The 144,179-nt window shown below is 36.1% G+C and overlaps 3 protein-coding genes across 3 annotated transcripts; 1 reads left to right on the top strand and 2 right to left on the bottom strand.

Annotated features, from left to right (window-relative positions):
* Window positions 1-12,010: 12,010 nt before the first annotated feature.
* Window positions 12,011-20,362, top strand: LOC140139210 (melanotransferrin-like). Its single transcript, XM_072160991.1, has 6 exons — window positions 12,011-12,140; window positions 13,561-13,749; window positions 15,167-15,265; window positions 16,505-16,667; window positions 17,348-17,615; window positions 20,104-20,362. Exons 1-6 carry the CDS (start codon window positions 12,053-12,055, stop codon window positions 20,359-20,361), a joined length of 1,065 nt encoding a protein of 354 aa, XP_072017092.1. The 5' UTR covers window positions 12,011-12,052; the 3' UTR covers window position 20,362.
* A 7,189-nt stretch (window positions 20,363-27,551) lies between these two features.
* LOC140139503 (uncharacterized) lies at window positions 27,552-97,707 on the bottom strand. The gene is made up of 10 exons (XM_072161233.1): window positions 97,471-97,707; window positions 45,594-45,722; window positions 43,832-43,987; window positions 42,656-42,779; window positions 35,490-35,647; window positions 34,817-34,957; window positions 33,069-33,302; window positions 31,110-31,310; window positions 29,341-29,422; window positions 27,552-28,780 (listed from the first exon to the last, which is right to left on the bottom strand). The coding sequence occupies exons 1-10, from the start codon at window positions 97,577-97,579 to the stop codon at window positions 28,105-28,107; spliced, it is 2,010 nt and encodes a 669-aa protein (XP_072017334.1). The 5' UTR covers window positions 97,580-97,707; the 3' UTR covers window positions 27,552-28,104.
* A 14,916-nt stretch (window positions 97,708-112,623) lies between these two features.
* LOC140138781 (transcription factor 23-like) lies at window positions 112,624-142,515 on the bottom strand. Its single transcript, XM_072160550.1, has 2 exons — window positions 141,808-142,515; window positions 112,624-116,288 (listed from the first exon to the last, which is right to left on the bottom strand). Exons 1-2 carry the CDS (start codon window positions 142,282-142,284, stop codon window positions 116,223-116,225), a joined length of 543 nt encoding a protein of 180 aa, XP_072016651.1. The 5' UTR covers window positions 142,285-142,515; the 3' UTR covers window positions 112,624-116,222.
* Between the last annotated feature and the right edge of the window lie 1,664 nt (window positions 142,516-144,179).

The following is a 144,179-nucleotide window of genomic DNA, read 5'->3' as shown; positions in this document are numbered from 1 at the left end:
TTATAAAAATTTATAAAAGACATTTTTATCTATATAGGCCTAGATACATAATAGTTGATTTTCGAATAATAGATTGTGGTTACTTACTGCTGTTTTCTCCATTACATGGATTTGCGAGACTCTTTCAGTTATGTAGAAAAAGAAAAGTGCAATGTATTGTTATAGTCAATATTGATATTTATTCATTACCTCACCACGCAATAGGAAAGGCAAAAAATACAAAATTTTAGGAGCATTTTTGGATCTATGGTAAAGCACGTTAGATAGAGTTTGCTATTTCCAAACGTAGGTACGAAATGCCCATGCATCTATTCAAAATCACTCTCATGTGATTAGCTGTGTATTAATTTACAATACATAATTTCAATTCAACCCACAAAAACGTGAATCAGCTTTATTAAGCCACCCCGAAACCCACATATAGGTAGTCATACGCTAGAAAAATAGTACGCACTTCGTATGCGCATTGAGCGAACTCGTGCGAGACAGATAGGGTTGATTTTGGAGGTTTTTTACATTGCTCGAATTTCCGACATTTCAAGTAAGAACAATTCTATAAAAAAATAATGTTTCTTTGTCAAGTTAAAAATTTCCCTTTACATGTTGCCTGAGAATTTAGGCAAAATTAAAACATTATTTTAAGCCAATGGTAATCATCATTACAGTGTATATGCATTGATATTGATATCGATATTGATATCGCCTGATATCTGTGTAAGTAATACGCAATACATCTAGCTAATCATACATATTACCTGCTTTGGCCAATTAGTTTTCGACTCAAAGTAAATAAAGTCCGGCTTCTTCACCACATCCTGTGGATACGCCACCGTCGTAGCGTCGTTGAGGTAACACGTGTTTTCATATTTCCCGCCAAATTTCCTGAAGTTAAACGACATGCAGCCAGTTTCCCTAAAGCAGAGGTATGCACATTCAAGAATTCCGATTCCTGCTTTTGGTCCCTGCAGCTTGTGGTCTATAAGTTTCTTGCCGGGTGATGCGGTGAACATGTTGCTCAAGGGTATAGCTCCTAGTATGTTTCCCAAGAAAAAGTAAATGAGTAGAAACAGGAATATGGGTTTCCAGTTGCTTTCCATCAACACGATACACCACGTTGACTTCATATTTTCATACTGAATTAAAACCTCAGTGGTTTTTCGGTATGAAGTAAACGGCTATTGTTTAACTTAACGCGGCTGTGTACTCTAGCCATTGTTTCTTTCTCAAAATTGAGTTTTTATGATATGTTTGTACCTTGTTATGTTTTTTATAAATACAAGGAATGAAAATCCAGATTTGTAAACTCCAACTGCAATATTTTAAGGATTTTATTTCACTATTCCACTCGTGTTTGAAATTGAAAAGGAAAGAAAATCTTTGTTGTACCAGCAAGGTACACGCGCGCAACAACTCATCGCGTTGCGTATCGCGCAATTTGTTAACGCACAAATACGCGACGCATACGCGACGCTTATCTGCATGCGCGGCGCATCTTATGGAAACACCACGGAAGCACTGATTTCACAAAAACCTAGTGGTCAAATGGCTCCGTTTTAGCTGATAAAATGTGGGTTTTTCAAGTTCTTTCCCCGATTTAAATATCAAGTTATGAATGGATTTCGCTCAAACTTCTCAAGGGGCTGTGGATTTACCCGATGTTCACGTAATATAAGTTACAAAAACGAAAACTGTCGCATTCTCCTGTGAGATTCGATGAAAGTGCAAAATGTGACCACTTTAAACTTCAACGGCCATTATTTCAATGTTCATTTTCTCGGTAAAATGACGATTTAGGTACACGATAACTCTATAAATACAGCATCTATCGGTAAGCAAATATGATCATCGTAAAAAGCATGATCGACTCAAGAAACGGTTTTCTCATTTTTTTATATTTTGGTCTATTTCCGATTTTGGGCATCATTTTGTGCAAATAGGCGTTTTGAATTTTAAAAAGTTCATTTTGATGCCTTATATGGTCAATATCTCAAAAAATAAGGCCAATATCAAAAAAATTAAAAAACCGTGTTTGGAATGGAGCCTCAAGATTGAGCTAAAAACAAAATGAAATATTTTGGAAAGAGTGTTTTTTTGTTATGATGTACCTAACAAATATTGCCAAAAACTCACTTTTTTGTGATTTTCTTCAAAAATGTTGTTTTTACCCCAAATCTGTATTTATATTAAGATTTATTGATGTCTTGCCTTCATAAAAATGTATACTTTTATATGTTTTGCGCGAATAATTACAAAGTTATTGCACTTTTACTACATGCATGTCTGAGAGTACACAGCCACCTTAACTCTCTCTACGTGGGTGTCGACTGCAGACGACAAATTTCATTTTTTTTATTTTTTAAAAATTTCAGAATTGTAAATTTTTATGACCATATTTGGAATCAGCATGAAAAATGCATTAAAATGAGTACAAACAAGTCTAGTATTGGTTCAGTGGTTCTTAATATCGCTCTTGATATTTTGAGAAAATATCTCAAAACTTGGCATTTTTATGTTGACATGGTTGAAGCCTATGAGCACACTGAGCATTAATGTTCTTCAAGTCATCATGCGATTGGTTTGCATATTCAAACAGAAAATACAATTAACCGACCCAATTTAGATTTTTACACAAACAAGTGCGTGCTATTAAATGAGGGTTTATTAATTACCGCGCAATTGCATGACTTTTGGGCGCAATGTATCTATATAAAATAATGTGAATCGTTACACAACAGGTTAGTTTTCAAGTAAATGTTAATATAAAAATGCAGCTCTGACTTTTCCAGGGAAAACGTGACTAAATGCATAGCATTGGTAGATTTTTATGTTAGCAATAACAATTCGTCGGGTTACAGAATCAATATTGATACTAATTGTGGTTTTTTTTTGTCCGTTCACGATTTTACTCGCAATTTACTGCATTCGCGCTCGCGTTTTATTTTTATTTGGAAATATAAAATATAAGCTTCACAACACTATAATATTGTCACCTGATGAATGGCGATGCCGAAAAACTTGTAATATATATACTTAACGGCTTAAATAATAAGCTTTTAAAGATGAGTAACTCTACATGAGATAAAACTGCGTATTGATTGATATACAGATATTAGGCCAGGCCCTCTCAACTGGCGGCGCGCGCGCCACTTGTGGCGCTTGGAGTCAGTCGACGTGGCGCACAGTAATTTTAATAATTTTTTTCACATAAAACTTGAACAAAAAAGGGGTGAAAAATACCCAATCTGGACCTTAAAATCCATGGTCTTCCGGGGGCGCTGCCCCTTGGACCCCGGGCCTCGGCCCCGATAAAGCACCACTGCACCTTACCCGCTATATGCATAACCGCTACCTCGCAGAATCCTCCCGTGGCAATTTTCCAGTTCGCACTTCAAATAAACTAATTGTGAAGTACTGCATTAGGCAATAATAGAAACAAATTAGTTCGATAATGCTTGGTCGATCCTTATTATTTATGAAATTTATTAACTGACTACTGTTAATTGTAAAAGCATATGAATCTTTGCCTGTATTGATATTGACCAATATAAATTTAGCATAAATTCTGATTAATTAGTTGTTAGTTCACTCAAAACAACGAGCATCGATGCTGCATCGACGGTCGATCCAAAGATCGAATACATTTGGTCCTGGTGCCTAAGACAAATTAATGCTTAAAATAATGTCACAAGTAGCACGCAATTTTAAATACGTGACAAAGAAACGTTGATTTTTATATCAAAAACACTCAATGCGCATACGAGTAGTGCGAAGCGTACTATTTTTCTAGCGTATGATTGGCTAAGTGAATTAAGTGAACTAAGTGGATTAACCAACCGTATTCACACCTGAATAGGTTTTGTAGTGTGAATTGATAAAGCCCGTTTGAATGGGTATTTGTCAAATAATATGGTTTGCTTAACTTTACCATAAATCCGAAAATGTTGGCCATTTCTCGCTCAAAATGGAATTTGCCTATATTTCTTATTTTGCTGTGTGCATGGAGTTTGCCACTTTTAAAACTGGGCCTTCGTCTAATCAAATGCTTGTAACTTTACTTCTTGAGGTCACATTGGATTCAATGGGGTGTCATAATGTGCAAGATTAAAAAGTACATCTATTAAAAAAAAATTACCCCAATATGGTTTAGGTTTAAAATTAGAATATTTTTCAAGTGTAAGGATACTTTTTTTGGCGCAGATTCGAAAATGTAATGGAAAATTATGTGTATCTGTGATTGAAGACAAACATTTTATAAGAAGCACAGTTCACAATAAGTTCTTCAAATTATCACGAGTAATGCAAATTATTCGCTTTATATGATATGACCGAAGCACTCTGGAATGACAATCTCCTGGCAACATATGGAAAGGCTTCTGTACAAAAACAATTCTCTTATAAACCATCTACGCACAGTTTCCACCTCGATACACCTGAGCACACATTTTCGTCCAAGAGCTTCCAAGCAGAGAACAGCAAGCAGTGCAGTGAATAGTCTCCACACAGTCTTTGATTACACTACATGCTTGAGTGCATAGCATCGTATGAGCTGTGGAGCTTCTACCTGGAAAATGGGCCTCTGTAATTGGTTTTTGTCGAAACCTCAAATGTTCGCTTCATCCAATCAGATTTTTTTTTAAATCAAACGAAAGCTAACACTTCCCCCTAAAAACTCTTTTCGCCATTAGGTCAAGAGATCACGAAATTCAATGTTATAGCAAGGCGAATGTGGTAAAACTGTTGAAAACTACCTATCCAAGCACAGTTTTTGACCAAAATGTAGGTTATAAAAGTCAAAACCTCAAGTGTACCTTACAATATTTGTTAAATTTTATGTCATTAAATAAAAAAGCACACTTATATTGTCCACACACTAGCGTCACTAGAATGAGCAATGGCCAATTCTCTTTAAATTGCAAATCTTGTGCAAAAAGTTACTATCTTCGCCTGTTTTGTCATACGGTTGTAAACTCAATGAACTATAGAGCGCTTACAAATTGATATGCAAATCATACAGTTTGATCAGCTCGTAATCGGCAGGCCTTACAACATCGCGGATTAATATCAATATATTTTATTTGGAGAATTGTCATGTGACATCTCGCCGAAATATTACAAATTATTAATCGAAGTCCTGTCGTTTGTCAACTTTCTTTAACACGCAAAATATAAACCAGACAGCTATATCACTCTTAACGTGGGTCTACTTTTCGGCGTAGTGATAAAAGCCTAATAAATAATTCCCGCCGATTCAAAGTATAGATGTATAAGTCACTGTAGGTCTCTGGACTTTGGACTATAACTGTCTGGAACAAAAAGGTGAAATACCTCTAGACATTATCAAAATTGCGGGTTGTTATGGAATTATTGGTAAAATTATTTTCCCGCCAAATATCATGACTATAATTTGTAAATTATTGAATTAGTATACATAATACATCGGTTTATTGTGCGGTAGCTTTGATTCGATAATTTGCGCCATTTTTTTAGTTTTCGTTGGTGCAATGTCTGTGAACTGTAGTAACTAAACACGAAATAACACCAACGTTAATGTTATCAATTTTATCAATGTTGTCAATAATTCTTATCAATTCAAATGCCGGATCTCCTAATACTATACCAACACCAGTGTGTTGCTTATGATTGACTTTGATAAGCATGATAAGTAAACAGAGAAAGAAGGGAGAAGATAGATTGAGAGAGAGACAGAGAATGTGCTAGAGAGAGGGAGCGTGGTAGCTGGCAGCATATGGGCAAATAAATACTTTTGTTGTAACAGATAAGAGACTCAGTGCTTGAAATAAGCGAAAAGTATAATATTGGTCATTCACCCCGGCATCACGGCCCGGCATCACGGGCCCTTAGGTTTCAAATATGTGGGCCATGGTCAATTTTCACGGGTCATTTTTAATGTTACTCTGATCCCCATTCTGGTACTTCATTATCTATAAATTAATTACATGTAATGTCTTGGAATGATGTTGAAGTCAGAATTGAATTGAATTCGCCTAGTTTTGACTTTGATTTTGATTTTGATTTTCTAGGGCTTGTTCCGAGGCCCGCCTTATTTCAAGCGCTGCGAGTAAGACGAGGTTGAAAGAAAATCAACTCCGCGACTAGTTTTAGTAAAGGTTACCATTGTTAACAATTTGATGGAAACGATGGGGCAAATTAATGAGTCAAATGAAAATGTATATGATTAAACAAAAGCAATAAAATACATTTAAGGCATGTTACGCTTTGGAGTTGGGTAAACCACCTCCACCACCTCCAGGCTCCACCCACCCCAACCCCACCCATGTCACCACTGTCTCTGGGATATATATATTATAGTATTACGATAAGAATTCAATCTAAACAACGAATTTGGTAGATACAAATTAGGAATAAGTTGCAAAATATGCCAAACAATCAGGCTTTGAAAAAAAATAACGACATTTATTTCAAAATACCGTACATTCTGGCGGGGGGTTACATTATGGCTGCGGGTTTAATTTAATGTAGGTCGAGAGAACACGAGAAGCGAGACACGTGAACAAAATACAGAGCAAAATGAAAAGTCATATCGGACATTATGTTATATCATTGTATTATTAGCAATCAGTCAGGTTTGTTTTCTTACGTACTTTAGAAACGATTATCTGAAAACAAACAGGTTTCTATGAGATAATAAAGGCGAGACTATAATATCTACGGAGTTTCGCTGAGTGTATATTTAACCAGATTACTCTGGTCCGAATCTTATCACGACACCGCAACAAATTGCTTAATTCATTTCTATCTTCTCACTCACAGAGGAAACACGTGGTTTTAGAATATAAGACTAAAGAGCGGGTGAATTCGTCATTTTATAAGGGCAGGCTGGTTAACATATAGAAGAAACATATCAAAAGAAGAAAATTCTGCTTTCAAAGATGGCATCGTGTATCAGGCATCTTGTTTTCGTGATGATCATGGCAACGGTGTTGTGCACCTGCAGTAAGTTATTTGTACATTTTAAGTTATTTTAGCATCTTTTACATGTGGGTTTTTCTATGATTAGGGATTTTCAATTGTTATCTAAATATGATTGTTTTTCTACATTACATTCCATGAGTACACTAATTTGATATTAGGTCCGCACGATATACTCGTGCGATATAGTCTTTTCATGTTCATTCACCTGTGTAGGGACAACCTTGTGCACTCAACATGGGGGATTAGCATAACAAAAGAGCAAGCTCCGAAATCCAGCATAAAAACTACGGCGCGTGACTCTATCTGATTTACATAACAAGGCTTATTTTTTTGTGAGCCAACGCCCTTTATGACACGTTAGTGTTCATCTGTTTTAGGTTGGAGTTTTACATAAAGGAATAATGGTTACTGACTTGGCAACTCCTACTGCTAATGTCCAGACTTGTTGGACAAGGCACATTGGAATGCTTAGACATCGTACAGTTGAATGCAAAAAACATTTCAATTGTGATAACGGAATATAATACGCTTTAATATATATTTTGTAACTTTTGTTAAATTGTAATTCCTAATTTGAAACAACTGTTTCCTGAATAATGAATATTATCAGCAATTAGGATTATAATAACTTTTCCTTTGGACGTATTATGCCTCATTTTTGTTCTCTTATGGAGGGGTTTGGAACAGTGATGAGGAAGGGAGATGTTTTTTTTCAATGGAAAAATGGCATTGCTAGCAGTTGTCATAATTTACTTAAAGAAAACAAAGAGATCTTTAAAAATCGTTAAAACAATTTTTTGGAGATAAAAAAATTAAACTTGAAATTTGAAAAAGAAATAAAATATGGACCAACTCCAGACAATGACGTGGGCGTGATGAGACCGGGAGAATCAGAAAATCATTATCATGGGGCCTTTACGTGATACAATTCCATTTCGTGAATTTAGGGAAATTCTTAATACAATTTCACTATGTCAGGTCTCAGTATAGTATCATCAATGTCTAAGTAATGCTAAAAACAGTGCAAGCAATTTAATCATGTTGAAATCTACGATTATAACAACCACTCTTAGCCTACATTTATCCTTATTCCACAACCCCAAACACACACACCCCTACCCACCCCATGCTCATTCACCCACAAAAACCGAAGTCAGAAAGTGCAGGGTTTGTATTCCTAGAGGTTGAACCCCGGGGAGGGGGGCACTCGAAAGAAGGGGGTCATTGGGGTTTCAAAAAAATGGGGGTCATTCATTGTGGAAACGCTAAACATTGGGTGTCATTGACTATGAAAAAGTAACGTTCTGGGCTAAAATGTGCCATTTTGAAGCTAAAATTGCTACACTTGAATTATTAAAAGTTTAATACAGTTTAAAAAAATCTTTACTTAATTGAATGCGTTAATTTAATCATCTTGAAATGTACGATTTCTACTTTTAAGTACGTGGGCTATATCACGTAGGCCGCGATAATAATTGCGCAATCAACCAAAGATAGCAAGCATTTTGAGACATGACATTAATCATTCAAATCACTTATGTTATATAAGTCAAGATAAATGTTACAGGTAATCTGGTCTGTAATAGAATGATAATTAATTGCAAATAATTACATAAGATAATGGACGAGACAATGGACTCTTCCATTTAAAATCCACACTCCACCTGTAGAAGATCTTCCATAGGGGGGGGGGGGGGCACGGATTTCAAATGGAATTAGCACATTAGGCAGTTCCGTTTGAATTTCATACACCCTCTGAGAAAGATTCAAACTGAATATTCCACCGAGGGAGGGTGAGTTTCAAATGGATCTCCCTAATGTGCTCATTCCATTTGAAATTCATACTCCCCTGTGGCAGATATTTCCACAAACTTACACAGGGAGAGTGTGGATTTTAAATGGAATAACCAAATGCAACCTGTGTATACTAGTGTTATACAATGCAATTAAATAGGAATTGAATTGAATTGATTTTGGCCATTTTTCATTTCAATTCAGTGAATTGAATCGAAATGTTGTTATTTTTCATTTCAATTCAATGCATTGAATCGAAATGTATCATTCTTTCATTTCAATTCAATGCATTGAATCGAAAATGTGTTTTTTGTTCATTTCAATTCAATTCGTTGTATCGAAAATGCATACAACAAGTATTTTGATTCTGCCATTTCACCTGTATTGTCAGCTTATCAGGTACAATAAATTTCTCCCTGAACTGCTTTTAGCCAAAATGGCCGGTAAAATGTATCAGTGTTGGTAATAAGAATTGAATTTGAATATGAATTGAATTCAAATGCTAGTGAATTGGAATTGAAATTGGTTAGCAGATAATTTCAATGCATTGAACTGGAATTGAATCAAAATGATTTAAACTAGAGAAGAATTAAATTGAAATGGCATCAAAACGATTTTTATAAAATAAGAATTGAATCTAAATTGAATTGAAATTCATTTTCTGAATCGAAATAACACTAGTGTATACGTGTAACACACATTAAATAACAATAATATTATGACAATCAGTTACGTGCCTTTGTATTGGTGATTTGCCGAACCGGAACGCCCTATTTTGACACTTTGGGACGAGACAAAATCTTGCATGAAGGTAGAATAAAAGTCATTAGCAAAAACAGCAGAGCAACACTCAATAAACACCTGCACACTTAATAAACACTTGTAGGGTGTTAATTTATAAACACAAAAATAACACTAAAACACGTAAAAAAGGTTTATGTTTTTTAACACAAGATAGTGTTAAAATGAACACTTTTTATACCTCGTATACCAGTACCGAGGAGGTCACTATCAAAATGCCAGAGTGTCCTGTCTATGTTTGTATTAAAATAAAAAAGTATTCCAAACCTTGTTTGATTGTTTTTTCAAAAAAGTATTCCAAACTTTTGTCCATGTGATATATCTGTTTATCATTAAGTAGATCAGTTACAAATTATCTTCTCCAACAAATCTCGTATTGTCCATTAAGATTATAAATGCGGTGTGCGTTGAAGTAACTGGAAGTTTTTATTTTCTGATTTGGGGAATCACTAAGAGTACCTTAAGTATTGTTGCCAAGCAAGGGGAGTGAAATGGAAAGTAGTTATAGTTAAGTTAGCTCAATCGATAAGGCGTTCGACTACGGTGCATGCAAGAGGTTGCGAGTTCGAACCCCGGCGGTGGTTAGTACGCTCTCGTGTAAAAAAAACCTTGAAATGCTCCTGGACAAGAAACTTACTGCTAATTGTCTCGTTGTAACCCGTACAAAAATCGGGGAGCTGATCCTGGCTGCGAAGGTCAATTGTGAAATGTCAAGGGTGTGCGCTTCTTAGCTGCAAGTCCCTGTGTTCTTGTTTATTTGCTTATGGAATGATATGGGCCGTAGTGGTCAGCGACATTCTGTTAAGTGTGCTGAGGCTCGTGGGTCAACGTCTAGGCCTTGTGCATGTTTATTAAATTAAAATGTGATTGGGTCGCATTTATCTTTTATATTACTAGTATGAAGTCAGGAAAAGATAATAACAACATTTTGTATTTTTTCCACATTATTTTATTTAATTAGATCAAATAACAACCACTCTTAGCCTACATTTTATCCTTATTCCACAACCCCAAACACACACAGAACTACCCACCCCATTCACCCTCAAAAAACGAAGTCAAAAAGTGCAGTGTTTAAGAGGTTGAACCCCGGGGGGGGGGGCACTCCAACTTTGGAGGTGACGCGTATGTAGGGCTGTTAAGACCCCCCTTTTCAGCGTCCCTGTCACCCAAAGACCCATATTTTTTTACGAACGCATGTTCTGTCACCCGAAGACCCCCTATTTTTTCATTTGATCTGTCACCCAAAGACCCTTACAAGTTTTAACAACAACTTTCATTTATCACTGATTTTTTCACTTATTTTGAAAAAAAAAAACCAAGAAATTTGAAGCCATTTAGAACTAGAAATTGATTTTCGTGGTTTCTGTGGCGCTGTTTCGGCTCTCACCCAAAGATTTCATGTAAAAAAAAGTCATGTTCTCACCCAATGACCCCATATGTTTTACATTTTGCTCTCACCGAATGCCCAAAATCATGCTCTCACCCATTGACCCAATATTTTTTTACATTTTGCTCTCACCGAATGGCCCCTTAGTGCGAAAGTGCCAGCCATACACCTATATACATTTCAAATTGAAGTACCCTCCCCCCCCCCCGGGCGTGGCACTCGAAAGAAAGGGGTCATTGGGGCTTCAAGAAAATGGGGGTCAATCATTGTGGGAACGCTAAAAATTAGGGTCATTGATTGTGAAAAAGTTACTTTATGGGCACAAATGTGCAATTTTGAAGCTAAAATTGCTACACTTGAACTATTAATAGTCTGATACAGTTTAAAAATATCTTTACTTAACGGGGTACTACACCCCTCCATAAATTTGTGTCTATTTTTGCGTTTTTCTCAAAAACTAATAACACACTGGTTACAAAATTTATATATATTATAGGGGCAAGGAATCCAATTACTACACTGAAATTTCAGTGACCCAAGACAAGCGGTTCGTTATTTATGATAAGAAATAAGGTACCGTTAAGATGTACCTCGTTTCCTGTCATATATACTGAACCGCTTGTCTTGGGTCACTGAAATTTCAGTATAGTAATTGGATTCCTTGCCCCAATAATATACAGAACTTTTGTTAGGGAGCGATCGTTATTTATGGCAGGGGGGGGAATGGGTAAATTTAGGGGGGAACACGAAATTTTTTTATAGTCTTGAGGGGGGAACCTGAAATTTTTGTTGAACCAGCAGGGGGGATTGTTAAATTTTAAATGGAGAAAATTGGGAAAACAAGGGGGAACGCGAAAATTTTGAGCGGACGCGAGGGGGGAACGCGAATTTTTTTTTTTTTTTTTTTCCAAAACGCCCATTCCCCCCTGCCGTAAATAACGATCGGTCCCTTACCAGTGTGTTATTATTTTTTGAGAAAAATGCAAAAATAGTCACAAATTTACCACAGAGGTGTAGTACCCCCTTAATTGAATGCGTTATCTTTTATCAACAGGTGGACAAACAGTACGCTGGTGCACAATATCAAATGCGGAACAAAGTAAATGCAACGATATGGCCGTGAAGTTTAATGACGAATTCAGCAGTGATGTTAGTTGCGTGCAGGAAGCTTCACATTTAGATTGCATAAAAGCAATTGCAGGTATGATGTTAAAGAGGAACAAACGTTGGCCTGGTCAACTGGCCAGTTGGTAGGTGACCTTGTCCTTATAGATCACACTCCTGTATACTTGTATACATGTCTGGACTTAGGTGGTGTCTGGACTGACATGCCCTGGGCCACATAACTCAATTATGTAGTTCATTATTCCAGATGTGCTTTCCGGAAATTTTGATAAATATCACAAAAGAATTAACATTTCAATAACATTGATCGACGTTGAGGGCGACAAAAGTGTTAGCTTTAGAAGTGACGGGTATTCATGTGTCTGTGATGATTATGTCTCCTTTTCTGAAGTGAAAATTACCCAAATACCCCATTCTTTAAGTCATACACGACGACCCCTCTCCCACTTTTTTCTAGTTTCGGCTACCCAATGATCCCATTTTCTTGAATTTTATCATCAAAATGCAATACAATGCATCTCATATTTCAGCACATTTTTATTGTAAATTTTTTTAAATTGGCAAATTTTGAACAACAAAATGAATTTTGCTCCATTTTTGGAAGCAGGTGTGTTATTGCTGTGTACTAACCGCCATGCACTGCCTGACCTCGTTGTCGCCGCGACCAATGTCACCCGATAGACGGCCAGTGTATCCAGCGTGTAACCAATAGCATCGCGGCTACGGCCTCGTGATTTTGCAACGCGTCAAAGCAGTCACTCAGTACAGGGAGGTTAATACACAATCGTTTCTTATAGAATTTCGTCAACCTCATAACCTAATTACCTAAGTCATTTTTATTTTGAGGTTTTAAGTTATTTTGCTTAACTCAATCTTTATAACAATTGCCACCTTGTAACAAAATGAGTTAGTCATAGCGCCTTAGAGAGCGCCCTCAAAACACCTTCATGGTTTTCTGCCTAAGTCATTGAGTGTGACTTTAGGCAATTTATTTCAATGACTTGTACCACTATATCAGTGACGTTGTCTTTGTCATTAGTTTGAATACGTACATTGTATGCACATAGGCCTATTTTAAGTTCAACACCACTAACACAACACAAACAGGTTACTAACACCACACCCTCATTACGTCATCCTCATAACCAAATTGCAATTGTCAGTTTCAATTGTTTGCCGTTTTCTCAAAGCTCCAAAAAATGAATAGGCTATAAGCAGATAAGGCCAAAAAAAAGTTTGTCTCAAAGCATTTTTTCCGGAAAAATTCGGCGAAAATCAGCTTTTTTTCTCAAAATACCATAACAATAACAAGTCGGGAATAAGTTGTTTTTTAAATCGCATTTCGCATTTGTTTTCAAACCACTCGTGAGCTTTGAGACAAACATATTTTTTTTGGCCTAAGGTTATGAGGGTGACGATTTGATGAATCCCGTCCCTGGGTACTTAGGCTAAGTAACTTAGCTTAAATCAATATCAAATATTATTTTTATGAATAGATGATGACGCCGATATGGTGACCTTGGACGGAGGAGACATCTACATTGGTGGAAGAGATTACAATATTAAACCAGTCGTCGCAGAGCGGTACGAGACAGGAGATGTCAGCTACTATGGCGTAGCAGTTGTAAATGCAGCAAGCGATATCACATTTGACACACTACAAGGAAAGAAATCTTGTCATACAGGTAGTTATCACGATCACACCTTCCATGCACTCTTAGACAAAATTTCCAAAGTTGTTCTATTTTGTCATCTGAGGAGAACCTTTGATGGCTCTTAAAAGAACCCATAAAGATCTTTGGTCACTCTGATAAACGTTTTTGGTTGTCTAAAGCCTGTAAGGCTAATGAAAGTAAATTCCCAGTTCCCCGTTGCATTTTTTTGTTCACGATTGAGTAGGTGACTTTTTCATTATACATTATTTTAAGACTGGCCATCATGTGCTAAGGGATAGTAGAAGTAGCCACCAATGATGTCAGTTGAGTGCATTCTTGATGAGGAATAATTTCAAATAGTTTTTGTTTCTCTACATTTATTATCAAAATATCAAATAATGAAATATTTGGAAATAATGACTTTATTTGATGAAATGAGTATAAAGTCGCAAGTTGGTAGCTTTGAGACATCTCGGGGAGACATCCTGACTGATTGAGTTGATGCTCTTTGTTTGCCGCGCACCTGTACAAGCCAGTAGTATTTCTTTCTTGAATGGCCCATTGTGCCACCATTCACAAACTATATACATACTTCTGGCTTGAACAGGTGCGTGTAAAACAAAGATCACCAACGCAGTAGCCAGGGCGTTTCGAAACTACCAACATTTCGTGGTAGCAGGTCACATTTGTTTACAAAAGGGCGTTAACCATTATATTAGTGAATTCTCCGAACGATTCATTTAAGGTTATTAACTATTTTACACTGTTGCGATTTGGTAGTTCACAGCATCTTGCGAATGGTAGTGAGCTTTGTCAAAAACTGCATTGCTCAATTCATAGCCAGCGTGTAAAAGAATTCAAATATCACAAATATACTTTTGTAGGTCCTGTGATTCTTGAGTTATGTTGTAAAGAGGACTAAAACAACAACACTTTTGTAAAACGAACATAACTCATTAACAACAATAAATTAAGCAAGTTTGCAAAGTATATGATTTGTAAAATGAACTTTTGCAAAACATCAAGGTGTTATGTTTCAATAATATACTGATCTAGATAATGACAATCGATTTTTTGGCTGCTTCGACCAACAATACCTCGTCTACCCTTAATGTGCACACATAATATATGTATCATGTAGTAGTTTGTTCGATATCAAAATGATCATGACAAATCAGTCATCAACTAAATTGATATAAAGGGCGTTGGCTCTTAAAAAATGTGGTTCCTTGTTATGCAAATGAGCCAGATTACGCTCCGTAGCTTTGACACTGAAATTTCGGGGCTTGCCTTTTGGTATTTCTCTATTTCACGTGCTCAAGCACATTTCTGTACAAATGAATGAGCACGACTATATGGTGCGGAGAAAATATCACATTAGTTGACTCAAGAATTGTAATGTCGGTTTAGCTTTAATTCACTTGGTTCACATGTTATTACCAAACAGGAATTGGGAAAACTTCTGGTTGGAACATCCCCGTCGGTCTTTTGATCGAAAAAGAATACATCCAGCCCGACGAAGAGTGTAATGTGCCAAAAGCTGTAGGTAAGTACTAAGTATAATACACCCCGGGGGAGGGGGAGGGGGGCATTCGACTTTTGAAGTGACGGGGATGTGCAAAAAGCAGTTCGAAACTTGGGGTCTTTTGGTGAGAGCCTCTACACCAAAAAAGGTGGGTCTTTCAGTGAGAAGGCCCAAAAAAAGGGAGTCTTTCCGTGAGACTGGGGAAAATCTTACCAAAAGAGGGGATAATTCAGTGAGACTGAGAAATTTTTGGGTCAAAATATCAAAATTAGAAATATTTGAACAATTTGATTACTTTGAAATAATGAAAGAAAACAAAAAAGAAAGCCATTGGGTGAAAGGGATTTAGTAAAACAAAAAAGGGGTCATTGGGCGCGAGGGAATTGAAAAATGGGGGTCAATGGGTCGCACATCCCCGTCCCCATTTTTAGTGAGCCCCCCACCCCACCCCCGGAGTATACACATCAGACACGACATAGTATTATTGAAGTTGCGATAGGCAAAACGTTCATATGAACAAATTTAATAGTAATGGTAATGATGTATTTCCGACTTTTGTGTGATTGGATCAGATCATGCAGACTATTGAATGGAAGACTATTGTATAGCATCCATACCTGATTCATCCTGAATTGAACTACTTCTTCAAGAGCCCGTTGATTCCATCATCTGTCGCTCTGAATAAATAACCGCTTTCAAAAGGTCGAATGGTATTGGTGTATACCACCTGAATCCCAATGGAATCGTTAAGTAACTCCATTCGCCCTTCCCATCAGCCACTTTCCATGGTACTATTTGCTCTTTGCACTGATCCGCCATCTTGCTACCAAAACGAGATTCTCCCGGCAAATTCCGCATGCGTAAAATGTGCATTTTTGTTTCTCGCGCTTTTCTAGCAACGCGCCAAGCGCCTTTTGCAAAGCGTATCCAGTTATTAAAGCTTACGTTTGACAGGCGTACGCGCACACAACACGCACTTTGGGGGTAGAACCTTGTTTTGAGATGACGTGCGATCAGCAAATAAATTTCAATTATGAGACTCTGATCTTGAAAAAAGAAGCACCCTGGCTATGGCTGTCAGTGAGTTGTAGGAATGTGTGAAATCGGATTTTGAAATGCTTCTTACATTCTTAATAACTTTAGTGCTATTTGACACCAAAGATAGACAAAGTGACAATAGCTATTCATAGTTGGGTAACATTACGTCACCTCGATTATATATTACCATTCATAATTTATATATATTTTCAATTATGACAGGTGAATTCTTCGTTCAAAGCTGTGTGCCAGGTGCCAAAACCCCCAGATATGACCCTAACGGTGATAATCCAGATAATTTGTGCGAACTTTGCATCGGAGTAGGAGACTCAAATTGCGCTAGATCTCAAGAAGAACCGTATTACGACTACAGTGGGTCATTCAGGTTAGTAACTGTGTCCAAGCTGGGAAAAACTTAAAATCAAAGGCCTTTGAAAAATACCGTAACATTTCGACAGGGTCGGGTTTACCTTTTTGGAGACCCCAAAACTCAAAAAAAGTTTTTGTTTCCGGATAATAAAGATCAAAAGTGGCAGCGGATTCATTCAAATGTAGAGGTGGACGGGCATATTTTGTCCCGCGCAAAAATGTCAATTTCAGACTACTTTAGCCCAAAATGAAGGGAAATTTGCTACTCGAAGGGCCAGTGCGCGAAAATATTACATTTTTACCCTATTTTGGCTCAAAGTATGGGCTCAAAAGTAATTGGGCCTGGGTCCATCTGGCCCAATGGTAAATCCGGCCCTGAATTACGTCAACAAGCATAATATGCCTCTAAATGAGTGTTGTTGTTGTTGTTGAATTGTTGTTGGATTGTTGTTGTTTGTGTTTGGGGGTATTTTTTTAGACAAAAGGCAGACACCCTCCACAAAAAACATTAGAGTACATTGGTCTTACAGTGATACATGCTTGTACAGCAGCCTGTATCAGTAATATAGGCACTAAACTCCCAAGTATTATTTTGAAAAGGGTGTCTGCCTTTTGTCTCTTTCGTCAAAAAAAACACTCATTTAGAGCCACCTAACTTCGTGATTGTAAAAGTATATTTTTATTCTGTCTATGCAGATGTTTAGCTGAAGGAGCAGGCGACGTTGCCTTTGTCAAACACACAACAGTACTTGACAACACAGACGATAACACTCCACCAGGATGGGGTCTTAATGCATCGTCAAGCGACTACAAGCTATTGTGTGTGGATGGTACCACCGAGTCTGATGTCAGCAACTACATAGGTTGTAATCTTGCTACAGTACCTTCGCACGGAGTAATGACAAGTGGAGATAAGTCTAATTCATACGTGCAGTCTGTAGAAACGCTTCTGACTGATGCACAGGTATGTCTGCGTTACGAATTCGCCGGTGAAATGACGTAATAATCGGATTAACTACCATAGCAATAGGTGAAAATAATTTTTGATTATACCGCGCTGCACTAGAATGTTTACGCGGTACCACTGCATTGAACCATATCATGCTGATCACTCGCACTTGTATGATTAGTACCTTTAAAAAGAGCGGTATTGTATTCAATCTATGATTGCAGACACAGGTGATGAGTGCAACCTGCTTGTAGGGCGGCGCGATATATTCAAAATTGTTTTCACCTATTGTTAGGGTAGTTAATCCGATTATTTACGTCATATCGCCGGCGAATTGCAAGAATATTGATCAAGATAGTTTGGAAGATTTGCATATTCATTATGGTGGTAATTATTCTTAGATTGTCTACTTGGCACATAGGAAAGAAACAACTAAACTAGCCAACATCACATAAACAAGGGCTTCAATCCGTTGTGAAATGTGGAGGAACATATGACATATTGTCTTGTTGAAGTAGAATTCGGCACTTCGGCACGAATTCGCCGCACGTGTCGCTTGCGTGACCATGGTGACGAAGTGCATACGTTTTGTGATTTTTGAACTCATGCGATAGCCTCGAAATTATTAATATGGCGAACCTGTGACCAAAAAGAGATGCCAAGTCATATCATGCAAAAGATAATAAACCTATTGGTATGGTTGGTTCTACATTCTACATAATTATAGTCAGTGGCGGCACCAGGAATTTTTCGGGGGGGGGGGGGGCATGGGGGAAAAGTGAATTTCAGGGGGCAAAATCGCCGCAAAAAAGTGGAAATTTAAGTAATTTGGGGAATTTTGCCTCAAAACTGGGGGGGGGGGGTGAAACTGGGGTGCAAGAAAAATATTTAGGAGGTAAATACCACCCCACTTGCCCACCACCACCCCCCGGTAGCGCCGCCACTGATTATGGTCCAGTATATACGGTGGTTTAATCTGCATCCCACCAGGACTCTACCAAACCATCTTTTTGGCTTCCGTTTATGGTGCTATAATACATTCACGATACAACCAACATTTTGCCGACATTCATCAAAAGTTAAACTTTCAGAGGCTCAAAGAGTTGTTTAAAACCATAACAAAATATTCCTCTTGTTTGAAGGATTAAGTAAAGGTAATAATGCAAAAACCTCCATAACACACCCTATTCGCCGGCCCTATTCTTAAGCCTGTATAACAAAGCCTCGTCGTGCAATTAATAATAGTGTGGGCATATTTTCAATCGTCGTCCTGATTAAAATGACCAAAATCTTTATCTCTCCTAGAGATAATTTTGTGGGTGTGAGTACCGGGTGATTGTTTCATGGTGTGTGTAAGTTGGGGTGTACATTTGAATGAGTCTCTGGTGTGTATTATGGATAGGTGGTATCTGGCTAGCATATATTTCATGTTGATGTGTGTTTAATCTGTTAATAGGTGTGTACTCACTTAAATTGGCCGATTGAAATAATGTCAATCTTTTAACGATTGAATCTAAATAGATTGTAAAATAGATTCAAATGTTTTTTGTTTTCACTTTAACTCTCATTGTAGACTGATTTCACTATATAATCAAGTGTTACACCTAATGTACTGCCAAATGTGTTGCATATGTTTGGAATGAAATTTCAAACTGTTTTAGAGTGAACATTTTCAATCTTTTTTTCAACTGGAAAGGACTTGTCCCTAATATGGACGGCAAAAGATTGAAAAACAATGAAAATCAATCCTTTCTACTGAAAATTCCATCGAAAAACATTTGCCCCTAGCTTTAATCGCTAAAATATTGTAAAAGATTAAGAATCACTCCTTTTGATTGAAAAAATTGTCCCTAATTCGGGTCGGCAAGATTGAAAATTCTATCTTTCTGATTTTATTCAATCGGGCAATTTAAGAGATTAGGGGTATGGGTACACTGTAAATTAGCCAGATCACATGGTACGTGTTCAATAATGTAACGGTTTTTTTAACACTTGACACGTGTTCAACTTATTTAGAGAACACTAGTGTGAACCCCGGGTGTGAACACCTGAGACGTCTTCATAAGATACAGTTGAACACATGACACATGTGTAGTAAGTGTTCTAAAATATTTCAGAACATCAGTGTTCAAACTACAAGAACACCAGTGTTCAAATGAAACAAAGAAAGACATAAGGAAATAAGAACACGTGTCAAGTGTTCAAAAGCTGTTACATGTGTGTTCTAAGTTTTGAAAATGTTGTCTTATTTTTCAAAATGAAATATTAATGTAACAATGTTTCCTTTTTGTGATAGTGCTATGGAAACACTATTTAAGGCAAATTTTAGTATGGGTATGCAGACATCTTTTCATAACTAATCTTGGAAACAGAGACAGAACACTAGTGTCAAGTGTTCTATGACTTTTACAGTTGGGTATAAGGGTGAATGGGTAAATATTACACGAGATTTGACGGTAATCATGTGTTTCAAATTTAACCATAACCCATTCTTATTTGACAGAAAATGTTTGGCTCTGACCAAAACGTGAACGGCTTCAAGATGTTTGACTCCAGTGCCTACGGTGGTACTGATCTTCTTTTCCTTGATTCGACTCAAGCACTTGAAACATTGGGTAACCGAGACACTTACGAAGAATACCTTGGCAAGGAGTACCTTGAGGCACTGAGGGCTATTACTTGCGATAATGGAGCCGGATTACTTCGGGGATCATTGGCTTTGATGGTACTGTTAGTTCTGATAGTGCTTGGTTTGAAGTAAAATGTGGGCAGAATTATACTTCATGCTGCATGTAGTGTTCTGCGTGCTAGCCATGCGCTTCAACGGAAAAAGTTGAAGTTTTGAAACATTTTCTCAAAATATCAAGAGCTATCTTAACAACTACTGAATCAATACTAGGCTTGTTTGTACTCATTTTAATGCATTTTTCATGCTGATTCCAAATATGGTCATGAAAATTTACATTTTTGAAATTTTTGAATTTAAAAAAAAAATTTAAACTTGTCGTCTGCAGTCGACACCCGCGTGAAGAGAGTTAAATGATAATCATATTCAAATCAAATTAGGTTCGTTGGACATGTGTGGGATAACAATGAGTGTATTATAACCAGGGTTTAGTTTCCAGGTAAAGCGTAAAAAGGCAAGGTTCAAACTGTCAAATTTTATTGTCTTTTTAATGGTATATATATACAATCTTTCTTTCAATGTTATATACACAAATATCTGTACAATAAATACAATGATTCAATTCAATATTAAACTGAAAATACTATTAAGACATTAGGTAAGAGAACTAATCCTTTTAAATTAATTGTAAATCATGTACATTTCAAACAATGGACTACAATAATAAAATGATTATTTATAGGTTTACCTTATATGTGACCTGCTACCACAAAATGAGCGTAAAGTCGCAAGTTGGTAGTTTCGAGATATCCTGGCTGCTGAGTTGGTGTTCTTTGTTTGCCGTGCACCTGTACAAGCCAGTAGTATGTACTCCGTGAATGGCCAATTCTGCCCCGGCATTGTGCCACCATTCACAAAGGACATACAGACATACTATTTGCTTGAACAGGTGCGTGTGAAACAAAGAGCACCAACGCAGCAGCCATGACGTCTTGAAACTACCAACTTGCGACTTTACGGTCTTTTAGTGGTAGCAGATCACATTATGCTTGTAATTAAGACTTTGCTTAGTATAATGCTTAATAGAGCGCACTGCAAATAGCTGCAATTCATATCTACATGTTTTTATTGCAACCACTAAATCTCTGTGATAACATCTTCTGAATCCTGATAATCATAAGTTTGTAATGGAATAGTTTCAACCCTTTCAACTCTTTTCCATTGTGTTTGGATTACCGATCAGTAATGAATTTTAAAAAGAATATGGATTGTCCCATATTAGTAATACGAGGGATGAGAACCAGAAGGCCTTACCACCCAATTGTTTTCATTTCGAATTAAGGCTTTCTGGTTCTCAACCCTCCAATTTAGTTAATCAATTTAAACTTTTAACGTTTGGTTACCGGCCAATCTTGGAAATACGTAAATTAGTCCTGTTTACTATTATGATATTTAACCTTTTAAACCGGTTTTCCATTTTAAGTTATGGCAAAACGGGTCACGTGCAATAGGCGTACTCTTTTCCATTGCGTTTGGTTACCGGCCAATCTTGGAAATACGTAAATTAGTCATGTTTACTATTATGATATTTAACCTTTTAAACCGGTTTTCCATTTTTAGTTATGGCAAAACGGGTCACGTGCAATAGGCGTACTCTTTTCCATTGCGTTTGGTTACCGGCCAGTCTTTGTAATAACGTAATAAGCAATGTTTAACTTTAACGTATTACTGTATAATAGTTAACCTTTTAAACCGGTTTTCCATTTTTAGTAATGGCAAAACGGGTCACGTGCAATAGGCGTACTCTTTTCCATTGCGTTTGGTTTACCGACCAGTCTTTATAACTTTTATGAAAATTAACCAGGTTTAACTATATCATAATGTATTATTTAACCTTTGAAACCGGTTTTCCATGTTTTAGTAATGGCAAAACGGGTCACGTGCAATAGGCGTACTCTTTTCCATTGCGTTTGGTTTACCGACCAGTCTTTATAATTATGTAAATTAACCAGGTTTAACCATATCATAATGTATTATTTAACCTTTTAAACCGGTTTTCCGTTTTTAGTAATGGTGAACGGGTCACGTGCAATAGGCGTACTCTTTTCCATTGCGTTTGGTTTACCGACCAGTCTTTATAATTATGTAAATTAACCAGGTTTAACCATATCATAATGTATTATTTAACCTTTTAAACCGGTTTTCCGTTTTTAGTAATGGTGAACGGGTCACGTGCAATAGGCGTACTCTTTTCCATTGCGTTTGGTTTACCGACCAGTCTTTATAATTACGTAAATTAACAAGGTTTAACCATATTATAATGTATTATTTAACCTTTGAAACCGGTTTTCCATTTTTTAGTAATGGTGAAACGGGTCACGTGCGATAGGCGTACTCTTTTCCATTGCGTTTGGTTTACCGACCAGTCGTTATAATTATGTAATTTAACCAGGTTTAACCATATCATATTGTATTATTTAACTTTTTAACCGGTTTTCCATTGTTAGTAATGGCAAAACGGGTCACGTGCAATAGGCGTACTCTTTTCCATTGCGTTTGGTTTACCAACCAGTCATTATAATTATATAAATTAACCAGGTTTAACCATATCATAATGTATTTTTTAACCTTTAAACCGGTTTTCCATTTTAGTAATGGCAAAATGGGTCACGTGCAATAGGCGTACTCTTTTCCATTGCGTTTGGTTTACCGACCAGTCATTATAATTATGTAAATTAACCAGGTTTAACCATATCATAATGTATTATTTAACCTTTTAAACCGGTTTTCCGTTTTTAGTAATGGTGAACGGGTCACGTGCAATAGGCGTACTCCTTTCCATTGCGTTTGGATTATCGGCCAGTCGTTGTTTGGATCAATTTGTTGTGATTCAACTTTTCTCCATTTTAACTAAATTTATATTTTATATTTATATTGAAAATGTGTCACGTGCAATAGGCGTACTCTTTTTCATGTAAAAATACCTTATCTGCTTATTCGATGCAAATATTGTAACACTTGGTATGGTTACATGTATCCACTCTACTTAGGACTGGTTAACCCAATATTTGTTGCCTTATTATATCGTTATGAATTTGACAGACAGCCGAATCCGGATTCGTCTTTTGTTAAAATCATGTTAAATGAATTTGTTTTGAATTAGCGAACGAGGGGTCAGCCATTAGGCTCCAGAGGGCAGTATTACCAATTTTTAACGGTGATCAGCGTTGTCCGTACTGAGTTACCATGGTTACACCGTTAGTTAACACTGAATGTCACGATATTTTGCTTACTTATCAAGTTGATCATCGTTAGCAATTATTAATATACTGCCCTCTTTAGGAAAAACGCGTATCTCTTGTTCGCTATAATTCATGCGTAACAATTTTTTTTATCTTTAAAAGACAAATCCGGCTTCAACTGTCTGCCAAACTCATAATACTATGTTGCCCTACAATGTACTGATATTGCAAACAAAGCACTATTTTGCCCTTAAGGTTGAATACGGGTCACGTGCAAAAAGTCGTACTCCTTTCTACTTTATTTTTTTATCATATTTGTCCACTAAAATGTGTCTTATTTAGTACAATGGTGCCTTGAATTTCAGCTTTTTTATATAGATTTTGCGTGAATAATAATAATAATAATATCATTATGGATTCCACATAGGTAACCTTTATATTGTGTTACGAATTTAAATTGACATTTTGTGAAATTTTATGTAATGGATTGGCTTTAATAAATTTAAAATATAATAATTTTATTATTTGTTCGAGTTTATTTTATGAGTATTGAAATATATCACGATAGTTGTTCGTAAAAAATCAATTAAATACAGGGTGTCCTTGAAAGAACTTAATCGTCGTAAACTTAATCATTTGGGTATTTTAACGCCACAACTAAACAACTAAGTAACTGGAGTGGTTGATGAACAAATCATTTATCATATACTTTTTGAATTTTCACAATTGACCACATCGTTTTTTAAATATAAGAATTTTACGAAACTCCCTCATTTTCAAACCTTTCCAGGATTTAAATATCAATCGACGATCTGTATTAGGAGTGCTAATCGATGGGCATCATCAGCGCATGAGACGCCCGGGATGAGACGTCTATTATCAGTGATAGATATTTGACACCGTGGAACGGATGAAACTGGCAGACGACGCGTCGTTATTATCGACGGTGGACGATATTATTCAATGTGGCAACAGCCAAAAGCGTAAACAAAACAGACAATATGACGGCAACACTGCCTGCACGTTGGACACAATTATTTTTTCCCGAGCCAAGATGCGTTTTTAGCTCTATTGGCCCCATTACAGAAAAAAAATGCTCAAAATATATTTCTCAGTGCAATGTATACATTTTCACATGAAAATAAATAATTTTAGATTCAAAGTAAAAAGAAGAAGAAAATATTTTATTCATTGGCGGGGGTGAGAATCGATCTCGGGACCCTTTGCGTGGGAGGCGAGACTCTAAACCATTACACCACGAGGTCGCATTGGTATAGGTGGGGGAATTTTCAGTATATATCGTAACATATCGTGCGTTATTCATACAAAAAATTTATAAAAAACAGTACTTACAATGAGGTTCATTGTCGAACCTCAACGGATTTAGACTGATAAAATAGTGCTTGATAACATGCATACACTTTTGGAATTATTTGAGACCTTTTTGTGTTTACGTGTAAAACCAACGACGACGTCAAAATTCAGTCAATCTTGGCCGCCCCCCCCCCCCCTGGAAACTGGGGTAGTTTCGTAACATTCTTTTATTTCAAAAACGGAGGGGTCAATTGTCAAAATATATTTCAACCACATCGGTTATTTAGTTATGCTTGGTTTATGCCTTAAAATAGCCCACAAAATCAGTTCCCGACGATACAGTTCTTTCAGGGAAACCCTGTATATACAACATATACATCTATACACAAAATATGATACAAGACAGGCTTAAGCATAAATAAAACAAATATAAACATCACTCTGTACACTTCTTCAAGAGCGAGACATACATAATAATTATGTAAAACGGCATTCACAAAAACTATTCACATGAGTCACATATCATTTCGATGGAAATAAATGTTCATACACGAAAATTCAAGATCTGCACTTACATTTACTCTCATAATGTAAAAGAGTGAAAACTTATTCTCCAAAAGAGAAGAGTAAATATTAATCCAAAACGAGTGAAAATCACTCTTAATGTAGTGAAACCACTCCTAAAAAATATATGAAAACCACTCTTTCCATAAGAGATATTACTCGAAATAATGGTTTCCACCCTTTTAGGAGTGGTTTTACTATTTGCTCTTTATTAAAAGAGTAATATTCAGTTTATATAATATAATAATGCAAAATGTCAAAACGTCTGAAAAATTCACACGGTAAGCATGACACAGGAGGCAAGATGTTTTTCAGGGACCAGGGCTCTTCTCCAAATTTTGCTACGACACTGCTGAGTTCTATGTAATGGTAAGAACTATTTTAACTAAATATCTGTAAAACAATTTCTATCGAAATATTTCATATACTAAAAGAAAATAGCAGTCCATTTTTTGCAATGAGCTATAGCAATTTAACTCCATATACCCCTTAGGGGAAAATGACTTTATAATCTTCCAAATGGGCCAACCGAAAATGGTGACTCTATTTGAGATCTACACTCCCTGTGTGGGATATAGCTGAACTTTTAACGTCAAGAACAAAATACGGTGATATCTGCTATTTACAAAAACTGACATAGTTCATTACGTTTCACTACCTGGAGAGAATTGATCAAAAATTGAATTCCCTCCTGAGGTTCGTATCTGGCAATGAGTTAACCAGATCACAAGGATGTCATTATAGCTAGAGGCAGCATATAACACAAATGGGACAATGAGTTACATAAAAATGACCTTGTGTGGTATTTTGTTCCCATAAAGTGAGTTTTGCCTGAGGCAATTTGTGGTTAAATGTTGATCTCTCACTACAAGAGTTATTACCGTCGATTTGGTTAAAAAAGGAGGTGAGACATGATCAAATATCTCCAAGTAACAAAACGTAGTGTGTAAAGATCTGTGTCTTCCAGTGGCGTAACTAGGGTTGGTAGAGCCCGGGGCAAGAAACAAAATTGGCGCCCCTACCCCCCCTGAAGAATATCTTAGGCTGCCCCCCCCCCCCATTTTTGAAACAATTGTGCGCGGAGTGCGCGACATTTTGGACAAATAAGGCCTACCATTAACATGATTAATAAGTGTTGGTTACTAGAAGTTGAATATCGGTCTTAAATTGTTCTTTCAATTGATTTTGTGTTCAAATTTGCGCAAAGCGCGCGAATATTTTGACTTTCATTGCTTGGAGGGGTGCAGAATCGATGCTGAATTGGTCAATTTGGCGCCCCCTAAGGGCGGCGCCCGGGGCACGTTGCCCCTCCCCGGTAGTTACGCCACTGGTGTATTTTGATAAATAAATGTATTGTTGAATATAGTCTTGAGAATACAGTCATTATTTATCGTTATTTAGTCTTTGAAGGTAACTCGTATTCATAATGTTCATAATCATTTTAAGAAATAAGCGAGCAGCACAGATATTGGAACACACTTTGCAGTCACCAATCATCATGGTCATACCGGAAAGCAGCCATGACACCATTACGTCACGTCAAGCTCAGTTGCTGTACGTTTCCATTATATTAGTGGATAGTAATGCAAAACCTTTCTGCTGCAAAATTGGCATGTTTTGTCAACTTTGAACCATCAAATAAATTAATGTTTTTCTACACTTTCGATAACTTAATTACTTCAAAATATTATTCAAAGTAATAAATAAATCTGAATGCCTAGAATCATCCAGGAATTCACCACCTTGTGGTCTGGTAATCACTTTCCCGATTTTTCAAGGTTACTCAATCGTTAAGGCGTTCGACTATGGTGCGAGAGGTTGCGGGTTCGAACCCTGGCGGTGCCTATAGCATGCTCTTTTGGAAAATTGAGTTAGCTTGAAATTCCAAGGAACTTACTGCTAATTGTCTCTTTGTAACCCGTACGAAACTCGGAGAGCTTGTCCTGGTTGCGATGGTTATTTTGGAATGTCTAGGGTGTGCGCTCTTGAAGCAGCAAAGTCCCTGATTTGTTGTTAAATGGTTTATGGAATGATGTGGGCCGTAGTGGTCAGCGACAACCTGTAAAGTGTGTTGAGTCTTGTGGATCAACGTCTAAGCGTTGTGCCTGTGCGTAGCGCACTATAAATCACTGCGCTTTTTTTTTTTTTTTTTTTTTTGCTCTTTTTTTTTTATTGTAGCCATAGAAGTGTCTAAAATGTTGCAGATTTACATGTTCTTTATTTCTGAACAATTTACATGATTTAAAACATAGCATTATTCATTATTGGTGATATATATAAAATACGTTATCATGGTTGCGGATCAAGGTTGATCTGCTTTTGTTCACGACATTGTATGCACATGACATCTCTCCATGAGCGCCATACATGCACACGCACCCAACGCCCTGTAACACGCTTAGTCTAGTGCTATTATGGATGCGCCCGCGGCAGATTGCATTGATGCGTTTTGATGTGGCTGCACGCGTGTGGAGTCATCCATCATGTCCAGTATTTTCACATGTGATCGACGTCACACCTCTGCTTCCTACTTAGATTAAAATATGATATCGATCTATTACATTATGGAAGCAGAGCATTCCAACAAAACTTTCTCCAGATTTTCAGTTTTGAACCAATGGAATTTTGATAATTATTCTGTAAGAAAGAAACGAAAACCATCCCTATTTGGACAACTCGTGCAGCTCTTCTTTACATTATTCCTTACATAAAACCTCACTGCTGTGGAAGTTTCAGTAGTTTTACACATTAAAACACATCACAGTGTACTATCGGTGTTATTATTTGGTGATCCAGCATATGTTCCTGCACCAGGAACTAAATATCCATTAGTGTCCTCTCTTCGCATTGTCTGTCCATTGTCAGCAATGGTTTGTTCCGCAAGTTCCGCATTCTGTTGTTGGCCCTCAGAAGACCCATCTATTGACATCTCCTCTGTCTTATTGACTTTCTTGTACTTTACTATATTTTGGTATATTTGCAATGAAACACGACCCTTTCCCTCTTTTCCTATACATGGTTGATCATAATCGCGATTTTTGTCTTCATTCGTGTTTGCAATTAGCACAATATCTGGCTTTGGTGCTAATGTTGGCTTCTTCCTCATCCAACGTGAACCGCGACTTTTTGCTCCTCTAACGGTCCTTCCCGGAATGTAAACAGAAGAATATAAATGCTCAACAATAGTCGATAGTGCTCTTGAAGCTTTTTTTTGGTAACGCGATTTTTGGGGTAAAGGAATCGGGTTAATCGGATCCGGGACATTTTCAGTGTGGACGTCATCAGATATTGGCGTGGGGTCAAAGTTATAACTTCCGGAGAGACTATCAGAATCACTATAGAAGCTTGACCCACGATAGGAGGAAGCTCGGGATACATCTGGTGAATCGTCGAATTCGGTGTCGCCTTTGGTGTACTTCAAAATCCATGGTACTCTGTGAAGTAACAGGAAATAGTTCGTTATAATTTTGCGTCATTATAGAGGGCCAGGGGATTCACTCTAACATTATAAAAAATATTAATTTTGAGGAAATTTAAAACACCTTAAGGGATCTGGAATGAGCGTTTTGGGCGTTTCGATAGTATTTTTTGTGGGACATGAGAGTACATCAGACATATCAAATTGCATTCTAAATACGAAGAATGTCTTTCTGATATCAAATATTTTTCATTTTTTGAAATTCACAGTATAATGCAAATGTTATGACAAATTATTAAAAGTTGATATTTTTCACATTTTTGATATATAACAGTCCTCGAAGAAAATTTTATAAATTTTATAAATATTCTTAAAGTGTATGTAGCTGGGAGGAAAAGCCGACGATCAATTGAAAATTGTGATCTTTCATATTGAAGATATGGATTTTTTTCCAAAAAGACCTAATTTTTTTTTTGGTGTTTTAGGAAAAAAAGATATTTCCAAAATCTTCCACAGGACTAGTGTGGATTTCAAGTGGAATAACCCATTACATGCAAAGTGTGAAAATTGTCTTACTTTTTTCTCAGAAACATAGCGCCCAATGAAATGCCCCAAAATGCAACGATGCTTCCGCCAATACCAACTGTTGCTACCGTAGCTGAAAAAGGAACGTAAAAAGAGAATGGAGTATTATCATCATTTGTGATCATGAGACTGATAATATACTATGTGTAATTACAGAATAACAACTTTTAACCCTAAAATGGAGAGCGTATAAAAATTCAAAGAAGAGACCTTCCAGAATAGGTATTTTGAGTTTCATGCCTGGAAGGCAATCGTCTGACGACGCGATGAAAGGCTTTGGAGGGACTACCATCGCTTTGGAATGCAAATGAATATACATTCCATGGTGTCAACACTGCCAACATCTATCCCAGAGCACTTTATGCTTATCTCCTATATACAGACTGACTCTGGGATAGACTATGGCAGTGCTGACACCATGGAATGTATATTTATTTACATTCCAAAGCGATGATAGTCCCTCCTCAGCACTTTGTATCGCGTCGTCTGACGATGAATCTCAGAGTAACGACTGCCTATCCTAGAAGGTCTGTTCTTTGAATTCTTAATTAAAGAATATTTATAGATTCTATGGTGATTTGATTCTCTGCATGGTCAGTTTCTTTCACATTTAAGTCGAATTTAATTCGATAACTCTTTTGTTGCTGTTGTTATTTTCAAATATTACAATTCCTTCTCGGTACATACTTATAGTGGATGTTAGAATACACATTTGGCGAACAACATTTTATCTAGTTTATGTCATCAAATATTCGTTAGAAGTTTAACATTACTGGAAATAAAATGGAAATTGAAAATAACGAAGACATAGTACATTGAATAGTCTATAATCTTGGAAACAAGTCTCGGAATGCTTGCAAGTAAATAACGGAAAACTGTCACCCCCTTTCCCCCATGAAATAATTGAGAAATGCCAATATCTTCAGCGGTTTCCCAATGTGTCCAACATTGATTGATGAGGAGGGGGAAGGGTAAATCATTGTTGTAGATGTCATGTTTGTTCCCAAGCACAATATACTTCGTTTCCATGATCATTAGAAATTCGGCACGGAATTTACGGCAGAGTGTTCCAAGTACATATTTTCAAGATTGTAAATCGAATACTCTGAGTCTATAATGGCCACTATAAGTGCGTGCCACATCACACTTCGTTGAGTCTGGTGTAAATTATATTTATTGGTATAAATGCGTATTACTTATTGGAAGTTAAATTGTACAAAATAATAAGAAGAATAAAATTGAACGCGTCCAAAAGCACTGCGCGCCCGTGTAATTATACAATATTCAAGCACACGTACCTCGTATTTTACTAATGTTTGCTCTGATTGGTTCTCACTATTTTGGTGTGTATGAAATACTATTACTCGATACACTTGCCAGTTCCACTAGAGAGAGGGGGGTGTTGGGGCATCAACGCACACAATGTCTATGGGGTGAAACCTTGAACATCCCTCTCACTCGAGTAGAACAGGTGCTTGTAACGAGTATGGTAAATCACAGGTGTGCCGACCGGGAATATGGGGAGGGGCAAGTTTTTCCCCTGACTCGAAATACCTGGACAAAATTGTCATCATGGTAAATATGTGCATCTTCCTTTGTTACAGTTTTAGGCCAAAATTGTCTTCATTTATCTCATTTCAGTAGTGGGTCAGCGTGCCGACAATTTGGAAAATTACCCGCTCCTGACTCGGCAGCACCGGTACGCCCCTACTGTAAATAGATGCACCAAATGATGATATTGGTTTTGTATATTTACTTACCTACTAATTTCCCGGGACTATGTGGTGCATGAGTAGTCATAGGTATGTACGTAGGTCCATATGTAGTACTTTCTTCCATTGAGTTATCAAAATATTGTGTTGGAAAATGTCTTGGGTTGTATGTGTTCCCTACGCCAATACCGACACTTGTGTTTGCGATAGATGGTACGATTGTGGTTAGGCCTTTCATCGATTTTTTACCTGAAAGGGAGAACAAAATTCGCGTTTATCTTACTACTGTATGTCTATATTTTCATATCTTAGAACAGTTTTTCTTCATATTAAAGTTAGCAACTGTTTTAATGCTCTGCGTGCTATCCATGCGCCTCCATGGAAAAAGTTCAAGTTTTGAAATATTTTCTCAAACTATCAAGAGCTATCTTAAGAACTACTGAATCAATACTAGGCTTGTTTGTACTCATTTTAATGCATTTTTCATGCTGATTCCAAATATGGTCATGAAAATTTACATTTCTGAAATTTTTTAATTTCTAAAAAAATTTGAAACTTGTCGTCTGCAGTCGACACCCGCGTGAAGAGAGTTAAACTGTTACGATTTGGTAGTTGACAGCGTCTTGCGAATGGTATAGTGAGCTTTGGCAAAAATTGCATTGATCATTTCATAGCGAGCGTGTAGAAGAATTTAAATATCACAGATATGTTTTAGTCATGTTTGTGGGTCCTGTGGTTCTTCAGTTATGTTGTAAAGACTCATTAACAACAATAAATCAAGCACGTTTTCAAAGTATAAGATTCGTAGAATGCAAAACATCAAAGTGTTAATATATTGATTTATATAATGAAAATTGATATTTTTTGGCTGCTTTGACCAACGATGCGTCGTGTACCCTTAATTCGTGTTTTGTATTTGTATTGCCTTACTTTGCCAAAACTAAATCAAAGCATTAGGCCTACATATTATTTTAATGCTTTGCTTGTTTGTATTTTCCTGTCATGTTTTGTGTAAGAGCAATGATTTGTTATAATTTAATCACATGTTAAATTATAGAGTGCCAAATGATATAAAATAGCTTTAAAATAGTCCGCCAGATTTAATATTAAATCTATACATATCATATTTTCCTAACATAATCAGGAGCAAAACAATAATTTCTTGCAATACCAGTGTATGGTATTTTCATTTTACGAATACGGCGTCGGTCATCACAATACCGGTGCAGCCAGTCCCTGTGTGAGTGGTCGAGCCATGGTCAGATGTGTCTCTGACTTCGTGGAGTCCTGATGAAGTCAAAGACACATCTGACGAAAACTCGACCACTCACACAGGGACTGGCTGTACCGGTACTGTGATAATCGACTGCGTACTGGTATATTATTTCACGGCAGTGAAATGATGCCACTTGCACCCACATCTCATATGCACAGTTTATCCCTTACATATCCTGTGTCTTGAATAGCTATATGTGATTAACCAGTGTGGTTAAGAGGCTAGGAAATAATTCCTAATATCTCATACCCTAGTTTGTATGCCTTTATCTAATCTTGCCACACATGACAACTTAGTATTTAGCCTTACACCCGGGAAAGAGTCTGTTAAGTGGAGGAATTTTTTAGCCTTTTTATATAAACATGTTTGTAATTGGCTTATAGCCATCACATGCTGACAATACACATAACTGATTGGTTAATCAAAACTACCATTTCGAAAAGACTTAATGGATTTACCGAAAAGGTCAATAGCTTTCCCCTGCAACAGATATCACGCTCGCTAACATCGGTTCATATTATAAGCCTAATACAGAGGGGCGATTTCTTGTTACAATAACCAGGTTCATCACTATGACAAAATAGTGCTCAGTGCTAGAAGTGGGTAAGTGCAATAGCAGCCATGTGCACATTTGGCAATTTACACACAGTATGTTGTACTCATCTACATATGCCAGCTACACATGGCAGCTATTGCACTTACCCACTTCTGGCACTAAGCAGTCGACTTACTTTGCTTTGGCGTATATGTTATCATGAATCCTGGATCTCCCTGTCCAGTTGTCGTTAACGATGATTGAAACTCGACATAGAAACCAGGACCAGAAATATTCATAATAGCTCCCTCTAGTTGTGTCATATTGGTTATTAGGAGCAGAGTGTTTCGTGGCGCTGCCCAGTTATTACTACCAAGGTCAGTTATTCGAATGGTATCCCCTGGTAGTAGAAGTAACATCATGAATTTAACTAAAAATGGAACATTGGGAAAAAGGTATGGAAATATATAGGTTAGACACTAGTTTAAACTGTTGCGATTTGGTAGTTCACAGCATCTTGGGAATGGTAGTGAGCTTTGGGGAAAATTGCATTGATTATTTCATAGCGAGCGTGTAGAAGAATTTAAATATCACAGATATACTGTTGTAGTTATAAGTTGAGTTATGTTTAAAAGAGGGCTGAAACAACATCACTTTTGTAAAACGTACATAACTCATTAACAACAATAAATCAAGCAAGTTTTTAAAGTATGTGATTTGTAGAATGAACTTTTGCAAACCATCAAGGTGTTATTTTGAAATAATGTATTGATTTAGATGATGAAAATCGATCTTTTTGGCTGCTTCGACTAACAATACTTAGTTAACCCTTAAAACAAAAATGTTGTACATTGTATTATTTATAGGTAGACAACCTACTACACTTTTGACACATTTAAAAACTACCTTAACAGAATGCAATAGATTTGGAGACCTGAGCGCAAGAAGACCGTAAGTCCACTTGGCCCCTCAACATACACTAAAGTTACGTATAGTTCTTAGGGTTTTATAATGTGTACATGTTCCAGGGTGAAAACATCATGAAAGGTTGTGAAAGATTTGTTTTAGCCCCTGAACATGTATAAAGTTGAATTCAGTATTTTTCAGGTAGCGGCTAAACATTGCCGTCTGTAGTTTTATAACAGAGAAATCATTGTAGTTTTTGTAAGGCTGTCGAGTGGCAATGATTAACTGACATTCTTCGTGAAATAATCGTGAATTATACGATCTTTAGCTTCTTTTCGTTGTTGAAAGGGATTCAATCATGTTTCACCGTTGTTCATCACCGATTAACAACTGTGTGGTTTACTTCGCTCGGACAGCTAAAGCTGCCCTCGCGAAGTAAACCACTTAGACGACGTGGACACATCGTTGTTAATCGGTGATGAACATCGATGAAACATGATTGAATCCCTAATGCAATAAGTATTTTGTTCACCGATATCATAATAGGCTTTAATTCTCATCGTACTTTTTTTCAAACATCAAAATGTTTGTTACATTGAGATTTTTTTTTACATTTTAGGGTTGATCGCACAATTCATTGGCCATTTGTGGTCCATAGAGGGGGTATACTCTAAGCATACGTATACATTATCCCTCTGTACAGGGGTGTATCATTGTGTGGCTCAAACGTGTATCCTATGTCTAAACCCCACAATGTCACTTCCAATCAGACGACGGTGCACGGTGGCCGACATTATTCAAAGTGGCAACGGCCAATAGCGTAAACAAAACAGACAATATGACGGCAACACTGCCTGGACGTTGGACGCAATTATTTTTTCCCCGAGCCAAGGTGCGTTTTTTAGCTCTATTGGCTAAAAACGCAGAAAAAATGCACAAAATGCACAGAATATAACCCCAATGATCTTACAACCACAATCCCTGCAATGTAGCTTATGCGAACATCGGTGTTTATTGGGGGATCGATGGTTTACTTACGCGTATATCCCTCAATATTCGGATCATCACGAGTTACCTTCCATGTGCATATGGAACCTCTATCATATTCACTTGGAAACAAAGGTGAAGATATATAACCGTCTGATGGCTTTAGTTTCCCGCCACAAACTCCAATGCGAGCTGAGGAAAAACAAAATGAAAAAAAAAAAACGATATAAATTGCAGAGTGATTCATAAAATTGTCTCGCTTTACTTGGCAGTGCGCGTTCCGGAGTGGAGCCTACTAAAACGATGAAAGGTGGAATAAAAGGAAGGAAGGTGAAAAGTGACAAAAGAAGGAGGGAAAAATGGGATAGAGAAGAGGAAGAAAATGATGGGACGTTGGGAAATAGAAGGCGAGAACGCCCCTTAACTCTCTCCATGCGGGTGTCGACTGCAGACGACAAGTTTCAAATTTTATTTGAATTTTTCAAAATTTCAGAATTGTAAATTTTCATGACCATATTTGAAATCAGCATGAAAAATGCATTGAAATGAGTACAAACAAGCTTAGTATTGGTTAAGTGGTTCTTAAGATATCTCTTGATATTTTGAGAAAATTTCTCAAAACATCCGTCTTTTTATGTTGAAGCTTGTGGGTAGCACGCAGCTGGGTACTAGGAAAGATTCCATAATCTTTTTTCTTTTTAGTTCATGCCATTGGATGACTTACTCTCGTAAAATCTCGCTTGTTTGACTCCACCACATGCTTCCCATCTGTCTCCTCTACATGGTAACATACAGTTTGCGTTTTCTGTTTTTCTGTCTAGATAATACATTGGCCCACGGTTGTCGCATAGGCATTCTGTGCCAAAAGCTAACCCAGCAAATCTGTATAATAAACAAGAATAGAAAGTGGGTCATTTTTTAAAGAGAGACTTTATACCAATAGCGTTGATTTAGACATAAGATGATAAAATTATAAAATTATATTAACCCTAACACCCAAAAATCTTACAAAATCTTACGATGAAAAATTCCTGCGCATGTATGAATCCCAGGGTCTGCGATGACGCAATCACCCCGAGTGTTATTTGCTCACGGAATTGCTGGCCGGGCAGCAATGACCCGTGTAGCTACCGGTCCGTGATCGTGTGGTTGGCATGCGGGGGGTCAAAGGTTCGAATCCCGCGGGTGCCAAGTCAAAAATTCTTCTTCTTCTTGACTATTTCGGATCTTCTTTGACTTCCGATATCAAAAGCAGGGTCCAGTGTTAGGGTTAATATTAGCACATATGATTATAGACCAGGCTGTAGATGAGCTAGGTGTCACTTGGAGCGTAAACTTATCCCATATGGTTTTTCTAGATCAGAATTTCATGAGGAATAAGAATATCTTGGGTAACAAGCCCCTATCCTGAACAGGCTCCCACAAAGGGGGGGTTCTTTCCGGGGTCCATTTTTAAGGATAAAATATCATAAGTTACGTTTAAACACAATAGTGTAGAGCAAACTCTTATAAATCTCATAATGTACACCCAATTAGTAAATTAAGCCCAACATATTTGATGTGGTAACAATCTGGAGGGTGGAAGAGTAGTAGGGGGTCTCTAAAGGACCCCTATTTCCGGGGGTCCATTTTAAAGGAAAACATACCCTAAGTTACGCTTAAACACAAAATAGTATAAAGTACACTCTTTTTAATGCCAAGATTGAACCCACTTATTTAAATAAGCCTTTTATATTTGATGTGGTAACAATATGGGGGTGGGGTGTAGAAGGGGGGGTCTCTAAATGGCCCCCTATTTAAAAACAACACCAGTGAAATTTGCCTAAAGTTTATTCTTTGTTTGGTATGACCAGATTTTTATGAAGATTAAGTATATCTTGACCAAGAAAGTCAAACTCCTTCATACAAACATCCAGCCACCAACTCCCCACCCCACTCCACCCCCAAACAGGGGGGTGCCATTCAGGCGTTATGAGCATTTTGAGAATATAATGTGTAATAATGTATGATACTGTAATTTCAAATAATTATGATGCAACACATCTTACAACCTAAAATCAAAATTAATGTTGATATGTTATTCCAAAACTCGATGGCAACAATACTGTGTGTGTGGGGGGGGGGCAGGGGCTGGAAGAGGAAGTCTCTGAAGACCCCATATTTAATAGACAGGATGGGGTCTTTAGTCTTTAGGGAATCTTATATTATACGGTTCCAAGCATTTGGGTCCGTAATTTGTGGAAAATACTTCATACCATTATGTTACCCTTTGGTTCAAATAGGGCACAAATACTTGTTTGTACTATAAAGTTTACTTTAAAGTTCTACCAATTATGCTTACTTAATCCTCTGTATCGCTTTCATCGCTGTTGCCTACAAAGTCTTCACAATCATGATCTATAAACAGTTCTTGCATATCATCAGGCATAACCTTCTCAAACCATCTCAGTTCTAGTGATTCTGTCCATCCATTGTCAGCAATGTTTCCAGTCTCATAACTACAAAAGGACTGCTGAGCGCCATTCTCTAGCGATAAGTTTGATCTCAAAATATGAAGTCTCAGTGTATGCTGGCATGGTGGTAGCAATGACACATCAGTGATCTTGTTCTGTTTGGTAAATTTCCGATCAAAGAGTATATACCGGGCCTCGTTGACGCTTTTACACTTTATGCCATACAGCAAGGCAACATATTCTTCAAGGTCTGCCTCCATGGTTTCAGCAGAAGACACCCCAAGATTGGAGAAGGTATCCAGGAATTTAGGCTTGCATTCAAGTAACTTCCAACAAGTTTGTTTACCTTTACAAAAAAAAAGGAGGAGTTGTAGTCATTGCCTGTGAAGGCATGAAATCCTATCAGCGATGTCTTCTGTGCTGGTGTTAGGTCTATGTCGCTCATTCTAAAAACCTTGCGATATGTGCTTGTGTTTGTATCTAGGTACAACTCTTGCACCATCATCAATGAAGTGTGATAACGCTAGGATTGCAATATCTATGTCACCAGAATGAGATCGGATGATGACTGTGCCACTATCATTATTTCTCAAGACATGCTGCGCGTGCAAGATAACCTTTGTGTCAGCTTCTTCTTGTTCTGTGGTAAGTTCTGGGACCTCTGCAGTACCTTCTTTGGTCATGAGAGTACATTTCTGGTATGAAGAGAAGTAAACCACTTCACTCTTAAGACTTCCCAGGATAGTTTCTCTCTTGGACTCCAGCACACTCTGGATAAGGTCAATCAGTCTCGTTTTGTTCTCACCATTGGAGGAAACCTGTGAAGTTGCGGGGCAACTTTGATTGGGCTGACCGCACTATTATTTTGGGTGCCGTTCCACGTCTATCTCTCTCAGTTGATTTGATACTCTGTGGTAGGTAAGCATCAGCAACAATATCAACTCTCCTGTAGCCTTTAGGGATGCATGAAAACACCTTCAAGGCAAGAGCCTCAAATGTGTTGGGATACGTTTTAAATGTTCTAATTAAGTTCCACGATCCTCTTAAACGCAACAAACTTTCCCTGTTTTCTGACAGTGGTAAGAAGATTGAAATTAAGGCGAAGGGCAAAGTGAAGGTAGTAGAAGCTAATCGAGATGTCTTAGGGACGCTTCTAGCTACATCAACAAACCATGGTAAAATCATCGATTTCAAGAAAGCCTTAGAGTATCCTTTAACTCCTGTTCCCTTGAGCTTAGCAAATGCAGATGGTACAAGAAGGAAAAATGACAAAAGTGACCTGATGAAAGTTCTATTACAGAACAGTACACTGGATCCTATCGACACATTAGATCCTACCAGCAGACTACCAGCAAATGAAAGTGTGGCTGCTTATGTGGTTGACTTGATGGCGTTAAGGAACATTTAAAACGTATCCCAACACATTTGAGGCTCTTGCCTTGAAGGTGTTTTCATGCATCCCTAAAGGCTACAGGAGAGTTGATATTGTTGCTGATGCTTACCTACCACAGAGTATCAAATCAACTGAGAGAGATAGACGTGGAACGGCATCCAAAATAATAGTGCGGTCAGCCCAATCAAAGTTGCCCCGCGACTTCACAGGTTTCCTCTCCAATGGTGAGAACAAAACGAGACTGATTGACCTTATCCAGAGTGTGCTGGAGTCCAAGAGAGAAACTATCCTGGGAAGTCTTAAGAGTGAAGTGGTTTACTTCTTCATACCAGAAATGTACTCTCGTGACCAAAGAAGGTACTGCAGAGGTCCCAGAACTTACCACAGAACAAGAAGAAGCTGAGACAAAGGTTATCTTGCACGCGCAGCATGTCTTGAGAAATAATGATAGTGGCACAGTCATCATCCGATCTCATTCTGGTGACATAGATATTGCAATCCTAGCGTTATCACACTTCATTGATGATGGTGCAAGAGTTGTACTAGATACAAACACAAGCACATATCGCAAGGTTTTAGAATGAGCGACATAGACCTAACACCAGCACAGAAGACATCGCTGATAGGATTTCATGCCTTCACAGGCAATGACTACAACTCCTCCTTTTTTGTAAAGGTAAACAAACTTGTTGGAAGTTACTTGAATGCAAGCCTAAATTCCTGGATACCTTCTCCAATCTTGGGGTGTCTTCTGCTGAAACCCTGGAGGCAGACCTTGAAGAATATGTTGCCTTGCTGTATGGCATAAAGTGTAAAAGCGTCAACGAGGCTCGGTATATACTCTTTGATCGGAAATTTACCAAACAGAACAAGGTCACTGATGTGTCATTGCTACCACCATGCCAGCATACACTGAGACTTCATGTTTTGAGATCAAACTTTATCGCTAGAGAATGGCGCTCAGCAGTCCTTTGTAGTTATGAGACTGGAAACATTGCTGACAATGGATGGACAGAATCACTAGAACTGAGATGGCTCGAGAAGGTTATGCCTGATGATATGCAAGAACTGTTTATAGATCATGATTGTGAAGACTTTGTAGGCAACAGCGATGAAAGCGATACAGAGGATTAAGTAAGCATAATTGGTAGAACTTTAAAGTAAACTTTATAGTACAAACAAGTATTTGTGCCCTATTTGAACCAAAGGGTAACATAATGGTATGAAGTATTTTCCTACAAATTACGGACCCAAATGCTTGGAACCGTATAATATAAGATTCCCTAAAGACTAAAGACCCCATCCTGTCTATTAAATATGGGGTCTTCAGAGACTTCCTCTTCCAGCACCTGCCCTCCCTCCCCCCCCACACACACAGTATTGTTGCCATCGAGTTTTGGAATAACATATCAACATTAATTTTGATTTTAGGTTGTAAGATGTGTTGCATCATAATTATTTGAAATTACAGTATCATACATTATTACACATTATATTCTCAAAATGCTCATAACGCCTGAATGGCACCCCCTGTTTGGGGTGGAGTGGGGTGGGGAGTTGGTGGCTGGATGTTTGTATGAAGGAGTTTGACTTTCTTGGTCAAGATATACTTAATCTTCATAAAAATCTGGTCATACCAAACAAAGAATAAACTTTAGGCAAATTTCACTGGTGTTGTTTTTAAATATGGGGCCATTTAGAGACCCCTTCTACACCCCACCCCCATATTGTTACCACATCAAATATAAAAGGCTTATTTAAATAAGTGGGTTCAATCTTGGCATTAAAAAGAGTGTACTTTATACTATTTTGTGTTTAAGCGTAACTTAGGGTATGTTTTCCTTTAATATGGACCCCCCTGGAAATAGGGGTCCTTTAGAGACCCCCTACTACTCTTCCACCCTCCAGATTGTTACCACATCAAATATGTTGGGCTTAATTTACTAATTGGGTGTACATTATGAGATTTATAAGAGTTTGCTCTACACTATTGTGTTTAAACGTAACTTATGATATTTTATCCTTAAAAATGGACCACCGGAAAGAACCCCCTTTTGTGGGAGCCTGTTCAGGATAGGGGCTTGTTACCCAAGATATTCTTATTCCTCATGAAATTCTGATCTAGAAAAACCATATGGGATAAGTTTACGCTCCAAGTGACACCTAGCTCATCTACAGCCTGGTCTATTATACCTGTCAATCATATGTGCTAATATTAATTCATAACCTCATTAATAAACGCGATGCGTGCGATCCAATCATATTTTATTATTTGCGAAAACGCGAACGCAAATCGAGGTCATTAATATCTCACAATTGACCGCAAAATGCGTAATTGTTCCAATGTCGCACACAATTGACTTCTGCGTGCGCGGTATTGTGCGTCCAACAAACTGCGCGCGCGCTGGCTGCCGTATTTGGATTGCGCGCTACCATATTTGCACAGATTCTGATACGCACTTTTTTATTGGTCGTTTTGTTTTAGCCTGATCGATTTTGGGAAAGGGAAGATGTAAAATTGTTTATTTTACAAACTTTTGAGGAAAATTTTGTGTTATTTTGTAAAGTTAAAAAGATCAAAGTGACGGTTATGAATGAGGTTAATAACTTTGCATCGGTTATATGTCGGGCATTGTGAAAAATCTAAACATTTTGCTTTGGACCTCGGAATATCCCTCGGTTCCAAAGGCAAAATGTTTAGATTTTTCACAATGCCCTCCAAATAACCGATGCGCAGTTATTAACCTCTAACCCTAACACTGGACCCTGCTTTTTGATATCGGAAGTCAAAGAAGATCCGGAAAAAGTCAAGAAGAAGAAGAATTTTTGACTTGGCACCCCCGGGATTCGAACCTTTTACAATCATATGTACGTTTGTTTGTTATATGAAGCAGTTATATTTGTGCAGTAAATATCCGACTTTTCCTAAAATAACTGAAATAACAGAAAACCAATCCACAGCTTGATCTGTTCGTAATCGGCGGAAATTACAATCTGGCTATGATAACATCATAATAGCATATCAATATATTTTGTTTGGAGAATTGTCTTGTAACATCTCACCAGAAGTATTACAAATTATTAATTGAAGTCCTGTACTTTGACTACTTTCTTTAACACGCAAAGTATAGACCAGACAGATCAACTATAGGGTGATTCGGATAAGTATGGACTAGGCAGATGATCAGTTATGCTGCCCTCAGGTAGTTATCATTAGCACTAAACATCTGGGTGTCTCCATGAAATTGGGGCAATATTTTTTCATATTCAGACCATTTTATGTAGTGTCAACAAATAAATTCCGGTTGCATCTTTGATTTAAAGGGAAAATAGTCACATATTCCCCTCATACTGGGACGAGATTTTTGGCCAAGAACCAGCCCTGACCTCTATCCAGTTGAAAATGGAAGAGAAAGGCTACTGTCCCCCATTTGCCACAAACAAAAACATGCTGGTCAAAAAATCAAGGATGCATGGGATTATGTGAAATTGGGAGGTCATTATACGATTCTTCCGAATCTTCTCCAGGGAGATCATAGGTGGAAGAATCCCCTGCCGTAAAATGATAGAGAACCAGGGAGGGGAAAGTTCGTAAACATTCAGTTCTTCAGTTCATAAACTTCAAATAAAAGTATAGTTTTACCATAATTCATGTATATAAATACATTGTGTTTTATTCATTTAAACATACTTTATAATACTGGTGGTCCATTCTTATCCGAATCACCCTATATATCACTCTTAACGTGGGTCTACTTTTCGGCGTAGTGATAAAAGCCTGATAGAGTTTATCCACTTCACTCATGTGTGACTTCTAACAAAAGGCGCTGGTTCCCATAGTATTCCTCATTCAAACCAATTCAATGCACGACCTCGGAGTTACCTGCATGACTTTGGCGGGTTATTTTGAAACAGTCATGGTTACACATGCAGGTATAAGTCCTAAACACGGTATAGCAGTCGCTGATAGGATATGCAGCTTATAGAACACGGATAGCCTCTATAATTGCCGCCAATTACGAGCCGATCAGAGTATGGACTTACTTGTATCGGCCCATTCGGCAAAACTCCATGCATTTTTCAATAGTCATGGAATCGTTGCTGAATCTCAAAGCGGAAGTAATCGGTCTCGTTCGAGAGTGCTCGTAGCAACCAAGGTAGCCGGGAACTGCAGAAAAATATTTGGCAAATAATATAGTTATTACATTTCGCGACATATACCGTATATGAATTCAATCTTATCGAAAACAACAACATTCAGTAAAACAAACTATTCGCACAGTTTGCTACTTTTGATGTTTTCTTTTTGTCATTTAAAAAGTTCTACCTCCAGCTCAGCTTATGAAAATAGTAGCCATTCCATTTGTTCAAAATCATAACCATGATAACCTAATGTCTTATCTAGTTTGTGAACAAATTTGGTTTCAATATTTTTTTCATCTGCTGTAGGCGAAGTAAAATGAAATTAGGATTCAGTGCCGCGAAAACTATAAATTTGTTTCTAATCGAAATTGCATTGGAATATTATAAATTACCCCAACATTGGCGTTGTTCAATTGATAAGAAAATAAATATAAAAACATCTCATACCGCATTAGATTTCATTTTTTTTGGCCTTACTGGAAGAATTTAAAACATACTCTGGAAATGACACGTGATAATTGAATAATGCAAAATGGGAAGTAGGAATAATATACAAATATTGATGCTATGAGGGCATGGTTAATATTATAGGCCCACGGTGATCTCAAAACCATGACTATGCCCCGAGGCGTAGCCGAGGGACATAGTCATGGTTTTGAGATCACCGCGGGCCTATAATTTTAACCATGCCCCGAATAAAAAGCAGTCAATATTTGTTTCATATACCAAATCTTAAAATTCTTGTCATCTGTTTGGTTAAGCATCGATTTTGGGAAGAGAAATTAATAGTTTCAAAGCGAACGGCACACAGATTACAATCTGTGATTTATGCGTAATTATAGCGTGTGAAAACATTAACGCGTGCGTAATATATTTTATGCTGGGAAAAACGCGCAGTTTGATCGTGACGCACATGACCGGTCCATAGTGCATTTCCATGGACCGGTCCATAGTTCATTTCCATGGACCGGTCCATAGTTCATTTTGCGGGCATAGTTAATTCAATGACTGCACTTTCAAACAATCAGATGACAGGATTCTATATATGAGGTATATAATGGTTTATATCTCACTCACAGTTGCAAGTAACACCAGCTGTCATAGCACACGACACAACCCGCTGACACGTAACAGCGCCCTCTGGACCGAGAAAACACGAGACTTTAGGAATGGCCGTTGTCTTCAAATCCAACGTGGTCTCACTTCGATGAAACATGGCACCTTCTAGAAATCCTACAAAATTAAAGAAAAAAAACTCTCTAACTGTAAAGGAGTAAAAATCTCTTTCATGGATTTTCTATAGATGAGTTGACTTCTGATGTCAATGCCTGGAAGTATGCGTACGCATCATCACACTTTCCATTGTTTTTGCCTGGCAGTAAACGCGCGCATCATAATTTGTTCAGGACTCGCATCGCAATAAGGCTATTGAACATTTTAGTGGTTGCATGGGTTCACTCGAGCATAAAAATATACCAGTCCCTTGCCTTTGTTGATAAAGGGGAGCACGTGTGGCCGAGTGGATAAGGCGCCCGACTCATAATCCATAGGTTGCGAGTTCGAGCCCCGCTCGTGCCAACGTGTTGTGTCCTTGGGCAAGACACTTTGTCCTCATTGCCTACTGGGGGATGGGGTTGGGTTTGGTTGGATGTTTGTATAGTTGTTTGTTTCAATGTTGCAATATTGGCGCTGATTAAGCTGCTGCCTGCAAATTGCATTGTGTCTGTTTAAGTGTGTTTAATGTACAATTCTAGCAATTTGACCTGCGGGTCACCATTAGAGTTTGTAATAAAACCTTCCTTTAAACCTTCCTTTAAACAATGAGGTCAACTCATATATAGTAGAGATCACTTCAAAGGAGTAAAATTTAACTAAATTTTGAGAGTGATTTGCATTTCTTTCCAGACTGAACTTCATTGTTTTCGGGATGACTTCCACTTATTCCAGCTCAATTTCCAGTCCATTAGTGATCGCTGATGTGGGCAATCTTTTTTCACTTTTTAATACTTTTTTACTCTTATGTATTTCTAGAGTAGATACGAAAAGGGAGACTAACATATTACTTTAATCAATAATATCATGTCCTTAATTTCATTTGACTGAAGAAGATACAAAAGTATTCCCTTTTTTACAATTTGGAAGTTTCGCTAGGAGTTACAAAAACCATTGTTATGCAATATAACAGATTTGAACCGTGTAACCGTCATACAACCACACCCACCCCTATATAACATTCCGGAATAACTATCGAATACCAATGGCACCCTAACACTTACCATTAGCCTGACACAAACCCCTATCCATAACTATAACCCTACCCCATAACCCTTAACGCTAACCAGTGGCGTAGCGCCAGGTGCATGGGGGGGGGCACAGGCTCAAATCAAAGTGGAAATTGTGAAAATCCCAGTGAAAATATACAAAGAAACGACCGTGACGGCGGTACCCCTCTATAATGCTCGACCCCCCCCCAAATCAAATCACAGGGTACAGTATGTATTCTATATTGTTTATCCACATGATTACACACATGGTCAACCATTTGGTAATTCTATCCTACCTGACAAACTCGCTCCCACATCCCACCATCACCCCCACCCCAACCCCACCACATCTCCCCTCTCCCCTACACACACCCCACACGCCATTACAATACATTACATTCCTTACCCATATGACGACAGACACGTTCAGCCATTTGGTAACTCCACCCCATCTGACAAACCCTCTCCCACGAACACACCCCACCACCCCCCTCCCACACACACACACCCCTATACACATGCCCTACACCCCACTCACGCACCCCACCCACACACCCATACATAACATTCCTTACCCATATGATGACAGACACGTTCAGCCATTTGATAACTCCATCCCATCTGACAAACTCTCTCCCACAACCCACCAATCTGCACCTCCACAACACCATCAAATGGGGTAGCTCCTTCCACCATTCGTAAATCTAGGAAAGGAAAAAAAGATAAATGTACCATTGATTATAATTTGGGGAAAAATCTATGACACATTCCTTGGCTAAATTCAGTTATGTTTGTGTTTTTTCAATGGATAGATACATAACAAGCATTGACCAAAGTATTTACTAGAAATGACTAGAATACTTTGCATTTACAAAAGCACACTCTAATGGCTCATTGTGTAGTAGACTAATGTATAACAATCTCATCAGATAAAACTCTGCTTGCGCTTCTAAAAACACTTTTAAAAAAGAAAATATTCTATAGGGAGGCCCCTGAGTGGTCCTTCATTCTATCTACAGCCCGCGCATGGAATTCACTCCTGACTGACATTCCTAGTATTGTGAAACGAAGCAGCTTCAAAAAGGAGGTTAATAGCTATCTAGGCGCCAACCCGTCAGCTTTATCGTATTGATAACAGCTGTTAATGCCTTGATATGTCTTGACATTTAAAAAATACCTTTTAAACACAAATCTTGGATATATATGCTTTAAGGTTAGACGCTATTTTAAACTGTTGCGATTTGGTAGTTCACAGCATCTTGCGAATGGTGTAGTGAGCTTTGGAAAAAATTGGGCATTGTGCTCATTTCATAGCGAGTGTGTATAATAGAAGAATTAAAGTATCACATATATACTTTTGTAGGTCATGTGTGATTCTTGAGCTATGTTCTAAACATCGCTGAAACAAAACACTTTTGTAAAACTCATTAACAACAATAAATCAAGTTTTCAAAGTTTATGATTTGTAACTTTTGCAAAGAAACAAAGTGTTGTTTTTCAATAATATATTGATTTAGATAATGAAAATCGATATTTTTTACATAAATCTAGCAACTTCTCTAAAAACAAAAAGTTTCGGGAAAATGGGTTTAAATAAAGCCAGTATTAGTTCGACGTTTATTTGCATTTTCCAGTTTTACAAGAAACGCAGCTAAACTGCACTATTCGCAGTCGTAAACTTGACGTCACATTAGTGACCACGGAGCGTTACCATAGCCACTGGATCACGCTTTCATGAGAACCACAATGGCGGTATCAATGTTTGGTATTTACAGATCAAATTTTTAAGTTATCAGTCATATCTAAGACCTGCAACCTCGTGACATAGAACATGTAGAAGGAAAACAAAGAAATTTCGAAAACTTGATTTTCAAACAGTAGAACATCGACGTGTACAGCGTAGATAGCGTTGTCATGCAAATCGCGTGATCCATCACTACGGAAGTAGTTGTGACCTCGGCAGAAAGTGAAGTCGGTCTACGACAGTGAATATAGACCTACTGGCTTGTACACCTTTCATGCCTTTTAAAAATGGCCAATGACCAACTCGGATGTCAAAGATGTCGAAGACATTCAGCTGCCACAAAGGAGACGAGTCCTTATAATAGAACGTCAATTTACTCTACTTCCATAAATTATACAGATCTTCGACCAGATGGTCCAAACCCTTTCTGCAAATTCGAGATTCAATTGACCTTTTCGGTAAATCCCATAAGCCTTTTCGAGTACACCTGAGATGTTGTCATTTGACGTTACACCGACTTACAATGTGCAGTAACGATGTTCGGTAAACGACGTGCACATCGGCGCAGATCGGCGTGACGTCAAATGACGACATCTCAGAGGCAGAGGCAAAGGTTTATGGGATTTACCGAAAAGGTCAATTGAGCCCATGATGATACAAGCATCATAACCATGATAACTGGCGCAAACAATCCTTGTGGGTCACAGTTAGGACAAATTCTAAATATCTTACAACAGATCAGATAGTAATACAAACACCAGAAGGTGCTGTTACCCTCCGTTTGAATCACCTGTTAGTAAGGATAAAAAGGTTAGCAAATCCAAGATCCAAGATGTTACAAATTATCAAATGGTCAGACAAGCATAAAAAATTGTAGTTACCATCCCTTTCACTCACTTATCTGGTAAACAACATTAGCAACTTGAACATTCAAGATGGCCACCAGTTTTCAATAATTATGATGGCCAATGAATAACGGCTATCGTGAAAATGTGCGACCATATTGGATTGTCAAGTGGCTAATGCTGTTTTATTTCCTGCAAAAAATGATTGAGAAACTGCACATTTTCGAGCTTGTATGGCCATTTAATCCTTTGTAACATTAATATTTTGTGAAGGCCATCGTGAAACATAGGCAGCCATCTTAGATTTGGAATTGGCTAAAGTTTGTTTCCATATAAGTGACAAACAATGAATGTATTTGACTACTGTGTATAGCTTGTATTACCTCAGCTCAATTATGTACCAAAATGAATTAATCTATTCGTTATAGAAGTGACGTAATAAATCAGATTAACTACCTTGATAGCAATAGATGAATACAATTTTGACTATATCGCCCTGCACTACAAGCAGGTTGCACTCATCCCCTATGTATGTCTGCAATCATAGATTGAATACAATTACGCTCTTTTAAAAGATACTAATCTTTCAGGTCAGCATGATATGGTTCAATGGATAGGTACCGCGTGAACGTTGTAGTGCAGGGCAATATATTCAAAATTGTATTCATCTATTGCTATGGTAGTTAATCCGATTAATTACGTCACTTCTACAGCGAATAGTAGGTCTCAGTACTAGTATTAGTTATTAGATGACGAGGATATATGGTACGGGAAATTATTGACATACTGTCATAACGAATTTATCATACCACTTAGTAATTAATTCATTAATTACGTTTTTAAACCATTTAATTATTGTAAAATAGGAAAAACAGGAAAAAAATAGATGACTGTTCCGCGTATTACGTATCGCGTGCATTTTACACGCCCGGTTTACGCGAATTACCGCGCCGTATACGCATATCATGCTTGCGCATTACGCTTTCACCGACTAAGATATTTTTTAAAAAAAGCGCAGTGATTTATAGTGCGCTACGCACAGGCACAAGCCTCAGCACACTTTACAGGCGTAAAGCGTTAATACACACTCACTGAGTACATACGAACATATATCCGGTTAGCGGTGTTCTTTGATGTTTCAGTGGCATGATAAAACTAGATACCGAATTCTTAAGGTGATGATCTCAAGTTTCTATATCAAATTCTGCGGCGTTAATCCGTTAACCTGGATTAGAAATCACACCAGATTTTTATACTTTCTGACTTGCAGCTAGCAACCAATGGATGGCGATAGGGATCATATTAGGAGGGTCGTGCATAGTTCATATGGATAATGTTGAAAAAGCGGGTCATTTTAAAGGTAGATCCGACAGCTATTGTTTTCGTTCTAATGCATGGTTGTTAGTGTTCGTTCGACATCTAGCTTTGGTCTATTGCTAGTCTAAATCAGGAAGATGTTAATAGAGTACCTGCCGTTAATACCTTGTTATGTCTTGCCATGATAATGAATTTATCATACCAGATACCACTAATAGTCATTCTAAATATTAAAATATTTACGTTTTTATACCTTTTAATTGAGCACAATAGGAAAAACATTACAAAAAATAGATGACTGTTCAACGTATTACGTATCGCATGTATTATACCTATCCGGTTTACGCGATTTACCTTTATAAGCGTACTGTGGGGTATACGCATATCATGCTTGCGCATTACGCTCTCATCGATTAGATATAAAGCGTAAATACGCACTCACTGACTACATAGGGCCTACGAACATATATCCGGTTAATCCGGTTAGCGGTGTTCTTTAATGTTTCCCTTAGTCATGTTAGTGGTATGATAAAATTAAATATCGAATTCCTATAAGGTGATGATCTCTAGTTTCTATATCAAATTCTGCGGCGTTAATCCGTTAATCTGGGAGCACGTGTGGCCGAGTGGATAAGGCGCCCGACTCATAATGCATAGGTTGTGAGTTCGAGCCCCGCTCGTGCCAAGGTGTTGTGTCCTTGGGCAAGGCACTTTATCCTCATTGCCTACTGGGGGATGTGGTTGGGTTGGGTTGGATTGGATGTCTGTAGGCCCATAGTTGTTTGTTTCAATGTTGCAATGTTGGCGCATTAGAGTTTGAAATAAAACCTTCCTTTTGTTAATCTGAATTAGAAATCATACAGGATTTTTACACTTTCTAACTTGCAGATAGCAATAGCGATAGGCATCATAATAGGTGGGGTCATGCAGAGTTCAGAGGGATAATGTTGAAAAAGCAGATCATTGTAAGGTAGATCCGACAGCCATTCATTCATTATATAAACACATGGTTGGTAGTATTTGTTCGTCATCTAATATCTGAGTCTTGTCTAATCAGGAAGATATTAATATTACGCATTACAGAAAATTATGTCTTGACAAGATACAGATATTATTGATTAACAATAGAATAATTTGTATAGGTCCTATTGTATTCATAATTTGATCATTGTGACTCAGACTCATATTTCTGCACCCACATGCGAATAATATCATGTCGGAATGTGACTATTAAATCCAGATTCCTTGTGGTTCCTTTATCCATGTTAACTATTAACATTTGATGATGTCCATCCATCATGAGCCAAATGCAAAATGGTTCAACAACCATATGAAGCTTAACACCTCAAACCTCAAGTTGTAAAAAAGGTCCCCTCAGTACATGAAGAGGCACATTGTGCAGGTCTTTCAACGCGGGCCTCTCAAACATTTTACAGTTTTGCTCGTCCACTTCTCAAATAGACCATTATAATCAATTGCAATCTTTCGATAAAACGAAATATGAAAATATTTGTTTTAGTGCATTTATGCACGTTTTAGAAAATCATGTTGTGAATGTGATAATCTTAGGGTGTCAAGGTATTACCACAGTGTTAACCATGTGCGATACACAGACACTTGTTTTATTATCAAGCATTGATAGAAACGGAACTTATTGGCTTTATAGTTTCCTCTGACCAGATTAGGGAAGGTGTCGCTGCTAATTGACAAGATACAGAGTGAGCAAAATTTATTTTTGTCTGTTGTCCTCTGTTTATTTTTCTTTCTATCGTTTGCAGTCATTTTCTTTCTGATTTTTCATGATTTAGTGTCGGTCGCTGAGAGCAACACAGCAATGTTTTGGGGGGCATTAGGAGGCGGTTTCCGGCGGTTGAGTCTTGATTTGATCCCTTAAAGTGTTAAATTTTAAATATCTCAAGAACAATAACCATGATATAAAGGAGTTAGCAAAAAACTGTGTTCTGAAATACTTCGCACATCATGATTTGGCCATGATAATGTGCTGTTGAGCATTGTTGAGGATATAGAGCTATATCAAAATCGTTAGCCATAATAGCAGGTTATTATATAATCATTTTGGATAAATTAGGTCAGTCTGTTTCAATCATTATATTGGGCATAAGGTCCTATACAATCTTTTCATTTGACATAGAATATTCAATGTAACATATCTACGTTATTTAATCTATTCCCATTTCCAGTAATGTTTAAGTTGTAACTATAATGTTTGATGACGTAAAATTGATAATAATTATATTTCTACCAGATATTCTACGTAGTATATTATCGATTTCACGTCATTAAATATTCGTTACAACTTAAACATTACTGAAAATAGAATGGGAATTTGATTAAACAACGTAGATATGTTACATCAAATATTCTACGTCGAATACACGGGGTCTGCTGCGGCCCTAATGACGATCAGGAGTTAGCAAAAAACTTTTTTTTATCAAATTATGCATGTTATGATCATCATCATAAGGATAACGTGCTGTGGAGGACATTGAACTATATGTGACCGTCCACGGCGAATGAGCCGTAAATTCCTCCCCCCGGTCAATTTTGTTTTATTTCGTGTTTAAAAAATAAACATCATAAACTTAAAAATGGTATATCATTTGATTTCAAACGATATCCAGAAGTGGAGTTATGGTTAGTTAAACTTTGCTCCTTCAACAAAATTATAGCTTTTTTCATTTCTATGTGTGTCTCTTTTTCCACATTGCTGGCAATAAATATCAAACAGTCATAATTGGCGGTCATTTCAAATCATCCCCAAGTCAACGAGGTTTAAGAAGGTTCTCTCATTGTTAATTGTTGGTTATGCATACCTATACAAAATACAATGCCTGGTAACCCACCACTTGAAAAGGATTTAGCAAAAGCAAACAAAGACCAGAGCTATTAAAGTTCTATAGCCATCTAAGGTAGAAGCTTATTATCCACTTCAATAATAGGATTATTGATTGGTGTTGTGACTATAAAAATAAGACAGATGTCGCACCAGCTTAAGTAACCGATGAATACGACCTTTTACACCATAACTCAGAATACAATTTAGGGAATTTACGGCTCGTTTGTGCTGCCGGGTCACATATTTCAAATGTCAGATTATTATACAGTATTATAAGCATTTTGGGTTAATTGTTAATTAGGTCAGTGTGTTCAATCACATTATAGGCCTACATGTTATATTGGGCATAATGACGATCAGGAATTAGCAAAAAACCTTTTTTTAATTAAATTGTAATCATCATCATAATTCGACCATGATCTGTAGAGGATATTGAACTATACTGCACTAAATCGTTAGCTATTATCAGACATTTTGTCGGATTATTATATAAGCATTTTGGGAAATTAGGTCAGTGTGTTTCAATGACATTATACACGTTATATTGGGCATAATGACGATCGTGATGGCCATAAGATGCTATTAATAACCAACATAATTAACCAAGTGGGTTGAAACATACAAGCTGTTGCTGATGGCGTCGTTTAAGGGATGGGGTATGATCGTTTGGACAGTATTTATTGTGGGACATTAGAGCACATCAGACATATCGAATTGCATTCTGAATACAAAGAATGTCCTTCTGATATCAAATAATTTTGATTGTTTGAAATTCGCAATGTAATGCACATTTTATGGCAAATCATTAAAAATTGATATTTTGATATTTAACAGTACTCGAAGTAAACTTTATAAATCTGATGATTTATACTTAAAGTGTATGTAGGTGGGATGAAAAGCCGACGATCAATTGAAAATTTTGATCTTTCATATTGAAGATATGGATTTTTTTTCCAAAAAGAACTAATTAGGTTTTTGGGGAAAAACTCCATATCTTCAATATGAAAGGTCAACATTTTCAATTGATCGTCGGCTTTTTCTCCCAGCTATATACACTTTAAGAATATGTCATTAGATTTATAAAATTTACTTCGAGGACTGTTATATATCAACAATGTGAAAAATATCAAATTTATATAATTTGTCATAAAATTTGTATTATATCGTGAATTTCAAAAATGAAAATTATTTGATATTAGAAAGACATTCTTCGTATTCAGAATGCAATTCGATATGTCTGATGTGCTCTCATGTCCCACAAAATATACTGTCAAAACGCTCATTCCAGATCCAGCAACTATTTTAAACTGTTGCGATCTGGTAGTTCACAACATCTTGCATATTGTAGTGAGCTTTGGCAAAAGTTGCATTGGTGATTTCATAGCGAGCGTGTAGAAGAATTCAAATATCATAGATATACGTTTGTAGGTCCTGTGTTTCTTGAGTTATGTTGCAAAGGGGGCTGAAACAACACTTTTCTAAAATGTACATAACTCATTAACAACTATAAAATAAGTCAGCTTTCAAAGTGTATGATTTGTAGAATGAACCTTTGCCAAACAGCAAAGTGTTATTTTTCAATAATACATTGATTTAAATAATGAAAATAGATTTTTTGGCTGCTTCGACCAACAATACGTCGTGAAGCCTTTATAGAGGCCTTGCATGTAACCAAGGGGGTGACACTAAATTCACGGTTGTTCTATTAGCAACGCAAAATCTATGAAAAATTCAGCTGGTTTACTAGCTAGAAAGTGAGGCCAGTTATCGATCCGTTATAGCTCGTTATGAATAATTCATGTTCGACCCCTTGGATCATGCTAATTGAGTTTGGCAAATGACAACGTTGTTAGTTTTGCGAACTTTGCCTGTTCAATGAGAGTATAGCGCGCCCCCAATACATCTGGGCACAAACCAGGCGAAAACGATCCAGTTTAATGAAATGGCGGACGGTTATTCCCATCAGGCACCAGTGATATGTTTTTTCAATTTTTTCAAAGAAAGTCTACTAATTTAATATGAAATGACATTTTGCAATAGCAAAGTCAAAATTAGGACTTGCTGTCAATAATATGAAGGAAATATGTGACAGAGGCAAGGTGTGAAATACAAGTAGTATTTAAGTTATAATAACCTTTGATACCCGACCTGGCCTTCGATCATGGCGGCCTATTCGTCTTATGTATTTCTATTATGCTCTCAAGTAAAATAAAATACCAATCTGCACTGAGCAGACAGAATGTTACTTGGCTCCCAGCATGAATTATTGATTTTATACGGAGGTAAAGAAATGCACAGTGTATGTGCAAGCCGTGTAACAATACTCTAAATATTTACGGTAAATCTGAATAGTGGTCACATGTTTACATATCATGTGTTCGGGAAATCACGTGGCAACATTTTAAGATTTCAGGATTGTTTACTAGTTAATTGCCATTTGTACTCTTTATTATTTATCTTTGTTAATTAACATATATTTTAAATGCTGATAAATCGTGGTTGGCTGCCCATGATATCTGTTAAATTCAATGCTTTATGAATATAATTCTACCACGCAGAGGGGGTCACGTAGCAGAATTTCACACCACCTGACTTAGCTAGATTTCGAAGCTCTGCTCTTCAAATTCATGTAAATTTCAAAGTTTATACATTTAATATATTTAATATGATACTAATTTTTGTTATAACCAACTGGTACACGAAATATACTAGCTTATTACCTATACAGAAAGGTGATTATCAGCCTTCACTCAGCAAATTGACATGCCCGGCATATGCAGCCATTCTCCGTCTGGATAACATGACTGTCGCCCTCAATACGTCTGGGCACAAATTTAAATAACAATACGCTATTTACATATCAATGTGGCCTCATGCTAATTAAAGCTGCCCCATCCAGGAGTTCATCTATGATGTAACGTATCATCCCGTAAATATGGCGGACTACTCAAATGCATTCAACAAAAGCATGATTGCAATCTACTGTGACAGTACGTCTCATACACATAACACTGCACTACGATCAAAGGTTGATGACAACATTTGATTGAATGGACTGCACTCCGCCAACTACGGTGAAGGACACCGGTTCAAATCCTTTGTTTGGAGCCAATCGATAAAATGATGCAGGGCCTCTATACACGGATTCACTATTGACACAACAATATTGTTCTAGACCTCTTCTCCCGTTCCAGCTGGGCGTTCCAGAGGTTCGTGAACCTATAAACTTACCGATCTGTTTTACTTGGACGGGCCATTTAGTTGAATATCGCATAAAGAGCTCTTGTGGCGTCGTTAATTTTAAAATAGATAAACTTTTTCAGGCAAAGACAAGAATTTGACCCTTAACATGCTTAATAAAATGGATCCAGACGAACATGGCAATGTCACCTGCGCCTGACAACATCAGTCATGTTCATTATAGTAACAAACTCCAGATGAAAATAATGGTGGTGGATTTATAATCTCACTGCTAATCCCGGGTGCTAATCCTCATGTGTCTGCATTATTAAAGGCGACTTTCTTCCGCGAAATGAGCGTAAAGTCGCTAGTTGGTAGTTTCGAGACCCCTGGCTGCTGAATTGATGTTCTTTGTTTGATGCGCATCTGTGCATGACGTGAGTATGTCTTTGTGAATGGGACATTATGTATGCCAGTTAGTATGTCCTTTGTGAGTGGGGCGCAACATACACATGTACATGTGTGCATCAAACAAAAAACATCCACTCAGCAGCCATGCCATGCTAGCCAGTGGGTCTCGAGAAACTACCAATTTGCGACTTTACGCTCATTTTGTGGGAGCAGTTCATATAAATCTAGAGAAAAGTTGAAACACCTGATACAGAGCCGATGATCTGACCTACAATATTAATGTGCTATTATGATTAGCAGATAACGGTTAATGCAATTATGTTCAGAGATCATATGTGTCAGTATCTTCTTGCGTCTTAATTACTGGACTACCTTAATGTTCTACTTTAGTGCATGACGTAATGCCTCCCCCAACTGGAGTTTCTTTGTTTATTTTATTTTAAGAGAATTGTGGTTTACAGAAGGCATTTAAGGGTAGGTGCGGTATTGTTGGTCGGAACAGCCAAAAAATCGATTTTCATTGTCTAAATCAATATATTATTGAAAAATAACACTTTGATGTTTTGCAAAGGTTCATTCTACAAATCATATACTTTGAAAACTTGCTTGATTTATTGTTGTTAATGAGTTATGTACGTTTTACTAAAGTGTTGTTGTTTCAGTCCTCTTTGCAACATAACTCAAGAACCACAGGACCTACAAACGTATATCTATGATATTTGAATTCTTCTACACGCTCGCTATGAAATGATCAATATACGTTTTACAAAAGTGTTGTTTCAGCCCTCTTTACAACATAACTCAAGAACCACAGGACCTACGAAAGTATATATTTGAATTCTTCTACAAACTCGCTATGAAATAATCGATGCAATTTTTGCCAAAACCCATTACCATTCACAAGATGCTATGAACTACCAAATCGCAACAGTTACACGAGTTAACTATATCGATTCGTTTCTACAATAGTCATACTGACAAGAATGGGCATTTGCCCACTTTCATTGATATCATAGGTCACGTGTGTAAGTAATGACACCCTAACGGAAAATGACCTATCAAACAAAGAGCCTACATGTTTAATGTTCAATCATGGTTACCATAATATGAAGAATAAGACCGGCTTAATTAAATCTCTGGAGCTCAAAAACGTGTTATAAATTGGTTTCACATAATGTTACCATGGTTACCTGGAAAGATTTTGACTGAAACACAAGATCTTGTAGACGCTATACTATTGCCTGATTATCATCGTTGCTGATCATATTATTAACAACATTCGATATAGAATTGGCATCTTTTCATAATTATGATATGCCCCATCAGATCATATGAAAATTCTTTGAAAATAAATATAAATATTTATTCAAAATTGGTAGCAAGTATAAGGGAGACGGCCTTCTCCTACGTAAATGAAAGAAAAACATGGGAAACGAAAACCCAGGAGAAAGGGCACGTTCATAATGCCAAAAGTCTCTTCCTATGTTGGAGAATATACGAGGGGGTATCCAAAAGTTTTTGACATCACCTAGAAGGGAAGGAGCTATATCGATGAAATTTTGTCAGTGTAATCACTGGTCCTTATGTACATTATGGTCCAAAAATGGTCTCATAAGTATGTTTACTTTTTTACATGTACCGCTTAATGGGCAGTAGGCGCATAACCTGTAAAATGGTGAAAATTGACGCACGCAGTACCTGCATTTGAAGGGTTAGGCCTACAATGCTCTGAAAATCTATAATGAAATGAAAGCTATCTACAGTGATGATTGCCCATCATATGGCACTGTTGCTTTTTGAAAAAGGAATTTCCAAACTGGCCACATGTCCCTCACAGATGAGCCAAGAAGTGGACGTCCATCACTTTCGGATGATGAGGCCTCAGTGAAGAAACTCAAGAAAGTGGAGGATCTTATCATGAAAAGCTTATGCGCCTACTGCCCATCTAGCGCCACTTGTAAAAAAAGTAAACATACTTATGAGACCATTTTTGGACTATAATGTACATAAAGACCAGTGATTACACTGACAAAATTTCATTGATATAGCTTCTTCCCTTCTGGGTGATGTCAAAAACTTTTGAATACCCCCTCGTAGATAGGCAGATTGCATCCTTGCCCCGTTCCCCGGTCTTGCTTGTCTGTGTTCCTGTGGGAACCAATTAGGTTTAGCCACTATGAAAGTGACTTTGTCACTATCTGGCTATCCATGCCAGGGGTTCTCTTGTTCTTTGTTTTTGTTCCTGGTTAAGGCATGCCATCTCTCTAGTTTCTCCAACATGGGTCGATTAAATGTCTTGCTATTTGACCTTTAGTTCCATGGTTTGCATTTTATATTTTTTGCATGTGTAATTTATATGCAATATGTAGGCCTAAGTGTGTAATTTTGATAGTGTGTAATATTTTATATGTATGTGTTTTACTGGCAAATAAAATTATATGATAATATGATATGATATGATATGATATGATATGATATGATATATGATATGCATTTATATAAAACATGCAAAACAACCTGAAACCCTAACAGCAAGACCATGCTACCTTCATCCTTCGCTTGAAATAAGTTAAGAAAGTCTAGAACCAATTCTAGTTGAAAGGAAAATAAGATCTTACTAATTCTAATCAAATGATCAGAAATCATGTCAAACTTGACTCAAATAAAGTATAAAATGTTCACAATAGTTTTGATCAATTTAACTAGAAATCTTATTTTAATTGCAATCTATAATTCGACTGAACCATTTTAAGAACTTTTTGAGGAAATAATAGTAGCCGTAACTTTTCTGGTGTTCGCGAAAAATCAATCACCAGCTGCTGACAGACCACTGCCCATGTTGTTCTGTGGATGTATTGCATTAATGAAGCTTATCTGGTGACTTCCGAATTTGGCCCACAAAATGTTTATGTTGGCATCGAAAAAATATTGAAATACTAAAGGTTTTAGTCATTAGTAGTTTTCTGTCACAATCGATACTCTGCGTTGTGACTTCCTTTATTTTTCAGCTAAAAATAATAATAATGGCATATTGGGGACAACCTGGTCATTAAGAGGTTTGCCAACAGATTTAGAAGATTAGGCCCCTATAACATGACTTGTCTTAAAACCATTGTAGGCTAATGTTAAGGTGCTTTGGGAAACCACTTACAGAAATCGTGGATTCTGTCTCGACGGAATGACCTTATACCGTTACACGTTGATAAAAATACCATTTATATAAATTCTAGTTGATGTGTTTTAGAGCTTGCCCGACAGTAGTTCAACTAGCCCAAATCGTCGGCAGAGTGCAACACTATCGTAAGTGCAGTAGAATGAAATAGCTGCCATTTGCAACATTTCAATAAAATAATGTACTTAACTTTTAACCAATAACCAATGATAATATTTGAAACCAGGAATCAACTGACTGAACTTGCGAAATTTATGCTGACGAATGCTTGGTTTGCAAAATATCGTAACATTCCAAGTCCAAAGCCAGCAATGTACTGCCCATCAGCATGATCAGAGTCACGGTCAGTAGAAACTCTGACCATTTTCTTGACCATGTGGTCAGATCATATGAGGATTGGTAAGCTGGATGAAGTAAGGGTTTACCTTCCCGACTCAGTGTGTAAATGGACGAGACACTAATACTACCTGTTTGTTTTTATTCTAATCAATCTGCTTACTACATAAATGGGATATATACCTCTGGCGTAATATAACATACACATGCTCTATAGTACATAACATGATGTAATGTGCAAGTGCGGGGTATTTATATAGGCTAGTACATTTAACATGATATCATGTTAATGTACACCTCTGAAACACGCGTTGCCTCTCCTGGTTATTGCCTTGGAAGTGCATGACTATAATTGAAGACAGAGATTTAAAAAAAAGAGAATAGTTTGCGTCTGACGTCACTCAAATTCCCTACGATCCTTGATTGGTTAATAGCGCGTAAATTGAAGGTCGATTTATCTGGAGCCGATCGGAGAACATGAATAGCACAAAATGGCGAAAAATTACGTACCTATACCGTGCATAAAGCAACTTTTCTAGGTATTGTTGACGATGACATGGTGCCTTCGCAAAAGAAAGTTTCATACTATAAAGACCTTACTTCATGAACTTTTGAGATGGTTTGTATGTTTGAAGGTGCACAATAAGGCGCCCGGTTTTATCGCCGCGTTCAGCAACTCATATCATCACGACACTTGTATTACATGCTCGAGTTTGATTGAAAGATGACGTCAGACGCAAACTAGTTGGTTTTTTTTTATCTCTGTCTTCCAATATATTATACTCCATCAGAATTTCCGTGGTGGCACTTAAGAATTGCAGATGACGCTAAACGCTTATATTTTGGTCTGTTAAGGCCACTTTTTTAGATCCTTTGTTACTTCTTTTTGAATAACAAATACAATTGAAGCAGTTTGAAACTAGAAATTCAGTATTCTTGGCTTCTATGGAGCTGATTTTGACTTATTTTCTCACCCGATATATCCACTAATTAGGGTCAGAAGATCGTCTCTCATAGTAATAATGCCCCTTTCTTTGAAAGTATCAACCATACACCTGTGTGAGTCAAGCCCGGGAGTCGAGTTCATATCTCACCCGACTCGCATGAACTATCACTAAGTTATAACCATGTTATTAAACCCTAAACCAAATATCCTTCAAATTACAAAAAAAAAAATGACTTAGACAGTAAGGTCCGTATGCACAAAAGAGTTAGACCGGGTCTAAAGTTAGACTTGGTCTAAGTGGAATTTAGTTCCATCAGGAATGGTCCTGTACTATTATTTCCTTCCTAGAGTAGCTAGCAAATTCTAAAGATTAAAATGCAATGTTCAAAAATAATACAAAATAACTTAAGCAAATATAAAGGAAAATGTCCTTTCTCCTGGCATTAAATTTCACTTGGACCAGGTCTAACTTTAGACCTGGTCTAACTCTTTTGGGCATACGGACCTAAGCGTTGGTTGTAGGCCGACGATAATCACAATATATAGTCACTGTCTATATGCACATTTTAACCAAATATAGCTGTAATAAAGTTGTCGTTATCAATTATCGCATTGCTGTCAAGTTGACAAAACAAAACTGAACATTCTGTCATAATACTGATTCAGCCTAGAGTCTATGGATGGATCCAGCGTGTCACCCGATACCATCACTTAATTATGCCATATCCATGTTATCAATACTTACTTAGTAAAATTATTGAAGTCATCAGTTGGACAGTTGTCAAAAAGGAAATGTTGGCCATTTATGATTAATATTTTACCGTCGTTGATCTGTACAAATCATAACACATGCTGAAGGATGAATCGCTGAAAATGGTATTCATTATCAGCTATATATAGTTATGAAGTTTCATTAATTACTAAAATTGCTACGCTTGGGCATAACCTCTCATAACAAGATCAGAATTTTGGTGTAGGACGGGTTACATAAGTGCAGGCTTTCTTTATTTGAGGTGTTTATTACATATTGATTTGGGTATTATAGATTAACTCTCTTCACGCGGGTGTCGACTGCAGACGACAAGTTTCAAAAAAAAATTAAATTCAAAAATTTCAGAAATATAAATTTTCATGATCATATTTGGAATCAGCATGAAAAATGCATTAAAATGAGTACAAACAAGCCTAGTATTGATTCAGTAGTTCTTAAGATAGCTCTTGATATTTTGAGAAAATGGGCATAACCTCTCATAACAAGATCAGAATTTTGGTGTAGGACGGGTTACATAAGTCCAGGCTTTCTTTATTTGAGGTGTTTATTACATATTGATTTGGGTATTATAGATTAACTCTCTTCACGCGGGTGTCGACTGCAGACGACAAGTTTTTAAAAAAATTAAATTCAAAAATTTCAGAAATGTAAATTTTCATGATCATATTTGGAATCAGCATGAAAAATGCATTAAAATGAGTACAAACAAGCCTAGTATTGATTCAGTAGTTCTTAAGATAGCTCTTGATATTTTGAGAAAATATTTCAAAACTTGAACTTTTTCCATTGATGGCTAGCATGCAGAGCATTAATATCCACACAAAAAGTGTTACTATCCACAAAAGAGTGTTGATTAGGTCTTACGTAAGCTGCAAAGCACTTTCAATTCGCCATAGAAATGTTGATATAACAGGATTAACTACCATAGCAATAGGTTAAAATTATTTTTGAATATATCACATTCACGCGGTACCTCTGCATTGAACCATAATATGTGATGCGATCAAGCAAAATCATTCGGAACTCTGAAATATTAAATTTTCAGTTCCTTATAATTGTAGTAAAAAGCATTTACATACCTGGATTTTGCAGAAAACCCCATTGAAATTGAACGACCAGTTCCAAAGATATGAGCAATTAAGGGATCTGGAATGAGCGTTTTGAGCGTTTCGACAGTATTTTTGTGGGACATGAGAGCACACCAGACATATCGAATTGCATTCTGAATACGAAGAATGTCTTTTTGATATCAAATAATTTTCAATTTTTGAAATTCACGATATAATACAAATTTTATGACAAATTATTAAAATTTGATATTTTTCACATTTTTGATATACAAATTTTTGATACGTTGGTTGTAGGCCGACGATAATCACAATATATAGTCACTGTCTATATGCACATTTTAACCAAATATAGCTGTAATAAAGTTGTCGTTATCAATTATCGCATTGCTGTCAAGTTGACAAAACAAAACTGAACATTCTGTCATAATACTGATTCAGCCTAGAGTCTATGGATGGATCCAGCGTGTCACTCGATACCATCACTTAATTATTTCATATCCATGTTATCAATACTTACTTAAATTATTGAAGTCTTCAGATTGGACAGTTGTCAAAAAGGAAATGTTGGCCATTTATGATTAATATTTTGCCGTCGTTGATCTGTAAAAATCATAACACATGCTGAAGGATGAATCGCTGAAAATGGTATTCAGTATCAGCTATATATAGTTACGAAGTTTCATTAATTACTAAAATTGCTACGCTTGGGCATAACCTCTCATAACAAGATCAGGTTTTGGTGTAGGACGGGTTACATAAGTGCAGGCTTTCTTTATTTGAGGTGTTTATTACATATTGATTTGGGTATTATAGATTAACTCTCTTCACGCGGGTGTCGACTGCAGACGACAAGTTTCAAAAAATTTTTAAAATTCAAAATTTCAGAAATGTAAATTTTCATGATCATATTTGGAATCAGCATGAAAAATGCATTAAAATGAGTACAAACAAGCCTAGTATTGATTCAGTAGTTCTTAAGATATCTCTTGATATTTTGAGAAAATATTTCAAAACTTGAACTTTTTCCATTGAAGCGCATGGCTAGCATGCAGAGCATTAATATCCACAAAAAAAGTGTTACTATCCACAAAAGAGTGTTGATTAGGTCTTATGTAAGCTGCAAAGCACTTTCAATTCGCCATAGAAATGTTGATATAACAGGATTAACTACCATAGCAATAGATTAAAATCATTTTTGAATATATCACGTTCACGCGGCACACCGTCGACGTCCTATACGATAAATATAAATTTAATACTCCGTTGGTGAGCGACGGGCGAGTGGTAGTGAGCGACAGGCGAGTGGTATTTCACTGAACGCAAGAAAAGGAGTTCTATCTGATTGGCTAGCAATCGATCGCTTAGGTCGCTCAGTAGTCAACTACAAACTCATGCATTCAATTCGATTGAAATCGATTATTCTATTATTGACGAAGATAAAGAGCGTGATAGTGTGTCAATAATGTACATTGTATTGCACCTGGTTTTACCAGCATTCCTTTATAAAATAATTTTCTCAAAGAGTTGAATATTATCAAAATTTTTACTCAGGATTTCAAATTTTTTACCCGCAAATTGCAGTTAAACATATCCACAGCAAAATACCGGTCCTCACTAATTAGTACATTTAATTTCCAGTTAGTACATTTAAACGAAACCTGTGATTTACGTGACAACAAATAAAATTTTCTTACAATAGAAATATCATATGGGATACTGATATGGTAGGCCGCAACCGCCACAACGTGGAGCTGCTACGCGTAGCTGACTTTTTGTTCCGTGGAGCCAAATTGACCAATCATGTTAGAGTTTTTCATTACTCGGAGGTAAAACTGACCAATCAAGTACGACTTACTCATTACGTGAAGCGAATTTAGTCATTAAGAATTTGCCAGACGAGCTTCACGTAGTTGCAAGATATCCTCGGTCACGATAGTTATGATTCAAAAAGTAATTTATGAAAAGTACGAACCGACTTATTATTAAGATGGACATGCACTCACAAGAAACTCATACAGTATTGTACACAACTATATAGCTAGGCAGAGTGGTGGTAAACCATGCACACAATTCTGCGATCTGCAGTGTATCGCCGGGAGCTGATTTGTACATCTTGCGCGGCGTGGCCTGCGGAATTCGACCTTCAGCAAACCAGTTCGGATTTATATACTAGTAGTAGGCCATACATACTGTAGTTACGGTACTGCCCGTTTTCCTATACACAATACTCAGTGCGCTCACCATTGACGCGTGACCTAGTGTATGTTAGAAGTATTATGCCATTGCCTATATGACGTCACTGTGTAAAAAATAACCAGTCAATATTTAAAGTATTCTCTGAAATTCTAGAAAATATAGTTTTGTAACATTTCCTAAATTTTTAGCTAATTTAGGTGTTTGGAAATATTGGTACTTTTGTGTTTTAGGAAGGATATGTAAACGACAGATAACACCAAAAAATATGAACAAATTATTTCTAAACCGTGTTAAGTCTGCAAACCATTATGCTTCTCATTTTCAAGAACGCTGGTTAACAATAAGCAGACTATTGTCTCATTTCGTAAACAAAAGCCCAGACAGTATTGTTACCTTTCGTTCGCTTTATAATCATTCACCCAACTGAAACTATAATACCAGCTCATTGTTCATTGCACAGGTAAAACAGACACAAGTGCAGTGTGTATTTAACCAGAGAAGATCTGATGTAACATAGTTGAGCTGTTTTCATTGAGTGTTATCTTGGTTTAATAGCTTTTAATGGGGTTTAAGTCCTTCAAAGGTCGTGGTGAATTCTACTGTAGACATGACTGCATCATGATTATTTTAAAGTCAACAACATTCAACAATATGATCACCGTGATAGTATGACAGTATCAGTACCGTGGGTGTCAGTGATCCTGGCCTGACACAGTAGACAAACAAACAAACACGCCACACACATGGCACATGCATGCAAGGTAACATTGACTATACACTAATCAAACAATGGTATTGATCCTGTACAACTGTTTGTGGTTTATTTACATTCGATTCATTTAAAATCCACATAGTAAACATTAATTTTGGGAAGAGTTTTCTCTCTCTGGAACGATGATGCATCAACTGGCTCCGCGTAATGAAAAGATCTAACATGATTGGTCAATTTAGCTCCGCGAAGCGAAAAGTAAGCTACGCGTAGCAGCTCCACGTTGTGGCGGTTACGGCCAGCCATATACTGATCATGCGAAAATCGTAAAACATAGAATAGAAACAGTGTGGCCGGCTCTCAAAATCTCAAATTGTATGCATAGCCTGAGTCGCACGGCCTATCTCGAACGAAATAGCTCAAAATCACCATGCGTAGTTGTTGAAAAACGTGAGGATTTATCGTACTACCACGGCAATTTTTAACACGAAGATATAGGGATGACGACGGTGTGCGCGGTACCTCTGCATTGAACCATAATATGTGATGCGATCAAGCAAAATCATTCGGAACTCTGAAATATTAAATTTTCAGTTCCTTATAATTGTAGTAAAAAGCATTTACATACCTGGATTTTGCAGAAAACCCCATTGAAATTGAACGACCAGTTCCAAAGATATGAGCAATTAAAGAGTTTCCAAAACAAGAGGAAACAAAAGGAAATATTTCCTTTGTGTGCCTATATCTCAAGATCAATATTTCCCAGTTCCGACTGACCGGCTGATTTTGCTTGATCGCATCACAATGACAAAGAAACGGGATCAAGTCCTGGATCGTAATTCTATACACTATTCATATCACTCACCCCTGTAAGATTAGGATCACGGAGAGGAGCGGTATTGTATTCAATCTATGATTGCAGTCCAGACATACACGGGTGATAAATGCTGCTTGTAGTGCAAGGCGATATATTCCTAAATTATTTTAACCTATTGCTATGGTAGTTAATCCTGTTACATCATCACTTCTACGGCGAATAGAATTACAAACTAAACGAAAACTAAATCAAATACTTGAATTAACCTATTGCATAAATTGAACTATCTAGACACTGTACGTAAATTACAATAGAAAATAAAGAAGAAGAGGACTCGGAAGCGTCACAAAATTTCTGAGTGAGTTTTTTAATTACTTGTGTAAATAAGTTAAATTCCAAATTAAGAAAATAAAATAATAATAAAAAAATGAAATTAGTGCAATTCGAACAAATTAGAAAAGCTCAGTGTTTAAAACATCCGGAGGATTGTAAACATGCGCATCTGTTAGGGCACAGTTCTGTCACCTCAATATATTTGTACATTTACAACGTGAACTTTCAATGAGTTGAGTACAAAAACTCATAGGCCTACTTCAGCGCTTGAGCTTACATTTTCAGCTATGATTATTGAGCGGAGAGCAATGAGAGCGATGAGAGCATTACAGCTTATACCTAACAGTTTGAACCTTATATTAAATAATCTGTTTATAGATTTGTATCCTAAAACAGATACAACCTATTTCCCGCCTAATTATTATGTGTTAATTTTGATCACGGGCAATTCAGCGTGGGTACAGCTGTTCGACGTCCTTGCTAATGATTGTTTGGCATAGCTTCGTGTTGAAGACACTTGGTACCATCTCTTGCCTGCTTCTGTTCAATAAACAGCCAAAAAAAGGCTCGCCAAATGATATAGAATGGTACCCAATACTAATTCTGTATCATGAAGCGACAAATTTATAATACACTATCTGTTTATAAACGTTTCTATTTGATTATTTGGCTAACCATTCGGTCCAGGTGGACACACGCTTAGGTCCTGATGGGACCAGGCTCACGCAAACTGCCCAAGCAAAGCTTACATGTTGATATTACATGCTTACATACTGTATGGAAAAGATGGAAAGAAACACAACTAAAAAAGTAAAAGAATTGCCACTCCCAACAAATCAATTGTACAATTTTGCTCTTAGCCCTTGGGTCGAGAAATAAGAAATTGGGAATTCTTATTCCATGTCCCGATACAAAGACTTTCGCCCCGATACAAAGGCATGTTTTTATGATGCAAGTGTATTATTTTGTAGCTCAAATTATAAGGACTTCGAAGATATATGTGTTGGTCGCTCACATACGTATAATGAATACTGAATACAAAACCCACCCAAGTCCATACTTTGGCCAAATCGAGTTAAGCATGGGAAAATTGTTGCTTATACATAGGCTTATTATGTATAAGATAACAACACAACCCCACCCTCTATCATGTCTATTGTGCGTCCATTGAGCATGTGAAATCCAAAAACCACCCACGTCCAGGACTTGGGTGGTTTTTGCATACATAGGATAGTGCCCTCGCAAACAAATTGACAACAGTGATGACGGAATAAGTGGTATAAAACAAAGAAATGAAGCTGAATCGGCACAGAACAAGAAAAAAAGACTGAGAGCAAAGGGTAAAGAATACACTAACTATGTGATTCAAAACAACCCAAGTCCGGCAAACAAAATGACCCCCACGAAGTCCCCGAAATGCTAATCGCCATACCTAATATAGTTTAATCCACTCATTGCATGTAAAACTTGCCCTATTTACCAGGTAAATCTAACTGGAGGAATTATACATGGTACATAGTTTTTTAGTTTTCTCAAAAATTTGGGTGGGTATTGTATTCATATAGTTAATCAACATAGTTAATATCTGGTAATGGCTACAATCAGTGCAGACAAAGGCGTACTAGTACGTATACGTAATTGTACGTACTGACGTTATGATTTTCCCACAATTCATTGCAACATTATAAAGAAATACATAAGACTTTAGAATCATCGTCCGGGACAGTTTATCTTAACAGGTGCGAGGCTTACATTTTCAGACAATGAAGCTGGAGTGATAAGAAACAAATTGTATCTGTCGCATAAAAATCATACGTCAAATTTGAAATATTTATCGTCAAAAGAATGGGTTATTACGTAATCAATTCCGCCATATCTTTATTCAGACATATGATATAAAAATTCCACACATGCAATTTGTTTCTCAGCACTTCAGGTTCATTGTATGAAAATGTACGCCTCGCACCTGTTACGATAAACTGTCCCGGGCGATGATTCTAAAATCTTATGTATTTCTTTATAATGTTGTAGTGAATTGTATAGAGCTACCCATTTAGAACCAAGCCTATTTGAATTTTTGTATGGAATATAAAATAGATTCGCTATTTAGGAATATATTAAATATATATTCATTTTGAAGACCTTTACTATGCATGCTATTAGTGGAACCTACTTCTTCTGTTTAATAATTTGTTTCATCCGTTTGCCAGACATTAAGATAATAATATTGGAACATAATGTTTTATAGGCCTAACAGTTTAATAATAACTCATTTTTGTTTCCTGTCCAAGACTCGTACAAACAAATAGACCATTTGCCTCCGGTTCTTTATCTGAAAATGCATAGTCGTTCACATGTTTACCCTATTATTTTAAAACTGAAATTGGTAATTGATATTGATGTCCTGGTCTGTTTAAAGACCTTTTTCCTTTATAGTGAAATAAAACACGTATACTTTAATATTTGAAAGGAAGGACCCCAAACTGGAGACTATTTTAACGCACCTACTGGTACGTTCGTGCAGTGAGATTAAAAATCCGTGCAGTGAGAAGTAATTATCCGTGCTTAAAATATTTCTATGCCATTCAAATTTAAACTGGTCAAAAGACCAGGAAATGAAGTTCTGCCACGAAAACCTTATTTAGCAGTTTTCTTCTCAGTAAACAGCATACTTTATTTTATTCGACTCAAAATTGATTTACAACGTCAACATTGTTGGTGGGTTAGAGATTAGTCCCCCGTAAATTTTCCATGGGGACGTCCTCCCCCGAAACTTACATTGCTTTAGAGCGCATTGATACATTATTGCATGTTTGAGTCTCCATTTCATGCGTTTATGGAATGTATTTGAAGACCTGAGCGCAAGAAGACCGTAAGTCCATATTTGGCATTTTGAGATAATTATGATCGTTTAAACTTTTTAAAATAAGATAATTTGGAAACCAAAAATGCCATAATATTGATATTTCTCAGGTAAATGGGTATAGGCAAGAAGAATCATTTTGTATATCAACCAAGTAAATATCTGTAATATTGATCGATATTGATCGATTTATCATTTTTGGACTGTCTTAATAATAATAATGGAGCGTATTTATACCGCGCAAAAATCATCAAAAAGATCTCAGGGCGCGAAAACAAAAAAGAACCAAAGGACACACAGTGAAACACAAAAAACCTTAGGAATCAGGGAAAGCATGTTGGAAAAAATGAGTTTTTAGACTACATTTGAATTGAGCAAGAGAAGTGATATTGCGGATGTTGTTGGGAAGGAATTCCAAGCTACAGGGCAGCATAACGAAAGGAACGCATACCGGCAGAAGATAAATTTCTTCTTGCGCTTGGATTGAAACAAAAGCTTATAACTCAAAACTGAATGCAGATGTTGGAAATATTTAACCATAATTGGTAATCTATGTGCAAAAACAAGACAAGCAATTTGACACCTTATAAAATTTTGTTGGATTTGAAGGTTGTTTTAAAATTTGACCTTTAGTTGACCTTTAACGGAAGTGACCCTCTAACTCATTAACCGAGCTCAAAATGTATGATAAATTATATATTTGCGTAATCATTGTGATGAGACGAGTAATTTGACATGTCTCTTGACGACATTGGACAATTTTTCATTTTTTTTACCCCTCACGTGACCCCTATGGGGAGGGGGCAAAATGTCCAAAAAATTGTCACAATTTTTGTCTTCATCCAATAACTTCAAACCACCTGTAACTCAATTTCGTCAAAAGTGGACTTACAGTCTTCTTGCGCTCAGGTCTTCATTTATAGACGTCCTCGGGTAAAAAAAAAATATATAAAAGGACAAAATTAACCAAAAGCTGTAATTTGCATCGTTCTTTGACCCGGTGTATACCACAATCATTTGGTCCATTTTACATTAGAGAATGATTTTGGAGAAAACCTTCTGATAATTACAAACACTCACCAGGCTGGTGGCTCAGCATAGTATTTTATTAACAGAAGGTTTTCTCCAAATTCGTTTCCTAATGTAGCATAAATTGCTATTTTTCTTTAGATTGTTTAATATTTACTGCCAACATTGTGGAAAATGAGACACAATTAGCAGCCGACATAAGGTACCTTTCACTGTAGCGTGTCACAATATTATGTTTCAGTAAGTTCCTTATAATTCAAGACAGAATTTAAAAAGACTAGTTTGCGTATGACGTCCTGTCAACCAGACTACAAATGCTGTACTGCGCAGCAGGTCAACAATCAATCACACCGCCCTTTGCCCTGACGTCAGACGCAACTAATCTTTTTTAATTCGGTCTTCGTGAGTGGACGCGGCGAATCAGCCGTAAACTCGGCAAATTGTATTCTGAGTTAAAGTGTAAAATGTATGTGAAGGTCGTATTCATAGACTGTATCAATTCGTTGCGACAAGTATCTTATCAAACGCTGTTTAAATCAATCAATAATCTACTGCTAAAGAGGATAATAAGCTTCTACCTATTTCTATAGAATAGTTCTTGTCTTTGTTTGCTTTGGCTTAATCCTGTTCAAGTGGTAGATAACAAAGCATTGTATTTTGTCTAGGTATTTATAATCAACAATGAACAATGAGAGGATATTTCTGAAACTCGTTGACTTGGGAATGATTTGAAATGACCGCCAATTATGACTGTTGGATATTTATTACCAGAAATGTAGAAAAAGAGACACATGTAGAACCGATAAAAAAATACAATTTTGTCGGAGGAACAGAGTTCAACAAATCATAACCCCGCTTTTGGATATCGTTTGAAGTCAAATGATATACCATTTGAAAGCTTATGGTATATATTTTCTAAACACGAAATAAAACAAAATTGAACGGGGCCGACTTTACGGCTGATTCGCCGCGTCCAGTCACATAGACACTTTTTTTATATTTTGAATGTACGGGTATTTTGATATTGAAACAAGGCTTGTTTTTCCTAGACCTTGAGGGGTCGAATAGCGACGTTTGCACAGTATGGGGGGGTGGGGGTGGGGGGGCATGAGAGCATATTTTTTGCATTCTGAATACGAGGAATGTCATTTTGATATCAAATAATGTTTTCATCTTTTTAATTCGCATTATAATATAAATGTTATGACAAGTTATTAACAAATGATATTTTTGACATTTAGCCGTTCTCGAAGTAAACTTTATCAATATAATGATATGTACTTAAGGTGAATGTAGCTAGGATGAAAAGCCGTCTATCAAAATTATGAAAAATTATCTTTCGTATTGAAGATATACATTTTTCCCATAAAGACCTACATTTTTTAGGTGTTGAAAAAGTTAAATTTTAAAATGTTTCTCACTATTTTGTATAAAATATATAGTTTTGTAATATGCTTGTAATTGGATGGATGGAAAAAAGTAAAATTGAAACTGAATAAAATCAAATGAACTTCTTTTCACTTCAATATGAAATGGATATAGGTGTAGGGCTGGGGAAAATGTACAAAATATGGGGTCATTGGGTGAGAGTGTGATTTTTGGCATTCGGTGAGAGCAAAATGTAAAAAATATGGGGTCATTGGGTGAGAACATGACCTTTTTTTAAATGAAATCTTTGGGTGAGAGCCGAAATAGCGCCACAGAAACCTCGCAAATCGAATTTCTAGTTCTTAATGGCTTCAAATTTCTTCGTTTTTCAAAATAAGTAACAAAATCAGTGATAAATGAAGGTTGCTGTTCAAATTGAACTTGTAAGGGTGACAGATCAAATGGAAAAATAGGGGGTCTTCGGGTGACAGAGCATGTGTTCGTAAAAGATATGGGTCTTTGGGTGACAGCGATGCTGAAAAGGGGTCTTAACAGCCCTACATACGCGTCACCTCCAAAGTTGAGTGCCCCCCCGGGGTACTGTGTGCTATTAGACAGTTTTGAGTATAATATTAAGCCGACCTGTTGTTGCCCTAATATGACACTTCTAGACTATTAATTTTCCTGCTGAAATCACGGATATTAATTGATCCTCTTCTGACCTGTGTGGGCTTAATAATAGATTGCTTATCAATTTGACAATACCAGGGGTAACAAAGCTTTAAATCCAAATTCTTCTAACAAACCGGATGTCAACTCAAATCTCTGACAACTATCAATATTTTGATGTCATATTTAATGTCTAAAGAAATTAAACGGTTGTAAAATGAAACAAAGAATGGCTTATTAAAGCCTTAATGTACGATCTTATAATATGAAATTGGTTTTTTTTTTTTTTGCATATTTGTAATGTTTACACATGTTCCAACTTGCACCTAAATGGAATCGGCCAAATTTGTTGTCTTTGTAGGTCAACAGAGCAAAGTTCGACATATTATCATAATTTTAAAAATTATGATAATTATGTCCTCCCATAGAACTGCATGTTAAATGGTCAAAATAACTAGTGAGGTTTCTTTCACTTTACCTTGTTATTTCAACTTAAAACGGACAGCAACCCTTCCCGGCAGTTATTACTAATATTATTTCAACATTTTGAATAAAGAATAACAAAATTAAAATTTGACGGAAATCGTACATTAAGGCTTTAAATAAATGAAAACGAACAAAAATGAATTCATTAATTCTTTCATTCACTCATTCAATTATTTGTTCGTTAGTTCATTGAATAAATAAATTATTTTGTAAAGGCACATTATATTATAATGATTAGTCTTAGTATTTATTTATTTATTTATTTATTTATTTATTATTAATATTTTGTATTATTACTATTAATTCACTTATTTGTGTATTTGTTGATTGATTGATTGATTGATTGGTTTGATATTATATTTAATATACTATTATAATTATTATTTATTTATTTACTTATTTATTTATTTATTTATTTATTTATTTATTTATTTATTTATTTATTTATTTATTTATTTATTTATTTATTTATTTATTTATTTATTCATATATTTATTTATATATTTATTTTTAATCGAGCTATATTAAGAAACAATTGTAACATACATTAATCTATATTGCCAGCAATATACCAAACAATTAATGTTCTAATTCTATTTTTAGATTTCTCTTGACCATTGAGAGTGATTCATTTCCGGTTTGAAATGTATTTAAGGAAACTATTCAAGTTAATAATTGCACATCGTTAATAAGCTTTTAATTACCTATGTTGCATTTTGAGACTTTATACAGGGTGTCCCTGAAAGAACTATATCGTCAGAAACTTAATTGCTTGAGTATTTTAACGTCACAAACAAACATAACTAAATGATTAGTGTGGTTGAAGAATAAAACAGCTATCACATACTTTTTGAATTTTGACAATTGACCACACCGTTCTTGAAATATAAGAATTTTACGAAACTCCCTCATTTTCAAGCCTTTCCACGGATTCAAATATCAATCGATGATCTATATTCGGTAGTTTTGTAAAATTCTTTTTATTTCAAAAACGGAGCGGTCAATTGTCAAAATTCAAAAAGTATGTGGTAGCTGATATATTCCTAAACCACATCGGTCATTTATTTATGTTTGGTTTAGGCGTTAAAATTGCCAACAAATCAATTCCCGACGATACGTTTCTTGCTGATTATTTATGTTGTGAACTATTAATTAATTCTGTTACCTTTTGACACTTGATGTATTGCTGATTATTTATGCAGTGAACTTGTTAGACTTCTCTTTCATTTGGTTCAATACGTGTCGCCTTTCTAACGAAGTTCGTATATTGTGAAGAGAATAAATAATATACGATAATTTAATGTGGCTAGAATTATAAGCAAACTACTCAGTTCTAAATATTCTTGTATTGGTTTTGTATATTTCTTGGTTATTTCATTATTTTTAAATATTATTAGTAAAAGTAAAGGTGATATAATAGTACAATGATACATTCAACGTTTTGATTGTTTCTAATATCATTTTTTGTAGATCTACTGGGACAATTAATAATGTCAATCCATATAACAGGAGCCAATAAGAATAACAAATAATGAATTAATAAATAAACAAACAAACAAACAAACAAAACGAAAGACAACATGAATGAATGAGTGAATGAATGAATGAATTCATTCATTCATTCATTCATTCATTCATTCATTCATTCATTCATTCATTCATTCATTAATTCATTAATTCATTAATTCATTAATTCATTAATTCATTAATTCATTAATTCATTAATTCATTAATTCATTTATTCATTAATTCATTAATGAACGATTGTATTAATCAATCAATCAGGTTAGTATAAAAACACTGTAAGAACATTCTAAAATGATGTCAAAATGTTATTTTACAATATTTTGGCCAAACATGGCTGTCAACACTTAAATAACATATTTTTTTTATGTAAGAAAGTTTTGCAGGAACTTTTCAAATGTTTTTAAAGTTTCTGACGTTTTATAGCATTTATATAAACTCATATATTACCCAACATTTAAACGTGTTCTGGAAACATTTTGTGTTTGCTGGGCTATATGATAATGATGATTTTTTTTATAATATATGATTCGTGATCTTCTTTTCAACTTTCAAAAGATAGGCAAAAACTATTTTAATTAAAACGGACATTTATAGAATAGTTCAATTTCCGACAAGTCCCATAGTAGTTCAAACTCATAACATAGACACCACTACGGGTGTTACATGAGGAAACAGAATCGAGTTCATTAACACGTTACAAGTTATAGGCGATAACGCGGCACAAGTCTGGATTTTGTTACAAAAATAGGGCAACTGTTTTATACATCACCATGATCACCAGCATTGTCTATATGTGACCGGACACTACGAATCAGCCGTGAAGTTGACCCGGTCAAATTTGTTTTATTTCGTGTTTAGAAAATATATATCATAAGCTTTAAAATGGTATATCATTTGACTTCAAACGATGTCCAGAAGCGGGGTTATAGTTTGTTGAACTCTGCTCCTTCAACAAAATTGTACTTTTTCGGTTCTACATGTGTCTCGTTTTCCACATTGCTTGGTAATAAATATCATACAGTCATAATTGGCAGTCATTTTAAATAATCCCCAAGTCAACGAGGTTCAGGAATGTCCCCTCATTGTTAATTGTTGGTTATACATACCTAGACAAAATACAATGATTTGTAACCCACCACTTGAACAGGATTTATTCAAAGCAAACAAAGACTAGAGCTATTTAAGGATTCTATAGAAATAGGTAAAAGATTATTATCCTCTTCAGCAATAGGATTATTGATTGGTTTAAACGAACAAAGCATTGCATAATCTATTGCTACTCTATGACTATTTAAAGCTCTTTGGTTTAAACGCTATGAAATGAGAAACTTGTCGCACCAAATTGAGGTACCTATGAATACGACCTTCACGCACATTTTACACTGTAACTCAGAATACAATTTGCCGACTTTACGGCTCATTCGTAGTGCACGGCCACAATTATAATGTATAATGTGTCACATGTTGCACCCCGAAAGGTTAGCGATGTGACATTTTTCTTGAAAAAATTAAATGATAATGATATTTTCAAAATGAAAATGAATACTATTACTTACATGCTTCATATTAGTCTTGTTTTAAAGCTTAGTAATAGTACTTTCATTGGCACCACCAACACTAGGATTGTCAATTGATGCTAATTAATTGTATGATCAATTAAGCTAACGAACACGCAGGGTGGCGGATCGGCGGACACGGATTTAAAGTCTATAGAAAAAGTTCATAACAGTTTGATGACAGACTTTTTCCCCCTTTATGTTGCAGTTTGATGACAGATTTTTTCTCTTTCATGTTGAGTAGAAAACTAAAATCCTTTATTTTAATTCCTATTATTTTATACCAATTTGATGACAGTAATAATGTATCAACTAAATAATTATGTACTTTGTGTAATTTCATCTATGCCTTTTCCTATAGGCTGCTATGTAAAACAGTAAATGTTCAGAGCTGCAAGTAATTAGTCTAAAAAGGACAAACAAGGAGATATTGTATTGAACTGAAGGCCTATAGATAATAACAACACTGCTCTTCTCCATCTGACTCATTAGCTCAGTTGGTAGAGCATCGGTCCGGTGATCCGAAGGTCCCAGGTTCAAATCCTGGATGGTCAGTGACATTTTTTCACTGGCTGTCATTTATGTATGTGGAGACTTGTTTTAAAAACCTTTCTCATACAGAGATATTGTATTCTTTCTGGTTTGTAATGATTATCTATGTTTGAAAGCAATTACTGCCCAGCAAACACAAAACGTTTTCGACATCATTCGCAAAGGGTTATAAAAGGTTGTCAGAAAACGTTTAAATGTCGGGTTATATAAAGGGTATATTAAGAGTATAAAACGTTTTCATAACCTTAAAAAACAGTTTTGATAATCTACTGCTCAGCAAACAAAAATGTTTTACAGAAAACGTTTAAATGCCGGGTTATATAAAGGGTATAAAAACGTTGTAATAACATTCCAAAAACATTCTTGAAAACTTGATACAACATTCTAAACAGAATGTTATTTTGGGGTTGAAAAAATGTTATCCCAAAATATTTTCAATAACGTTTTAAAAACCTTTTCATGACCTTTATATAACCCGACATTTAAATGTTATTAAAAGGTTTTGAAAAAAATATTTTAAGAACATTTCTGTGTTTACTGGGTTCAAATATTTTAACATAATGTTATTTAAGTATTGACACAATATTTGGCAAAAATGTTTGCAAAAACAGTTTACAATAACATTTTTTGAAAACATTTAAAAATATTGTAGTAGTTTGTTTTCATACAAAACGTTTTAAAACGTTATCATGACCTTTATATAACCCGACATTTTAATGTTATTAAAACGTTTTTACCTAAACCAAAAGCCAAAATAATAACCTATTTAAAAATGTTTTTAAAACGTTTTTGTGTTTGCTGGGTGTTAAGTATTTAATCAGCTAATTAGCACTTATTAAACCTTTTGAATAATTAATTAGGTCTGATAATGAAGTAAATATTTATCACCCTTTATATAGGCATATTGAAGAAAGCATCGCACCCTATATAAAGTATATATTTTCTGAAGAGCCTTTTCAAGCTCTGTTTGATTTTGTGGTCCTCAGATTGAGAAAATACTCCTGAAAATAAATAGGCACTCCTAAACTATGCCACACCATGGACAAGGAGCAGTGTGGCACCCTTTAACGACTCCTTTATCAGCACTTATGACATTTTTGCCTTTGCTCGGAGCCCCTGAACCCCCTGGGCCCATGGACTTCGGCCACCCTGTCCTCCCGCTTGCTACGCCCCTGCTTCTAGTACACCCTGAATATTGACTTCAGGTTTGGGTCAGTGTAATCTCTGATCATTATACTATCCAGTAATGTACTTTTATACATACCTGTAGTTGGTACCTAAAATGGTTTAACCATTCATCTCAAAATCGATGTGTTTTTACCACCCCCCCCCTTCACACATGCTCATTAGGCCTATCTATCAATACACAGTACACAGTTCTTTTGGCTTCAATCCCAATGGGCTATTCCAGTTGCAATCCACACTACCCCTGTGGAAGATTTTGGAAATATATTCCACAAGGGGAGTATTATTTTCAAATGTAATTGGTCAGGGTTAATCACTTTGAATCCCATACTCCCCCTGTATTATGGCTTTACCTATATTTCCACAACTTGAGTGAGTACTTCAAATAGAAGTTACCCAATTGTCTATTCTATTCGAAACTCATACTACCTCTGTAGACAATGGTAGACGACTTTATCTAAATCTTCCACAGGGGTACATTAGAGAATGAATTTGGAGAAAACCTGATAATTACAAACACTCGCTGAGCAGCAAGACCTTCCCTCTAAGCTTTTAATCCGATAAGCTGATTATCTATTTGTTTTCATGAATTGCAATTCTTTGATGTATTACTGAGCTCAATCATCTGAAATTACTGGAGCGTGAGCTACCCAGGCTGGTGGTTCAGCATAGTATTCTATTAACAGAAGGTTTTCTCCAAATTCGTTTCCTAATGAGTGTGGATGTTAAATGGAATAGCCCAATATACGTGAATATTCATAAAATGACCTTCAAATTTCCTTCAAATGTAGTACACGGCTGTTTAAATGTAGAACACGGCTGTTTAATGGGGCCGGGTTATTGAACTATTATAATATTGGAAATGACATCATTAATATTGCGACATCTAAGTAAGATTGTAATCCCCACAGATCATAATAGAGACAGATGACTGTGACAAATGTTTCAAGTCATAGATTCAACATCTTCTTCATGTTCTTATGCAAACAAGTATTCCTGAAAAAAATTGGTGTCAGTTCCAATTTACAATGTAACTATTATTTTAATGTAATGTTAAAGAGAAGTTTTGCACTGCAGCACTGACAAGAACATTTAGTGGTAGTTCATTTTATCATTAAATAGGCCTAATTATACACTTACATAGGCGTGCATGTTTTGGCGCAACGTCAGCCTTCTATTCTTCAAATTTTTTCACAGGAGGAAGATGGCGAATTTCATCATTCGATATCAGCAAAGTATCAGGCCCTTGCAACTCCTATACCAGCGCAATACAAAAAGATTTTTGTTTAATTAACACTGGACATGCTGGATGTTTTTGGCGCCCTCTACGGAGGCGCCAAAATATAGGCATGACTTTGTGATTCTTTGTGAAAAGCTTCTAATTTCACTCTTGCTAGATTGACTTCGCAATTGTTTTGCTAAAATTATGCCCAGCTCAGAAATAAAACCACAATTTGCTTGGATTTTATTTTATTATTGTTTTCTGATATGCACAGGATAAAATGGTAGGCGTATATTCTTTGTTTAAAATACAAAATTAGGATTTATAAAAACACCAAATAAATCCTGACCTTTGTATGGGTTCAACCAGTTTACCGTGTGCCTTAGAAACCCGATAGACGGTGACATTTGACCATACACTAGGATCCACAACATGCTCATCTATCATGGGAACAGTTCTTAAGCCCTAATACATTTTGTAGGCCTACTTTCATCCTTTGAAAATTTGGGTACACAAACTCATACTCTGCAACTTGAGGTCAAATTTTGCACTATGATTATGTAATTGAGGTTATTGGACTATGCCATTGGGATGAGACTATTGTGGTCCATAGTGATAATATCAATTAACGAGGACTCTACTGATGGCTTTTGTTTGCTAATTACCATAGAATCTATATAGCGGTTTATTGCCAAAGTTGCAATATGGTGGCACAATTGGGCGGAAAACTGTATGCAAACAACACGGCATATTAATTATACATGTTCTACATTGTTGTATTTTAAAACACTGAAGACCAAAATTGACGTTATTGCCATGATTGGATCATGGAGGTAGTAAGCCTACTACAACTCTGGCGGAAATTCGTTGCCACACCAGGGCCACACCAGCACGTTCTGGTGTTAAAAGCACGCAATCGAAGCTAAATATGGGATAGTTCCGTACTATTTTGTATAATAGTTGCAAATGCACATTCAGATTACACTTGCCCCTTCCCCACCCCACCCCCCATTTTCCAATGTTGGGAGACTGTAATGTAGAAATGATGACGATTTTGTCCAAATCAACATTGCAATAGGGGAGCGGGGAAGGATGTTGGCCAATTAACGCTCAGGTGTGGCAACATTTTTCGCCAAGGTTGTAGCTATACTACCTCCATGATTGGATTAAGTAAATAACTAAATCCTGTTATCTACCCAGCAATGTTTGCTTATCATAATAATTGTAACAAACTGTAGACAGAAAAGGCAAACAGACAGAAATTTAGAGTTTTAAATTAGAGAGTTGACAAGAAGTTGCAAGAGTTAAATTGTTATGGATATGATTGGTGTAAGAACGAAAAAGTTGAATGTCAGATCAAAGTCATCCGAGGTGAATTAAGTAATGTCAATCACAAATTGTTACAGGTCATTTGAGGTGGACTAAGTTTATATTTGGATTGTCAGAACACCTTCCCCAATCAGACACATTTCTCTTGTTTGGCTTGACTTTGCAAAGAGCGTCTAATTTCGGTCTTGCTAGATTTACTTCATAACTGTTTTGCTTAAAAGTATGCCCAGCTTAGAAATAAAACCACAATTTGCTTGGATTTGATTTTATTATTGTTTTCTGATATGTTCGGGATAAAATGTTGTGCGTATATTCTTTGTTTAAAATACAAAATTAATGGACTTCTTTCTATGCTTATATTACATTATTGTTTTAAAGAGAAAAAAAAAGTATCCAAACAGTTGGGCGCCCATTCCTTTTTTAAAGGAATTTTTATTATAAAAATATTGTATGTGATGAAGAAGGGGGCTGGTGGTTTATTTGTGTAAAGGTCAAAATAGGATTCGAATAGGGTCAGGACTCTGTTTTGTCATCTTCCTTCTGTGGGTCTTTGAACCTGCTCATTGTCTGGTGTTTTTTTTGTTTGGGTTTTTTTTTTTTTTTTTTTGTAATTTTGATTTTGAAATGGAGCCTTCATCTTTGGTTCGAGTTGTATTTTTTCCTGAATGTATTTTAATGCTTTCTCTCCCCCACCAGCTCTAAGTACTGATAAAATACAAAAAACTGAAAAAGAAAGAAAGAAAAAAAAAAAAAAAGATGTGGACACCGTCAGTTCCCCCCGTGTATTATCCGCCGGCGCCATTATCACGTGACTGTAGAAAAATGCTGCTGCCACCAGATATAGGCTAAGTAAAACAGCGTATTACTATCAAGACTTATGTCGATATTATCAAGACAGAGATAAGTGTCTGACGTCATCTATCAAAGTCGTTGCAAAACTCGGCGGTAAACCGGGCCATGATTTTAAGCTTATTGTTAATTTTGCACCTTCAAACATACAACCCATCTCAAAAGTTAGGTCTTTATAGTAGGAAACCTTTTTGGGCGAAGGCACCATGTCAACAATGCCTAGAAAAGTTGCCTTTTGCCTTGTAAAAGTAGGCCTACGTAATTTTTCGGCACTTCCTGGTCAGCATGGAAGCAGATCGATTCGGCCAAATCAATTCGTCCACAGTTGACTTGGCCATATGCCAATTCATGCATTTGGCCCCAAGCTAAGTCAGCCACAAACCAGTTCGATATTGACCAAAAGAGATAAACGATTTTAAATCATTCATTAACATATTAAAATATGTTAATGAATATATGTGACCGTCCATCTCGAAACAGCTGTAAAGTCGGCTCGCGGTCAATTTTGTTTTATTTCGTGTTATCATAAGCTTTAAAATGAAAAATCATTTGACTCCAAACGATATCCAGAAGTAAAAAAAAAAGAGGGTTAAGTGCACAAAAAGTGACTATATCTCATTAACCGATGATCCTACAGATATGCGACCACTGACTTTTTTTCCCTTATGACCAGACGAAAAATTCGACATATGGCACGACTCGAGGATATTTGGTTAAAAAGATAGAGGGTTAAGTGCACAAAATTTTAAAAAAGAAGTGACTATATCTCATTAACCAATGATCCTACAGATATGCGACCACTGACTTTTCTGTTCCTATGACCAGAGGAAAAATTTGACATATGGCACGACTCTCTAGGATATTTGGTTAAAAATATAAATAAGTGAATATATCTTATTAACCAATGATCCTACAGATATGCGACCCCTGACTTTTTTTGTTCCTTATGACCAAGGGAAAAGTTTGACATATCTCACGACTCTGTAGGAAATGATGTACATCATCATCATCATACATCATCATTTTATTTTCATTCAAATCAACATACAAAATATAAAAGACACAACATTTGAATGTGGAGATGCTCAAAAGGCCTGAAGCGAGCGCCCCCTTACACTGCCTTAAGTTACAACATACAATTACACAAAGTTAACAAATAAAAGAAAAAAGAAAGAGGAGAAGAACATGCAAAGGAAGACTCCAATATAAATATTTATAACATTTCATATAGATATTCCACAGTCCACACAAGAAATTGATAGTTGGAGTGGAGATGGGGGGGATGGGTGAGGTCATTAAATAATCCCTAAATATTAGATGTAATTTTTATTAGACTTTTCTTTATTTGTAACTTAAACTGGTTTACTGATTTTGCCATCTTTATATATTTATCAGTAATATTCCATTTCCTAGGACCGGAAGCCCGTGTTGTGAGGGCCACAAACTGCGGCTACGTACAGATACGCGAACGCTGACTTGTTTTGTTCTTTATGACCAGAGGAAAAGTTCGACATCGCACGACTCTTTAGGATATTTGGTTTAAAAGATAGAGGGTTATTGCACAAAGTACAACGAATTGGTTTGTGACCGAATGCAAGACATCAATTCATCTAAATATACAGATTTGGTGTAAAACAACGGTTATGGAGAAAATCTTTTTTTGTACATCAATATACAGGGTTCGAATTGGCATGTGGGCGATTTGGTTTGGGGCTGAATTGACGAATAGTATCGATATCGATATTGATATTTTTACAGAGCACGTGATATTTCGATATGATGATTCGAATTGTCACGTGATCGTCAAACCTGTACTAAAGGTGTCAGTTCTGCAGGAACTGACACAAAAACATGTCAGTGACACGATTCAAATGGAGGCACTTCATGCGCGTTTTTTTTTTGGGGGGGCTTTGGGGCGCCAGCCCCCCTGGGTAAAAGCAGGGGACGGCCAAAACGAAGGGGCGGTGGAAGAAGAAGGGGCGGCAAACGAAGGGGCGGCGGAAGAAGAAGGGGCGGCAAAAAGAACGAAGGGCGGAAAAAATTTGAAAATTATCAAAAAATTTTAAAACATTGTACTATACATGAAAATGTGTTGCTTTTAGGGCGCTAGCGCTGTATAATTCTTCTTTTTTTTTTTTTTTTTTTTTTCTTCACTTTTTAAAACCACCTACGCCACTGCACTTAACACAAATGAATATACGGGTAAATCCTCGGAAAGACCACTGTTTTTGGACCGTGGCTCCGAAATACCCCCTGAATTTGACCTAAACAGATGAAAGATCCATGATTTTGATCATTTGAGGTCTAAAAAGACCCCTAAATTGTTCACTCCTCACATGTCTGGGGTTTTTTTCTGTTGATTTTCAACCAGAAATACCAGAATCTCGCTTAGAACCTATTTTCTCACATGTACCTCACTGGCACCAGAAATAACTCAACCTAGATTATTTTCAATGAAATGTTTCTCACCCAACATTAATTGGCCTGGTTCCCATTTGGCGCAATGTTGGGAAAAACTCCCATAATTTAAAAAAATGTGTAGATCAAAATAATATATAGGTTATATTGTTTATAATGTTACTATATTAAAGCATGAAGAATTATAATGTTGTCTTTTTAATCCCTTATAATGTCATATTTAAGCCACGGTGCCTCTTAAACACATAAACAATGTTGTGTTAAGTCCAATGGTGACGGTCATGTCTAAACATAGTCTATCCGGTTCTCAAATATGACCATCTGCCAGGATAATGCAGGTCAGGTCTTTGTACACACTTGAGCACTTGGTGAGCAGGCTACACTGTTAAATATTACCGTTTTTACGGCACTTTCCCGAACACTTTCTGGTTATTTACCGTAAAATTGGAATTACTACTGAAAATAGGCATGTTAGTACCTTTTAAAATGTATTTTGTAGAGTTTATGTGTGTAAAGTGTTGCATCTTCCAATTGTGTAAAATATATAGCCGTATTGTCCTGACAGATTGTGTTTAAATGCTATTTAATATAACGGTAGAATGTTGGCAACCCATCGCTAAAACATAGCATACTTTCTGCCGTCTTTTATACAGGATTGTGGACATTCTACCGTACAGGATTATGGGCATTCTACCGTACTTTTACGGCAATATATCGTATTATATGCTAATTATACGGTGAAATACTTGTAAAATCTTCGTTTTACGGTAGAATGCTGGCAACTTATAGTATAGCTGCCATTTTTTCTACCGTTAAAATTATGGTCGCAGGTTTACAGTGTCTGGATACCATTCTCGAGTCCGTAATTTAGAGTAGCATTTAAAGTACCATGCTTTTTCAAATTCACCTCATTTTAGAAAGCTAACTATCAACAGATTTCGCTAAAATTTTGGATATGTGTGGATATGTGTTGCTAACACAGTAGAGAAATAATGTTGATGTGTAAAATAGGAATAATTGGTTCCTGATTTATTTTATGACTTCGAGAACATGGTGATTTTCAGTGCTCCACACCTATCAAAAAACTAATTGGTTAAAATGCTTCTATTTTCAATGTTGAGAAATATTTTATATTTTTAATTAGCAACATTATTTCTCTGAAACCTAATTAAGCCATAAACAACAGTAATGTTGAAAAAATTACATTTCTCGTCACCTATACTACCAGAGTATGTAGGTTTTCATAAGCTGCAGTATAAGCAGGTTGTACTCATCACCTGTGTATGTGATTGTTTGCAATCATAGATTAAATACAATACCGTTTTTCAAAGATAGTACTAATCTTTGAGGTGCGAGTGATCAGAATGATATGGTTCAATGTAGACCGCGTGAACGTACCAGTGCAGCGCGGTATTCGCCAGCGAAGTGTTACGTATCATCCGATTATCACTATGCCAACTGGATCACGCTTTTGATTTCTGCACCACGATCGAAATGATCGCAACAGAAAGTCTATGACATGTACTATCAATTCCAAAAGGTGCGTGATCCAGTTACCAGGGAGTTTTACGTAACCACTTCGCTGGCGAATATTCAAAAACTGTTTTCACCTATTGCTATGGTAGTTAATCCGATTATTACATAGCTTCGCCAGCGTATAACAAAAGATAATATACAAATATATACTGCCATGAGAGGTTCTGGTTAAAACTATGGGTCCGAGGTGAGATCAATAGTACTATTTTCCTGAGGGCGCAGCCCGAAGGAAAATAGTAATAATTGATCTCAATGAGGTACCATAGTTTTAACCAGAACTTCGAATAAAGGCAGTATATATTTGTTTTATATACTTCATTAATATGTTCTTTGTTCATTGATTGGTTAATAGAACATTATTTGACGGTTTGACTCTCCAGCTTCTATCCTGGGTGAACAGCACGACCAATTTAAGCACAACCTATGTTTTGCCCTTCAAAAAAATCGAATAGGCTAAAATCAGGCTAACCAATTACAGCAGCGCGAAATCACGCTATGGCAGTTTCGCGTGCGTGAACTGTTCCGTCGCATGGAATGCGCGCACGCGGAAGGCATGGTCAAAAGTACTATTTACGGTTTGGAGGTACTATTTACGGCTCATCCGGGACATTGAAAATACTATTTACGGCTTGGAGGTACTATTTACGGATAGGAGTACTGATGGTAGAACTATTTTTGGTCATGTGTAGAACTATTTTTGGTCATGTGATCCACTTTTAACCAATCAATGAACAAGAATATATTAATGAAGTATATAATGTATTCTATTCAAGTAAAGTACTTGAATAGAATACATTATGTCTTGTTATAAAACACTCATCTGTGTAACTAAGATACTGTAAACAAACAATATATAGAACCAAAACGATACACTATACGCCGTAGAAGTGACGTAGTTAATCGGATTAACTACCATAGCAATAGATGAATACAATTTTGGCTATATCGCCCCGCACTACAACGTTCATGCGGTACCGATGCATTGAACCATAGATTGCACCTGTAAGATTAGTCTATTTGAAAAGAGCGGTATTGTATTCAATCTATTACATGATTGAAGACAGGTGATGAGTGCAACCTGCTGCAGTGCAGAGCGGTATATTCAAAAATTGTATTCATCTATTGCTATGGTAGTTAATCCGATTATGACGTCACTTCTAAGGCGTATAGATGCCCTGCATACTTTTATCGATTGGCTCCAAACAAAGGATTTGAACCGGTATCCTTCACCGTAATCATAGCGCGGTCCTGTCCATTCAATCAAATGTAGTCATCAACCTACTTGATCGTAGTGCATTTGCTATGTGTGTGACACGAACTGTCGCGGTAGATTGCAATCATGTTTTTGTTGAATGCATTTGAGTAGTCCGCCATATTTGCGGTATGATATGTCATAATACCTCTATGGTTTAAAAGCACTTTGTAGGTAGAGATTATAATTTGAGGTGATGAACATATTTATGTACTTTATTTACAAGAAAAAAAGAAGAGAGGCATTGATGAAAATCATGATATTACGTAACCTTAAGACACCCATTGATTTGAATCTTACAGACCAGACATAATGTTGACAGCTGTAGATTATGTGTCAATGATCATGATGATGTGATGCACCTGAAACAGCTGCATTGGGCTATTCCAGTTGAAATTCGTACACCCTATGGAAGGCATGACATTATATTCCACGCACTACGAGTATGCTGAATTTTATACGAGGTTACCTTAATGTGTGAGTCTAATTGACATTTACGCTACCTGTGTGGGAGATTAATGTCATGTCTCCCATAGCCCATTTTTACAAACAGGTCCGTATTTCGCAAACCAATATTTTACTGGTATATTTTTATATTGTAATTGTTAGAGACATCGCGAGATTCTCGAAGCAACATAACGACTAAGTTAGTATTTGGCCCCTCATTAATTGAAACAAAAGCGGTCGAAGTATATTTAACCAAACTTATTATCTGTATCGAATAACATTGTTAATCAAACATGTCCTTCAAAGAAAAGTGATGAGTGCTGATAGCTGAAGATTGTGTTGCATCTGAAGGTGTCTTTTGCCTCGATCTCCTTGCCGTGCTTCCCGGTTACGTCATTGCGGCCTACCCTGCGATTACGGGGCACCATGGCCATGCAGTACACAGATTCTAGTGAGATATGTGGCCGGTGTTTCAGATGAGACTTGAAGTATCTAAAAGCGCCAAGAATAAGTCGCTAGGTTACTGGTAGACCTATATATTTTGATATGGTGATTTGTTGGAGACATTTGTGAATCTCACAAGGTAACTGATAAAGTATAAGTTAATATTTTGCTCTTTGAATAATCAAAACAAAATTATCACACCTATAATAGACGAACATAATCAACGAGCCAAGTCATGGTCAGGATTTGGTCGGCCATTATCGGGTCCCCGCATGCACCAAACAGGTGTTGTGAGTGCCCAATTGGGTTGATTTAATCCGCTTAAAATTCGATGTTAGATTCTTTTTGTATTGTAAACTGTCATCATTCTTTTGTCTACGTGTAACACGGGTGATAGAATGCAGTTTAAAATACCCTTCAAGGCCACATTATTTCACATTTTAGGTGAGATAGCTGGGTCCCCGTCGCGGCTATGGCTGCCATTGAGGCGTAGGAACGCGTGAAATTGGATTCGTCTATAGACGAATCCAACTACACGCATTCCTTATGCTCAAATGGCAGCCATAGCTATGGCCCCGCTTGGTCTATCCCATCTGAATTATCTAAATCAATATATTATTGAAAATTAATACTTTGATGTTTTGCAAAAGTTCATTCTACAAACCATATACTTTGAAAACTTGCTTGATTTATAGTTGTTAATGAGTTATATACGTTTTACAAAAGTGTTGTTGTTTCAGACCTCTTTACAACATAACTCAAGAACCACAGGACCTACAAAAATATCTGTAATATTTGAATTCTTCTACATATTCGCTATGAAATGATCAATGTATTTTGCCAAAGCTCACTATCATTCACAAGATGCTGTGAACTACTATACCAATGATCGCAACAGTTTAAAATAGTTGCTAACCTTGATTAAATGAATTGAATTTATATTTAATAAAGAAACATTTTGAAAATAAAGGAGGTTATAACAAATTTGTTCTTTCTTTTAATGAAATCCACACTTTAAGAAATGTAACTTCCCTCCATAGTTGGAGAAACAATAACACCTCAATTAACTTTGAACCATATGACATGTCGGACAGTTAGTCAATTTTATTGTCTGTTAATTAATTAACACCATGCTGTTAAATCTAATTAACAAAAAACTTGTGATAAAACTTAGCATCTGATTATTGGCAAATTTGTTGCAATATTTTGCATGATTCATTTTTTATAGGTGTTACAACAATACTTCTACACTCATCAACATGTTCCTAAAGACGTTTTGATACCATTCCAATGTCGGCTTGTATTTAACATGTTTAAAGTCATGAAAACATTTTAGAAATGTTTTATATGAAAAACCACTATAGTACATACAACTATATTTTAAATATGTTGTCAAAATATTATAGCAACATATTTTAAATTATGTTGTGCAAAATATTTTTAGCAAACATTTTTGCACAATATTTTGTCAAAACATTATGTTAGAATGTTTTGCATCAAGTGTCTGTATAATTATTTTAATATTATTGAAATGTTTTATACCCTTTATAACTAAGATAACCCGACATTAAAGTGCTTGCTGAGTCAGTGGCATAGCGTATTATAGGGGCACTTGGGAAACACGTATCCCCTACCCCATAGATTTGAAAATTCAGAAAATTCCATATAGGAAAATTGCCGAAAAATGGTTTGTGCCCCCAATCGCCCCACCACCTCAATCATGGTCGGTACCCCCCCCCCCCACCCCCACCCCTGATATAATGACTCATGCTATTAGAGTTTCTTTCAACACTTGACATGATCCATAATTGATCAATTCTTGGTCCAGTTTGGCAAAATATTTTCGATTTAATATCGATGTATATAAAAATTATTTACAATTAAAACTAAAGATCGTGATCTATATTTAATAATAATAAAACACGTATATCCTATGTTAAGCTTATTGGCTTGGACATATTTAGAAGCTATCAGTAACCCCGTTAAATGAACTCGATTGTATTTCCTTTGACCAATTATTAAGGTGGTATTACTAATTTTGCAATTTTCTCAAAAAAATAACTATACACACCGGTATAACAAAGGTTATGTAGGGGCCTATATTATAGGGGCAAGGAATCCAATTACTTCACTGAAATTTCAGTGATTCAAGACAAATGGTTAAGAAATGTGGTACATTCTAGCGGTACCTCTTTTCTTATCATAAATAACGTACCGCTTGTCTTGAGTCACTGAAATTCCAGTGTAGTAACTGGATTCCTTACCCCTATACATAACTTTTGATACCAGTGTGTTATTATTTTTTGAGAAAAATGCAAAAATAGTCACAAATTTATCAAGGGGTGTAGTACCACCTTAATACGTCAGAAACTTTATATTATGCGTATAGGCTACATGTAGTTTGTATGACAATTCTAAATGATCAAATCGCAGATCTTGCAAGTCATACATTTATTGCACTTTTACATGTTTTTGGTCAATATTGTAAAAAAAACTGTCATTGACAAATTGGAACAGATTTCACAGAAAAAGAGCGTTTTCACCTTTCCTGTTCTTATGTTGCTGATGTCTAGAGTTGCAACCGTTTTCAATTTTTCCTGGATTTTTATTTAAAAAAAAAAAAGCGCAGTGATTTATAGTGCGCTACGCACAGGCACAACGCCTAGACGTTGATCCACAAGCCTCAGCACACTTTCCATTCTCAAGAAAGAAAGAAAGAACGAACGAACGCATGAACCAATCAATCAATGAATCAATCAATTTACACAATGATTACACAATTTTCTTAATCCAGATGAATCAAGCCTTATTAAAGGTATAAATGTTTCAGGAAATTAATTATGAAATCTAATAAAACTGTAAACGATGCCTAATTAACTGCTCATATGAAAAAAAAAAATACTTATTTATGTTTTGTAATATTATAAAGTAATTAAGATACTGATCTAATTAATGTAGACATATTCTGACATGGACCACATGCGATGCACAGGCTGAATGGCAGATATTATTTTTCTTTCATACTTGTATTAGGGGCTGTGCAATAATTATGAGGGGGGGGGGTAAAATTTCAAAAACGGCTTGCCAAAAATCGCTTGCCCCCCCCTCTCGGCTCGCCAAAAATTCTTTGCCCCCCCCTTGTGCATGCCAAATTTTTGGGATCCCAATGTACAAACCTTAAATGGTCTAGATACAGGTTGCGAGCGCAGCGAGCAGGAAAATTTGCATATTTAAACGTTTCCGTACTGTTTTCCTAAGCCTTTTAGAGCATTTTTATTTCAAAGGTGCCCCATGAATGTGTGCCAAAAATCCCCCCTCTCTGCTTGCCAAAATTTTCTTGCCCCCCTAATTTTACCCTCCACACAGGGCTCATAATTAATGCAGAGCCCCTTAAAAGCCATGTAGGCCTACCGCATGTCTTAACCCAGGAAACACAAAACGTTTTCGACATCATTCGCAAAAGGTTATAAAAGGTTTTCAGAAAACGTTTAAATGTCGGGTTATATAAAGGGTATATTAAGAGTATATAACGTTTTCATAACCTTAAAAAACATTTTTTGATAATCTACTGCTCAGCAAACAAAAATGTTTTACAGAAAACGTTTGAATGTCGGGTTATATAAAGGGTATAAAAACGTTTTAATAACATTCCAAAAACATTCTTGAAAACTTGATACAAAACATTTTAAACAGAATGTTAATTTGGGGTTGAAAAAATATTTTGCGAAAAATGTTTGCCAAAAATATTTTCAATAACGTTTTAAAAACATTTTCCTGACCTTTATATAACCCGACATTTAAATGTTATTAAAAGGAAAAAAAAAAACATTTTAAGAACATTTCTGTGTTTGCTGGGTTCAAATATTTTAACATGTTATTTAAGTATTGACAAAATATTTGGCAAAAATGTTTGCAAAAATAGTTTAAAATAACAATTTTTGAAAACATTAAAAAAATATTGTTGTAGTGTGTTTTCATACAAAACGTTTTAAACGTTATCATGACCTTTATATAACCCGACATTTTAATGTTATTAAAACGTTTTTACCTAAACCAAAAGCCAAAATATAACATATTTAAAACGTTTTTAAAACGTTTTTGTGTTTGCTGGAATAGAACATCTTTGTTTAGCGGTTTGCCAAATAAACAAACAATTTCTATTTAAGAACAAAATGAGAGGATGGACAATTAAAAATTAAAAATCAAAACTTTGTTTTTTCGTAATCAACCGAATCGCAAATTATTATGTACAATACGGTAGTATGTAAACACACTTCGTTAGTTAAATAATGTAGTGGTCCCGGGTTCGATGCCTGTATGGTAATGACTTAGTTTTGATAATTAAACCCATAATGTACGATCTTAAAATAATTATTTAATTTGGTTAATTTGTTCTAAATAATTATGTTTTTTAGGGGGCTGGGCATTATTTTTAATGTTTACACATGTCCTAATTTAACACATTACACCTAAATGGAATCAGGCAAATTAATCGTGCTTGTCAGGTCAACAGAGCAATTTTGACAGAATTATATAATTTTGACAGAACTCCATGTTAAACGGTCAAAATAGCCAGTGGAATCTCTTTCACGTTACCTTGTTATTTCAGCTTAAAATCTTATGACAAATTATTAAATTTGAAATTTTTTAAACATTTTGGTATTTAACCGTCCTCGAAGTAAACTCTATAAATCCAATCTATGTATACTTAAAGTGTATGTAGCTGGGATGAAAAGCCGATGATCAATTGAAAATTTTGACCTTTCATATTGAAGATATACATTTTTTGTCCAAAAAGACCTACATTTTTTTGGTGTTTTGGGGAAAATATCCATATCTTCGATAGGAAAGGTCAAAATTTTCAATTATTGATCATCGGCTTTTCATCTCAGCTACATACACTTTAAATACATATTATTAGATTTATAAAGTTTGCTTCGAGGACTGTATCAGAAATATTAATTTTTAATCATTTGCCATAAAATGTGCATTCTATCGCGAATTTCAAAAACTCTAAATTATTTGATATCAGAAGGACATTCTTCGTATTCAGAATGCATGCAAATCGATATGTCTGATGTGCTCTCATATCCCACAAAAATACTGTCCAAACGTTGCTACCAGAACCCTTAAGGCAATGATAAGGAAACGATATATTGGCGCTATCACGCTCTTAAATTGACCGATTGAATATCCAATCAAAAAGATTGGAATTTTCAATTTCGTCGTCCCGAATTAGGGAAAATCGTTTACGACTGTATATTCAGTCTGGTGATTTGAATTTTTCAAACTTTTTTTTTTCAATCAAAAGGAGTGATCTTTTGCAATCTTTTAGCAATTAAAGTTAGGGGCAAATCTTTTTCGATTGAACTTTCAGTAGAAAGGATTAATTTTCATTGTTTTTCAATCTATTGTCGTCCCAAATTATGGGCAAGTCCTTTCCAGTTGAAAAAAAATGATTGAAAATGTTCACTCTAAAACAGTTTGAAACCTCATTCCACACATATGCATTAACACATGTCATTTGGCAGTACATTAGGAGTAACACTTGATTAGAAAGTGAAATCAGACTACATAATACAAAGAGTTAGAGTGAAAACCAAAAAACACATACTGCAGTTACTGTCCATTTTCCTATACACAATACACAGTGCTCTCACCATTGACGCGTGACCTCTACAAATAGTATATGTTAGAAGTATAGGATATTGCCTAGTTAACGTCACTGTGTGAAAAATAACCGGCCAATATTGAAAGTATTCTCTGAAATATTAGAAAATATTGTTTTGTAACATGTCCTAAATTTTTAGCTAATTTAGGTGTTTGGAAATATCCGCACTTTGGTGTTTTAGTGTAAGTTATAGGTAATAGGACATTGCCTAGTTAACGTCACTGTGTGAAAAATAACCGGCCAATATTTAAAGTATTCACTGAAATTCTAGAACATATAGTTTTGTAACATGTCCTAAATTTTTAGCTAATTTAGGTGTTTGGAAATATTCGCACTTTTGTGTTTTAGGAAGGATATGTAAACGACAGATAACACCAAAAAAGAAATTATTTCCAAACCGTGTTAAGTCAACAACCATGTTTCTCATTTTCAAGAATGCTGGTTAACAATAAGCAGACTATTGTCTCATTTCGTGAACAAAGGCGCACATAGTATTGTTACCTTGCGTTTGCTTTATAATCGGTTACCCAACTGAAACTATAATACCAGTTCATTGCAATACCGCACAGGTAAAACAGAAACATGTGATTTGATCTGATTTAATCAGTTGAGCTGTTTTCAATGAGTGTTATCTTGGTTTAATAGCTTTTAATGGGGTTTAAGTCCTGCAAAGGTCGTGGTGAATTCTACTGTAGACATGACTGCATCATGAATCTATTTAGATTGAATCCTATCATCAATCGTTAAAAGATTGACATATTTCAATCGGCCAATTTAAGAGAATGGTACAGGTAAGACTCCATTGACGGGATATGGTGAATTTGCAATTTGGTAGATATTCATAGCAGATCTAAATTCGTCTTGTAGTATACAATATGTCAACATCTGTATGGTTTGGCTAATTACCGTCAGCATGGTTAGTAAGACAATAATTATTATCACTTCACGTGACCCGGGGCACTCACTAAAAATCGGTGACGGGGATGTTTTTACTAACTCCCTATAATCACCCATGACCCCTTTTTTGTTTTCCTGAAGTAACTGAACTCCCTCTCACCCAATAACCCCTTTTATATGTTTCTGTCACCAAAAGACCCCTCTCTTTTCAAGAATTTGAGACAAATTTCTCACCGAATGACCCTGTTTTTCATTATTTTTCTTCGATTTTTTCCAAAAATTTCAAATTTTGATGACATTTTTCAACAAATTTTTGATGAATTTTTGAAACTTCCCAGTCTCACAGAAAGACCCCCTTTTTGGTAACATTTTACCCAGTCTCTGCAACAGACGCTCGAGTTTGGCCACCCAAAAAAAAAAATCAAATTTGAATAATTTGTCTTGTCAGAGTGGGACTAAACAGAACCTTGTCACACTGAAATGGATAATCTTGTCAAATAATGAGTTGGAGATCTTGTCAATATGAATAGTTACTTATTAAAATAAAACGGAGACTACTAATTTCGATATGATTATCGGTTCAAAATGAATATACCTTATCAAAATGGACAGTATATCTCATTAAAACGAATGAGTAAGGATTCTATTAAAAATGAATATACGAAATTAGAGTGTCTCCGCCCTTTTTTCTTTAATATTTCTTTTTGCCGCCCCTTCTTCCGCTGCCCTTCTTTTTTTGCCGCCCTGCTTCAACCCCCGTACCCCACTACACCCAACCTAACCCCACCTCACCCCCCCCAAAAAAAAAGCGCATGTATTGTATGTAACCAGAGGATGATTTAAGCACTTCCCAGCACTCCACTGTGGTCAACTTGCGGTTAGCAGCTGTGTGAGTGAACATGACACCACTGCCCGGGACCACTGCATAAACGTGTATGGTTAAATTTGAATTTGGACTGATATATTTACAATAAAAACACATTCAAAATGTCGGTCGATTTCACATTTTATGTTATCTACAGAAGGTGTAAATTATCCTTCATGCATACATCACTTTAGATCTGAAATCGACTAAGTAATAATGACACACGGGCAATTCTAAAACAACATCTTTTGCACAGACTTCAATGGGATTTGAGTTAAGTGGCAGTTGAAACTCGCGTCCCAGCAAACACAAAACGTTTTCGACATCATTCGCAAAAGGTTATAAAAGGTTGTCAGAAAACGTTTAAATGTCGGGTTATATAAAGGGTATATTAAGGGTATAAAACGTTTTAAGGGGGTGCTACACCCCTAGCCAATTTTTGTTGCCTATTTTTGTGTTTTTCTCGAAAATTATAGCGCATTGGTGACAAGTAAGATATGTATATTATAGGGGCAAAAAAACGTTTTTATGACCTTTATATAACCGACATTTAAATGTTATTAAAACGTTTTGAAAAAACATTTTAAGAACATTTCTGTGTTTGCTGAGTGCAAATATTTTAACATAATGTTATTTAAGTGTTGACAAAATATTTGGCAAAAATGTTTGCAAAAATAGTTTACAATAACATTTTTGAAAACATTTTAAAAATATTGTTGTAGTGTGTCTTCATACAAAACGTTTTAAAACGTTTTCATGACCTTTATATAACCCGACATTTTAATGTTATTAAAACGTTTTTATGTAAACCAAAAGCCAAAATATAACTTGTTAAAAACGTTTTTAAAACGTTTTTGTGTTTGCTGGGGTGATAACACTTTTACAGTGCATGATGGGGCTTCCTTAAATCATCCTCTGGTATGTAACCTACCTCGTTTACAAAAAGAAGGTCAGTACGTTTATTCGGGGAGAAAAAAGGACGCTCTTTGCCGCAATGCATGCTGCAGCATGCATAATTGGCATTAAAATTACAAATCCGGTATAAATCCCGATCAGTCAGCGTGCGGTTAAAAAGCCTAATAAATGTCTATATTGATATTTTTGTCATGTGCAAGGTGCTTGGGGGATCCGTCTATCATGTCTATCAACTCACCCGCACGCGGGTATACTTATTTGTGTTTATTTTCCAATAACTTTTGTTTTCGATATTGTTATTGTTATGCTTATCCCCGCTCGTAGAAAAAATATAATGTGCAACGTTGAACCTTTTTATCTCCCAGGGAGCACCCTCATGAAACAAGTGTTCTTTATATAAGTTCAAGAACCCAGAACCCAAAAAGGTTCCTTATCATGCTTGTAGAACCAATATGGGTTATAAATTGCCTTTGGAGAATCGCCTAATGGTTATTTGAAGAACCTTAAAATTCTTCCTGGAGGACAGCCGAATAGCGGCCCCTACGGTGATCATGTTCCACATGTTAAGGAGGTAGGTAAGCTTACTTAACTCTCTCCACGCTGGTGTCGACTGCAAAAGTTTCAAAAAAATTCAAAAATTCAAAAACTTTCATAACCATATTTGGAATCAGCATGAAAAATGCATTCAAATGAGTACAAACAAGCCTAGTATTGGTTCAGTAGTTCTCAAAATTGTTCTTGATATTTTGAGAAAATATCTCAAAACTTGGACTTTTTATTAATATGAGATGGCTAGTACCATGGAAGAAAGAGATAAGAAGGAACCACAACGAACGCATTCACTTTGTACACTCCCTTTACCGACAATTAATTGACATTGTTATTCATGAGGATTTACTTTGATCAATACCCCGCGTTAAATAGGTGATTGGTATTGTATTCCATGTATTTGCATGTCTTCTGGAGCGTGTGTGAAGGATGATTTGAACTAATGACCTTCCGTGCAAGCACCCTATAGGATTTTCTTTGGTGACGTGATCATCGGTCATTGATGGCCTACATCTTTTTCTTCCATTTTGCTCAATTTTTCCGAACTTTGATGACTTTTTTCTCAGAGTTGGCAGTCTTTGGCACTGAAACGAGTTAGCTAGTTACGATTATACACATATAAACTATTAAATTAAACAGGTTTTATGTACCGGACTCAACCGGAACATTGTGCATTATTTAAGAACATTTTACATCTATTTTTCATCGAAAAGGTCACCAAAATCTTACCTTATTTGCTAAAGATGAAACTCAGCAAAAAAACGGCCGATTTTGATTAACTTTTCGATGTTTTATAGGACATTTTCTACACAACACGATCAAGAAAACAGTTTGACTGTAGATCCCAAAACAAAGCTACTATACATGTTCAGAGCATCAGTGAAATTCCATAATCTTACTTCTGGGTAGCGTTTGTTTGTTCGTGGATGGGTTTGTTATAAATTTTTTCCAATAATGATTTTGCCAAGCATCGATCGCGGTAAATGGATCATACATGAAAGTAAGTACCATTGATAGCTTTTCTTTTCATGCGTCAATAGATAAGCGGATTAAAACTTGGCCGATCGAAGTCGTTGTGGTTCCTTCTCATCTCTTTCTTCCATGCTAGTACGAAGAGTATTAAGAAGGCAGACATTGTCACTTAATTATTGTCTCTCACTTACCACATGTTGGTTGAGTTTTAATCAAGCGTTACCTATTTGTGGGCCATTTGGCGACGTAAAGTTGCAATATGCCGAAACTTTTGTCACTATCAGGGGCCGTTCAAAAACACCTGTTAGGGGGCCTGATGCAAAAGGTGGCCTTAAAAGTTTTGACCCTCCTAAGAGGGCCCTGAAAATATTGACTATAAATTTTCCTGGAAAAATTAAGTTTATATGCTTTTCTATGGGATTGACCCATTGAGATCTGAAAAGGGGGGGGGCGATAAAATTTCGCGATGAATTTTTTTGCATCAGCCCCCCCCCCCCCCCCAACAATTGTTTGTGAATGGTCCCTTACATGATGGTATAACATTGTATTATGGCATATACACTCTGAAAATAACTCCTCGACCTCACGAATGAATAGAATCTATTCAAACTTGATAAGTATCACTATTCGTACGGGAGCATAACAGGTTTCTCTTAAAGATTAACAAATTTCTATTTAAAATGAATCGGATTTGATAAGGCTGCCTTGTTATTTTAAAAGATGAAAAGGTTCTTGTCAACATTGAATAGATTCTTATAAAAGGCACGCAACGCTCTATCGCGTATACGCGAAGGCACGTGACGCTGACGTGATTGTTAGACACGGCACAATCAAACAATCGGCCCTCATGAATATGCGAGAATTCACAGCATAAAATGCACGGGGACTTTGACTATTGATACATGGTCTGTAGTATGTGATTATGAGGTCCTCCAGCTCCATCGATCAGATTCGACCATTCGACCTAATTGTAGATTATAAACCTTGAAAAGCGGATGTTGTTGTTTTCATAAATGATAAAATATAAAGATAAAAGTTCTGCCATTCAGCCTGTGCATCGCATGTGTTCAATTAGTAAACATGTTTTCATCAGAATTCAAGCCCGTTTCTGCACATAAGTCGACTTGAAATTCAAATCAAACTTACCTGTTGGTATCAGGCTCCCTGCTCCCTGCTGCCAACATATCGAACTCCATACAAAAATCCCAATCAAGATCATGGTATCCATGGAACAATTCCTTGTAAAATCCATCATAAAAGTCCAAAGTGCAGCAAAAAAAAATTCCAATATATTCAGTTAAAAAGTCTTAATATATTCGCTATTAAATCTGACTTGATTTTTTTAGGTTAACTAAATAAGATCACATGTCAAGCATTGAAGCAGACGCACTGCTGTTCCGAGCCCATGCAAGTAACTTTAGTCCTATGTGCTGTCACTTGCACTTGTGCTAATTGTTACGAACAGTTAAAACTTTCATGAGTGGTGGTGTTTCTAGATTATTTATCATGTTGATAGGCCTAATGAATGATATCCTAAGCTAATTTTAGGTCTAGTGCTGAACTTAATTGAAAGAGGAACTAAACCACATGTTTGCAATGACCTATTGTAATAATCCTAAATAAAGTTTTAATGTGCTGATTAAGATATCGTTAAATCAGGTGTTTTGGGCCATGCGAGCAAATGTCCCAGCAGGGTTGTTTGATTTAAATCATGCCGATTTAAATCGCGATTTAAATCACTTGATTTAAATCAACTTTTTTTTTCTTTGAAATTTTCACATGTAAAAATGTGTTTTGATTTTTTGTAAATACCTGGTACAGGCTGTATCAAACTGATTGGTACCCATCAGTACTGATGGTTATTGAAAAGCCTGTTTCTTCCCAATCCAATGTAGGATCTTCTTGAAATGACCATTATTTATAGTTATATAACTGTTTATCACATTAATCAACAAATTCTGTGAATCTTACGTTACATTGTGATGTGGCAGTGATGTTCATATTGCTGAAATTTTGATGGGTACCAATCATTTTGATACAGCCTGTAGGATTGTGCACATAACTAGCATCCCACTGCAACTCTTTTGACTTTATCATGGGGTATAGCAGTTCTTGGAATAAAAAAAAATTAAAAAAATCGATTTAAATTTAAAAAAATCCGATTTAAATAAAAAACAATCCGATTTTTTGATTTTTTTAAAATCAAAAAATCAACAACCCTTTGTCCCAGAAACATTATTATGGGTATTATTCCTTCAGAATATCTGTAAAAGATTCAAAACATGAAAACCTTTGGATATAAGGAAGTAGTCCTAACACAATTTCAGCTAAATTTAATTTATACATTAATTCTATAATTATCTTTTTGAGTATGCTCTGCGCCTATGGCGTATACAGCAATGACACTGTTTGAAGCCAACTTTCCGCAGATACGGCTCGAAAATGTCCCTGTACTATGGATTTACCCCCTCCTGGAGTTAGCCCACACTTTTGGGAGGGACATATGAGCTTATTTTATTCTAATTAGCTCAAAGATAAATATGACCCTACTAATACCTCCTCAAGACACTCAGGTACAGTTTCAGCAGATGCGTAGTGGTGTAGCCAAGGGAGGGGGGGGGGCAATGGCTGGCAGCCCATTTTTGACAATTTTCGTCAAATTCCCCCTAAAAAGTTGCATTTCCCGCTTTGCCCCCACCCACCCACCCCTGAAAAAGAATTTGGCTATACGCCACATGCGACGCTGACGCGGCGCAAAGCATATGACTTTAGAACACAAGTCCTATGAGTTTCCATTAATCACTACATACAAGGATTATATCCCAAGGACGTGATGACCAATCGTCAGATGTAGGCCTATGTGATGCAATATACATCTACTTGAGCCCTATGGATGGTCGATAATCGCTTTATTGCTGAAGTTACAACATTACCGTATCCCACCAAACTTTTTTATATACATTAGCAGATAGACGAGGTCTGCTTGTTCTCTGTTTGCAATCTTCAGTGATCGGCTCTTTTCAAAGCCACCACAAACTTTAACATTAGCAGATAGGCGAAGTCTGCTTATTCACTGTTCACAAGGGGTAATCATCAGTGAACAGCTCTTTTTAGAGCCACCAAACACTTAACCATTATAAGATAGGCAAGGTCTGCTTGTTCACTGCTTACAAGGGGCAATATTCAGTGAACGACTCTTTTCAGAGCCATCAGTAGGTAAGGGGCGGGCTACATGTCTCATACTTAGGTACTTTATTGTCCTGATAAAGTCAGAGCTACTCCTGACGAAAGCTTGACAGTTCTAAACTTGTCGACGGCGAACCCGCTAATAACTTACTCATTATTATCCCGGGAAAATTATGACATCTGGGGTCTAAATTCTATGAATCTGAATTAATCACTACAAACCAGGATTATAACCCAGGGACTTAATGACAAAATAACAGATGGATAGGATGCTATTGGACATCTGAGAGGCCTTGGACTCGGTCTCTCACAAAATTGAAGCCTTCTCTTAAACCCAGCAAACACAAAACGTTTTGGACATCATTCGCAAAAGGTTATAAAAGATTGTCAGAAAACGTTTAAATGTCGGGTTATATAAAGGATACATTAATGGTATAACACGTTTTCATAACATTAAAAAACATTTGTTGGTAATTCACTGCACAGCAAACACAAATGTTTTACAGAAAACATTTAAATGTCGGGTTATATAAAGGGTATAAAAACGTTTTAATAACATTCCAAATACATTTTTGAAAACTTGGTACAAACCATTCTAAACAGAATGTTATTTTGGGGTTGAAAAAATATTTTGCAAAAAATGTTTGCCCAAAATAATTATTTACAATAACGTTTTTAAAATGTTTTCACGACCTTTATATAACCCGACATTTAAATGTTATTAAATGACATTTCGAAAAGATTTTTAAAATATTGTTGTAGTGTGTTTTCATACAAAACGTTTTAAAACGATTTCATGACCTTTATATAACCCGACATTTTAAGGTTATTAAAACGTTTTTACCTAAACCAAAACCCAAAATATAACTTATATAAAAACGTTTTAAAAACATTTATGTGTTTGCTGGGAACATCAGGGGTTCAAATTCTACAAACCAGGATTATAACCCTTGGTGCTATTGGACATCTTATGCTGGTTTCATACTTTCCTGCCGCTTGTCGCTTTGCCGCTCCGAAGATGATTTTACTTCACTGCGCAATCTCACCAAAAACGCTAGAGGTGACCAGCGGCAAACCGATATATCGATCACTCCACCGCTTTGCCGCCGCGGCGGCAGCACCGCTGGGAGTTGATTTTAAGTCAACTCGGAGAGGTGCCGCTCTGACGTATGAGAACAAAATACGATTTTGGAGCGGTACTGAGCGGTAAGAGTGGCTTTCAGAGTCATGCCCCTGCCGCTCAGCGGTGTGCCGCTCCGCTTGCAGAAAAGTACAAGCAGCATGATGAAGCGTCATGCCGCCCAGCGGTAAGCGGCAGAAAGTATGAAACCAGCATAAGAGGCCTTGGACTGGGTCCCTCACAAAAATAATGCCTTCTCTTAAAGTTGCAACATTATGGCATCAGGTGTCCATATTGTATGAGTCTAAACCATATTAAGGGATCTGGAATGAGCGTTTTGCCGACAGTATTTTTTGTGAGACATGAGAGCACCTCAGACCTATCGAATTGCATTCTGAATACGAAGCATGTCTTTCTGATATAAAATAATTTTTGAAATTCACGATATAATACAAATTTTATGACAAATTATTAAAATTTGATATTTTTCAAATTTTTGATATATAACAGTCCTCGAAATAAATTTTATAAATCTAATGATATATTCTTAAAGTGTATGTAGCTGGGAGGAAAAGCCGACGATCAATTGAAAATGTTGACCTTTTATATTGAAGATATGGATTTTTTTCCCAAAAGACCTATTTTTTGTTGATGTTTTGGGGAAAAAATCCATATCTTCAATACGAAAGGTCAACATTTTCAATTGATTGTCGGCTTTTCATCCCACCTACATACACTTTAAGTATAAATCATCAGATTTATCAAGTTTACTTCAAGTACTGTTAAATATCAAAAATATCAATTTTTAATGATTTGCCATAAAATGTGTATTAAATTGCGAATTTCAAAAAATTAAAATTATTTGATATCAGAAGGACATTCTTCGTATTCAGAATGCAATTCGATATGTCTGATGTGCTCTAATGTCCCACAATAAATACTGTCCAAACGTTCGTACCCCTTCCCTTAATTAATCACTACAAACCAGGATTAAAACCCAGGGATAGGGTTTGATGACAAAATAACCATAATAACAGATGGAAACCTGTCTCTTAAACGTCAGAGGCCTTTGAATGGGTCTTATATAAGTGCGTTCTGTTAAGGTTGCACTATTATGGTATCAGTGGCCTCAAATTCTTGTGAGTCTCATATTAATCACTATAATCCCAGATTAAAATTATTATTACCGATTTACTTAATGACACAGAAACAGATGGATGTGGTGATGATCTCAGACATCTAACATTATCTAAGAGGCCTTCGATTGGGTCTCGCCTTCTTCCCAATTTGCCCAACATTGTGGCATCATCAGGAGCCAGGTTTCGTGTGGTCAGAACACTTTTGATCATGCTGATTCATCGATCAAACAGGTCTTTGCGGTAAAATATCAAACGATATATCAAACGAACAGTATGAACAGGCATATGCTGTATGCGGCAAAAGCGGATGGACGCGAAATTTTTCGATGGGGGACGTCACCCTAAAAATCTGGAAGAAAAATAAAGCAATAATTATCGTGTGCATCATCCTTTATCGCCTAAAAACCCAACGTGTTTAGAGCAAAAATAAGGTAAAGTTGCACAATTTTGGGCGTGCACTTGCCAAATAAATACCGAAATGCACCATCGTTTTCAGCTAAGTTAGTCTGAAATCTAAACTTTTTCGCGTACTATGCGCACAAATATCCCAATAAAATCGGCACAACATAATATGCCGTAGCATTTTTAGTGTCGAATTCGCTTTCTCGCGCGGCTATAAATAGGCAAGCTGATTCTTTTAATTATATTTTTTAGGTCTGAAAGTTACAGTGACTATAATGATTGCTTGAAGTCTCATTTTAAAATAATTGTGTTCCTTTCAACGCACGTGCACACGGTGCTCCTTTCTGCAGGTGCTCAAATAATTGGTAATCTACAGATTATTTTTGAATTGGATGGATGGTCTTAGAGGTGCCCCTTTAATCGTTGGTTTATTTGTATTTGTCCTTTTTCTGATATTTTAACTTTAGATAGTGTGTTCAGTTATAACTAACATGTTTAACGCGTTATATGCTTGACGTATTTCAAACTAGTGTTGATAAAATAAATAAAATAAATGACGATTTTGTCAATAAAATAATAAACGAAACCTCGCAAAGAAACATCAGGCGACAGACAAGGAACTGCGCTGCCCCTCTTGTTATTTCGTGTTTGCATAAAAGACTTGGCTTTATACATCAACGTCGTGTGAGAAATATATAGCTTAAATCGGTAGGCGTCCATAAATCGATACAGGGAAGTGCCACTGATCGATAGAACAGGAGCATACCATGGCCGCAAATCGTGCAATCGCGTAAACAGTTTACCCTCACATCCCTGGTAAGAACTACCAGCTTATTTGAATTGAGAACCGACGGGTACATTCGTAGAAAAGAAAGTTCCAAAGGGACCTTATTGCCCGTCTTATTGTCCTCCCAGGAGAACCCCCCGGGGGGGGGGGGCACTCCCTATCTGAAATGGCAGGGGTGTGCCTCGGCCATGTTAAAAGTAGGGGCATTCAGGTCAAATGTACAATTACAAAATATGGGGTCATTCAGTACACAACCTGAATAAAAATGGGGTCATTCGGTATGAAACTTTGAAAAAGGATGGTCATTGGGGTAACAAAAAGTAAAATGGGAGTCATTGAGTACAGGATTGCCAAAAGAGTATCATTAAGTACACATAAATAAGTGCCAAACTGCGTAAAAACAACTTGGCCACCTTGGAAATGTGAAAAATCTCAATTTGTCTGGAGGAGAACACAAATACCACCAAAATTTGGGAATTAAAAGGGGGGGTTATTGGGTATAGCAGGAAATAGAAAAAGGGTGTCATTGAGTACATGAATTTTTTTAAGGGGGTCATTGGGTAATAGGTAGGACCATAACACAAAAAAGGGGTCATTTGGTACAAGCCGGTTTGAAAAAGGGGGTCTATCCCGAGGCACATGATGCATATCTGTCATGGAAGTGCCCCCCCCCCCTTCCAGGGAGAACCCTGGAAGGTTCTTACCCAGCAAACACAAAACGTTTTTAAAACGTTTTAAACAGGTTATATTTTGGGCTTTTGGTTTGGGTAAAAACGTTTTAATAAAATTAAATGTCGGGTTATATAAAGGTCATGAAAACGTTTTAAAACGTTCTATATGAAAACACACTTCAAAAATATTTGTTAAATGTTTTCAAAATCTTATTGAAAAAAATTTTCTGCAAACATTTTTTGCCAAATATTTTGCCAACACTTAATTAAATGTCGGGTTATATAAAGGTCATGAAAACGTTTTAAAACGTTCTATATGAAAACACACTTCAAAAATATTTGTTAAATGTTTTCAAAATCTTATTGAAAAATATTTTCTGCAAACATTTTTTGCCAAATATTTTGCCAACACTTAAATAACAATATGTTGGAATGTTTGCAGTAAGTTATCAAAAATGTTTTTGAATGTTATGTTATGAAAACGTTTAATACCCTTTATATACCCTTTATATAACCCGACATTTAAACGTTTTCTGACAACTTTTTCTAACATTTTGCGAATGATAGGCGGAACCATTAAGGAGCTTAACACACGGAGGAATTTGCTATTTGAGCACCGAAACAGGTTCCGGGAGGTTTATAGTAATTCTGACAGGGCCTGCTTTTCTTGTAATTTCAACGATTAAAAGGTTATCAGTCGTAAATCAGAACATCCCAACCTCAAAACGAACTGGGTTCTTAACGACACCACGTAATCATGTAATTGGGTTACATAAAATGTATGTACTTTTAACCAGTAATTTTTACCCACGTATCCCATCATGCATTGCAATCCCTGCTTTCTCCACAGCAAATGTATTAAAAAATGAGATGTGAGGCACCTAGATATTGAAAACTATATGAATAGTTTCACAATTCAATTTTTTTAATAAAAAAGCACCCCTGATTTGAGTTGCGGTGAAATTGGAAGTTGAAGTGGGGGAATGTACCGCAAAGCATGGTGGGATACTCCCTTCGGCTGCTGGGTTTTTATTAGGAGCTCATTACTACTGCATTTTTTGCTCAGTGATTTGGTACCGTATGAGCCATATTTTGAAACTCGGACTACAAGCTACTACGAGGGGGTGGGGCGTTGTTGTAATCCCCCTAATTTTCAAGTGTAACGTCATAATGTCGTTGTATTTGGTACCAATGTATAGCTCATGAAGAAGTACAAACATTCTCCACATAATGTCGAAATGAGCTATGACGTCATAATGTATAGTCAAAATGTATAAGCAAAATTCAATTTTCAAAGAATTTTCTCCTAAATATCCTAAAAGAAAATGACTGTTTTGACCTATAATTAACAAGTAAAAAGTCAGCAGCTCTTGGAATAATTTTACAAGAGGGAAATGAAAATTATGGATTTTACTGTATAAACCAATGGTGGGCCTCATACCGTATCCCTCCCCCTAGATATTATGGTCATTTTGATGGCCGGTCTAACATGAGCGCAAGGATGAATCTACAATTAGCTTAGGTCGCTTGGGAGTAATTACACGGGGTTTTTTTTATGACGGATGAAAAACCTTAGGGGTGGTACCCCCCGGCCAAACGTTCCCGTGCGTACTGGCTTCTGGTTCCATGATGTTTTACACAGTTTTCTTGCAATGCAGCGTACATGTATTTAATTTAATTTGCTGCCCTCTTGGAATTTGTGACTATTATTTTTCTTAGGAAAAGGTAAGAGAGCGCTCTACAGATAGCAGTAACTGGTACTAAGTATGTTGCCAGATACTTGGCCTAAATAGTCTATCATGAAAGGGTTATTAGAGCGGGAGGGTCCGATGTTTTAATATGGTTTGTTTAACCTTACATTTATGTATATCACAAAAGCGACCTATTTTCATGTTTTCAGTTCAAATGGATATAAGAATCAGACATATATATCACAATGGCCCGCAGAATATAAAACATCAGTGTGTGATGGGGTCACAGAGTTCTACTTTTTTGAAGCACTGGGGCCATTATGTGAAATACACGTGTAGATTATGACGTAGTAATATTAACATTATTTGTTGATAAGATTATTTGTCCACGAGAGGAGTTTGGTCCTGGGTCACACGAGAGCGGCTGAGAATATTTAGTGCAATCCTCAAAACGTTGTTTAGCCATTTTTGCATTGAACACATTCCTGCCTTCACTTTGTAAACATGTTTAGAAGCCAAACTATATCAATTTCCTAAACATGAATCTTCAATGTAAACATTATTCCTCAATATTATGCTATAACATGTTTTGCAATGTTCCGGGGATTTAGTACCTCAAGCAGAGGATGATTTAAGGAAGCCCCATCATGCACTGTAAAAGTGTTATCACGCGAGTTTCAACTGCCACTTAACTTCTCAAATCCCATTGAAATCTGTGCAAAAGATGTTGTTTTAGAATTGCCCGTGTGTCATTATTACTTGGTCGATTTCAGATCTAAAGTCATGTATGCATGAAGGATAATTCACACCTTCTGTAGATAACATAAAATGTGAAATCGACTGACATTTTGAATGTGTTTTTATTGTAAATATATCAGTCCAAATTCAAATTTAACCATACACGTTTATGCAGTGGTCCCGGACAGTGGTGTCATGTTCACTCACACAGCTGCTAACCGCAAGTTGACCCCAGTAGAGTGCTGGGAAGTGCTTAAATCATCCTCTGTACCTCAAGTATGATGAAAGAGGGCGTGGTTTGTCGATACTGAAAGTGATTCATGCGCGTTAAGGCGCTCCCAACTTGAAAGCGAGGCGATTGAGACACCCTGTCGCGTCTCTAAATATCAACAGGCAGCGTGTGTCCCTGTATGGCCCCAAGCAAACGAAAGGTGATAGGGAGACGATGGGTCGGGAATATAACCTGGTCGCAGGTGTATGTGATATCGTGCTGCGGTATTTATTATGTGTTATCGTGTTATATGGAATAATTCAAAGAAAAATTACACAAAAGACAAGAAAGCCTTAAATTTCCCGTCGTGTATTATTTATTTGAAAGCTTTTTGAGATTCGCCCATGATCAATTCTGTCTCGCTGATCCACGTTGAGATGAGAGCGCTATTTTTTGTGGGACATGAGAGCATATGAGACACATCAAATTGCATTGCAAGTGTATCAGTTGAGTGATAATTATTTGCAGTGCATGTATTTTCATTAATTCAGCTAAGTTATGTCTCTTGGCTGATGTTGTTCGTTAGAACGCAACTTTGGAGTCTCTATTAAACACGACAACAAAGTAAACAAACAAACAAACAAAGGGCATCTTTCACGTGTTGAATATTTGTATTACTTTCTGCTCATAATAAACTCAACTTATAGCGATTAGATGGCCAAAACCAGCATTCTTGTAATTGTGCGACATCACCCTGTCCCTGTTCCTCTTTTCGCATTTCCGTATAACGAAGGAAATAGGTCGGATCAGGACTAGACCACCTCGTCGTGACTAAAGCACGTGAAAACCACCGATTTTGTTAAAGCTATTTGTATTGCCACCGCCGGCCAACGAACCGGCCACAATGCGATAAGATACCCTTGACAGTGAAATACCGGCTCAATATAACCATGAATTCAGAGAATCATTAAGATTTTATTGTCATTAATTGGTTTGTTTTCCTTTTTCTAAATTTTTCAATTGAGTCATTTGTGCTTTTTTATCGTTATTAATAAACAAATGATTCATTTTTGTAATTGATGACAAATTTTAATAGCTATATCGTCAGACTACTACACTACTTGCCTAAGTCATTTTTGGTAATTTTAAGAATAAAGTTCATAATATGGTTCAAGCATGCATTAAGGGGACTGGCAGTATCACTCAAATTGTGAAATTTTAGACATTGTTTTCATTAGAGAATGAATTTGGAGAAAACCTTCTGATAATTACAAACACTCGCTGAGCAGCAAGACCTTCCCTCTAAGCTTTTAATCCGATAAGCTGATTATCTATTTGTTTTTATGAACTGGAAGACATTCTTTGATGTATTACTAAGCTCAATCATCTAAAATTACTGGAGCGTGAGCCACCCAGGCTGGTGGCTCAGCGTAGTATTCTATTAACAGAAGGTTTTCTCCAAATGCGTTTCCTACTGGTATTGTATCTTTAAAAGTAATGATGATAAGTACATAAAAGTATACATTTTCAGGAAAGAAATGATGCAAGGAATCCAACTAGCACGGTAGATTTGGCAAAAATGAGTAGCTTTTGAGAAAAGAGCCAAATTTGATTTTCCGTGCCAATTTTTTTCGGTCCAACATAACAACTTACCCTTAATTTCCAATTGACGAAAATTGCATATGTTTGTGTGTTTTAAGACACAAAACTAGGACCTGTTTCCTCAATTTTTTGAAAATATGGGTCAAAAAGGATGAAAATTTTACCTTTTTTTTTTTTTTTTCAATTTTGACCACAATTGTGGATAATTTAAAAGAGCATTTCAGCCGCATCCTCACACTTTTCTCAAAAGAAAGTTTAGATTTTTATACCACTGGAAACCTCTAGCTATATAATGTTTGTACATTTCTTGCAGATTAATTCGTTAAGCAAAAATATCGCCAATATTGAATGACGTTCTGCTACACCAGAACGAAATTATATACAATACTGGCCTATCGGAGCAGTGTAATAAACATATTAATCATGCCTATAGTCTTTTAGTTTTGCTTTCTTGTTTATGTTTCTTCTCTTTTGTTTCTTCTCTTTTGCTTCTTTTCTTGTCATTTCTTTCGTTTTCTTTACTTTTCTCGTCTTTTCTTTTCTTTTCTTTTATTTTTTCCTTCTTTTCTCGTCTTTTTATCTTTTCTTTTCTTTTCTATCGCTATTAAATGATATTTATTATAATGTTATATATCATTTATAACCACTGAACACATTGGCGGTACACATTGTAACGGGTTGTTTAATGTGGTGCAAACTTCATTTTTGGCTTGTTCAACACACAGATGACATAATTTTGTGATGTCGGTTATCCCTGTTTTTACCCTTTTCAAAACACAATAATTACATAATCAAGTTTTGAAAAACTTCAGTTTACTTTACTTTACTTTACTATACTTTACTTTACTTTTTACTTTACTTTACTTTTTTTACTTTTACTTTACTTTTACTTTACTTTACTTTTTACTTTTTACTTTACTTTACTTTACTTGTATTCACTTGAATTCACTTGAATTCACTTTACTAGCTCAGGGAATAAGAATTAAAATCGATTTATTTAAGGAGTCAACAAGTTCAAAAGTATCACTATTAAAGGATATTTATTGATAATGCTATAACATATAACCACTGAACATATCGGTGGTACACGTGACGGGTTGTTTGATGTGGTGCAAACTTCGTTTTTACAATGTTCAACACACAGATGACATAATTTTGTGATGTCGGTTATCCCTGTTTTTACCCTTTTCAAAACACAATAATTACACAATCAAGTTTTGAAAAAGTTCACTGAACATTATTCACAACGGGGTAACTTATGTTCCAACAGTCACTTTACTTTTACATCCTACTGTATCTAACCCAGGGGCAGCGAGCGGCAGGGTCGGCATCATCGAGAGCGGCGGTTACGGCTTGTTTAGCCAACAACTTCTGGGTGATACAAAGTACATGTTCTTTGATTAGTGCTTACATGGCTCTTGGCCAGTTATCATCCAATATTACTTACTAGTCAATCTCATTGATGAGTTGCAAACCTAAAATAGAAACCAAATCACTGTAGGCCTATATAGTTCAAAACTCGATGTCGTACTTATGCCTAAAAGCATTATTTTGAACTTTGTTTGCAATGATTGTAGACACGCCCTTTTAATTCAAAATTATTAAAGAAGTCTCCGGCAATCATAACATTATGCCTTATTTGTTAGAAAAATAATTATCAAGCACGAATCACATGTTTTATTTAAAACAAACTTATATTGACCATTCGAGTGCAATGGCGTCCCATAAATACAATGAAGGTTGACAACAATTGAGCACAAGTAACCTCTACGTCATTGCACTTTCGTCGCGGGAATTTTGAATATCGCGTATTGAGAGCCGACTGTTTTTATTCGTTTTTATGGTCAATATGAGTTTGTTTTCAATAAAACCATGTGATTCGTGCTTGATAATTATTTTTCTAACATAAATTATAAGGCATAATGTTATGATTACCGGTGACCCCCTTTAAGGACTTTCAAAAAAGTATCTGCATGTGCAACCATAACTATTTCTAAATACGCTGGCGAAGTTATGACTGTAATAATCGTATTAACTACCACAGCAATAGATGAAAACAATTTTTGAATATACTGTACCGTGCTGCACTGGTACGTTACTCGGTACCTCTGCATTGAACCATACCGTATCATGCTGATCACTCGCACCTGTAAGATTAGTATCTTTTTCTGTCAAAAAGTATCCAATCTATAATTACAGACATACACATGTGATGAGTGAAACCTGCTTGTAGCGCAGCGCGATATATTCAAAATTGTTTTCATCTATTACTATGGTAGTTAATCCGATTATTACATCACCTCGCCAGCGTATATTCGACTCATTCACAACATCCGTCCATCAGCGAATGAATGGAGATTAGTGAGTGGGCAAAGTCACCCGCAAAGTCATAGTACAAACAGACAGACACTTAGATAGACAGACACAAAGAAGGATTATCTGTTGTGCCTTCCCCCGGTGCCTTCCGTATCTTTATTTCATGATCTTACCATTAATTTAATGCTTACATACACCTTGTATTGATTCTCGATGTACACGTGGATTGGGTGAAAGTTTCAAAATATTTATATTGGCGTTTAGTGGTTTATAAATAATTGTCAGGATTGGGCGATTTTGAAATTGAGATTGAGATCATCAATGTAAAAGTTATTCTATTTTTACATGAAAATTATAGGCTGAGGAGGATGCTAAAGTGCCGACTTTTAAGTCAATATTAATGCAACCCTATTCACAAAAGCGAATGGGTGGGGTTTGAGTACGACGTGTGTCCGTTTGTGTATTATTAAGGTGACAATGGTATTCTTGTCTTTTTATGCAGTTTTGCATTTTTTTTCAGCAATAACCCGATTAAGAAAAAATGTGAATAAATCCCTATAGTTTATTCTTATGCCGGATAATTATGTTGTCCTCCAATTGCTTTCTTCTCACCTGTTTGTTGGGGTATTTGTTTGTTTACTTGTTTATTTGAGAGAGTTTTGCTAGTGTGTTTCTTAACCTACCATATAAATCCGTCAATTGTGATAGGCCTACACTGATCCAAACATGCAGATTCGTTCTTTTGTTATTTATTTGTTAATCTTGACACACAAACTTAATACGATGTGAAATTATATTTTTTAATTTATCTTATACGGCGTGTTCTTTTCGTTAATTTTGTGTATGTTGAACACAATTTGTCAGTTTCATTATTTTTCATAATTGTTGTAAGCTGCCATTACTCTCTTAATTTGCTTAACTCTTAAAAAGAGTGAGAAGGGTGAAAGTCACTCCAAAAGAGTACAAATCACTCCTTGCAGAGTGAAAACTACTCCTAAATGAGTGAAAACACCCCTAAAAGAGTTGAAACCACTCTTTTAAGGTGTGATACCGGGTTGTGATATAAAGGACATTTCGAAAAAGAACTGTAAGTTTTGAATCTTTGTAGCTATTAAAAAATGCTGTACCCTATTCGGCGTCACCTTAAATTGTCAACAATCAAGTAGTTCAGCCCTTAAGCTATTGTAGGTACAAAATCAACATGTAGACCCTAATATGAAACTAGCCTTAAGGGTAAGTTTGGCTAGCCCTACATGTGTTTACGATTGTTAGGCGATGGTGGCCCTAGTCCGCACACCTGGATTGCAACGACCTGTCATCTAGAACAATTTTGACGAGAACAATGTGCATATTTTTTGATCATCTAATTTTAACTTGAACTTGAATAGCCTTCAAAATAGTTCTTTTATAATGCTCTGTGTGCTAGCCATAAGCCTTAATTCAGCATAGATTTTGAAAGTTTATATAAGTCATTTTGCCCAAAAATCGTCATACGATAGTATGCCAAAACAGCGACGCAGTGATTAGATATCATTCATTATCAAACATGTCAAAGGTCAATAATTAAGTTCAACAAGAATTGTCTTTAAAAAGACAACGCCGCGGATGATCGTGTTTCATAATTTTGCATTGATACGTGCCTGGGATGCCATTTGAACATGATTAAATACATCTACTCTAACAAGTATACTGCGCCAAAAAAGTACTCCTTAGAGAAATATTTTTATTTTAAAACTAAACTGTATTTGGGTAAATGTATTTGTTTAATAGATGCACTATCTCATCCGGACATTATGACACCCCTTTGAATCCAATGTTACTTCAAGAAGCAAAGTTACAAGCATTTGATTAGACGAAGGTCCAGTTTTAAAAGTGACAAATTGACCTATTCAAAACTCCACGGACTAGACATCTGGTTTGAGAGTGGTGAATGTGCCTTTAATTTAAAACAAAATGAGCACAAGAAACCTGAAGAAAAAAAAGAACTGACAAATAAAATGAAAGTTGTGTGAAGTACAGAGAAGTACAAACTAAAATAAAAAATTCTTTACATAAAGCTTCATTGAAAAAATTGTGTTGTCTCTGTTGTGCTTGTTGGACTCTTTTTGTGCCTTCTATAGGCTAGTTTGTCACTTTTAAAATTGGACCTTCGTCTATTCAATTGCTTGTAAATTTACTTCTTGAGGTCACATTGGATTCAATGTGGTGTCATAATGTGCAGGATTAAGTGCATCTATTAAAAAAACACGGTTTAGTTTTGGAATTGAGATTATTTTTCCAAGTGTAAGGATACTTTTTTTGGCGCAGTATATAATTATCCACTATAGAGAGTATACCTGTTTACATCATTGTCTTACTTTAATTTCAAACTGAAGTAAATACACGAACATCCAAATGTATACTAGTACACACATAAAATATGTTATTTTCATTTTGATTCATTTATTTAATGTCTTTTGTCATAAATACAACTAGCGTTTATTTACAAACAAAACTGTTTTCTAGAATATACAGTAATGATATCTATGATACACAGACACTAAGCATAAAACAGCAGCATTATTGTATAAGCAGCAAATATATGTTATTTGGTATACGAAAAGTGTAAAATTAGAAAATTCGTTCAATCTCACAAATAACCAACACTCTTATTTCTATTTACTCGTATTGTTATAATTATTCCAAATAAGGTAATATGGTCAAATGGTTCATGCGAAAGGGTGAAAAGAGTGATATGGGAGACCATTTGTTTTGGTAAAATTTCACTTTTAAGACATGAACATCTATAGATTGTTTTAACTTTCAAAAGATTGGGAAATAAAAGTTTGCTTTTATACTGAAAGGTTTGTCCTATTTACATGTATAGGTCCTTAAAAGAATGACTTCTCATTCAATTAAACATGTAAAATTTCTCACATAATCTTGAAATTGGCCTGGTTCAGTGAGTGATTAATCCTTTAACATGTTTTGGTTATGTGACGTGTCATCATGTCAAAGGAGACACTTTTGGGCAGGTTATCAATTTTGAGGTTTTTACATAGCTTAAATATAGAGATATTTTGCTCCACAATGCCGTTTTCCCCAATGAAATCGGACATTCCTAAGCGAAGATATTGAGTTGGTAAAAGTTGTGGTATTATAAAATTGGAAATTGAGATATCGGCCTTTAAAAATATTATTGACAATGTTGAGAGTAGGATATACCTTGAAAAATCTCTCAAAAAATACAAGATGCCAGTTATATTCCGGTCTGAAACTATCAGACAATATTTTTAAAATTAATAACACCACAAATTCACAACAAACCCAAATTGTAAAAAAATACTATCCGGGCAGATTTTTGGCTTTTTCTCCATTTACGATCCTGCCCGAAAGTGTCTCCTTTTGACATGACACGTCACATATACTAATGAAAACAAATCTCATTCAAAAATATATATACACATTGGTCTTTCTACATTGTTTTACATCATTTTTGTGAGCATACAGCTGTAAATCGTTTGAAATATGTTAAAACGATACGTTTTCAAATCCATAGGGCTATCAAGTTCTGAGGCAATGGCCTAAGTATAGCCCACCTTCCAGAAACGCGCCCATAAGCTTCACAAATGGTTGATAATAATATATTAGTATTTACAACATTGCATTAGTATTTAAACATAATAAATAATACAAAAATGAGGCTTTATGCATACAGACATAAACTGTATGTCTATTTTCGCTAGCCACAAAACAAAATATGGTTGAATCGTAAGAGTGATATGTTTTAACCTAATTTAAATAACCTATTCAAAGTGAAAGGTCTTTCAGATTGATTAAGGCTAGCCTAGGTTAGTGACTATGCTAAAATGTGAAAATGGACACGATCTCGATTGACCCTTTCGGTAAATCCCATAAGCCTTTCCGGGTACACCTGAGATGTCGTCATTTGACGTCACGCCAGTGCGCACGTCGTTTAGCGAACACCGTTTTCTGCGCTGAGCATTGCAAGTTGTGATCATTGTATCAAATGCTTTATTAATATCCATGCAGATCACGCCGCACGTTAGCATGGTTAGGCTTAAATGTATCATTTTGAGTATTGAATTTAAACAAAACTAATATAAAATGTCATCGTGTTTTTTTACAGACTTACTTTTCAAGAATTTTACATAATGTGATCTTTAATTGAGACCTGGAAATTTGAATATGTTTTTTATTTAATTAATCTTAAAAAAAACTATAATGTTTTCAAATAACGCATTCGGCATGAATTATGTAAAAGCGCCACCGGAATGGTTATACCATTTTTGAGACACACAATCATATTATATCCTCAAAGCCCCTTTAAACATGCATCTAATGCATTCTGGGTATTTCATGACCGGAAAGTCAACATTGTCAGGCAGACTGTATTGCGCTCTCGGTATGTGCAATTCGCAAGACAAGATGTGGGGATGCATGGGGAGATGTGCTGGGGTAATCCAGAGGAAGGTATGATCATCTACAATAATTATATATTACAAAATGAAAATATACACAAACTTTATTATATTTACATGATGGTTTATAGGTAAGAAGACTGGTTCAAGACAATTTGGAATTTTGGAGACCGAAGTGGAAAATATACTGCGCCAATAAAGTATCCTTACACTTGGAAAAATAATCACAATTTCCAAACTAAACAATATTGGAGTAATTTTTTTTAGTAGATACACTATCTAATCCTGCACATTATGACACCACATTGAATCCAATGTGACTTCAAGAAGCAAAGTTACAAGCATTTGATTAGACGAAGGTCCAGTTTTAAAAGTGACAAACTGGCCTATTCAAAACACCACAGACTAGACATCTGGTTTGAGAGTGGTGAATGGCTAATTTATGCGTTTGGCTTTAATTTAAAACAAACGGAACAAAAGAAAACTTAAACAAAAGAACTGACAAATAAAATGCAAAAAATGAAATAAAAACTGCTTTAAATAACGCTTCATTGAATAAACTGTGTTGTCTCTTTGTTTTGCTTGTTGGAATCTTTTTGCGTCTTGTATAGGCCAGTTTGTCACTTTTAAAACCGGACCTTCGTCTATTCAATTGTTTGTAACTTAACTTCTTGAGGTCACAATGCATTCAATGTGGTGTCATAATGTGCAGGATTAGATAGTGCATCTATTAAAAAAACAAATTTACCCCAATATTGTTCAGTTTTGGAATTGCGATTATTTTTCCAAATGTAAGGATACCTTATTGGCGCAGTATACGTTAAAAATGGTGTCTTGGCAGCATATTTAAGACATGTCGTAACGCAAGACATGTCTTGGCAATTAATAGACCCGTCTTCAACAACAGAAACAATGAAAACACAATATAAAACACAAAGACATGTCCTATACGGCAAGTTTTTTTCTCATGACTGGCTTCACAGAGACGTATAGGCCTATTCTGTGCACTTGGACACTTCTTACACTACAGGCTTCAGTCTTCATTTAAAATCACCAAATTGTATTCGCCCGGATTATATACCTGTATAGGAAATTTTGGCATTCACTATTCCTTAAAAATTAAGAAAAAACTTGCTGTTTGATGAACATGGTTTTTTTTCTTCAGAAATCATAGTTAACATAATCATCGAGACTAATAAATATTGGGCTTAAAGCATCCAATTGTATCATTATTATGTTTTGGATCCAATATTTTCACACACTTGGATCCATCAAAACATAATATTGTTAAATATTGTGTCAAATGCGATTTTTGAAAAAATAAACGTGTTTAACATAACATTGTTAAAATAAACGTGATTTATAAAGTTCATAATCCGCATCTCACGTGTCAAAATTCTGACTTTTCCGAAGTCGTACTCTGATTGTTTTTGTCTCATTGTTGTTCGATTCTCCGATTTTATATAAATTCAAAGTTCCGTCATTGTTTCCGTTGCTTCCAATTCAAAATTCCATCATTATATCCGATGCGTTTCACGCCTGTGTTATTACGGGGTAAATTACGGGATCAGCTGCGCAGTGTGTGAGGCTCAACGTTTCACAGGAACCCACCGGTCACGAACTGCTGTTGACGGCGCATTCCAAAGCTCCGGCGTATAGGCGTGATCTCATTGGCCACTTCTGTATAGAATAAGAAAAAATGAAAACAAAACGAAATTAGTGGTATCTAATCACAATTGTATACATTTTCATTATAAATTTGCATAATTATAAGGAATTAGTTTCTGGATATTTATATCTGTTGATTTCCAAAATATTTTACGCCATTTCATTAATGTACCTGTTTAAAAGTTTTTGCAAAAAACAATCTATAAATTTTAAGGAGTTGTGAAGACTGACAGTCAAATGTGTGCTCTTAAAAGGCAGAACACATGTAAACAATACCTTTTATTTGTCCATTTATTACTTACACTATTTTAAATTAATTTAAAAATAATGTTTAGATATGCACATTATGAAGCCAATATGCCAGCTATAGGCCTACATTTAAAACACATGTGACGCAAAGATCAACGACCCACAATGTGTGGGTCAATGGCTTAGGGAAAGTGACATTATATAGGGTGGTGATCTTTGGCATGTTTGGATTTGAAAATAAAAAAACCTGTATTGAAATTTAAATAGGTTATGTCATTATCACTCTATAAAGTCAATTTCTAAAACTCTATAAAGACAATTTCTATAATTCTTCATTAAAATATAGACTGTTACCATGGTTAGGCCTACTACAATTAAAGTGTTGCATCTCATGTCACAAAACGGTTGCGCCTCATCACCCACTTTTCTCAAAAAAAGTTTATATTTTTATACCACTGGAAACCTCTTGCTACATAATGTTTATGCACAAAAAATTTCTTCCAGATTAATTTGTTTGGCAAAATGCCAAAATATCGTCACATTTGAATTTCGTTCTGGTATGACCAGAACGAAATTACAACAGTGGCCTATGGAGCAGTGTAATACACATAATCATGCATAACTCCCAAACGCAAAATTGATAATCAACTGAAATTTTGGGAATAAGCTTTTTTCGTGGATATCTACTGAAAAATGTCATAAAAAGAGGATGCTAGGATCACGAATACTCCTTTAAGAAACAGAATGAGTATTCTTGCCGCTCTTTTTCATGTTTTAGCAATGTTGTTGCTAACAATGTTGATTGTGTTATTGTTGTTTTATTGATATATCATGATAATTATATTGTTCCCTGTTAATGTTATCATGGTTATAAATTTATGTTTTGTTTCTATTCTGCCATAATCATGATATATAATTTTTAAGCAAAATAAGGAGGAGTAAATGAATGAATGGTCTGAATGAATGAATATTTATATAACTGACTGACTGACTGACTGATTACTGACTGACTGACTGACTGACTGACTGACTGACTGATGACTGACTGACTGACTGACTGACTGACTGACTGACTGACTGACTGACTGATGACTGACTGACTGACTGACTGACTGACTGACTGACTGACTGATGACTGACTGACTGACTGACTGACTGACTGACTTAATGAGAATGAATGAATGAATGAATGAATGAATGAATGAATGAATGAATGAATGAATGAATGAATGAATGAATGAATGAATAAACGGCGAACGAATATATAAATTTATAGATGGCCTTGGTATGTTAAAACTTCCGCTTTTTATTATATAGAATTATTTCAAGCTTTTAAATCACCCTGAACATTTTATTTCAAATTTAGCAACTTGGATGGCATCCATTACGTTGATAATTGCCTCGGAAAGTACGACGAAAACAGTGCAGCAATTAACACATGTCGAACCTACTACGGCGCTATTCACTTTAAGGTGCGAAAACTAACACTATTAAAGCTGTCTACAAAACCGTTTTGATCCAGTTCTAAACTGAACTATTCAGTAACGAATTGGGTTCACATTTACACGGTAACGTGTGTTGCGCGAAATGCGCAGCAAGTCTATTATACGCCATTAACGCCAAGCCGCGGTCTTTGCATATTCGGATTGGATCCCATCGTCTCGCACATCTACGCATTTATAATTCGTCGTATGGCCCCCGATTCCGGCACTCTGTGTATCCACGGGTACTCATGCTCGTCGGCGAACTTTGAAAACACCCCCTTTTAAATCTCATTTCGCGAACTTTTCAGGATGAAAACACCCCTATTTTTAGTTAGCGATTTCGCGGTTGTATGCATCGTATAATTATTTATGTGATCTATTGTTTATATGTGTGCCAAAACGGAATAATGAAACTTGGATAATGAAACTACAAAGTCTATACATGTGATTGTTGAATAAAGAGCACCCTTTTTTCAATTTCGCGAACAAGTGTGCGAAAAAATGACCCCTTTTTATTGTATTTCGCGAGTCGCTTTCCTTTATCTGCAAATACCCCATAATTTCGCGAAATTTCCGACGAGCATGAGTACCCGCTGATATACGGAGTGCAGGAACCGGGTATGGCCCGGATCAATCAGGATTCCAAGCAACCTGTGCAAGTTGTCTATGCTAAAAGCTTTTAAAGCTAATGAACTTATTTTGATTATAGGGCATGGGCCCAGTTTGAGACTAATATGGCGGCCACATGCAGGCTAGACAGTAAGTGAATGACCCCTATCCTTTAACAGGAGGATTCAAACTAAAATTTAAATTTCTAATGATATATGAACCAATATGTATGAGAAAAATAATCGCAGGCGTTTTCTTCAATATAAAGCAAGAATTGTAAGCCTAGTACCGTAAAAATTCGTATATAAGCATATGTGCCTTTGATGAGTTTCTTCTCATTTTGATGAGAAAATCCGATTCATTTTGAAGGGAATTCTGCCCCCTCCGAATAGTCATACTTGTCAAATTTGAATAGATTCTATTCATTTGTGAGGATTTAATTTTTTGTGTATGATTAACAGGAATCATGAACATGATGAAATAGTGGCTGATGACGCTCTAAAGGGGTGAATCAATACAAAATGGAGTACTGTACAGACGTTTTCATTCCTTCAATTGAAAGAGCCGCTTAAACGCTTCAGAGCCACCATATCTTTTTGTGTTATACAATTATAGTGCCCGATTACATCAACGCCATCAGCAAGAAAATATGTTTAAACGGGTTATAGATATGTCCTGTACTGTACTCGTCCAGGACTGTCAGTATCAAAATATTCACAAAATTAAACTTTATTTTGCCGTGATAGAGACAGGATTATGATGTGGCAAATTAAATAATCTATTTCTGCCGAACATACAAGACTCCTTCTATACAACACCTCAACACCATAATGGATGTGTTATGAAGGAGGTCTTGCGTTTCTTGAGGTCAAAATATAGAGCATTTGAGACTACTTGTCATGCTTTTAGACTTCATCAAAATAATTTGATGCTTTTGTTTTGATAATAACGCTCGATTTATAAAATAAACAAATGACTGCCTTATGGGAATTGAGAGAGCGTATCAGGCACGCGTCATCAATATAATGAATGACAAAAATGTAACTTCAGCAATCTCTGAACTTTTTACTCTCATTATTGTAAATTGGTTCAAACGAACGCAATTCTGATAAATTCTTTAATATAGTCAAGAGAGGAAGCCTATTACTATTAAGTCATAACTGTGATAATTGTGTATTTAGTATCATTTTGTGCTAAAAGAATTATTAAGACGAGCTGTAAATATGGGGTTTTTTCTGAAACCATAGTTCAGCATGTGCAATGTTTGCAAGTTTTGTTTCGGAACAAGGTTTCCGAATTTTGCTACTTCAGCACCAACTTGTGGTAGCATGACAGCATAAAAGCAGCTATCTCTTAAGAGCCTGTATCAAATGGCTGCCTTTCGACCCCCCCCCCCTGAGTGTGGAACATATAAGTATAACAATATAGGCTGGCGCTGTGGTTGTGGCTCGCTAAAGATGAGTAGTCCAAGAGCATTGTGAATATACCCTTTCTTAGAGCAGACAAACAATGTTAAGACACAACACGCAGGAATATAGGGCGAGTTCAATGTTTTAAAACAAGTGATTTACAATCAACTCGATACAATTTTAATGTAGTTTGGTCACGTTGTATGTTCAATTTTATACATGAAGACAGCTTATGTCATCAGCTTATGATATTGTTGACTATTTATGACGCTCACAACGTATTATACGTGTCTCGCTGTCATGCGCTGTCCTATTAAAAATTTATGGTTTAACAATGTTTAATAAAGCGAATAGCATCTCAAATATCGCAATGTTACATGACAAAGTTCTGTAACCTATATGCTTATACACACTCACAGAATGACCTTTTAATGCCTCGGGTACAAAAACTCATACTCTAGAACTCGGGATCAAATTTTCAGCTGCAATGTTGCACTGAATGTTATTGAACTTTGATATTGGATAATAAATTATGCAATCATTTTAGCTCATGAAGTGTGCGAAAGTTAATGTAATATACCCATGGTATGGTGTGGACATTGTGGCATGGTATGTGATTTTAAAGTAACACTGTACTTGGATTGCAAAATCTACATAAACCAATTCAGATGGACTAGAAATCGGTCCTAGAAAAAACAAAAAATTAATTCAAATCTGAGTGGACAGTATATAGTGACGATATTTGTGAAGAATCATCAAAATTCTACCATCATGAACATTGCTTATGTTCAAAAGAGGTCTTTTTAAACTTAAAATAGCCTGCCATCCCCAAAAGAATTTACAAAAGAAAGGGTGAATAAAAGAGTCTCTGAGCATGGGCGTAGCAAGCGGGTGGACAGGGTGGAAGAAGTCCAGGGGCCCGAGCGAAAACGAAAAAGGGGCTGATAAAGGCAGTGGCGTAACTAGGGTTGGTAGCGCCCGAGGCAAGAAACAAAAATTGGCGCCCCTACCTCCCTCCCCCCTCACCCAGTGGCGTAGATTTCTTTTTGACATTGGGGATATGGGGTTGGAAACAAATCTTGAAGTAAAGTTAATCCAGCACGTTTTTGTGACATAATAAGTTGATGTTACAAATGCGCGCGAAGCGCTTGACAAATGTTGCCATTTTGAAGCTAAATTGTTGAAATATGGTGCAAAAGTGGAATAAATTCGCGCGAAGCTCGTAAAAATTTGCAATTTTGTGGCTAAAATAGCCAAATATGAGGTTAAGTGAGGCCGATTTGGCGCCCCCTAGTGGTAGCGGGCCCCCTCTGCCCCCCCCCCCCCCCGTAGTTACGCCACTGGATAAAGGAGATGTTAAAAGGGCCCGCACTGCTCTTTGTCCATGGGCCTCGAGTCTCTTGCTACGCCTAGGCCTAGCCCCTGTTTTTGAGGTTGGAAAATAAAAGTAGGCCTACTGATGGACGGCGAAGTATACCCATGTACTCTGATAAGATGATCTAGAAAATGAGTGAGTAAATAAGTAGGACCCACCATTTGGCTTCTTGCATGCAGTGTTTAGAGATCAATACTTCTCCTTTGTTTTACCATAATATTCGATGATAAACATATACCGTAAAAATTCGATAATAAGCATATGTGCCTATTAACGAGATTCAGTCGACACATTTCGTTCTTAGCACTAGGATTAGTAATGGTTAATGCTCCGGGATTTAGGGTTAGGGTTAGGCCTTTTGCCCCAGAAGCGCTGTGTGTTGACGATTTCTTGATTGCAAACTAATACTATAGTACATTTCCATGTATTATAGTTGCACTTGTAGCATTTATTCCATTACATTTAGTCTATTGGAAAAGTATGTCATCAACGCCTCTATCAGCGTCAGGTCTGACATGGCGACCCCAATGTCCACTACAGGGTGTCCCAGAAAAAATTACCGGGCGAACAAATTCGAACGTAAGTCGAGAAATAGACATCAAAATCCACAAATCTAAACATCAGCGTGTAGCCCATCTTATTCTGCATCTCGTACGCCAATTTCGCTGGAATCGGTTGACTGATCGCGAAGAAATGAGCGATTACATAACGCATGTGTCAATTCACTTCATTCCAAGTTTGAAAGAAAGATCATTCAAAATAATGCACACTAGTTGTTAACTGTCAATGGGCTTCATATTTTCTTCTGTGAAATCCTCGTTCTTTTTAAACAATCTGTTTCTTGCAAAACATTTAATTAGGTTTTGTTCAAATATGAAAACCTGCACGATATTGAAAATGAAAGCTTGCATGTAAGATGATGCTCGGTACTTGTAAATATATAGTTTTCGTTAATGTTGCATAAAAAATTATTGCATAAAGAATTCCAGCTGGCTTAAAAATTTCTCACACACATTAATGTTTTTGGAATATTTCCAAGAAATTGTAATGCAAAGTTTAAATCTTTTAAAACTTTAACAGTAATGATGTTGCATGGTATCAAAAATCACACGAAGCTGTAAGCACATGACCATTGTTATTCTTGTCTCAAATGTTCTTTGGAAAGTTAAAATATAACATATTTGCACAACATAGAGAATTGCAGTTGGAAAGCTTCTAATTGCAGAAATCAAAGTTTTACGGACAAACTTTTATTCATCTTCAGTGAAAGCATGAATGACATAACACCGTCCGATTATAAAATAGATAATATGAACTAAATTTAATGAGATACACACACTTTAGGCAGCGGTGAGCGAGTATGAAAAAAGCGTCCGTTGATCAAACTTGGAATGAACTGAATTGATGCACACTTTGTGTAATCGCTCATTTCTTCGCAACCAGTCAACCGAATCAAATAAAATGTTCGTATGTGATGCGCAACAAAATAAGCTATGCGCTACATTTTAAATTTTTTGATTCTGATGTCTATTTCTCGACTTACGTACAATTTTATTTGCTCGGTAATTTTTTCTGGGACACCCTGTATACCAGTAAATTGACATGCGTAGTTACAAATCTAATTCAATCAGAAAGGTGAAGAGTTCCATGATATTTTGTTGACAGTGTTATGATTTTATTTATATTTACCAAAAACGGAAAAGGAAATATTGTATCTGGTGTCCGTATTTCGAAAGAAATCCAAACCGGAATGAATATCACGATGTTACTTAATTTGTAGCCTGCCAGGATTTGGTCAAATACCAATAGCAGTGGCTGCGAAATAAGAAGTTCTCAACCGGGGCTCCCATACTTCACGATACGTGTATCATCTAAACCCCAAGATATTTAGGCCCTTTAGGCAGGTGGCAAAGTGGATGCATGGCACTATATAGCTCGTGTAACGAGCCAAAGTCTATTTGATCCGTTATATCTTGTGACGTCAATGTTACATCATTGGTACGGTGCAACCACTCCGCCACTTCTCTTAAGGTCGTAAAGTGAGGAGCACATTCCCTTTAAGGGTAATGTTTCAAGAAAGAACTGGAATTTAACCAAGTAACTTACATTCCGCATGCAATGCGATTCCAGTTTTCATATTTTCAGAACAAAAACCCTGGTGTGCGGTATCAAGAATAAATCCAATTAATAAGTTGTATTTTGATTTGAAAATTCTATTTTATTATCGGTTATGCAATTACAATAGAAACCACAATAGTTCAAATAAGGTTGTTTTGAGTTATTCTATTATTAGCACTTTCATTTTTGATAATAAAATACAAATTGGATAATAACATTATTGAATTTGCGTACGTAAGTACAGTCAATGGCCGCTTTTATTTCAGACCACATGCCGTACAAACCTAAATAACCATCGCAGTGTTGATTTGGTAGAACGAATGAAATTCTGCAAATTTTGTTATCGGGCATTTTCAGAATATTCTACTGTTTCCTGTCATTTTTAATCAATATATTACACTTTTCAAATATTGAAATTATTTTCCATTATTGGTCTTTTAAAAAGTCTTTCGAAGATGACGTTTTTTTTAAATATAAATTTTGCGATATTTAAAATCCTCTTGCATAATCGTGGACTCCAGCCAAGATACTAGTAATTTTAATGGTTGAGTGTGGCGTGCCAAGAACGGGAAAATTATGAAGACAAGCGGGGGATATTTGCAGTCCATTAGCGCAAAAAGCTGGCTAAACATACCATTAGGTGACGCTCTAATCTGGAAAAATACATCTTATCTAACCCTAACACTGAACCCTGGTTTTTGATGTCGGAAGTCAAAGAAGATCCGAAAAAGTCAAGAAGAAGAATAATTTTTGACTTGGCACCCCCTGGATTCGAACCTTTGACCCCTCGCATGCCAACCACACGATCACGGACCGGTAGCTACACGGGTTATTGCTGCCCGGCCAGCAATTCCTTGAGCATATAACAGATATATATATAGGGTGATTGCGTCATCGCAGACCCTGGGATGCATGTATGCGCAGAATTTTTCGTCGTGGTATTTACAGGTGTTAGGGTTAATACGATGAAATGGTTTTGAATATGTCTTAATTTATAAGCGAAAATCCGTTCTATTTTGCAATGTATACGATTTATTTCGTTCTATTCAAACAAATTTATACTTCAAGCTATTAGAACATTTGAGTTTTGAAGTATTGCCTTTCCAAATAACGTTTATTTCATTATTTAGTCATTCATTTAATATCATTCATTTGAACTGAAATAGTGTGTATTGAGTGTTATTCTCGAGTCCGCATTATATCACACATTATCTTTTTTGCCCCTTTTAACTCCGTACCGGTCCAATTATGCACGGGTGAATGAATGTAATTCCTAGTCGAGTGGTTCTCAATTATCTATTCAAACATCCAGTAATGTCACTCTCTTATAATGTTGGATGCTGCTATCCTTTAGAAGGAATACCAAATGTGTGCTTGGCATTATTGGATCTAGAATGAGCGTTTATGGCGTTTCGACAGTATTTTTTGTGGGACATGAGAGCACCTCAGACGTATCGAATTGCATTCTGAATACGAAGCATGTCTTTCTGATATCAAATAATTTTCAAATTTTTGATATATAACTGTCCTCGAAATAAATTTTATAAATCTAATGATATATTCCTAAAGTGTATGTAGCTGGAATTGAAAATTTTGACCTTTTATATTGAAGATATAAATTTTTTCCCCAATTTTTTTTTGTGTGTTTTGGGGGGAAAATCCATATCTTCAATACGAAAGGTCAAAATGTTCAATTGATCGTCGGCTTTTCATCCCACTTACATACACTTTAAGTATAAATCATCAGATTTATAAAGTTTACTTCAAGTACTGTTAAATATCAAATATATAAATTTTTAATGATTTGCCATAAAATGTGTATTACATTGCGAATTTCAAAAATCAAAATTATTTGATATCAGAAGGACATTCTTCGTATTCAGAATGCAATTCGATATGTCTGATGTGCTCTAATGTCCCACAATAAATACTGTCCAAACGTTCATACCCCTTCCCTTAAGGTTAGCCGACTATTTTGAACTGTTGCAATTTGGTAGTTCACAGCATCTTGAGAATGGTAGTGAGCTTTGGCAAAAAATCCATTGATCATTTCATAGCGAGTGTGTAGAAGAATTCAAATATCACAGATATACTTTTGTAGGTCCTGTGGTTCTTGAGTTATGTTGTAAAGAGGGCTGAAACAACAACACTTTTGAAAACGATAAATTCATTAATAACAATAAATCAAGCAATTTTTCAAAGTATTTGATTTGTAGAATGAATTTTTGTAAAATATCAAAGTGTTATTTTTCAATAATATATTGATTTAGATAATGAAAATCGATTTTTTTTTTGGCTGCTTCGACCAACAATACCTCGTCTTGAATATTGATTATAGGAAGAGATTCAACACCCCAAATTTCTTCTCTGTAAATGTTGGCACATGTGTGTGATGTTGACAATTTAGTACGATAATTCTGGTCGAATTTATCGCTTGCACTTTCTCACTTTATTCTTTTATATTAAAACATTTTTACAAGTTTTGATATCTGAAAAGTTTAAGATCTTTAGTGAATGTCATCAGCAGGGCGATATTCCAGATTTGAACCTATGCGTATAAAGTTATGAAGTGGTTATCCTACACCAGAGGTTGGTTCAATGTAATCCCAGCATGCAGTATGGCAGTATGTGCAATGTAATAAAGGAGCCATTTCAACACCATTTCACATTCAAATTTATGTACAAAACAAGAACCAGTGGTTTTGATGGAATATTCATCGAGACTTTTATGTTTTGAATTGATAATTAGGTAGGGATAATGTTTGTGGATACATTGACACCAAGAAAGTTAAAAAGTCGTGTGTTTTTAAAACAGCTTTAGACATTTTAAATTTTTGGGAAACTAAGATGAAACCAGCAAAGTTTTCTTGCACATGAATGCATGCAGACACATAGCTTAACTGGTCGTATAACAACCTTGACCATACACAGCAGGAGCCCAGTGTGATATTTTCTCAAATATGCTATCCGTGGCTGCAATGTATTCTGGGGCTACATTTAAACAACCTCTGATCCTACACCATGATTACAAGCACTTACAAGCGCAATCCCCAACCGTCAAAGGGGTTCATTCACCGATACAACAACACTGTAGGTAGCCACGAGAAAGGTTAAAAGGGCACCAACGAAGTCGTTTCGATTTCGCAGCTTTGGTGCGAAGTGGGCGCCGTCCGTAACGCGGCGACGTCGTCGGCAATTACGGGGCGAACGATCGCTGTGAACGACAGAATGACATTTGTAGAACTTTTTACAAGGGTTTGTTGACCTGTCGTAAGAGTCGAGCGTTGTTGTATGCATGGTCGCCAGGTGCAGGTAACATACCCGGAATTGCCAAAAGATTTCAGCCCGAATCGCGGGTCAAATAATCGAAAAGTCGCCCAATTTTTCTCGTAACCATTGGTTTCTATGGGGATTGGAAACTAGCGGAAGTCGCGGGAGCCAATGTTGAAAAGTCGCCCAATTTTTTTCTTAACCATTGGTTTCTATGGGACCGGAAATTGTCAAAAGTCGCGGGGAAAATCTTTAAAAGTCGCCCAATTGGGCTACCAAATCGCGGGTTTGGCAACCCATGCCCGGATCGTAATCGCGGTATTTGATATGATACAATACGATCGCAAACATGCGCATCTGTCCACGACACAGTTCTCAAACTACATGGTTGTTCAGTGGAGGTCAATGAACGATGCCATCGGAAATGAGACACCTTTGGCCCAATTTCCGTAATTGTACTATATTTTTAATAACGTATAAATATCGAATTTTATGCTTAGCATTTCCCCTTATTTATATGTTTGTAGAAATCACAGTATCTTCATTTTTACAATTATTGTCCAAAAACATCAACGTCGTGTGTTTACTGAAATTAGTCTACAATCTTGGAAATAAGTCTTGGAACACTTTTTTAAAAACTGACATCCCTGCAGTCTTCAGCAGTTTTCCAAAGTGTTCCAACATTGCTTGATGGGGATAGGGGAAGGGTAAATCATTGTTGTAGATGTCATGTTTGTTCAAAACCAAAATACACGTCATTCCCATGATCATTGCAAACTCTGCATGGAATTACGACAACGTGTACCAAGTGTTCCAAGTATTTTTTTCCAAGATTGTAGTGTACAATATTCCAGAGGATGATTTAAGCACTTCCCACCACGCCACTGTGTTGACTTGCGGTTAGCACAGCTGTGTGAGTGAACATGACACGACTGCTCGCACATAGCATTGACGGCCATGGTTAAATTTGAATTTGGACTGATATATGTACAATAAAACCGCATTCACAATGCTGGTCGATTTCACATTTTATGTTACCTACAGAAGGTGTGAATTATCCTTCATGCATACATCACTTTAGATCTGAAATCGACCAACTAATAATGACACACGCACAATTCTTAAACAATATCTTTTGCACAGAGTTCAATGGGATTTGAAAAGTAAAGTGGCAGTTGAAACTCTGGTGATAACACGTTTGCAGTGTATGATGGGGCTTCCTTAAATCATCCTCTGACAATATTCCATCATCAATGGGAACTGCGCAACTATAAGTTAGGATATGTTTTTGCGTTCTTGCTGTTGCACACGTTGTAAACGGAAAGAGTGAAATTTTAAAATTATCAAGTTCGAATTTAGGGTTATCACTCAGATCACTTGCCAACCACTTAAAATGCGTGCAAAAATTATAGAGATGCATGTATATAATTCACATCGTGCGAAAATAAGGTTATAACAGACAAACACCGCGAACCGAAAATATGCTTGCATAGCACACTGTAAAAACAGGCTCAAACGTACAGGGAAATGTGGACATTATTCTGTTGCATATTCATTGTCTAAATCAATATACTAAGTATTATTGAAAAATAACACTTTTATGTTTTGCAAATGTTAATTCTACAAATCTTATACTTTGAAAACTTGCTTGATTTATTGTTGTATGTAAGTTTTACTAAAGTGTTGTTGATTCAGCATTCTTTACAACATAACTCAAGAAGCACAGGACCTACAAAAGTATATCTGTGATATTTGAATTCTTCCACATGCTCGCTATGAAATGATCGATGCAATTTTTGCCAAAGCTCACTACCATTCGCAAGATGCTGTGAGCTACCAAATCGCAACAGTTTAAAATAGTTGCTAACCTTAAATCGGCCTATAGCTATAAGCTAAGAAAGTCATAGTCGTTGTCTTTATAGGCTTTCGATTTTCGAAGTTATTTACAAAACGCTTTTTCAAGTTTATCTTGACGTCAAGAGCTACTATCTCTGATTTGTTCTCAATCCATTTCCGTAAACAGATTATGACAAATTCTAACACTATTCATCAATTACACATTAACCAAAAATTATCCATAAATTCAAAAACATCTCATCGTTAAAAACTCTCCTCCTAAACCACACCAATGTAACTAATTCTTTTCCGCGGTACATAACACCCATGCTCCAACGCAGCTGCACCAGATTCAGCTCCCCTGAAACATCCCGGCTAAATTGACTACATAATTCGCTCAGTATGAGACGAGACGTTGACCCGAAGTACGTAATAGACCCAGCTGATATTTCCTGGCATGGATTGAGGTCGATGCCTCCTCTTGATCATCAGCGGCATATGTTGGCTTATAAAGCTGAATTTATACTCCATCTCTGAGCGACAAGCGATTGGTATTTGACCAATAAGGTAGCGCGCTTTTCCCAACGCAACAAAAGGTGATTCACCTCATTAGCTAAAACCCAATCGTTCAGCGATGTAGTATAAATTCAGCTTAACGCAATCACTGTGAGCCATGATCTCAATCCCAACGCATAGCTCAATGACCCCCATTGAACAAGCGCACTCAAATTTTGACCTCAAGTTATGGAACATAAATTTTTGTATCCAGAACATCCCGTCATTCTTTGAGTGTGGAAGTATATTGGGGGTAAAGGAACTGTGTCGTAGAGATTGTCATGTTTGAGATCCCGGTGAATGCCCTAGTTTTCTGTACTCCACAATGAACTTATTTTGGACTTTGTCTTCTTTTGATTCGTGATTCGCTATAGGTTTTGGCTTTTTAGTGTGTATTTTTCGCGAGAAATCTCTTAATTCGTTGTTGTTGTTTGTTTGTTTTGTTTGTTTTGTTTTTCTCATTTTTTTTTCGCGAAAACGTAATGGCACTTTAAGCGCATTGCGCAAAAATAAACGTCCTGCATCGCTATTTACTGTCCTTTGCTTCTATCATAAAATACACAGTGATCAGAAAAATGCTTTGAAATGGTCCTATTAGTATACTTTAAGGGACTTAATATGTCAAGAACAAAAAGAACAATCGAGGTAACCAGCTTTGTTCAACGGTTTCTCCGACAGGCATGTTCTTACAAAATGTGAAAGTTCGTCACAACAACAAAAGAGATCATCTAACAATGCACGTATTAACATCTTATTTTAGTTTTATACAAACGCAGAAATTATTTATATAATAATTATGGTACTCATTAAAGTGATTAGTTGTGACTGGCAAATGTTTAAAGTTACTGCTTGTAAAGACCGCTTTAGAAAAACTAAGTATGCAGAACTTCAATGAAAACGTTTTTAACAAAATATGTATAACAAATTCAGCTAATAACGTTTAAAAACGCTATTAGCTGAATTTGTTACATATTTTGAAATATATAGGGGGAATTAGCTTATATCATGTATATCGAGGTACCAAGTTGAAATTTTCAATAAATATGATAGCACCTATGGCGAGTGCGAAGCGGTCACCTTTATAAATACATATAGCAATATAAAATGCTAAGCCTTCCCCACCTGAATCGCGAATTATGAATATTACTTCATCAAATAGGCCTACATTTGAAATACAAGTTGAAAACCGCGGCTCTATAACTAGTTCAACAATTTCTTGCATACGTGAGGATATGCAATCTTTTGACATGAAATATTGATACATGTTCTATGTTTAGGAGCGGGTAAATGGGTTTTACAAATTAAATTTCAGCAGTTGTAATAATCATGTTCTTGATATTGAAGAGAATGTAATGTTGTTACAATGTTGCCTATTTGAAACACGTGAAACACAGGTGAAATCTATAGCGGAATCCATCGGTAAATTGAACTGAATCTTCACACGCCATGTCCTATTTATTTGTTGCTATTTTATGTCACTTCGTTCTTTTACCAATCTGGTGACATGTGGCTCGGTTCAAATATTTCGTATTGCGTGAATGTTGGGCTGTATCCTTTATGTATAAGCACATACCAAACTAGGCTATTGTTATCATGGTTAACTCTCTTCACACGGGTGAAAACTGCAGACGACATGTTTCAAAATTATTTTAAAAATTCAACAGTTTCATAAATGTAAATTTTCAAGACCATATTTGATATCAACATGAAAAAATGCATTAAAATGAGTACAAACAAGCCTAGTATTGGTTTAGTAGTTCATAAGATAGCTCTTGATATTTTAGGAAAATATTTCAAAACTTCAACTTTTTCCGTTGAAGCGCATGGCTAGCACGCAGAGCATTAAGAATTCATTTAGGGATTAGACAGCCTTATTTCATAAGCTGTATAAACCTTGTCTTGATATGCTAAATCTGAGTATACTTTGATTACGTCATCATCGATGCGCAGATCACGTATCGCACATGTTGAACTAATAATGTGCTCATTGACACATGTGACGTAGTCTTCGTTCATTGGCAGAGGCTTTCGGGATGACCACTTTTAGGTTCAAAGTTACAAAGATGAACTTAATAAATACAAATAAACACAATAACATATACTAATTAATACAATATTCAAATCAGAAAGATGCTAGGGATCACTATTCCTTCAAGTTGCTTTCAAATGTAGAAAACACAATTAATATTGCGATATCAAGTAATGACTTATTTCGGTCGTATTTATAATTCGCGATGCAGGTGGATTAAAGCAAAATATTCTAGTTATATACAACGTAGTTCCCAGTGGGCACAATTGGTTGCTACTATGTTGTGTCAACGTCAATATCTAACGTTGGACGACGATTGCCTGGAGGATGGATATGAAAGTTTTTTAGACGCCAAAATAGAACGTTGGTGCGACGTCCACATTCAGCGTTGTGCAGACGTTAGCCAACGTCGATCCAACATTGACCCAACCCTAGTAATAAAGATGTAATTTGTGACGTTGGGCTAACATAATATCGTTGATGTTGGGCCAATGTTATTAATCCATCCATTGACCAACGTTAAACCAACGTTGATCCAACCATTGGCAAGTAACCCCAAAGAGACGAAAAATCATGAAAAAAAGAAAGAAGAATATTATTTAGTAGCATATACTCTGCTTACACAGAGTCTTACACTTAATACTGTCTATATTACAACGGAAGCAAATTTCCTAGCTTAATATTATACATAACACTTACCTTGATGTACCTTCCGGGATTCGAACCCATGACCTTTGGATTATGAGACTGATGCCCTACTGACTGAGCTAACGCGGTTTACGTATTCGATGAAGTGTTTTAAGTTAATATAAGCAATATTTTGATGGCTAAACCTGCTAAAGTGAATTATTTAAAGGATATTGATCAAATTTACTGTAAATATTGATAATATTTACTAAATTTGTTGATTATTATTTTTTTTTTTTTTAAATAAAAAATCTTACTGACGATTGAATTCCAAAGTTTTATTGTTATTATAAATATAATTATATATTTATTAGGTTTATATATTACATTATCACTAAGCATTATATTCATCACCATCATCATCATCATCATCACCATCATCATCATCATCATCATCAACATCATCATCATCATCATCATGAGTTGCAACATCATCATCATCCTCATCATTATTATTATTATTATTAGTTTATCAAGTGGGCTTTTATAGTCTTTATTTAATGTTACACTTTAATACGCCTAGTAAATAGAAAATTTTGGACCAACTTGACCATTCCGATGACTTGGAAACAGTAGGCCTGTCAACTGTCATGCTGTTTACCAACGTTGGTCCGATATCGCGGACGGCATTCTGACCGTCATATTAAGGTTTGTGCGACGACCATGACGACGTTTCCCCAATCTCGGCGTAAGAAACTGTCATTTTAAGACAATATAAGTCAAATGCAACATATTTATCGTCGGTCGTACCGATGTCATCAATGAAGTGTTACCGTACTTCAACGTTAGTATTGAGGTCATACGACAACCAGCGTATGGCAGACGATGTCGTCAAAGAAGTGTTACCCCCGGGGTGTTACCTCAACGTTATATTGAGATCGTACAATAACCATTGCACGGCAGTCATTATGTGACCTTAATACAACGTCTTTATCGCAGGTGTACCGATGTCGTCAATAAAGTGTTGCTTCAACGTTAGTATTGAGGTCATACGACAACCATCGTACGGCAGACGTTGTTGCGACGTCTTCAATCATTGGTGTACCGATGTCGTCATTGAAGTGTTACCGCAACGTTATATTGAAGTCGTACGACAACTGTCGCAGGGTAGTCAACAGGTGACGTTAATGCAACATCTTTATTGTCAGTTGTACTGATGTCGGCAATGAAGTGTTGCCTCAACGTTATATTGAAGTCGTACGACAACTGTCGCAGGGTAGTCAACAGGTGACGTTAATGCAACATCTTTATTGTCAGTTGTACTGATGTCGGCAATGAAGTGTTGCCTCAACGTTGTATTGAAGTCGTACGACGATCGTCTTACGGCCGACATTACCACAACGTTTGTGCGACGTCGTCACTAATAGGTGTACTGACGTCCTAGATTATTACTTGTGTTAACGTTGGAATTTGGTTGCCCGACGTCCGATCTTATTACAACGTCCATACAACGTAGTTTTTCCCGATTGTGCCCACTGGGTTGTTCATGCTTCACGCATATTAAACCCTGGCCCTATGCAAACCTAAACAGGTGTTAGGGTTAATACGATGCTAAATGGTCCGTATTCTGAAGCCATTTTGGTTCACTTCGGGCCGTATAGCCGCCACACTAATGATCTACTTGACAGGCAAAGGCGCGAGGAAACTCATTAGAGGTCCCGCTAGAATTGAAATATTTCCGCTTCTTTAACATGACTTAAAAACTTCTCCCATGTTATGAAATTATCATCTTATTTTATTTATAGCAATTGTACAAGTTGAATGAAAATACTTTTGAAACACGCGTTACTAGGTCAAAGATGTGTGGAATTGTGAGGTGATTGACCATGTTGACTGCAAGGGGTTAACTTAAGAAAATGTTTTGTATTTTTTGCTGCGGATGTTCTTTTCCCCCAAGGCAACTGGTAACTCTTCTTTATATTCTTCTACTCCTCTTCCATCATTCCCCTCTTTTTGTTGTCTTTTCCTTAGTTATCTTCACTATTTGTATGCGTCTTCTTTGTCTCCTCTACTTCATCTTCTCCTTTGCCTTCGTTTTCTTCTTCGTCGTCGTCTTCTTCCTTTGTCTTCGTCTTCAAAATTCTTTTTCAAATTTTTCTTCAAACTTTTCTTCTAATTCTATTCCAATTCCCATTCAAATTCTTCTTCAACGTCGCCTTTAAAGTCTTCTTTTTCTATTTTATGGACACTTCTTAGAAATAAAGAAAGATAGAAATGAAATTTAAAACTAATTTGTTTAACGATTTGAATCATAGGCCTACTCTGTTAATAAATTTGTCCAAGGCCAATAATAACAGCACTGCCAAGCAGTAGATAGTTAGCCATATACCCCTGTATACTGTGCAGATATTTCGTTTGTAAACTTCTACTTGTTGAAGACACGTATAACAATACGTCAAAGAGATAACTCAAAAGAGTTGTCCATAGAAGTACTAATTGGGCATTGACCGCAATGTGACGGACAAAGTTATCTTCTTTTATTTCAGCATGAAAAATAATCAACATCCCATTGGAGCTTACACAAATGATAATAATTATAATAGAAACAAAATTGTCATCATTATCATCGTCATCGTCATCGTCATCGTCGTCATCGTCATCGTCATCATCATCATCATCATCATCATCATCATCATCATCATCATTATCATCGTCATCGTCATCGTCGTCATCATCATCATCATCATCATCATCATCATCATCATCATCATCCTCATCACCTCCTCATCAGCATCATCATCAGCAGCATCATCATCATTACAGCATTGATCATTAAGGGGGTACTACACCCCTGGCCAATTTTTGCCTATTTTTGCATTTTTCTTTAAAATTGTAGCGCATTGGTGACAAGAGATATGAATATTATAGGGGCAAGGACTACAACTACTGCACTGGAAATTTTATTTCAGCACAGACAACAGTTGTGGAGTTACAGTCAAAAATGAGGGAAAACCAATATTTGATCAATAAATCAATAACTACTTGCCGTGAGTTGCTGAATTTTCAGTGCAGTAGTTGTAGTCCTTGCCCCTATAATATACATGTCTTACTTGTCACCAATGCACTATATTTTTTGAGAAAAATGCAAAAATAGGCAAAAAATTGGCCAGGGGTGTAGTACCCCTTAAATGATGCTAAATACTTATCATATAATGACGAAGAAAATTTTACAAATTCTCTCAAGATTCTTCTTGATCAGTTGAAATACAGCTGTATGGAATAAGGCTTAGACATAGAGCTCACGAGAATCTCCATACTTAAGGTCACAGGGGAAACAAAGTTTACCAACACACCTGCGACCTTCAACTGAACTTTGAACTTGATTTCTTACCCAAATACGTCCATGTTTGATTAAACTTAACCCCAAGGCATAATGTTGTTATATTTGTTTTCTATTCTATACGGGTTTGTTTTGTTTTAAAACTTGATATGAATCATTAAAACAATAGACGCCCTGAAGCTGATTGCGTTATGTGCGCACCTGCATAATAGGCTACAGGGTTATTGGACCTAAGGCGTGACCGAAAAACACAGGCAATGGCAGACTAAAAGGCACTGGGTGGACTCAGCATTTTAGATTCATTGGTTTGTTTATAGTGCTTCCAGTGGATGTAGCCATGGTAACTAAGGGTTGGATTGCCCTGGTAAGTATGATTATTGCATGGGTGTGGGTGTGGACAGTTAGTCGTGTAAGGGGTGTATGAGGTATTCGTTTGTAGGTGTGGGACTGTGGGTAGGGGTGTGTGCGTTTGTATGATATGGGGTCCATTTCACTAAACTTGTAACCCTTCGTAACTCAAGTAACCGTTCGTAAAGTATACGAATACCAATACTAGACGTAACTTTACGAAGGGTTCCTGTAGTGAATCCCCATTATTCGTGCGTAAGTAAATTTAGTGAAATGGAACTTACGATTCGTCGTAAGTTACGAATCGTAAGTTACGAACGATTTCGAAACTTACGAAGCTTCGTAAAGTTGAGTGAAAAGGACCCATGGTCTAACTTTTATGCTTAAGCATAAAACATGAGTCACACATCATAACTTCGTGATCTTTTGGCCCAACAAAGTAAATCACAATAGATCCATTACGGACCCACGTGGGTACCTATCATAGAGCGCATTTATCTTAAACATTGCAAATGCAGGTACCATAAGCTTATGCTCAATTTTTTTTCGTTTGGAGTCTAAAAGGATTTGACCTGATTTGAACCCGAGGATTTGAAAGTCCTGATTTCAATATTATTATAAATTATACAACATTTTACATACTACAAATCTGACGTCATAAAGTCACGACCTTTTGACCTCTACAAAACATCAAAATATAGCCTCATGGACTCACGTGGGTTCCAAAAGAGAACGCTTTACGGGTTCACCCGAGGCACCAAAACATATAGGTAGCTTCCTTAAACATTGCAAATGCAAGTTACGATGAAAGTTGTCCCTGTTGAAGAGTAGGTCGTTTGGAGGCTTAAAGGATTGCCCATAGGCTTCAACATAGAAATGTCTTAAGTTTTGAGATATTTTCTCAAAATATCAAGAGCTATCCTAAGAACCACTGATACTAGTCATAAACATATAGTCATGATATTTACATTTCTGATTTATTTTGTGTGTGTGTGTGTAATTTTGCAGTCAACACCTGCGTAGAGAGAGTTAATAATCTGACTTAAATTTGCAAAATATCGTAACTTCAATTACACAACATACCTCAAGTCTGACATCATAAATTCACGACCTTTTGGACTCTATAAAATAAACATCATAATGTAGCATCATAACGGACCCACATGGGTACCTACAGAGAACCTACACCAGAGGCACCAAACTTAGAGCTGGGGAGTCGCAGAGATGTCACCAATAAAAGATTAGTTCGTTGGGAGGATAAAGGGATTCCCCAAACAATCCGACCAGTTTTGAAAGTCTATTGTGACTTATTGTCGAATTATATAATGTTGTAACATAGAGGGTTACTCTACAATTCTATAAACATAAGCTTACAGGAACCGCGGGCTTGTGGGGCCTCAGCTCCCTAAATAATGTTAGTCTTGGGGCTCAGCCCCCCCCCCCCCCAAATAATTCCACATGAAGTAAAACAATATGACCAGATACCGGGAAAATTGGTGTTTTTGCCTACATTTCGCAAAATTTCCACGCTAGTGATAAAGAGTAGTAATTCCAGTAGCTCTGTAAAGTTATCAATGGCATTTATTGAACGGCGTTAATTTTGTCGTTAACCTATCATGGTCTTCAGTTTACGTAGCTAGTACGAGACAAGACACAACTCTTTCCAGTTACTCTAATTTGAAGCCTGTCTTTTGCATTAAGGAACATGTATATAGATAATGCCCGATCCAAATATTGAAAATAATGAAGGCATTAAGCTAATCACGTGATAATATGTTCACTCAATCTTCTCAAAACTATAAAGTATAAGTGTTGGTTGTTGTTTTGGGGTGTTTTTTTTTTTTTGGCGGGGGGTAAATATTGCAAGAACGCTTTCTCGTGTGCATTAAACATGAACCTGATGTTAGTAATAAACCTTACAACTCCAGCTCGCACACACTTGAGTCAATATTACGATACCTTCCAGCAATATTATTACCCTCCATAGCGTTGATAAGGATCTACTTTGTTTTAGGCAAATTGCTACTTAACCAACTCTGAAGGTGGTCAAAGCCATCTGAATGTCAAGTACATATGGTGGTCAATGCTACAAAACTTACAACTTGTAGCCTACTAATTTAGAGAAAAGAATTAGAGGAAGGATAAGAAGGAAGAAGAGGAATAGGAGGAGTGGAAAGAAGGAGGGGAAGAAAATGAACATGAGAAGAGGAAGAGAAAAAAAGGAGACGGAGGGATGAAGAGAGAAGAGGAGGAGGTAGAGCAAGATGGAGAAAAAGAAGAGACTATAAAGAAAGAACAAGAACAAAAAGAACAAATGAAGAAAACGAATGAGAAGACAAGGAAGAGGAAAACAGAAAGACAAGGGAAAAGAATAACATGGAAGAACAGTCTAACTAAAAAGAATAGACAACGGTGAAGAAGGAGAAGAAAAAGAACAACAACAATAACAACAACAAGACAGGGGAGGACAGGATCAAGGTGCATATGACGATGAGATGGAGAAAAGAGGTTGAATCTTGGCTTTATTATAATCTTGTTTTTATTCTATTATTATTATGCAATCTCCGAAGTGGTTTTATATTTTATCCCGATCATTGTCCTGATAAAGAAGAAGTAGAAGAATGAAGACCAAGAAGAAGGAGGACAACGAAAAACTAGAATGAGAACAAGAACTTACTTACTTAACCATTTAATATAAATATTAACGTTTTTCAATTCTTCAGATTATTACCCTCAAATACACCTATGAACTTGAAGAGTGTTGCCTCAGGTACATGAAGAAACCTTGATCCGTCACATTGCGGTCAATGCCCAATTAGTACTCCTATGGACAACTCTTTTGAGTTCTCTCTTTGACGTATTGTTATACGTGACTTCACAATTAGAAGTTTGCAAATGAGATATATGAAACAGTATACAGGGGGTATAGTGCTAACCAGCTACTGTTTGGCAATGTTATTCTTCGCCTTTGGAATAATTTTTGTTAATAGAGTATGATTTAAACTGATAAATAAATTGGTTTTAAGTTTCATTTTTTAAGAAATGCAAGTCTTGAACACTAAAAGCGTATGTGATGGCAAAGGTAAACAGTAAAAATTTGAAGGCAACCAAATTTGATATGCTGAAAATAAGGATGATTTATTTACATATGAATTTGCTCTGTTATTTTATTGTAGCAATCTACTGACAGAATCTCAAAAATATGAAAATAATAATAAAGTCAATTTTAAGATTAACTTTGCTGAAAAATGTACAAATTGGTTTGAAATTTTGATTTTAGATTTATATTAGCACGTCAAAATCACAGAAGATTTCATATGACATTTACAGATAATTTTTATTTTCTGATTCAGAATATGAAGTGAAATTATAACATAAATGAAAACGTTGGTGGTTAAATTATTAGTTTTCGTAAATGCTACGACATTCTGAAAGAAGTTCTTTTAATATTGTAGATACATTATCTGGATGAATTAAGTTAATTCTACTTTCAAGTTTTAATTCAATTTTAATAAGTAACGATAAGTATTTTTTTTAATTATATTTATTTGCTATGTAAGTGTTGAAGACAACATCATTTTTAATATGACATTTTGTCTTTGGTTTCATAACGACTTCTTTATACGAGAATCAACACTTCTGAGAGAATTCAATGAAGTCAAAAGCTTAAGCACGACCGAGATCGCCTAAAACTTGAAACAATACAAATCCAGGACCCACAGGACAACACACAACAGGGATTCTAGACTTTAATTCTTAAGGCAGTTTTTAATGAGGATGAAATGTACAAATGAATAAAAAACCTCAGGTCTGCAAAAAGTTATAAAGTAACATGTTATATGCCGACTGACAATGGTATCAGTTTAAAGAATTTGAAGAAATTGCATAAATGAATCACACGGGAATTTTATAAGTATCAAATCATGGATTGTAATATTTGGAAAATTCATCGTACATGTATTTATAATGCTTCATCACGCAAGTGATATGGATATTTTTGATATGTTTTTTGTATCAAGGAAACTATTTTTATTGTGTTTTTCTTTCATTTGTTTGTTTGTTTGTTTGTTTGTTTGTCTGTAAGTTTTTGTGGTTGTTATTTTATTTTTTGGTGGTTATCGTGATGTTCATGGAAACGAACCTCCGATTACCGATGGTATACCAACCTAAGGATTGACATGTATGCTTTAAAGCCTTAATGTACGATTTCCGTCAGATCATGTTATAGTAATAATAGTATTTAATAGTATTATTCTTTATTCAAAATGTAGAAATAATGATATTAGTAACAACTGCCGCGAATAGTTGCTGTCCATTTAAAGCTGAAATAACATGTGAAAGAAATCCCACCATTATCATGCAGTTCTATGGGAGAACATAAAGTCATAATAAAAAAAAATTATGACTTTATGTCGAACTTTGCTCTGTTAACCTATAAAGGAAACAAATTTGCCCAACCCAATTTAGGTGTAAGTTGGGACATGTGTAAACATTACAAATATACAACAAAAAATCAGGTTTGAAAAAAATTAACCAATTTCATATTATAAGATCGTACATTATGGCTTTAAAAGTGTTGGTGTAGACAGAGTTTGCTTTAGGAGTCATATCTTGGTAGCGATTCTGAAGGCTGAAAATGTGTTCACCTTTAGAACGATCAGGAAATCGTTGGACCGTGGGCGAATACGCCGAATAAGTGTTGTTTTCACTAAGTCCTGATGGGTGAATCAATTTCTATATAGCTTTGAGAAGCAGTTTTAATTCGCTATCACATTACGGAGTATTTTATACTTTCTGCCAGTCTAACATTGTTTTGCGTAGCCTTTCCAAATCATATCCAGAATGTCAAAAAGCCAGCAAATAGTTGCTTAAGTTATTTTACTTAATATCTCATGTGCTTAACTGCTCATATTTTGCTTGTTAGTATTACTCAAGACAATTTGCGTAATTATTTTAGTTATTTTGCTTTATTATTGCAGTCATATTACTGAATTAGAATCCAATTGAATTTTAAATCAATACACCCCAAGACATGACCTGGAATCTCTCACACATTTTAAGGTTAGCAACTATTCTAAACTTTTGCGATTTGGTAGTTCACAGCATCTTACGAATGGTAGTGAGTTTGGGCAAAAAAAATTACATTGAACATTATTTTCATAGTGAGTGTGTAGAAGAATTAAAATATCGCTGATATACTTTTGTATGCCCTGGTTCTTGAGTTATGTTGTAAAGAGGGCTGAAAAAGACGAATATAAAACTGTTCTTCCAGACATTTCGCAAAAATAACCCATAAACTCCGTATTTCATGTCACTCCATTCATTGTCTAATATTTTAGTAGAAGTGTTGATACTTTATTTCTTACAGTATTAATAACGCTTATCACATAAATCCTTCATGGAAATACTTGCAATACTCATAAAAGCGTATAGGAAACCATTATGATCGCATGGATGCTAGAGAAGCTAGTGGTGGTGGTGACAGTTATGGGATAGATAATAAATGAGGTGCGAATGGTATTTATTGTGATGAAATGTTGACGACGTTTATAATGTAATGTTATAGACTATGGTTTTCTTGTGTACAAATATCGTATGTGACACGATCTGATTCCTGATTCAAAGTGGCAATATTAATTAAATTGATGTGTATGCAAAAATAAGGAGAAAATTACAATAAAAAACGTAAGAAAATAGACATGTAAAAGGTTCATAACTGTTGAAGTTTATGGATTTAAACATCAATAAGTTTATAGAGGTGCTAAAAAAAAGTTAGTAATGGTAATAACTCAACTTTCACGATATTGGACTTTTTATCTGGCCTATTTATATGTACAAAAAGTATGTTAAATCATGGTTAAATATAAGTTTCAACTTTATTAATTTACCAATACGTTTTTTTGTTGGATGCCCGTAATCATTTTGCCAAAAGTTATTCATTCATTCATTCATTTGTTTATACAAAAACATCAAAAAATATATCATTACAATTTACAACAAAAGATACACACAAAATTATATATGGCGGAAAAAGCAGGAAGGCCAATAAGGCCTGATAATTGCCTTATTATCCTAAACAAGGACTCGGTGGATTTGTGTTGTTTTTAGTTAAACTCTACTAGACAAATGATAAATATTACTATATATTCGAATAGCGTACAATCCGCACCGTGTATTTTCAATTTTAGAGATTAATGTTAAGATTTATGGTTATGTTATTTAAGTATAAAGAGTCGAGAGTCACTAGCCATTTTAAATGATGGCAAAATCACTATTCCTTACCTTCACTGGATGGAGATACCCATTGGCCTTCAACCGATGCTGATGCTGATCAATCTGTGTAACTTCTCCATTTGGACCCGCTTCCTCCGCTCCATCTAAACTCTTCATCAAATGAGCAATATATGTAGTAGCCAATACAAGTACATCTAGCTTTGAAAGCTTAGTATCTGGTGGTACCGATGGCAGAGACTTCTGAAGATCGAGAAAGGCGTCTCTGAGAGTCTTGACACGGGACCGTTCCCGGGCAGCATTGCAGTGAACATTTGGGTCGTTTGGATCTATGGGTATGGTATTTGAACACGGTCTTCCGCGGCCTCTTTTGATTTTTACTTCGCCGTCTTTGCCTTCGATAGTTTTGGCGGGATCGGCTTTCTTCCTGCCTCTGCGTGCTGTTTTTGGACCGGTTTTCTTTCCTTCTCGTTCTAATACCGGATCTTTGGGTGTATTCTCACTGTCTGGTTTACACGTTTTCGTCATGATGAAAAGTTAGACCAAGAAAAACTGTTTATTTTGTGGTAGTTTTTATCAATGATAGAGTCAAGTTATGAATTATGCGCACTGGTGATGATAATTTATGTCCAAGTGTTCACAAGATGTACCACACCCCTTAAGAAGCATAAAAATTCAAATTTGCACATTTGTTCAAGCAGACGATAATATAATGTCACCTCTGAGATTCTTGTATCTGTAATGGCCTGAATAGCAAGCACATCTAGTTAAGTAGGTTATACTACTCCAGTGTACTCCTATAACATCAGACCAGGTGAATTCGACACCGTGGAAGCTATGAGTCACGTGGATTCGAACAGTTGGAAGCCGTGTAACTTTTCACTCAAGCTAAGTTGGCATTCTACAATGTTTTATCATCGTTAAGTGTGAAGTCGGTATAAGAGACTGTTGTCTGTATGAAATTGGTATTTCTGTGTAGTGTCGTCTGCGTGTGAAATTGGGCGTGGTCAGTTATTTTTAAATGTCATATATGTTGCTATTTTCTATATGTTAGTCAACATAGTGAATTGTGGAAGAGACCTTTGCAAGAAATCACTGAAACTGTTCTAAAGATCAACTGTTCATTCGATTATCTTTGAGATGTATCGTTCTAATGTTTGCAATAATGCTTACGTCCTTTTGGTTTTTAATCTTTTGGAGAAAAAACAATCAAGCTAAGGAGAAAAATTAAAGATTTTTTCCAAGGAATTCGATTAAAATGTTAACATTTACAAATGATCGATGTATAATTTTATCATGTTTAGCAAAAGTAATGAATGCGACTATTTTTAACTCAGAGGCGATTGTAGTTCTTCTATATGTTCAACCATGAACTTGTAAAACATGTTAAAAGTGATTCAAGTTTAAATTTTTGATGACAATTTTGATGACAATTTTAACATTTTTTGTGTTAAATGGATACAAGTTTAAACTTCAATCACATTGACAATTCTCGCTATTCGCAATAAGGGCGCCGCCAGCGGTTTGGGATGTAATCGTGATGTATCATGGGAAAAGGTCGACATCCAAGTCCGCGCAATACGAATATTACCATGCTATTACATAGGAACACGTGACAATATAGTTTGTCAAAATAAAGGTGTTACACGCGAATCGATACTCAATAATACTTAATAATGTGATTTGAAATGTGCACAATATTTTTTTTTCTCTATCGATTTGCGTGTAATACCGTTATATTGACAAACTAAAAAATATTGTCACGTGTTCCTATATAATAGCATGGTAATATTCGTATTGCGCGGACTTGATGTCGACCTTTTCCCATGATACATCACGATTTTCCCATGATACATCACGATTACATCGCAAACCGCTGGCGGCGCCCTTATTGCGAATAGCGAGAATTAAGCAAAATTCTCTTACTTTAACTCGTGCTCCTGAGTGTCATTTTCTGAATGATTTTACATTTCGGTGTACGTGCTATATGTTTTACCTATTATTATAAGCTTCTATTTTGGAATGGCCTCTTGTTTGTCAGTAAAATTATTCACTTACTTTCCAAGTAAGTTAATTATTTAATTGGGTATATCTTCTTGCACAAAGAGAAAAAACACCCATAATTCGAATTATACTCCCCATTCCAGAAAAAATACAGCACTAATTATTTTGGATAAAAAAATATTATCCTGTTTTGCCAAATGAAACATAGCTTAATCCTAATCCTTTAGGTAGTCCTAACTGGCAATAAAAGTCAAATTTTAATATTTGATCCATTTTTGGAAATAAGGGCCAAAAACATGCATTTTTAGGGCGTTTTTCGACCTTTTTCGTATTCTGTGACAATCAGGTCCAAAGACTTATACAAAGACTAATTTCAAGTTATGCATTCTAATTTTTGGAAAACACATTTTCCAATCTTT

Source organism: Amphiura filiformis, chromosome 18 (assembly GCF_039555335.1).
Source record: "Amphiura filiformis chromosome 18, Afil_fr2py, whole genome shotgun sequence".
Classification (NCBI taxonomy): Eukaryota; Metazoa; Echinodermata; class Ophiuroidea; order Amphilepidida; family Amphiuridae; genus Amphiura; species Amphiura filiformis.
Note: the sequence above shows the minus strand (reverse complement) of the source record. Positions and strands in the feature narration are given on the sequence as shown.

Coding starts and splice junctions, on each gene's coding strand:
- LOC140139503 (XM_072161233.1), bottom strand. CDS start 97,579: ATGATGGATTTTACAAGGAATTGTTCCATGGATACCATGATCTTGATT. Junction 35,648..42,655: donor TGCCGAATGGGCCGATACAA/GTAAGTCCATAC, acceptor TTTATTATACAG/ATTTGCTGGGTTAGCTTTTG. Junction 29,423..31,109: donor TAGTCCCGGGAAATTAGTAG/GTAAGTAAATAT, acceptor TTCCTTTTTCAG/CTACGGTAGCAACAGTTGGT.
- LOC140139210 (XM_072160991.1), top strand. CDS start 12,053: ATGGCCGTGAAGTTTAATGACGAATTCAGCAGTGATGTTAGTTGCGTG. Junction 12,141..13,560: donor TTGCATAAAAGCAATTGCAG/GTATGATGTTAA, acceptor TTTTATGAATAG/ATGATGACGCCGATATGGTG. Junction 16,668..17,347: donor GACTACAGTGGGTCATTCAG/GTTAGTAACTGT, acceptor CTGTCTATGCAG/ATGTTTAGCTGAAGGAGCAG.
- LOC140138781 (XM_072160550.1), bottom strand. CDS start 142,284: ATGACGAAAACGTGTAAACCAGACAGTGAGAATACACCCAAAGATCCG. Junction 116,289..141,807: donor GGTATCTCCATCCAGTGAAG/GTAAGGAATAGT, acceptor TATTCTATACAG/AAGTGGCCAATGAGATCACG.